The 144,179-nt window shown below is 37.8% G+C and overlaps 1 protein-coding gene across 2 annotated transcripts; it reads left to right on the forward strand.

The window, feature by feature from the left end:
• Positions 1-1,091: 1,091 nt before the first annotated feature.
• On the forward strand, positions 1,092-64,884 carry TTC6 (tetratricopeptide repeat domain 6). 2 transcript variants are annotated; one of them, XM_054827786.1, is made up of 32 exons: positions 1,092-1,259; positions 1,617-2,774; positions 8,836-8,904; positions 9,755-9,838; positions 14,473-14,603; positions 17,875-18,084; positions 24,737-24,896; positions 25,380-25,484; positions 26,472-26,573; positions 28,153-28,215; positions 30,083-30,504; positions 32,183-32,669; positions 35,025-35,154; positions 36,522-36,697; positions 37,142-37,278; positions 39,166-39,335; positions 39,791-39,911; positions 41,340-41,490; positions 42,666-42,748; positions 44,073-44,149; positions 44,997-45,157; positions 47,127-47,261; positions 48,564-48,713; positions 48,977-49,117; positions 49,968-50,081; positions 51,641-51,760; positions 55,848-55,921; positions 56,460-56,670; positions 59,111-59,263; positions 59,466-59,636; positions 61,042-61,267; positions 62,373-64,884. In XM_054827786.1, exons 2-32 carry the CDS (start codon positions 1,962-1,964, stop codon positions 62,507-62,509), a joined length of 5,484 nt encoding a protein of 1,827 aa, XP_054683761.1. In that variant the 5' UTR covers positions 1,092-1,259; positions 1,617-1,961; the 3' UTR covers positions 62,510-64,884. The 2 variants fall into 2 exon arrangements, with proteins under 2 accessions (XP_054683761.1, XP_054683760.1); XM_054827785.1 differs by lacking the exon at positions 62,373-64,884 and having other exon boundaries at positions 61,042-61,544.
• The last annotated feature ends 79,295 nt before the right edge of the window (positions 64,885-144,179 follow it).

The following is a 144,179-nucleotide window of genomic DNA, read 5'->3' on the forward strand; positions in this document are numbered from 1 at the left end:
GTCAATGTGACCTTGTAGGTTTGTGCCACAGTTATAACCATCTTGATAGATTAACTTTGACTTTTCACATTTTGTTTTAATTTATATGTTCATTTTTAAAATTTCTTTTCTGCAGTTTGATGATTTTTGGCACATGTTATCATCCCTGCATTTGTTGGACACTGGTATGGTCACACATTTTCTCGGTCCACTTTTACTTCACACTTCATGTTGTGAAAAGAACTACTGTTAAAATTTAACTTTCACCAGACAGCTGTCAAATATACTTGATCCCTCTGTTCTTTGAAGGACAGGCTAGTAAAACTGTAAGACACAGAGTCAGGATTCCTCCCAGAGAACTGGTGTCAGACTTTTTGCTGGTGTTAATATTGCAAAGCTGGTCAGTTTATGGAGTCTGCCCTGTTGCAGGCAATCCCTACTATTGTAAATTAAATCCCAATGACAGAAAATGTATTGAAGATCATAAAAATGCAGCCGAGTTGGGCTTTCATATCCAAGCTGACTCTTTGACAATTGAAAATTAGTTTGACAGGAAAAAATGCATCTGTAATTGCATTCAGGAAGCGGCTGCAGTGCATGCACACAAATGTCCAGCAGTGCCATTTGGTTTTCAGGGCACAACTTTAAAGAGCCCACGACTGACAGCAGAACAAGATTTGCCATACACAGAAGAGAAACGAGGCTACAACGATGCAAAAAACCTCGCCCACACCGTGGCCTTCAGAAACTCGTGGCTCAGCTTGAACCTTTCTAATGACGTCTCCGGATGACGCTAAAACTTGCAGACCTTCAAACATTAGGTCACTCAAGGGAGTAAACTCGCACCAAAGCCCCACACGTAAAAGACTTCACGGCCCCGCCTCCCACGGGGAGATCCCGGCTGTCCCCTGAGCCCGCGCGGTGCTGCCTGCGCGGAGCGCGCTGCCAGACCCAGCCTGGCGTGGCCCCGGCCGGGCCCTCCCCTCCGGCAGGGGGCGCTCGCTAGGGGTGGCAGCCAGCGCTGCCCGCTCTCTCCCCCAGCGGGAGCCTCGTTGCCGGGTTACGGAGCGCGTCCTTTCCCCCGCCCGCCGCCTCAAGAGGGAGCGGCGGCAGCAGCGGCTCTTCCCGGGGCTGCGGGTCCGGCTCGTCGTCGTTCCCGAGGCTGCCAGAGCCGTGCGGGGGGAGACTAGCAGCCCTCCTGCGCAGGGCCGGTAGCGGGGCGCTGCCCTGTGCCGTGCCTCTCCTGCCGGCGGCCCGGCTGGAGGCTGTCAGGCTGTGAGGTACTTTTCTGAGGGGAGGGAGACGCTTTGCCTTCTCGAGAGGGAGAAGTGAGGCTTGGAGGGGTCACTGGGTTTTGTAGGTGGAAAGCTTTGTGTGGTTACTTCGAGAAAAGGTTGAACTTTATCCTCTCTCAGTTTTTGGAGTTTCTGTCCAATTCCCAATTTATGCTCCCCAAAAGAGAAATGGCTCAGTTGTTTCCTTGGGTGGAATGCTAATAACCATTGCTGTTGATTAACTACACATGGTCTGAACAGTCTTGTTAAAATCAAGCCCTTAGCAAAATGAAGTAGTCTTTGAAGATTGGGCTCTGTGTTGGTTTTTAAGATACAAAACCTAATTTCTGTTTGAATTTACAGGTTGCATACAGTAGGAGAAAATTGCTTAGAAAACATAAGTGCTTTGGACTGAGTTATGTGGAAGAGCTGAATATGATTAAAGAACATGAGACTATATGCAGGGAATCTCAGTGGGATAGTCTGAAGATCAAACAAGCAATAGTTACTGCTCCTAGAAACGTGAGCATTTAGCCCTTATTGGAAGATTTAACACCAGATCAATCGTATCAGTTAAGACCATTATCCTCTCCAGAGGTCAAAGAGTCCACATAAGCTGGTCATGAATATAAATAAAAATATTCCTAATTAATTCATTGGGCGTTCTGAAGTTCACAGAAAATAAGGATATCTTCTGAAGTAAGAGACATGAGAAAACAAACCCCTGATATCAGGGTGATGACTCAAAGAAATAAATCTGTGGAAGAAGACAGTGCTGACAAAAATCAGAGAAGTCTCTCTGAAAAAGTTAACAGAGAAAATGCCACTTGTAGTCATGAAAGTACAGTTGTAAAACTGCCAGTAATAGCATCGTTTGCAGGTACCACTAAAAAAATTTTAATGGTCAAGCACCCATTACCACCTCAGAAGCCAAGTTACTGCAGGTCTAATTTTCATGTTAATAGCTCCCCTGTCTCATTAGAAAAGAGAAAAGCTGTTAGTAAAGTAAAGGATAGAGTGCACATGCTACAGATGGGTTCCCAGAATTTAAAGAGAGATAAAACTGAAGAAATAGATACTCTGATTAAAGTTAGTGATGAATTTAGCCCTACAGATTCTGATACAAGTAAAAACATTTCAAGAAAGGGAAAGATAACCAGGGAAAGCTGTAAGAAGAGAAGCAGAGTGATTTCAAAAGCCAAGCAACAAGATTTAGATGTTGAATCGGGAAAAGTGCTGAGAAAAGGAAGCAAGCAGCCAAGTGTGAGGTCTGCTCGAGAACAGTTGGAAGAGGCAAGAGATGTGACTAGACCAGACGCTTCAAAAATATACGAGAAGAACTTCCAGCAGAGCAAACCTGAAGAGCCTACTTCCACACCAGCATTGCCTGTGAAAGTGGTTGCAAGGTCTATTGATGAAATAATTGCTTCCCTGCAGTCTACTTCTCCATCTCCCTCAGACCAGACGATCAAAGAACTCCTGGAGAGTGTTCTTGGCCAGAACTACAACATAAAAATGGAAGTAGGTGAACCAGAACAAGAGCAATATTTTTCTCTTGGGTAAATATTACTTTTATAAGAGCTGTATATTTTTTTTCCAGCTCTTACAATGTTTTGCAACACAGAAGCCAGACAAAACAAATGGGTTGAGACACTAATGTATCGTAGAATATTCTTCACTGTTTCTTCTGACAGTTTTTTTATGTCCCTTAAAATGAAAATGAGCCAACATAAAAATATATTAAAGCGTAAGCTCCTCTGGGGTGTTATTTTTATTATACTGCTTATAGTTTAATGCATCTTTTTTTACCTGTCTTTTCCCTTTTTCAAGATGACATATTCCAGTCTGAAAGATGAAAAAGTGCATTAAATGCATTTGGGATATTGTTGGAAGTATTGCTTTTTTTAGTTATTGTTTAGCTTGTGAAGTCTTGATAAGACAAATTCTTTGTTGTCACAGTTAGATTGCATAAGTAGCTGTAAGAGAGTCCTTTCAATTAATTACAGCAGGAGATATCAGTAATACTGGGCAACAGGTCTATGCTACAAAAAGCTTCTGTAGATTTGCACCAGAGGGTTGCTGATTCATTTGTTAACCAGACTAGTAACTTACTATCAGATGGCTCTTTGTCCTCTCTTAGCCAGACTGCCAGTTTTGTTCTAGTTCCAAGAGGCCTGAAACTTATGTTACAAAAATCATGATCACGCTTGGTATTCATGCTAGCACTTGTTAGGGATACCATGGAATGAATAGACCCATGGAGGGTGAACTGCTCCTTTTCAACTGCCTCTCCAAGGAAGTATGGAAGACTCGTGATAAGCATATGAACCTGCGTTTTAGGAGATGATAAAGAACATTGTTTCCCGCAACCATCAAAATGCTACCTTTTATGATCATAGAGTATCTCTCATAGAACGTGAGTGTAGTACCTTATGTTTCCCTTATGTGAGATTGACTGTCTTTTGATTAAATACAAAGTTAGGAGAAAAAAGAATCCTGAACTAAGTTAATTTCAGTGTGTAAGTCCACGAGCAGCAACAGTCTGAAACTGCATTTCCAATAGATTTATGTCCTCTGATTTGATTTTCTTCTGTTCTGCTCTTCTGAGAGCTGTTTGTGTGGCTGAGGCATTCACAGTGTCTCCCACTCTGTATATTTTTTGGTGTATTTCAATTGGGGTTGAAATCAGAGAAGACTTTCCTCAATGTGGCAGCATTGAGATGATCCCTCTTCATTGCTTGACTTGTGTTTTAGTAATGTTTGGGACTGTTCTCTTTGGTTGAAATTTGCTACCTGGATACAAAACTACTTTGGGCAGATGGGAAGAGGGTTAAAGAAGATCCTGGATCTGGAAAACCATTTCTTGTTCAACTTATCCAGAATAAGTGATTAATAGCATGTGCTGTGTTGTGTGTTTTTTCTTACTCTTTTATAAATTTGGCTTATGTTCTAGGTAAGTTTTAAAAAGTTTGACCTCTAGAAAGTCCTAATGTTCTTAATTTGAAGTGAAAAGAACTGATTTTCTGTTGTTTCTAGTGGGAGCTACTGGGCTCTGAGCTTTGAAAATCTGGCTTCTGGAGTACTGTGATCTTTAAGTCCTTATTTCTAAAACTTACATCAGTCAGGAGCAAAGTAAAATGAAAATTTGAAATTGGTGATGACTTTCTGGTCCAGTTGTTTGTTGTTTAATGTTTTTTTAGGTATGGAGATATGGACATTGGTGAGGATGAATGACACCCTTGCTGCTTACTTTTTTTCAATCAAAGGCATTTGCAGCAGGTGTCTTTTGAACTTAAGTGACCTTATAAATAAGATGAAGACTCTAGCAATTCTTTATTATTGTTATGCATGGTTTATTTTCTTTACACTGAGCTTCAAGGCTTGCCTGCTCTAATGAAGTAAGAAATGTATTCTTTTAAATGAAACAGAAATACTTAAGAAAAGCACAGAAGTACTAAAATGAAAACAAGCTCTCAGAATTAAATGTGTTTTTCCTTTCTTACAAAAAAAAAAAAAAATTCTGTTCTCTGTATCTTAGTCTTGATCTTGCATTAATAGCATTGATAGCTTGTGATCTTGCTGTGGGGGCTGAGTGCTGTTTTTCCCCCAGCATCAAAAAGAGCATTGTCTGGGGAATGGAATGCCAGGTCAGTGGGACATTAGTACTTAGCTCTGTTTCCTTTGAGGGAAATCAGTTATGAATTATGATTCTTACCACATTTTCTGTTAAAAAGTAGAATTTTTATTATAAGACTAATATAATTTCCAATGCCTGGAGTAATTTTGTTGTCTTGAGGCTTGTTGCTACCCCTGAAGTATATTGAGTTATTAAGATATATGTTGGATTTAGTATCCATAGGAGGGTGTTTATATTAATTTCAGAAATGCATTTTCTTGGTATTCAGCTTGATGTTCAGCTTTCTTGGTGATGAACCTGCAGCTCATCATCTTTAGTTAGTTATTGTTTTCAGCAGATCAGTTCTTTGGTACCTCAGATGAGCTTGTGAGGGTGGCAACTAAATGAAAAACATTTTTGTTCTTGAAAAATAATATAAAATTTGAATGCTTCTATTAAACAAGGACTATACAGTGCACCATACTAGCAGGAAGACAGCATAAAATATACTTTAGTTTTAAAAAAACACCTCTAGCTCTTGTCAGCTATTCTCAGTAGTGAGCCTTGAGAAGATTTTCTCTGTAATGCATTAATACTTTCTCAAAAGTGGTTTGATGGAGACTAATTATCATTAAAATTCAGAAGGAGAGAAACTTGCATTTGCTTTATATTTATAAGCAAATACAAACAAGTATTTGCTTATAACTTTAAAGTATCTCATTATTTGCTCTATATGTTCTTTATATTTCAGCTGACATCAAAATTACGCAACAGATCGTATATTGCTTTCTGATAAAACAGTATTTTTAAGAGGCTTATTGAAAACATTTCATTTTTCCCCCTTTTGGTACTATAAGGTGTATTCTAAGTGTCATGGAAATGAACAAGAGACTTCAATTTATTTCATTTAGTTCCCTTTAAATGGGAATATCGTAGCTCTTCCTATTGGTTTTCTCATTTTCTTCTTACAGGTGGCTTATGGAATGTTCTTCTCATGGTCTTAGCATCCATTAAAATGTAGCTAAATCAAGACCATGATGCCTTTTATTATGAGTTTGCTATTATGTTATTAATTCAGGAAGCACACATTATTGACTAGGCTCAATAAGGTTAGTCATAGCAAAGGCTATGGCACTTCCTGCCACTTGCTGAAGGAAGCTGCTCAGTCTTCAGGGGTGGACACTACCATTCCTGGATACGTGAAAATTTTTTTCTGGAATAGTTAACTCATATTACTTTAGATTTTTTAAAAAAGATGTTTTATTTTCATAATGGCAAGAAACTGCCTAGGGAGAGATGTTGGGCTTACATGTGTGAAGTTCTGAAATCTGTTTATTTCTTCAGATTTACCAGTGCAAGTAATTAAAAAAAATCCAGTTGTGCAGTTTTTTATGTTTTATCAATTTCCAGTTCCTTACGATCATTAGGCCCACATCATTTACGCTTGTCTTAAAAATGCTACAGGCTTTATGGGGCAAGGACTATCTTTTTACCCTGAAGTCTAACAAAATGGGAGACTAATCCTCATTAGATTAGTAAACTGCTGTTATAAGAATGAATTGGTTTTAATCAGATAGTTTGTAATCTCCCAGAGTTTCAGGCTTTGTCAAAGGGGTACAAGGTGATTAACTATGTTTGTGTATAAATAATTTGTATAAATTCACCATGTTAAAATAATATTTTAAAATATTTGTATGTTCACAAATCTAGATTGACTTTGTTTCGTCATTTATCAGGGTTTTTCTGCACTGGTGACAGAGACTTTTCTTGTCAAAACAGAGTGGAAAGTAATTTATTTGAATAGCATGTAACTATCAAATGAGGAATCAAAGAAATGTAAGATGAAAATATTTAAATAAGATAAATTTAGAGGCAATTATTAAAAAAAACACCCAACCAAACAACAAAGAAAACTTGATTTTCTGTATGTCAGGACTCACGATGAGTCTTTTCAGCTACAAAAGATACCACAGACGTACCGAGATGACTGAAAATGTTAAAATGGTTTGTAATGAACTATCAAGGTGCTCAGGTACCTAAATAGTTTTCTACACCTGCAGGAGGTAGGCTATGGCTAATAAAACTGGTTTTTTTATAGGTCCAGTGGAAGTTTCCATCACAAGGTTAAAATATCAGTGCAGGAAACAGCTTCCTCAAGAATGGGCAGAGCACTCAAGAACAGATTCCCACAGGAATTAAGAGTTGGCACAGTTCTCAAAACTTTTATTTCCCAAAGTTAAATCACACCTCTTTGGCCTTGTTTTTGTTAATGCAAACACACAGCCAATAGTACATATATAGACAGTACACATAATTTTATTAAAATAACACAATAGCATTGTGCCTGCGATTCTCCCGTGGGGAGCAGACAAAAGAGAAAACACCGCACCCAACAAAGGAAATCAATCACATAACATGTACAGGTGTCTAAAATGAAATTGAGATAATATTTGCTCATATAATTCTGTTGGTTTTGACAGAACAGGAAAATTAATATGTAAAATTGTAATTTACATATTATGCAATAATTTAGAAATGTAAGTTGAGCCAATCTGGTTGAATGAAAGGCTTTCTGAAAATTTCTCTTTGATTCCATGAATTAGATAATAAATTGTATGGGGAAAGAATTACAGTCAGCTAAGATGGATTGTTATAATTAATAGTCCATGCTAATCACCATGTTTGAAAATATGCTGGTGTTGTAAAGAGGAAGAAGGTTGTTTGGCATAGCTTGAGAAGATAATGCTGAATCTGTTCATTTTGTTCTGAGTTGTTACTACATTCCTCTATTTTAGTTCCTTGCTCTCATGGTGATGAAAAAAATATGTAATATGAATTGGTTTTTTTTCTTAAGCTGTCTTTTCTGTCAAAGGTAGATAAATTACTAAAGCTTTGGTTAAAAGCAAAACACCAGTGTGTACAATCTTCTCCAAGGCCATAGCTTTTTATTGCGTTATAGTTTACATTTTTGTGGTAGTTTATGCATCTATCACTTTGTGTTGGCCTGAAGACTCCTTTTTTCCTTTTCATTTTCTAATATGCAAGGAAAAAATGTTACAGCTTGGAATATGCTTCTTGCATAGTATTAAAGTTAAATGCAAAAAATCCTAGGCATTACAAAAATTATTATTTTTAGATTGCTAGGTAGACAATACATTCAATTGAATAAAAATTGTACTCTGTGGAAGATTCTTACATTAAAAGAGCAAATGAACATTTGCAGTGCCAGCAAAGGATTTTTTTCATGACGTGACAGACTTTCTAACACATATTCAACTGATAGCTTTAATGCATTCTTGCATCAACTTGTGGATCTGAAATATTTTCCCCAGAAATATTTAACATTCTGTAGCAATTGTAAAGAACTGTATTCTAAAATGAAATGTAGTTTAGATGTGATACTTCTGCTTGTTACTGTTATCTTTAAAACTTGATTCCTCAAGCCAGTGTATGGCACAAAGGGTAAAGTATGTGTGTGCTGAGTTACATACACGTATGCTAACCAGGTGCTTAGAAAGCACCCTGTCCTTAAAACTACCATCTGTTTTGAGACCTGTTGCTGTGTTTTATTTCTTCTTTTTTCATACAGATATACTGTAACCAAAAGGGGACTTGTTGTGCTGGTCCTTTGAGAAAGAATAGCTTGTAGTAGCTTTTCTCCTGTGGAGAAAATGATTAACTGAAAATTGCACTCAGCTTTTAAACTTCTCTACTATAAGCAGTTCCAGGTGGAAATTAACTTATAGTAAAGGGTTAAGGATGGGTGTAAATGTTTGCAAAAAATGAGCCTAAGATCATTTGTCTCTGAATGTACTTGTTGCTTTCAAACTATTTTGTGTAATGAAGACCCAAACTTTAGTTTATGCATATATATTGTTTTGATGTTTTGTTCTGTAAGGTAGTATGAATATTATTTTTTTAGCATTCGTCTTTGACACTAGTTTTCTTCTCTTGCTCATACAACAGGCACCAAGGGAACATGAGGAAATAAAAACTGAATCTCAAGTCCTGCCAAGTTTTCACCAAGCAAGCCTGGTAACATTCTGCATTATCTAGGAATGTTAAAATATAATAAGTTAATAGTGCTTCTATTTGCTTGCAGAGTTGTTAAGATAGGTAGTTCATATTTTAAACTGATAAAACTGGGAAGGAAATGAAATAGTCCTTGAAAACATTTTGGTACTTCATAAATCACAAGTATACCTTTATTTTTCTCTCTTTCCCTTTTGTCTCTTGTTCATTCCTTTACTTACGGGGTTTGATTCTCCAACTGCTGGATATAAAGCATTTCACTTTTATTAAGTAGCATGCCGATTAGGGCAATGGAGTCACAAGACATTCATCTATATTCATATATATTAGTGCCCATCATTCTATGCCTTTCATTCAAACTGTTTTTAAAATTTAAATATTTAAACTTAGATATGTTTGGGGAATTGCTTAATGTTTAGAGGCATTAATGATTTATTTGCTTTAAAGGATCATAAAATATAAATATCATAAAAAGGACCAGAAATATAATTTTCTGATGCATGTTTCTTCTTATATTTTGCAATTTCTTCTTGCAAGTGCCATTTGTAGAAGAAACAGACCAGATCTTTGATAAGAAATCTCTATAAATATTATTATTTAGTGTTACTCATTGTAGGTCCTTTGCCTATTACTATATTTATTTTTGGAAATCTAGTTAGCTGTTGAGGAACTATTTGGCTTAAGATGAAATTGATACAATGTTCTAGGTGCTTCATAAAATACATGGATGATGAAAGAATAATAACATATAATAAATATTGTACTGAATTACCTGTCAGGGAGCACAAAAGTGTTTTATAAAAATATTGTATGTTCACCTGTTAAATTGATTCCCCCCCGCCCCTTCCCTCAGAAGACACCAGTAGTTCAGAAAGAATCTCAAGCAGCAGAAAATGAATCTCAGCCTAAATATGAGCTGTTAACATATAATAAGCAGGTAAGCACATTTAGTACTATTGTGAGATAGTATTAGTTTTCCCATGCTTAAGGTTTTGATGCTTTAGAGCATAGAGAGGTCTGCAAGCTGCTTCCTTACCACCTGCCCTTTAAAAGATTTTCTATAAAACAGGTCTTCATACTGGTCTTGCAGCTTAAGGTTCGAGGAAAAAACAAATCAAGGTTCATTCGGTCAGATGTTGGGTTAGGCTTTTCTTTATGAGATTGGAAAGAAGATTACAAATGAAACAACATATAAATAGAATCCTAATCTACATTTAACACGTGGATGCCTTCCTGGAAAATGGCTTAATGCTCAATATCGTTTTGGTTTTGTGTTATTTCGCACATGACAAAACCTGTCACTAGAATATCAACTCTATAAAGCTTAGATTTTTAGTAGAGAGCACATATCAAGTTTATAGAGATGGTACAACAGAGGACAAATCTGTTGCTAGGACCAAATAATGTCTTGTCCCATACATTGTCAGTTTGTAACATTCTGGTATTTCAAGGCTATAACCGGATACTAAAATAAACCCCTAACCTGGTTCCTTCTGCAGCTTAGATGTAAATGATTACTTTGCCTTAAAGTTACTATATATGCTTATTGTAAAACAGACTAACACTATTTATTATGTTTTATAATGGATTATACCATTATAGAGAAGGACAACCAAGAATGGGATATGTTTCCACTAGGCAGTGTTACGCACAGAGATACCAGATAGCCTTGGCCTAAACTTAAATAAATGAGATGAAAGCAAGGTTGGATAAACTACATGGGAAGACAGATACAGGTGTTGAAAAGAAGGGGATAAAGGGACCAAAATGAGAAGAGGATGAGACACACATGTGGAGTGCTTGTTAATGGCCCCATATTCCTGAGTATGTTGTTTCAAGGTCTAGTTATCATAAGGCAGAGGTCTAGTCAAAATGACAAACCTCAGTGTCTAAGGACCTTGCTTCAGCTGCTGCTTCAGCTCTTCCCACTGACTGTAGTTTGGCCCTGATTGTCTTTTCAAGCTGCATGGAGAAAGGGATAGAGAGAGGCACCTAGAATTCCAGAGCATTAGCAACCAACTTTCCTGATCAATTTTAGGATAGCCAAGAACCAAAGATGCACATGGCTTACCCCAAAGAGCTAAGGAACAGGGGAGCTCTGGGAGACAGTCACAGGGAGATGACAAACTCCCCATCAGTCCTGGCACTGCATTCTGCAATGGGGCTGCAGTGGACATGAAGTAGAGCCCTAAGTGACCTGGTGATGCTGGTCTGAGCAGTTCCAGTTGGCAGGCATTTTTCTATAGCTAAGGATTCATATTTCCTAGCAACTTTTGTGGTAGCTGTTAGATGGGTTAGAGTTCTGCTGTTGAAGAAAATGGACGAAAATGAAATTACATTACTTTTAAAAAAATCTGCTAAATTAGAAAGAATACTGTGTTTTGAACTTATTTGTCTGTGTATAGGTCAGAAATGTTTCTAATCCTTCAGTAACTGAAATCTCATGCCATCTGTACTTGGCTATAATGTTTTATATAATTAATATTAATAATGATGTTTGCAGGTAGTTTTCAGAGTATACTCTGCAACATCAATTGATCTGTTGGTTACTAAACTAAATATGCTAAATGATGTGTAAACAATACACAGTACAATGTCACTGATGGTAATTTTTATAATATTTAAGAATATAGTAAGATTATTTATTACTTCTAAATTATATACTATTTGCCAACAGAACAGTTTCCCATTTATTTAAACAGTACTGGGGTACTGTGATGATGTTTTTTAGACAGTATTATTTTGGGCAGCATGCCACTTCTGTAATGCACTGGTGGTGATGTAGCAACAGCACCCATCAGTGTATGTTCAGTGATCTTACAACACAAAGTAGTTTGCAAGATTAGCACCTGAAAAGATAACATACATTTGGTTCCATTTAACACAAGTACTATGTAATTTAAATGTATTATTTAATGTGAAAGTGCATACTTTCACTTTTACACATGGAAAAATAATGGAGACAGAATTTTAGAAAAAGAAATGGTTGTAAGAACCCGTATGTATTAGCTAAATGCTCTATTGCATCCCTAGCAGAACTATTTCTATACAGAGTAATGGCAGTGTACTGTGTATTAGTATTTCTATAGAACACTATTCATTGGCATGTTTTTGTGACATCTTATTTTTGAAATTATTTCGCTTTGCTTAGTGGGCTGCAGGGCCCATGCAATTTCATGATAAATTGATTAATTGTGCAGTTGAACTTGCAAATTTGGTTATACACAAAGCAGATGAAAAAATGCAGTTATTCGCTTTAGTTATTGCAATTTTGTTACAGCTGTAACTGAATTACATAAATATTTTGATTTTAAAAGTTGTGTGTTAGTTCACTGGTATTTCTACAAAGAAAATGATTATATACATTTAAAATGTTCATCTAATAGTGTGTTGGCTCATGTTCTATGATTTTGGGCTTAAAGGAACTCCCTTCTACTTACTATAGTCTCCATAATTCACTAGCAAGAGTGTGTTGAAGTCACCCCACATGATCTGTTTCACAAAAAAAAGACAAGATCACGGAACTTTGCCTTATGAATTTAAAATATTGATGTAATTTTAGTTTTGGAGGTTTTCATTAGCCATATTGGTGTGTCAGACTGACAAATGTTGTTGAGTATCTTCTGTTACCTTGAATATCACTTACATGGCATTTTTTTCAAATTATTTGAGTATCTGGGCATTCCAAAAGCAGGTAATAGCAATGCATTTGATCAGGTTACTTTTTTCTTTAAATTTGACAAGAGGTCATGACAGAAACATTTACCTGACATTCAAAAGCAAAAATCATGGTCTTATATTTGGCTGACTTTAATGATAGTTTCAGGTAGACATGTTACTTTCAAACTTTTCTGTGTTCCTTATTTTTGTTAGCCTATTTTCTCTATGTAAAATTTTGATTGACTTCCAGTTTCTTTGGTAAACATCAAATATCTGATTTTAGTTCTTCATATTTTTTCATGTATGTGCTGATATAAACAGTGGTGTTGGTTTCAAAAATAAACTAACAATATATGAAACCATTTTAGTTTTGAATAAGCCTTTTCAGAAGGTAGTGACTCATTTAGGTATCTTCTACAGTTCTCAGTGTCTTTTACTTGGTGATTAATATACTTGTTTATGAACTATAAACTTCCCTTATTTTTTTTACGCAGTGGTTTCTTCTAAGAACTTAAGTACTGCTGAAGTTATCAGTAGACATAGACATTGTGACCAGTTATATTCTGGGATAAATAAAGCATGTGAGTGGACAAAAAGGAGTAAAATCCTATGCTTTTGTGATTCATTTAACCAGATATATGACTGAAAATCTTAATTAGAAACACATTTGGTCACAACAATTGTATTCTTTGGGTTCCTATAAACTAAGCTAGCCAGCCTTAGAGAAGTAATTACCATGGTGTATCACGAAGAGCTGGGCAAAGGAGTGGACTTACTTTTTATATTGAGAGAGAAAATTTTTTCAAGACAAAGAACTTTGAAATTCGTTTTCCCCACTGTGTTGTTCTGTTTCTGTCTGTTATGCTGTGATTATACTTCTTTCTTTTCTTGAACCTGCTTTGATGTGTTATGTATGCAAGCTTTTCAGTGGAGTTCAGAAGAATCCTTTTTATTGATGGCACTGCTAGTCTGTTCTAGGAAGATGTTTAACAGTTTGCAGGAAACAGAATTGTGGAATAGTTGAGGTTGGATGGAACCTCTGGAGGTCATCATAATATGGAAAAAGCAGCACAAGGGTATAGATTTTGAAGCTGAGTTTCATTAAACAGATGCAGACACTTTGGCAGCAATGATGACTTCAGTAGTTTCTTTTCCTTGCTGTTTGCTCTTGCTCCTGGATTACAATGAACTGTCCCAAGCAAAATTTCTGTGTGAGGATGCTCTACAAAGGGAATCAGATCTGGAGTAATTTCTGCCTTCCCTCCACACTTCTTTTACTATTTTTTTCAACATTGATGAGTTATCTGATCTATTTTGCAATGTGGAAAAACAATTTTTAGTATAGCTAAGCATGTGGTGCTCTTATAGATAGGAATGAGCAGCTGTGGGTGGAAACAGCAGGAATTCCTTGCATCTGTATTCCTGCTGAAGTTCCTGTATTTAATAAACATAACCTTGAAGAAACTTTTCTAAAAATGTCATCCTTTAAACTATGTGTATCTGTTTGAATTTGCTTAAAAATATAATGCAAATTTTAGATGTATTCATGCTCTTCTAAGTTTAATAGTTCTGATAGTAATACTATGATTTTGATGCTCCTTTGATTATTCTTTGTGATATATTGAAATACACTCATCTGATACACTATTCAGAAATGCAGTTTAGGTAGAGCACGTTGGAAATCTTTTATCACACTTTCCTGCTTATTCTATATCCTGAATAGCTGTGGGCGCTGCTGTGATCTGCGAAGTGACAACAGTTCTAAACTACTCTAGTTTAATTGAATTTTCTGATGATCAGAGTTGCTCATGTGCCATTGCTCCTTGTTCTACTCCAGGGTGGGTGTGAAAATATCCATATAACTTATCAGTTTCTAACACTGTGTTTATCTTCTGTTCATGAACATTTTAGGCTCCATCCTTGGATGTGCTACAGGTGGAAGGAAAAGCAATATCAAAAATTAAACCAGCTGAAGTTCAGAAAGAGCTACAAGAGGAACACGACTTGCAACAGTCTTTGCCTCCTCAGGCTTCAAATATCAAGTAATTTTTAAATCTTATTTCATTATTTTAAGAAAAATACTGAAAATACATTGTTATTAGTGCACAGCATGATAGATAAGTTTGGAGAAGAAATAATGCCATCCCCTTCAATTTGGATCTGAACACTTGAAATTTCTGATCTAAATTATCAATTTTAATTTGGTATCACTAGTTTTAATTTGCTACTTTTCTCCTTGAAATAGTTCTGATTTACGGTTTTTAAAATCCAGAGAGCCTATTCACTCCTGCTGTATGCAGATGAAACTTCGCTTGACTGCAGCAGAAACTGAAGTTGCTTATGTGGGGGTTGAAGTTGTCCATACAATTCCAAGCATAATCTAATCAAAATAATTAAAAACAAACAATGGAAAATACCACAAATTTAATATAAGCAATGCCAGCTGTAAGTCATCATCTTTAAATAGAGAAGATGTATTAAAAATTCATTAACTTGAATTTGTATTACAGTCAGTGCTTGTCTGAAATTCAGGAGATTTTACATGGAGAGCTGTAATTTAAGGACAACTGCTTATTACCTTGCTCTTGTCATAGGTTGTATCTGTCATTCTGTAGTAGGAGTGCAGATTACAAAAGTAGTACAGACCGTGTCCTAATTTAACTGATCCTGTCCATCCCATGTCAAGTGAGACTCTTCAGTTTTATGGTCTTCACTGCTAATAAGATCTTTATAGATAGCTCTGTTTAGATGTACCATAGGTTGCTTCTTCACTTCTCTATTGAGAAAAGGGGGGAAAAAAAAGAAGCAGCTTTAATTATTGGCTTTTGTTGTTCTTAGGTCCTGAAAGGTCTATTGGATACAGAAGAGAGCTTTTTTATGGCAGGCCTGAAGTTTGTAAATGGATAATACTTTCAATTAAGTAGCCGAGAATAGTCATGGGAAAAGAATGCTTAAGTTTGTGAAACAGTCAAATTGGCATTTAAGTGACCCTTTGCATGCCATTGCTTATCTGCATTGCTTAAAGATCATTTGGTTAACAAGATTATATATTAAAACAAATAGTGTCAACAGACAATGAGTGTTTTACCTTCAATAAATACTTACTGTCAGATTATCAATGGTGCAGAAACTGCACGATTTTGTAAAAAACCCATATTTAGTGCATTAAGTGAAGGTAATGTAGGCCACACACATAGTATTGTTTTTTCATGTCCCCTTTTTTCAAAGAATGATAAATAGTCTGTTCTAGGAGAGTGTGTGCTGTAAAAACATTCACCTTTACCTGCAGCATGCCCCAAATATTTCGGTTTACATTGATAAAGCATTCAGTTAGTTCATTGAATGAAATTATAAACTTCTATACAAGAGCAGTAATGATAATGCAATTAAAATAACATTCACGTTGATTTTATTTATTGAATTAAATGACAAAACTTAGAGAAAAAGTTCCTACAAAATTTTAAAATTTAAATATATATATGTTTAATTGTGTGGTAATTGCATTGCAGAGCAAATGAACTGAGTTAGAGCATCCTGTGGTAAACTACTATAAGCATTTATGAAGATTATATACTCTCTATTGAGTTAAAGCAGTGTGAAATATTTCTTTCTAATTTTAAATGAATGCGATCTACTAATTAAAGCACTGGTCTCTGATTTCACACTCCAGAACAGTTACTTATTTCCATTTATGCTGTAAATGTATTCAATTAGTTAAAAAAAAATATATTATCCTTTGTGTTAAATGGGGTTGCTGTAAGCATGCCTTAAATCCTAATCAGTTTCATGTATTGTGTGATTGAGTTGCTTTTCAAACTGGATATTTCAATTTTATGTTTAACTTTCACATTTTATTTCATAACCTTGACCCTGTTCTCATTCAGGCAAAAATGCCACTGATTTCAGTAGAGACTTTGGACTGTAAGATCTGGTGAAACTGTCTTAGGGAAGCGTAAAGTAACTAGGCTCTTTTCTATATATTAAAGTTGTATGGCTTGAAAAAAATACTTTGAGCAGTTTTAATTAAAATAAAAAGACTTATGACACTCTTTACTGTTGAGTTGTCATGTGCCTATAAACTTAGCAACTCAAACTATTTTAATGTAATAGGGATATATTTATTATATACTTGATGTGATAATTTGATTGTGAGTCAAATTTCTGTTATATTACACTGATTTTTGTGGTTTTTTCTTTACATGTGTGATTTTTATATTTTACTTTTTTGCTGTCATTATTTTTCAGAAAATGTAAGCAAATACAAAATATTATTTTTGTAAATTGAATATGTATTGCATGATAAATCAATCCTGTGCTTTTCCTTACTTCATTCTCTATTTCTTGCTGATTTCCCCTTTATAATATCCATTTATAACATAAGGCGTAGTTTGCAGTAAAGCAAAAAACCAAGTTGTTGAAAGTTTCATTGTTTCAGGAGAACCTCAGAAAAATAGTTAAACCTGAAAACTATTCAGTGTAATTTCAAAGTGGAATTTCAACAATTTTCATTTGGAATTTTCTCTTAAAATATGAAGGCACTTATGAACTTCAGTTAAAAGTAGCGTATATTTGGGGAGCCATTTCTGAGTTTTTACATCTCAGACATTTTCTGTATACTGCTCCTCACATTGTAACTGTCTGTACGTTAGACATTTATTAACTTTGTAGAGTTCATACAGTAGCCAGAGACTGCTTTTAGAATTTGATCCGTGGCCTGTGGAAGTCAATAGACTTTCATCACCTTCAGTACGACTTAGATTGGAAGGTTAAATGGTACAATTTTTTAGTTATTAACTTTTCAAAGATACTCAAAGACCCAGTGTTTCCTCTAAAATCAACAGCTGAATTGAAAAGCTAGGAAGAAGTTCAAGTGATAGCATACCATAAAACTAATTCAAAGTTTTAAGGGTATTTACAAGGTACTCTGTCATGGGAGAGAATTTGCAGATGAATGTATATGTAACATTTTAACATAACATTTATTCACATACTCAATTTAAGCTGTAAATCTGCATTACTTGGTTTAAGTTTTCAGTGCAGCAAGTGAAAGCTCTACTTAAGTTGGGAAAGTAAAATTGTGACTACTGCATTTATTTTTTACTTTAAAATTACCACCAACATTTTAGCTTTTATCTGTTTTTCTTTTCTAATAATATGATCTCTGCTTTTAGTAGGAATTACTAGGAACTTTATACCAAGTATTTATGTTAGCAACTTGTGTCCTATGGTCTGATGTAGTATTTGATAAACTATGTATTTTAGAATATAGAGAATGGATAGTAAGATTCTTGATTTCTTTGTTTTCCTTTCTAGAAGTCAACATTATCCAGGCATTCATCGATTATGTACAGCTTTTCCTAGTTTTATACTGCCTCCTTATTTACAACTGGTTTCTAGAGTTTATCATACTTTAGACAGAAGAGGTCACAATATCTTATTTACAGCAGAGGACACAGACAGTAAGGAGGAAGAACCAACGTGTTCCAACTATATTTATTTGAAAGAGCAAGCTGAAAGGAAAAGGTATGAACTTACTTATTTGTACATAGAGTTACTATGATTTAATTAATTTTCTATGCTAAAGGATTATGTGTTGAGAAATAACTTCCATGGTGTTTCAGCATTTAATAGTTTCAAAGAAGTGGCAAAGAAAATTATTTGAAAAAAAGTTGCTTTATTTGGTAGGCGTGTTTTAAAATAACTAGAACAGTGGTTCTAAAAGGCTTGTATTTTGCTTAGAATGTAAAATGTTTGTTTTTAAAAATGAATTGCATTTTATAGACATATTAAGTTATATGTCACGATTTAGGTTATAAATATATGAATTTTTATACTTCATTCTACTCACAGGAGAGGTCCCATTGAAATAACAAGAAATACAGAGCAAATAGAGTAGGCTTTCTGTGAATGTAAAATTCTGCAGTAGTAAAAGGTTTAAAGTGCACACCCACTAGCCCTTTATCACAGAGACAATCTTACCTCAATCCTGATTCTACAAGCACTTAGGAACAAGCATAACTTTAAGTAATTGAGTGTAGTTTTGTTGAGCTCAACACATGCACAAAGTTAAGCACGTATAGAACTGGGACCTAGATAAACTTGTCAAAAGTATTCATTGCATATGTAAAAAGTAGTCATGTGATAACTGCAGGATCCTTCATCTTTAATGAATGAGGAGCTGAAGTAGAACAAAATGCATAACAGTTAATTTTTCTAAGGGTGATGCAGCAAGTAAAAAGAGATCTGTCAAAAAAATTGTTCTATAAGTAGTAGTGAGGAAATGTAAATGGATTTTGGAATAAGCCTACTCAGTTTTATCATGTTGTTATATTAACAATTTTTATATTTGATGGTAGTGAATTTCTAAATATTTGGGCTTTTTTCTTTTTTCTTTTTTTTACGTGTTTTGCACTAAAATGATGTGCACATGAATGAATATGAAGCATATTCTTTTTTTCATTGCTTATTACTTTGGTTACATTTTTGCTTTTTTGTGGTTTTCTAGTTTATATAGTAACGTAAAAATATTCAGAATTGGAGCCTTAATACTCTCAAGTTTTTCCTGAGGCTTTTTCAGACTGGCGGTTTGCTACTTATAGTTTCTATGTATCACCAGCTCCAGAAATATAAAATTATTGCTCATAAAATCTGTAGTGATCTGAAGATTGGTAGAGTGGTAAATAAGGATAAGGCTAGGTCAGTTTTACAGGGCAATTTGTGTAGCTTGTTAACTTGGGCTCACTTGAAAAACATGTGTTTTAGTGCAGCCAAATGCAAGGTCATAAGGATAAGAATAGGGAATTAGGGTCATCCTTTGTAGGAGGGGAGATTGTATGCTGAAAAGCAGTAACTCTGAAAGGAGCTTTACAGTCTTGAAAGATAAGCAACAGAAGATGGCTGTGTAATACTCTCTGAACTTTAAATTAAACATGTTTATCTTAAAATAAAGGAGGTGAGACATTAGCAATAATATAGAAAAAAAGTTTTGGGATTAGAAATATTACACAGAGCTTTTCTGTTCCAGGTAAGTGCTCTGACAATGGAGATAGTCATGTTACCACTTGTTCTCTCTCTTGGCTGCATGACTTTTGCATTCTTTTCTGCTCAACAGCACAACTTCCCGTACCTAGAATGGTCAAATAATCTAATGGTGAGTGAGATTTGAATCCTCAGATAAGCAATGAATTCTCATTTCCTGGCTCTGTGCTTCAATAATGAATTATCATAAAAAGGTAGAAATCACCGCTCTGCTTTTTTTCCTGTCCTGTAAAAGAAAAAAATAATCACCTTGCCCTTCCTTGAAAGAGTGGATGCATCCACCCTTAGAAGAGGGCTCCATGTTCTGGATTTGAAACGGAGGGAAATGTCTGCCTGCAGTCCCTGAAAAATCTAAGTTCCGGAGAGGGGCAGCAGATTTCCTGTTGGCTAAATCTATGATTCTTCTTCTATATGAATGTTTGTAGGAATGTTGTGCACTTAATGCACTTAAGTGTTCCAAATACCATTCTAGCAGAAGTGTCGATTCCTGCATGCGATCTCTTTTTCTTGAATACCAGTTCTATATTAAGACATTTAAAAAGATCATTATGTTGTTTTTACACAAGAGATATAGAGTTGGTTTGAATATGTTACCTGCATGGTATAGTTTGTGATGCAAGACGATTTACAAAAAGAAAACATAAGACAGAGTAGTTGAGGTTTCAATCTAGACAAATTGAGAGTAGCTATAAGATTTCAATGTATAGCAATGAAAGTAGCAGCTTCTGAAATTATCCATTGCTTACAGCCTTTAAATCAAAACTGGATTTCCTTCTGAGGTATATCCTGAGTTTCACCCAGCATTGTGAGCTCGATGCAGGAATACTGATGCAATTTTATTATCTGTATTATTTAGAAGGTCAGGTTGGGTAATTGTGATGCTTCTCTCTGACCTTAAAATATGAATCCATAAATTGCTTTATGAAAGTTTTTAGTCATTGAATTCTGTTGATGTAGTCAAGATTACCCTAACCATCAAGGATGGCATTAGTTCAGGGTACAGGATTAGGCCCTGATGTTTCCCTTCAGTTTTTGTGACCTTCTGCTTCTGTCAGGAATTTGGGTAGCATATGAATGTCATTCATGGCCATAATTGAAGTGTTTGCTTTTGATTCAGCAGCGTTTTCTGTCTGTTGGACAGATACAGAGAATATAAGGACTCAGTGAGAATAAGGACACTGATCAGCATTGTAAGCAGGGTTTCAGCATATCAGTAGCCCAGCCATTAACTGTTTTGCAGGTCATGGTGGAAGAGGATTTAAGAAAATTCTGAGAGAATAAATTGAAGGCTGTAGTGAGCTTTTCTCAGATGTGAGAGGCAGCATGAGGGTGGGCAAAAAAGATGTTCAAAAAGGGAAAAAACCCAACCTAAGGAATTCACTGATGGAGTCAGAAGTCCCTGCTGATCTAGAGATGACAAAAAAGGAAAAGCTGTGAAGGCTTTGAAAACAGAGGAGTATCTTATATTTGAATGAGCTTCTATGGTTTTTTTTATTACTTCAAAGGATGGAATAACGTTGAAAGTAAGCAACTATGAGCTTTGCAGTAGTGCTTTCAATGAATCTGAATAGAACAAGGTGATGCTTGCCTAGGCTAAATAAATGGATGTGACAGTAAGCAAGATATGAAATTAGACACCAGACTTTAGCTTTGTAGAGAGATTAGAAAAAGACAATTTTAGAATGTTGTGAATGATACCTGTGTTCTGAGTCTGTGTGAATGATGGAAAGCTAACTATAGTGGTAAAGAAAGTTGTGGGGACGCCATGAAGGATGAAAAGGGAAAGGCTCATAAGATCCTTATCTTTCAGTCTTGCTGAGCTAGCACTGGCAGCTTGACATCCCTAAGAGGAAGATCATCTGATATTTTTGTTGATGTAGAATGGAGTGATTCATTACCATGGAGAGGGAACCTGTACATGGTCTTTGACTCGAACACTACTAGAAATAGAGGAAGAAGAGAAGACAGTAGAGGACAGAACCCCTTGAAATACTCAGGAAGTCGAAGGAGTTAGATGGGAGTGGAACTAGGAGAGATGAATTGTAGAAGCTATGGGAGAACAGGTTTGAAGAAGAGAATGGTTTGGTTTTCAAGAAGTAGCCAACAGGTTGAGAAAATTGAGACTGAGTCTGAGCGTTATGAATTGGTAGAAATTTTTGGCAAGAAACTTTTACATTGAGAGCTACATTCCCTGGAGATGAAGAGAATTAAAGTTTAAAAAGAAGGCCACACCAAAATTCCTTGCTGAATTCGTTTAATCCTCGAAATCCAGAAAACTAAATTCTTTGGAGTACTGCCATCTAGTGGCACCATCTACCACCATCTTCTGTTTTTAATTTTTAGAACTGGTTGCCTTATGTGAGCCTTGAAGGTCAAAGGTATCATTTACCTGACATTTATGTCTGTTTAAACCATTCATGTTTCATTACTGACCAATTCCCTGCATTTAGCTAATTTCCCAAGTGCAAAGGATCTATGTGGGGGTAAGCATGATTTCTGTGTAATAGTGTGCGTAGTAAAATTCAAATTACTTTGTCAACTGTTTAAATAGCAATAGATCTTTTTTTCTACTAGTTCTGAGTTCTGTGAAAGAATCTTGTTTGACTGTAACAAAGTCCAAAGAAGTCTACAGTGGCAGTATTTTATGGTAGATCAGATCAAGAAAGCAATAATATTCTTTCTTTAAAATCTTGTCTTCACTATGAAAAATATCCACATGCTTAAAAATATATATAACTTTTCATGTCTGCAAAAAACGTCCTGCGGAGCAGGGTGTATCAGTTTATCAAGGTGTAAACTTCCTGAGGTCAGCTACAACTCTCTCCTGGGATTGACTGTATTTAGTTCATTTCATCAAATAGCAAAGGTGTCTTGCTTTAGCTCTCCTGTTTAATCTTGGCATATTCTGCAAGCACTGTTATCTGAGAGTTAAAAAAGCTACTTTTTTAGCCATGAAGATAAGTATTAAGCTAAATATATTTTATGAAAGTTATATATGAATAGTCAAACCTGTTCCTGGCAGATATCCTAGAAAAATTTTAATGGGATTTGTAGTTTCATTTTATGTTTGTTAAGATTCATTCATGCAGGAATGCCTGCCTCTCCCTTAGACATTCTGATTTTACAGTTTTTTACCAGCAGATGGAAACAGAATGTTATTAGATGTGTGTCATTATTACTTGGAGCTTTCCTCCATGTTGCTTCTCTCACATAGAAATGAAATGTCTGAATGCTGTTTTGCGTTAACTCACAGTTGATTACTTAGTATAAACTCCTTGAATTGAAAACTGTTTATGACAAAAGTGCCCTAAAAGAGGGACAGCTGTTGTTACATTGTTCACTTAAAACACTTTTAACTACAAATACTAAGGAATATTTTGATTATTTTACACCTTTTTGTATCCTGTATAACTTCACTTGACATTCCTTTTATGCAGACACCCATCTTGAAGAGTCAGAGCCACCAAATACTTAGATGTAAAGAAAAACAAGAAAGGCCAAATACTTGTCAAAAGTTAGGTTTTAAGGTCTTGTTTTTCTTCTCTTTAAGAAATAGATCTTTTGTCAAAGCTTCTACTTGAAGAAAGGAATATTCCAAAAAGAGTTCAAGAACTACTCCCAGATCTATAATCTTTCTCTCTAAGACCTACAACTTCTGGGGTGGTGCTACATTTTAAGGATTCCTTTTTAACTTCCAAATGTACTTCAGAAGGCATTTTGTTTGCTAAATCAAATGGCTGGTTCTCAGTTATGTGGAGACTCGCTGCCCCCCCCCGCCCCCCGCCATTTCCACAGTATCCACAGTATTCTGATAATTTAAATAGGTCGTAAAATGGCAATACAGTTAGCATAGATGAGAACCAAGTCCACTATAGCAGATGTACGTCTGACAGTCAAATTGCAAGTAACAGAAGTTACATACTTTAGTTCCATGAATGAACAAAGAGACTTCATTATTAATTTAGTGTTTGCAGAAAAACTACCCCAAACTTGACTAACACCAGTAGATGTCAGTGTTGGCATATGCCAATGTGCCAATGTTTTGAGGAAAGTGTTCCATGTAATGTGCATTTTAGTGTACATACGTATATGGTTACATGAATATATGAAATTGAGTGCTTGTTCTTTTGTATATATATTACAAATTTCACCATTTATTGCATTCTGTGCTTGTAATTGCTAGTACAATAAGAACTATGTGAGAACTTTAGTAATTATTGTACTGTAAAAGAAGCTACAAGAAGAATAGCAAAAAATGTAAGTGTAACTTCTACACTCTGTTAAATAAAAATATTCATTGCAATTTTATATATAAATCCTGTAAAATATCTGTTTAAGTGATAAATGTTAATACTTGTTGCTACTAATCTCTAAAATAGTTTTAACACCTTGATAGTACTAATATATCCTTCAAATCTGAATTTCTCTTTAGAGGTGCCAGGAACAAAGGAAATAGAAGAGTTTTTACAGGATTTTATATATATGCATATGAATATATAAACATACTTATAAGTTACCATGTTGTGTAAAAGCGTTCACTGTTTTTGGAAATTGAAACTAGATAGATAGGAAATTGGACGGTATAATTACTTCAAACTACAACTTTCTAAAGTGAAATATTCCTTTTGCAAGGCACTTGCCATAGGTAGATTTATTTTAAAAAATGGCAAACAAAAAATAATCAGAATCCAATCCCCAAGTAATCACATAAGAAGCTGATCAAAACCAGCCAGATATTCCTGCTGAAATCAGTTCACTTTGGCATTGAAGTATATCTGTCTATGAACACAGCACTTGAGTGGTGTATTTGCATGAAGTTATGCATTGTATGCATTTCATACTAATTTAGAGCTTAATGTAATATTTTTCTTGTGACTTCTATAATATACACCATGGACCTGATCATCAAAGTGAAATTAAAATTATTTGGTCTGTGGCTACAAAAATGACAAGTTTGGCACCATTGTATATTAAGTGTTTTCAATCTTTAGTTGAGGAAAAAGTTTAATTCATCATTTATTTCTAATTTGATTTAAATTTTACCTAATTTTCTTGATCTTTTAACAACCAAGCTTTTTCTGTGCTGTTAATACCTGACATAATCACAGTAATTTATTCATCTTTTATGTTGCTGCAGAATTTGTTATGAAGGAGTTCCTATTTCAGAGCAATTCCAGAATAATCAGAGAGATGGGATTCACTTTCTTCACCCTCATACATCAAAAAGTCCACATGAATGCCAAAAAGTAGCTGAATATTGTCTTAAAAAGCCACAACTGCAACTGTTGGGAGAGAAAGTAAGAAATAATTTTAATAAATGTGTACAATACTACAAATGAAGTCACAAAATCCAGGGGAAAAGTGTGGTTTTTTAATTGTGTCACAGAACAAAAGAACAGAACACCTTGGAAATAAAGTTCTGCTGATTTTTCAACATTTGACAATATGCAATATAAAAAAATGTATATGGAGTTTTTCATCAATGGGGAGCATTGTTCTGAAACCTCATGTCTCAATTCTTAATTCCTTCTCTGAAGTAATAAAATATGCTAATGTGCTAATTAATAACAAACAGAAACGTTTAAAGAGCAAACCAGGTAGTTCATTCAGGCTGTGGAGCTCTATACCTCTCAGGATTTTGTTGTATTTGGTGGAGTTGTTTTTGACAAAATCATTTTTAGCAGAAACCAGCATTTTTTCACCTAATAGTTCAGATTCAGTACAGACATTTATAAACTGGATTTGTGTTAGTAACTAACTGAATTGTATTGGTTTTGAAGGTTTCCATTTATCCAGAAGCTTTAAAAGTGTTTTGGGCTCCAGCTCCACCAAAATTCTCTGCTCCAATTTCTTCATTAAAGGAAATTTTATTTCCTACATATGAGGTAAATGTTTTAAATGTATTTTTAGTGTTCTTATCTTTTGCAGAAATATACGTCTTTGTCTAACATTATATTTATTAATTGTAATAGTTGTATTTTATGCTGCTATCTTATTAACACTTCTGTATATTGTAAGCATGGTATATAAGTCATTATACAACTTGTAATAATACATATTGAATAGTATTGTTTAATTTTCTACAATAATAAAGTTTCTGGTAGTAATTATTCTTAGTTACTGCTTGCTATTATATTATCTTGCTGAATGTCTTTACATTTATGTTGAAAGCTACTTTTGCGTAGTTTTTCTTCTATGCTATGCTGGCAGCGATTTCTATTAAAATGTAAGAAAATGTTTCTTATATTCAACAAAGTCCATTTTAGAAAATGACAATCCTTTTGAGTTTTGAAATGTTTTGAATGTAAAATCTCCACTGTGATTACGTTATTGCAAGAGATGAGCCATTCATGCAAAAGGGCGTGCCTGTTGTGTGCCTGTATTTGTAGCACTCTGCACCTTCATATGGCAAAGGTTTACAAAGAAACTAGCATTTGTGACCAGTTCACACTCCTGTGAAAGAGGTAAAGCACTCTTATGCATGGATTATTTGATAGCAGGAATAAACGTGACATAATTCCCCATCTCCTAGTCTTACTATGACCAAATTGAGACCTGTGTTCTTGTTACTCTGTGGACTACTGTGACCTGACCTAAATTACCAAAGCTAAAGGTAAAAACTTTAGAGAATCAGGTAGCAATAATCAGTTTCCTCAGGTCTCTGCCCTTTTTGCACCGTGTGATTTTTAATCACATTAAAGAATGTGCTCTATCAGAAGCCTAAGATAAATGGCATCTATGATGTTGGTCTTGATCATCATAAATCTTTAGCTCAAATATGTTATAGGCTTTATTTATCCGTTATTATGTTTTCTATAGCTGACTAAAATAAGTGTTGCACATTAAAGTATGCAAATATATTAATATTTCAGAGCAATGTTATTGAGGATGTTGTATTTGAAGACTTTTTCACTGATCATGAAGAAGACTTAGAAGCTGAGCAAGATGATCATGATTTCTGTGATTATGGAATGGTGTGTATGATGGTACAATTTTTTTTAATGTAACACTAAAAATTAAGATAGCAAAACAAGTTTGAAGATCTAGTCATGAGAAAATATTTCTTTACTAGAGAATATGAGGTACAACTGAGTGTTCTGGTAGCTAAAACAGCTGAAACTTTGCCAACTGACCAGGGATATTGCTGATACCTCAGCTGGAATTGAGGACAACTAATGCATGAGTGGATGTATTTGCAGCCAGAAATGGGCAAACTGAGGTTAGCATATTATTACTGCAACTGAGCTCTCAGGTATAATTTAGTGCTTGAAAGCACTGTTTTATATGAAAATTTAGGGCTCCATCTGCAAGTTTGGACTATTAGAGCAGTTAAGATATGTTGGGTAATGTGTTTCCTATTTGAAGGTGAAACATGCTGGACAAGACATGCTTGCTTTTGTCCTTTGAAGAAGCTTTTTTAATAGTGACTGAGTATCTGAGGATATGTCATTACAGAGAATATGACTTGTAGATGACATTGAAGTGGAACAAAAAGATAAATTCAATTATGATAAAGGAACACTTGCTGGTTTGAACATTTCTTGCAGGAGCTGGCTAGAAATAATGACGAGAACCATATTCAGTATGTCAAAAAGGAAGAATTTTGCAGTCAGCTTTGCACATCTTCTATGTCCTCTGGCAGCAGAAACTTAAAATAGTTATTTTGTGTTTGGCTAAAAACTATTTGGAATTTTGTATCATGTTTGACTGCAGGCACAAAGAGGTTATGGCTATATATGTAACTACAAACTGATTTGTAATTGTCCAGCAGAGCTGAAAAGTGCTGGTAGTCCTTTGCCTACAGGTTGACTGGGCCATTAGATATGACAATGGGAAGTAATAAAGTCTACAGTTACTAAAATATTGTATTTTATTGCACATTTACTTGTGGACTTATTGGAAGTGTCTCTTACTGAAAAAAACCCTCCTGTTACTGTGCTACAAGTAGGTCTGTTAACTATTAAAAACAGATAAAGCACATACAGATTCTCAGGTAGAAGTAATATTCTCATAGGAAATTATAGTTGTAGTGATGTTATGTGGCCATTTTTTTGGTCCGGGATTCCCAAGATAGAAATACGTGTGTGGCTGATGTAATTGAATGCGGAGCGAATATGACACTTTTAAGAAGTGTCTGGCTTAAAACATGTTAATTGGAAAGACATTTCCATGCATGCAGTAAATTCACTAGGTGATCAACAGTACGGCATATTCACAATGTGTTCTGAGATTAGAGCATCTACAGCACATATATAGAATATGTCCACTGACTATGCTTGCTCTTTAGCATTAATCTATACGAGTGCATTGAATGTGTCTTGGATTTTTGGACATCTGGCAGTGGAATGAGCTTAAGACATCCAGAAATCCAGACAAATGCAGTCCTTCGCTCTGGCAAAGGTGGGGTTGTTTTTTTTGGTGAAAATACAGATTTCTTTGGATACTAGCTCTATTTTTAGCAGTGTCTGCTTTTAAAAGCAGAATGTATTTGAAAGCTCTATTCATATTAGGCTCAGACTAATTCAGACTTATTTTGCTTTTTTTAATCTATAGACAAAACGTTTACTCAGAAGATGCCAATCCTTGCCTGATTTTTCTGACAGTGAGAGCTCAGAGGTATTATTTTATATTTACTTGTATTTGTTCCTGAACTGTGATTTTGTGGAAGAAATTCTTCCACTGAACTGAATTGAACTTAATATTTTCCTATTGGATGCAAAAGTGAAAGCCTCAAAGGTTCTTTTTCAAGTGGATTGGTTTTATTAAATAGGAGAACATAGCTCTGCAATGAAAACCCTGTTAACTTTACAGGCATTTGGATAGAGATAAGTGTGAGTAATCTGTACTCTAGCTCACCTGAAATGAGTGGAACAACATATCAGAGTAAAGATTTAGAGTGTCAGTCCTTGGATTTCAGAGATTTCAGGGCATCAGTGTTGTCAAGTTTCCAATCTGTAAAGTGCTATGTGGTTTTAATGGCTATTGAAGTTTAGTTGTTTGACAAAATACACAAAGCAGCAATAAACAGTGCAAATTTTACACTTGTTCAAAGATCACCTTGATAGCATTATACAAGTAATATTTTATTGACAAATTTGATTTTCAGTAAGAATTTCAGGAGTATATATTTATTTAAAACTTCTATGTAGTCTGTAAAGACCTGCTTAAAATGTTGTGACCATGTTATTTTAGAGGGACATGAAGCATGGCAGCAGTTTGTATGCAATGATAACTAAAATAATATAAACACCAGATTTGCAATTTGAACTAGAGCATTGATGCTTGATTTTAAAATACTAGTTTCATGTTCAAATAGAAGTAGTCTTGTTGAATTCAGATAGCTATCCTTTAACAAAATTATGCATACTTCAGTAAAAGAATTTATCAAGTAACAATTCAATATTTATGCAGTTTGTAGTCAAACTATTTGATTTGGTGATAAATGACAGCTAACAATAGATACGTGTAGTGATAAATGACAGCTTCACATTGAGCTTTTTAATAAATCAGTATGAAGCTTAATTTTTTTAAAAAATATAATTTTCCTAAAGAAAAGCATCACACTTGTGACACTGAGATTTTTTTATCTTTTCAAAGCTTCAGAGTTTAATGCATTACCACAAATTAAGATATTTACTTACTTGAGTGGTTTAAATTATTATTAAAATAAAGATTGTCTTTCTAATTTAAAATTATTCAAAATTATTCAATGTTTCATTTATGTTTTATTTATTTTATTCATTACTAACAAGTGTATCCCTCTTTAAATTTTGGGCAGTGGGCACGAAATGGCATTTTAATTTCTTTGACAAAGATGTCTTATGCCTACTATTATAGTGCAACTTAGTGAACTGGAATTAACAAAAAGACTGAGAAGCAATACATTTGTTATTGCAAATAGTACTTGCTTAATAATTAATAACAATTAAACACCAGAAGATAACAGTTATTCTTTTGATTTTGATTTTGTCAGGTGATTCAGGGATGGGGGCACAAAGTATGAGGGTGCATTATTCCATTCAGATATTAACTGTGTTTTCATATAATACAATTGTACAGTCTTCCTGTCTTGTCTTCCGAGTTCATGAATATATCTCAGTTCATCTTTTTGTAAATGCCACCGCTAGTGGCATACATTTTTAATTTTAAAATTTAACTTTCCTACAAGGATTGTGGATATTTAATTCAAATTTCTTGTGATGCTTTTTAGAAAAAAATTATTTTAGCCCTTTATGAGCTTCACATAACTTTGAATTAATGTTTCAGATCTCTTTGCTTTGACACACATCCTGAGGTATGCACATCTTTTTTCCCATTAAATACTATAATTTTTTTTCAACTGTGTGGTCCCCATGTTGCTTTTTTCTTTTTCTTTACAATTTTACATAAAATATAATCCAGTCCATTAAAACTAAGGAAATGTAATATAGAAAACTTATTTCAAGTGAATATCTAAATAAATTAAGTTTTCTTTTTTTAACAGACAAGTTTGATTAAAAGATCAGTCTCAGCTCTCGAGATGACAGCTTTCAAAGATGAAACTACGTTAAATATGTCAGCTAATTTCAAAACCAGCATGAAAGAGTTGAAGGTTATGAAGCAACAGATAGCTGAGACAGAGGTTGAGACAGAGATTGGGAAAAGCTCCCCTACCAAGCATCTGTTGAATCAACTCTGTGATGATCCTCAGTCAATGCAGACAGATATACCAGTAGAAAAAATGCCTAATTTGACTGGACAAGAGGATAGTGAGAATGACGTTGTGGAGCGACCTCAAAAAGCTGGGATTAAATGCACTGTTTTCCCAAGAAGAAGGAAAACAAAGAAATCAAAGAAAATAATACGTCCTAGAATATTAGAAGCTGTGATTAAGAAATTAAGTCAACCTCCAAAGATTCTTAAAAGGTTTTCTTTAATTAATGTATATTGCCTTTTTAAAGAATATATTTTAATTTGCAGCTGTATTATCTAATTAGAGGTTTTATCTTTTTAATATTAAATATTGCTCTGAAATTAAGTAATAATAGTTTAATTATTTAGGAATAATATATAGTTTTTAATGCAAAGAAAAAAATCCAAACTGCTCAGGTATCTTGAGGACATTTAGTACATACTGCACTTTAAATGGAAATGGTGTTGGTTCATGCAACAACAGAAAAAGTTTTATCTAACTATAAATGCATGGTAAAATAGTCAAACTCCTTTCTTTTGAAAGACAAGTTCTTAGGAAACCAAAATGCTAGGCTGGACTAACCTCCTTTGTACCATGAACTTTGTAGATTACATCAAACAAGTAGTAGCTTTTAACCTTTTGTTTTCATGTATCACTCTAAATATTTTTCTAGTGAATGTTTATTATTTACATACTTCAGATATGGGGTACCTTAGAAAATATTCAAGTATTAAAAAAAAGAAAATAAATTCATGTTCTTGCTAGTTTTTTGATATTTCTTAAATACTTATGCTCCAAGTGTGACCTGCAACCCCCCACCCAATTGTTGTCTATTTTTGTGTACAGTCATATGTGTCCACATTGTACTTACACTCATGCTCAGGCCTGGTCCTTCAGACCATTTTTCCATTCAGCCTCTTCTTTTTTCTGCTTTTAAGCACCTTTCAGTAGGTTTATTCTTAAGAAAATCAAAGCTACTTAAATGGTGTGATATACTGGTAGAGAGACCTGTGACTAAGGGAGAAGGTGGCCTTTTTTCAAAGACTTGTTTCAGACAGGGGTACTGTATGTTCTTTGCTGTCTAAGGCTTTCATATCACTTTTGCTAAACCAAGGGGATTTCATCTTTGTACTATTTTGCACATCATTCGTGCATGAGCCTGCTACATTTTTTATTTAATTTCCCTTTTTTTTCCTAGTAGGATCCTTATGTGTAAAATAAACATATGTATAAATATTAGGTCATAGTATTACAAATACATATATGTATAAAATATTTTCTCCCTTCTGGTATTCCCTTCTATGTTAGCAAGTCTCATATTGTTTGTGATAAAGAGAGTTTCTGTTAAAGACTTTTGTGGGTTTTTTTCACTTTGACATCTCAAAGTAGATGTTGATATTGAACATTTATGAAGGTTCTCATCTTGGAAACTATGAATTTTCCCAGATTATAATTTTGGAAATGTCCTTGTAAATTCAAGTGCTTTTTTTCATCTCTGGGTGGTGCTGCTTCTGCTTGTTATTATGGCCTCTTCCTAATGTCATTGGGATCTATCATTGATATATTCATCCATCTAGGATTTATCATTTAGCCAGGCTGGTAATTGTCCACTCTGAAATATTGTCCTTTCTTAGGTTTAGCATTGTCCTTGTAAACCTAAGTTAGATTTGGAGGAAATAAGCATGCAACTGCGAGTAAGTGCTGAATGTTTTGGGGACATGAATCATTCAGAACAATTCTGCTTACCTGCAGCTTCAATAATGGTTTTTGATTGAAGACTGATAAGTTAAAAAATTATCATTAACAAGAGAACTAACAATAGGTTTTTGAATAGTTGACTGGCATATTGCAATTTGATATCATTAATGTATCTGGGAACCTTTAGTTATTTTTTAATATATTTTTCCTTAGGTCTGTGTCTCTGGGAAGGCTTCATATTCATGATAAATTCAGTATCAAGGTGTCTGCAGCAATCAAACAATATCGGAGCCACAGCATCCCTTGTTTGTTAGATTTTGAAAAGTTTGCAAAAAAAAGGGGTGGAATTCCAAAAGAAACTTCTGCTCGTATGTGGGTCAGTGGAATATGGATCTGCTGGTTTGAGGAAACGTTCCCTCCTAGTGGGACTGCTTCTGAGGAGAGCGATACTGAATTACTGAAAGGAACTGAGACAGTGGACTGTAAAGAAGCAAATCTACAAATAGAACTAGTTGACTCAATACAACCTGTTCTTCTTGAAGGTGCAACAGTTAGTATTGAAGATTTAGAAGAAGAAGTAAGAAGGCTGACTGAGCTAATAGAAAAGGAAGAGCATTCTTCAGCTTTTCACTACTGCAGGCGTGGAGCCATACAAAGAAAGTTAGGCAAGTTAAAGTCAGCTATGGATGACTTGGAAAAAGTAAGTTTAATGCCGTGTTTTACTTCTATCAAGCATCTTTTTTTTTTTTTTTTTTTTAAGCTAAGCATCTGAGTTCTTCAACAGGTGAAGAATTAGAAGCAGGAGAGCCAGTAACTAGCTGAACACTGCCACCTTTTACCTTTGTAAGACAGCATGATCCAAGTTTAGTCCTGCAAGAATGAAGATGCAGACTCTTAATAAACTGTGTTTATTTACCCTAGTGTTGTCCAAGCACCATAATGTTTCTTTGGAGACCATTGCCCAGGATACAACACTCCTAAATGGAGTTGGAGATAGGATAGACAAAAAGGACAGAAAGTCTTTTGCTTAAAGTTTTGCTGCTGGCAAATATATTTTTAATTTCTGCAAAAGCATAGTAAGCAAATAAATTGAAAAGTCATGTATTTCCTGTTTATAATTAAACTGTCTTTTGACACTAAGATTTTATACAATAATACTAGTGTTTTTCTATGTATGTTTATTTTTTAACACTTTTAAGTTCCCATAAAGGGAACTTGTAGCACTGTAAAAGTGTTACAAACCTGCCATTACTTCTGCCCAAACCCTGCACAACTAGAAAGAAACAACCAAAACAGAATATAAACATTACTGAAAAAGCAGAAATTAAAAGAATATTTTTAAAGTCTATAATTCAAATGTGGAAGCTGTAAAAGCTTTCAAAGGCATTCTTTAAACAATGGTAGAGTTTTGTACGATTGTGAAAACTGGGTGGAGAAATCATGTGTTGTACTTTCAGTATGGTATTTTCATTGTCATTTAACATCTATATTACACACAGCTAGTCATAACCAGGTTGGGACCCCAAAGTACTTCATCCTATGTGTAACGTTGTATAGAAAAAGATGTCCTCCTTTCCTTAACCAACATCTTGGCTCTTAACACAGCGTTTGGTGTTTGGAGAAGTATTCCTCAGCAGCTGCTTTGGGGTTCATGATCCTTGTACTGGAGTGCTTGATAATGCAAAATTGAACCAGATCTTTTGTGTTGATATTGCTCTGTATGAGTAGAACACCATCAATCTGCCAGTGTCCCTGAAAACAATCTAACCAGGCATCTTTAAATAATGTAAATAGCATTTCTATTGCTAAAATGCAAAGCTCAGTCAGTTGGAGTAGTTGGAAATGTGCAGAGGAATGAAACAATGAAGTACAAACCAGCTTGGCTTCTTGTTGGTTTCTGCATTCCTTTCAGCTAACAGTCTCAAGCTGCAATAAATTTTAAGGATGCTCACAGTGTGTCCTACAGTAAGATCCACCCTAAAGATTTTACTCTCTCTGTAGAGTTTGCCTTTCCCAAAATGCATATTTTCTTAGGGTGAAATTTCCTTTTCTAACACCATTTCTGTTAATGCTTCTCTTGGAGATAATTTTTTTTTTAATTTTTAATGGGACATAGGCACCTATTTTATGTACCTGCAGTCTGTACATATTACCTTCCAAACTTCATAAATTATCTGACCAGAAAATTGACTATATTCATAGAAACTCAATGATTATCTTGTGTCTTTTTTATTCACCCCAGACTTTAGAAACAGACCGTCAAGGATCTGAAAGGCTAACAATTCCACACCCCGGAACTGTGGCCCTTTGACTGATGGGCTGATATGAACTGTCAAAATTGCTTGCCATTCCTATTGCATATTTTAGTGAAAACACTACTGACTTTTCTCTTTAAGACATGTGAACACAATTCCTATGTAGTTTATGGATCCTAGAAATAGTTTATAGACCAAAATTTGAGACATACTGTTGTAGCAGAACAGTCTCAGATTTGTATCAGTCTATATATTTATTTCTATATGGCTGTTAAGTGTGTGTTATATGCATAATGAAGATATGTGAAATATTTGATTTGTGAAATATATTTGATTGATAATATCTGCCAAGTGATTTTTGTTAGGGAATGTTAAATACTTTCTATATGAATCATAACAGCATGGTTTGAAAAGCTGATTCCTTTTTCACAGGGACAGGTTAATTATTTCTTACTTTCAAATAGAAGAATTCTGACTTCTAGAAATAGTTCAGATAGCTATTTTAAAGAAATCATCAAACACGGTAATATCCCAGCTGATTAATGTTTTGTGCTGAGTATTCTGGTAGCTTGGACTCTGATTCTGCATACCTGTAAGTACACGATGCTTTTAGGTAAATAAGTAACACTAGTCAAATTTTTCAGATTTTTCAGTTAAGTAAAAGTTTGTCAATCTAGGAATTTTCTTAAAAATATAATAATCATTTCAGTGCAAAAATGTTCTCCTTTCCTATGTACTATTATTAGCACAGTTGAGAAGTTCCTTCTGCAATGTAAGTTATTTACTTATTTTGTTTATAGGCTATTAGCTTAGAACCACTGCTGCTTAATGCTTACTGGCATAGACATTTGATTTACCTCTTTCAAGACAGAATTTCTGCTGCTTTGGATGACCTAAATTTTATAACTAAATGGAACAAAAATAAAGCAGGTAAGTATCATTGAAGTGTAACTTAACAGTTTAATTTTTCATAGTGTTTTTCTCTAGTTGCCTTTGGCCCTAGTTCTGCAAATGTTTCTGTATGTATTTAACCTAATATCAGTTGTTTTATCCTTATTACAAAAAATATTTTAAAGCAAACATGAATCTTCAAAGGCTTGGGACAGAAGTTGGGTTTTTAAAGCAAGAATAAGAACTTAATTTTAGTGTGTTCTTAAAAAAATGCAAAAAAAAAAAAAAGAGGGCTGATGGAAATTGTATCCATTAATTTAACAGGGAAAGCTGGTAACAATCCTGTAATGGAGACAGTGTGTTCTTGTGCTTGTCAGCCCTGTTCTGCTGTACCCTTTAAAGTGGGAAGGAGGAGGTTAAAAGGGAAAGATACCACCTCTGGTTGACAGACCAGGCCCTGCAGGTCAGAGGAAGTGATTACCCTCTGCCACGTTGTTGTGCTGCACCTCCAATACTTTGTCCAGTTTTGGAACCCCCGGTATGAGAGAGACAAGCTGGAGAGAGTCCATTGGAAAGCCATTAAGATGGTCTCAGGGAGCCAAAGTTGCATAAGGAAAGGCTGAGGGAGATGAGTTACTTAGCCTGGAGAAAGTATGGCTAAGAGGGAAATCTCAGCTACATAATGGGTGGTAACAGAGAGGAGAGCGTCAGACTCTTTTGAGAGATGCACAGCAAAACAGGAGGCAATGGTCACAGGCTGCAACAAAGGAAATTTTAATTGGATGTGGACTTGAAAGACCTCCCCCCACTTCTTCCTCTACCACTAGTTTTTTGTTGCTGACCACGATGTTATATGGTATGGAATATCCCTTTGGCCTACTGAAGTCAGCTGTCCCAGCTGTGTCCCCTCCCAACTTCTTGCCCAGCCCCAGCCTACTTGCTGGGGAGAGGGCATAGGGGGAAAAGAAAAATAAGAAATAAAGCCTTGATACTGTGCAAGCATTGGTCAGCAATACTTGGGGTTAAAAAGAAAGTTAACTTTATCCTGACCAGACCCAATGCAGTGGGATAAATAATGTGTGGGCCCATTTAAACTAAATCTCTCCATATTTGTTTGTGATCAACAGGTCTACACTAAATGGCTTGATGGGCCATTTCTGTAGAGCTCTACAGTGAGCAAAGATTTTTAGTACCTGTGAATCCTGCAAGAGCTATCAGTTTACAGCTGCATGGGCTCCATGGTTGAGCACACAGCTGTAGTTTTACACTTTTGAGTTTTGAGGACTTTCTGACCTTTGTATAATCTACTGTTCTATTTCTACTGCTTGTGTTAATTACCCTGTAAGGAGATGACTTATTGTTTTGCTGCTAAATAGTGCCTTTTATATTTTGGGTGGTTGTTTCAGATACGTACCTGTCAAGGGCTGAAATTTACAGAAAACAGGGTGATAATACATTGGCAATCCTCAATTATAGCTCTGCAATACAATGCAGTCCTACAGATGATGACATTTATTTTAGGAGAGCTGAGTTGTATTTTGAAGAAAATCAATTGTTATTGGCCATGGATGATTATGCCAAAGTAAGTTCACTTTTTTGTATTGTTATGATAATGTAGTAACTTTTGTGTAACTTTAATAAAAGTAAACAGTACTTGGATATATCTGTTAAGTAGCTTGTAGAACAGATATCCTTTCAAAATAGTTCGTAGAACAGATATCCTTTCAAATAAATGATGTTTAAAAAAATCAGTGCTATGGAAATAAATAAGTAATTTCTGTTACTCCTGCTGGCTCATTCAGTAAATTAATTTGAATGTCTACAAATTATCAGCCACTAGTAAGCTTGCATCACTACTTTTTTATTTCACTTTACAGTTAATGGAAATGATAATAGACAAAGGACAAAGGAATAAAAAAGAATGTCTGAGAATAAAAGAATATATTATTTTTATGCTGGTTAAGACTTTTAATCATTAGAAATAAGAATGAGGAATAACATAATGTACTTATTTTTTTCATTATAGTGTTTTCAGTATAACCCGAAAAGAACAGATGCACTTATGAAACATGGAATACATTTCTTTGACCATTCAGTTTTGACTATAGCTATTCAGGATTTTACAGCTGTGATCAAGGAAGACCCCAGCAATGCTCAGGCGAGGTAGTTTGACAAAAGTATTTGAATTCTACGTGGATTATTAAAATAATATTAATATGTGAAAGACTGAATATGCATTAAACAATAATAAAGAAATTGCATTTCCAAAGAGGTGTCTAATAGAAATAGAAGACAACTTCTAGGCCATGATATTCATTGGGGAATCTTTGTATTGCTTTAATGACTTTGGATTAGTCCCTAGACCTTAATTTAGCTAAGCACAGAACCATGTGCTCAGATCCCTCTGGAGTAATGCAAATACATAATCAGTTGGACTTAAGCACATGCATGTGTGCTTTGCTCTAAAGAGCTGGATTTAAATACATGCTCAAAGCGAAGAATGTCCTTAAGGATTACATACTTCTATGCCTAATTTTCATTGGTTGCCTTGACACCTCTAGTTTTAGCAATATGCTGAATTAATATTTTCTGTGAAATTTTGAATTATGAATGAGAAGCATCTTCATTTTGGAATTATAATGATGATTTTGAGGTTTGACTTACAAAGACTGAAAAAAATTTATATGATTTCCCTACTAGAAAATGTGACTTGTTTTTAATATCGTTCCTGCAAAGATTTACATTCTTTTTATACTGTATTCTGGAATCATGAAAACAGATGTAAAATAAAAATAAAAGCAGATATCCAATACCAAAGTACGATATCTGAATTTAGGTGTCAGCTTGCTGTATCTGTGGGATTTAAGTGTCTGAGCAGCCATTGTCACCAAGAACAATCTAATGAAGACAGCTAGTAGACTCTAGGTAGGCTGAATATAGACTCGTCTATAAAGCCTGACAGCTGTTCAGCTAAACAGCCAGTAAGTGTATATATTTAGATGAACTGAATTGCTCCCATGTCCTTGGACTATGTTGACTAGATCTTCATCAGCTGTAATGGAAGGTCAGACACCTAACATATGTTGTAGACATCTACAAATAGGCATCTAAGTTCAGACGTCTTATTCTGGAATGGTTAGAAACGGCTGGGAAAGGATTCCCCTATGTGTATCTTCTACCTGTCAGTCCATCTCCTTCATCACAGGGAACCACATAATCATGCAAAGCATTCTTATGACATTAGATTCCTATGCTACTAAAGTGATTTGCAGATGCTCCTTAAAACTCTGACTTCGAAATAAAAACTTGAAGCAACATAAAACTGCATTTGACTTCCTGAAATTCACTAGTTCATTGAGGCTTACGTGTTGATGCATGGGCTCTGTGCGTATAATTAGTATCAGTGCCTTATGTTTGTGTAGAGCTAAGCATGTGATTTAAATTCTTGAGGAACTAACTGACTTTACTGTGTAAGTTTTAAAAAGGAGTCTCATATATTTTGCATAATTCTGCATAGAAGTGGAATGGTAAGACCTGCTTAATAAGTGAAAGCTATCTTCAGTAGTAGAAAAATGTTTTATATATTACATTTTGCATTGATAAAATAATTTTACAGCCATTGCTGTCTATTCACGCTTTTTCGCTTGTGCTTATGATTTATCTTGTTTAAACGTATTGCTAGCTTCCTGAATTTGAGGGTGGAATAGTGTAAAATAGTAGGATCTGATTTTAAAATAGTAGGATCTGATTTTGTAAACTTGTCTGAAAGAAATATTGAAGAATAGGATGGATGTTTTCAGAAAACTTTAATAGTAATGGGATCAGTTTTACATTTTTTCTTTTAAATCAGATTTAACAAAATTTGGTATTTCCCATACAGAAACTGCTCCACCAATAGGCTATGGATGACCTTGAAGAGAGTTCCACTAAACTCTGTGATGCCCAAAGCTAATACAGGGTTCTATTATATTGAACTTGATTTGTGCAAGTGCAGTAGGTATAATTTTCTATGGGAAAGTATATTTAAAGAAAAACTTTCTTCCTTTTTAGGCTCTATCGAGGAAGAGTGTATGCGAAGCAGCAGCAGTATAGAAATGCAATACAAGACTTTGCAGTGGCGGTTCATCTAGACCCTTCTTGTTGGTTAGCATTCTATTATAGAGGTTGCATACTGCGACAGATTGATCCAAAAAGAGCTGTGCAGGACTTCAGTGTTTCTGGTATTGTTTGTTTCTTTTAATGGTGTATATGTTTATCATTAAAAAGATGAATGACCGTTCACCAGTAATCGCTATACTGCAATATAACACAGATATTTCATGTCGCAAATATGTCATTCAGTGTTTGGTAATAACTTACTCCTTTTCATTTCTATTAAGTTTGCTATTAGACATTTCTCTTGCTGCTGTTGCTATTCTTCAGTTATTTTGCCTCTGCTTCCTAAGCTTTTCTAATTCACTTTTAACAATTTAAGTGGGTTTAATTGAGAAATCTAAATGTCTTGAAGGTATTTTGTGCCACATGAACAGTTTCTCTTATGAGCTAATATGTTATGGTTTATGATATTTTATAAAATTCTAAGAAACTAAACAGTAATGTGCAAATAAGTTGCATGGAATAAGTGAAATATATGTCAATATCTGAACAGTTGATTTGTATTCTCCCTCTCCTACAGTACTCATCAATGACACTCAGGAAAATTTCTGTTCTTTTCTTCATCGTGGGATTGTTTACTCAGAACAGTGTCAATGGTCACTTGCAATCTGTGACTTTGAAAGTGTCCTAGCTTTGGACAGGTGATTTGACTTGAGAATTTTAATGTATTTTGTTTATATTCTGATTACATGGTAGCATACAAGTACTAATAAAGGGAAGTGGAATCAGAACTGTTATTCAGCAAATAGACTGGAATTAAACCACACAAAACCATAATGTTATCTTCTTTTAGTATCTTTTTCCTCATTTACTGTAGTCTGAGTGTGATAAAAGTAATTAATGTATTTAAAAATGAAATTTTGTTTTGTCTTACATGGGAACTTGGCAAATAAATTATTCAGGGTAGGCAGACAAAAGATGAAACTCAAGTCCTAATTAAAGTTGACTACTCATGCCATAATAATTTCATTGGTCTTTTGGGAGGGAATCTGTCTACAATGCAGGTAAAAAGTTAAACTATTTTTTTTTCCCCAAATAAAATGCTACCATAATTTCTTTAGCAAAAGCCAGTAGATGGTATCCCTGAAAGAGTGTAAAATAAAATAGACCTATTTGGTGACTGAAGCTGATGTGGTTCCTCTGAATTGCATTTTTTCCTACCACTTAAAAATACACCAGAAACCAATTATATCTGTAGCAGCCCTGCCATGCAAATGGTCTTAAAATATGCAACAAGCCTCCCATACCAGTTAACTGCATTAATTTTGTGTTCAAAAAACCTGTAGACATAGCACTTTGGTACATGATTTAGTAGACACGGTGGTGTTGGGTTGACGGTTGAACTTGATGATCTTAGAGGCCTTTTCCAACCTTAAAGATTCTATGAATTATCTTACTCTAAAGGAACTGAGTTCTTGTTCAGCCTTGGGCAACCTCAGCAGTCCTGTCTTGAGCAAAGGCTTCCATTCCAATCTGTGGTAGGCCTAAAGAACCCTCAGCTCTTCCTTTGTCTTGGCTCTGCTATAGGAAGTCTTGAACTTTGCCTAGAAACAGTCTGTAAGAGTGGACTGCACAAGATGTTGCAGATCTTGGAAATCCAGGTCTCCCTAGCAGCTAGCCAAGTGAAATGACAGAAAATAAGGGACCAGGCTAGATGGAAAACACGTAAGCTTTGTCATTTTTTAAAAACTACAATGTGTTTTTTGTGTTCAAGAATTAAGTATTTCTTTGAGTATTCAGTATGTACAATATTATCAACTAGCTCTATTTCTAGTCCAGCTTCTATAACAGATGCTTGTCATAATTTCCTCACAATTAGCATTTGGAGTGCTGGTTTTGGTGATCAGAGAGCCTCTAGTGTGCAGTCAAACATCACAAGCTACTGAAATGGTGATTTTTTTTTTTTTAATGAGCTATTTCCTCTGCTGGCAATTACAATTTAGTTCAGTGTGATCACAAAATAGATATGTGATAAATATCATAGCAGTAGATGAAGACTGTGTGTGTTGTGGTTAATACACTGACATATTTCATACAATAGCAAAAGGAAATACATTTTCTGTTTTTAGCTCTGTCATCTTTGCTTACCTAAATATTGGTTTGATACTGCTGTTGCACCTCAATCAATACTATGAAGCTATTCAACAGTTTACTAATGCCATTGAAACTGATCCTCTCAGTGTTCAAGCCTATGTATGCAGAGCGCAAGCATATCAGAAGGTAATACATTCTTTTTGCTTTTATTTGCCACTTAATATAGCTTTATTTATATTTATGATTGTGACTATTTTAATACTTATGCCTTGATGTTACACAGATGTTAGAACCTGCTTATAGCTGTATGTTTCAAGTAATAGAACTACATACATTGCAATTGTATAATATTGTTGGCATGTAATGCAATGACACAAAATATTTCAAGTGTCATTTTATCTTTTCTACATCAGTGTACATCTAATCTGAGCTTTAAAATGGAAGTGAAAACTTTTTCAATATATTAATTTACTCTGAAACAATGTTTTTTACTTTTGCATGGGATTTGAGAATAGTTTCTGTTAGTAGTTGTTTTTTTGAGACCCTATCAGGAGTACAAGGAATTGAGTATTCAGTGTAACCTAATTTCTGTAGATTTCATTGGCAGAATTCAAACAGCTATTGTCTGTCACAGTGCTTAGTTGGTTTTCAAAATGTTTTGAGAAATTGCTTACACTGTTCATTTTTTTTTATACTGTCTTTAAGAACTTGTGCCTGATAGTATATATTTGAGATCATCCACTAATGCTCCAGTTGCTTTTGTAGGGTTTTTGTTGTGGTTTGTTTTTGGTTTTTTTTTTTTGGGGGGTGTGTGTGTTTATTTTTTTTTTAATTTCAGTGTAAAGCGGTAAAAAAAAGTACATGCATTCCATCAATGCTGTTCTTTAATGGGAATTCCAGTTAGCAGCTATGCCAGCTGGATGAACGGGTCCTTGGGATCTTCATTATAATGATCTCCTTTCTCCTCAGCATCTTAAGCACAGTAAATAGGACCACATGCACAGACATTTGAAAAATAAATGCAAATTCATTACAGCAATGAAGATTCATTAGGACATGTGCATGTGAATGTCACAACCTAATCTCCTTCCCAATAGTCCAGACTCTTTGGATTTTGGAAAAGTAGAGAGACTGTCTGGAGTTTGGATCTGCCCTGTAGGATAGTATGGAAATATGTAGGGTAAATGTTTCAGACCTGTATTAAAAACATTGAGCTCCTTTACAGAAGGTGTATGTTCCTTGTGAGTTGTTACCATGTGGGCATTACATCCTGCAGAATCACATTTACAGAAGTAGTAATTGTCTCCAAATTGTGTTCATATTAGCAATTAAATTGCTGCTTTTTTCTTTATAAATTACAGATTAATAATTTACCAAATGCTCTGAAGGATATAGGCAGAGCCATTCATCTTTACCCAAATAAATCACAACTTTGCGTATTAAGGTAGGAAAGCGATTAGTCGAGAACTTCACAGATATCTCAGTTTTAAAAAAACAGTCCATTTGGAATGCTGTTGGTAGATACCCTTGTATTCTTTGAAACCTGCTCTGAATGGATTTTAACAATGTAGTATTTTCATAGCATTTTCAAACCTGAAGAACTTTACCTGCATAGTGTCACCCAACTATTGTAATGGTTACCTTGGAGGGAGGAACCTTGTTTCATATACAAGATTCTGCTCTTTGAGGTACATATAGTTTCTGGGGAAAAAGAAGTAAATAGGTGCTGTGACAAAAAAAGCAAGTCTGAACTTTTAAAAAATTAATAGTTTTAAATGTTTTCCCCAAGTGGATTTATCTGCAGAATCCACATTTATAATCCATATAAATCATCTCAAATTGCATCAGGGGAGGTTTAGATTAGATATTAGGAAAAATTTCTTCACTGAAAGAGTGGTCAGGCATTGGAACAGGCTGCCCAGAGAGGTGGTGGGGTCACTGTCCCTGGAGGCGTTCAAAAAACGTGTAGATGTGATACTTTGGGACATGGTTTAGTAGACATAGTGGTGTTGGGCTGATGGTTGGACTTGATGATCTTGGAGGTCTTTTCCAACCTTAAAAATTCTATGATTCTATAATGCAAAGAATGTGAAGGAATGAGTCCAGGCCAATTTAGATTTGAACTATTCTTCTTCCCCATCTTCAGCCCAGTGAGAAGTGGTGACCTTTATCCAGACTAAAAAATAGATTACTAGATAAAGGTGTTTCCTCCTCTGAAAAGCTGTAAGATCTAAGGAGGACATGCTAGGATAATATTCCTCAGGTGTATTAGGAGAATTAGTTACTATGTTCCAGTCAGTAATGCTGTATTTTACCAATTTTAAGGGTGGGTTTACTCAGCTTGTCTCCATGTGGTTTGACCTCTTATACTGATGCTGATATGTGAAGAGGCAAAATATTGCCATTAGAAACAAATATATCAGCTATCAGTCTGTGGTGGATTTTAGAAACAGTATTATTAAGATTATTGTTGCAGTTCTTGAAATTGTAAGGATTGCTACCTGTGGAATCCAAATGTATTTTTGTAACTCCTACAATCTGAAGAGAAGTAAGCATAAAATTTCTTGGTACTGTGATAAGAGAGAAGAAAAAAAAAATCAACAGGTACTTCTGATGAAAAAAAATACTTTGGATGTTTTTATTGGAAGGCATTATTTTTCCTTTTTCTCTTTTTATACTAATGAAAACATATTCCAGTAGTATTTGCACTTTGAAAGAAATGCCTGAAATAGTTTTACTAATTACATCCAACAAATATTTCATTACAGGGGACAGTATTTAATGGAGTTGAAGAAATATGAACTAGCAAGTTTGTGTATTTACCAACTTGCAGAAATGGATGAAGGTAACATCAATTTCCATGAATTTTCCTAGGTATTTGTGAACCATGGCAACAGTTTGTAACCAAGGAATTGTTAAAAAAAAAAAAAGTTCAAGCTTGCAAATAAGTTAGTTACCATGACTCAGCTAAAATATAGGAACATATTATCTATTTTGTTTGCAGGTCTGAAGCCTTCAAAGATAACAGAGTACGCTATTGCCTGTATTATCACTTGTGATTTCAGAATTTCCTTTATCTTTTGAGTTCTTTTTTTTTATTTCTACCTTCGATATTGGTAATTTCTGGTTTAAAGGAATATTGAGTAAGGATTCTATTCTGTACTTATGTACAGTCTTTCCTAACAAATATCAAATAGCTTTAGAACTGAACCTTCTGAATGCATTTGAACAGTAAAAATCTTGCAGTATAGTAGTTCCTTGTTATGTGTGGGGCAGTGTTCAGTGCTTCCTGAAGCTCTTGGTGGATTCATATGAATAGCCATATGATAGAGATGAATTTTCTGCCTCTGGTAGTGACCAAGAGTGGATGGATACACAGGGCACAAGACTACAAAAACAAACAAAGCAGACATATGGTGATACTTCTGCAGAGCAAAGCCTTAGATGTGGGGAGAAGGAGGTAAATATTTGCAGATGTTTAGCAATCAAACTACACTCACTGATAAATAACTGTTCAACCTCAGACTTTTGTAGGAATTTAGTTTATATTTTTATGGATGTTAAAACAAGCTTTGATACTCCAAATATTTTAATAGCATTTTAAAGTTTGCATATAATTTAAAGGTGTTTTACACTGTAAAACATAAAGGTTGATGTAAAAGACATTGTTTTTCATGGTGGTTTCCTTCCAGAATCCTTTACATCTCAGCCTGTTCAGCAAGGGCTCATTCAGTCATTTTGTCAAAATCACAGTAAAGCCATAGAGTGCTTACAAGAAGCTACTGCAACTCAGCCTGAACCTGCAATGTTTGTTATTTTAGGAAAAATACAAATGAAAGCCAAGAAAACTAAGGTTAGAAAAATTTACATTATATACATGCCAAGCAAGACAGTGTTTTTCTTTCTGTATTCTTTTACTATTTTATGAAATGTGCTGCTATATAAATAAACCTTCAGAGCACCTCATTGTTTAAATTATGAGAAGACCTGACTAAGAATTTTCAACAGCAGCACTAATAGTTCAGCATAAATTAGGCCATTTTAATTTTAAAACATTTAAGATGATAAATCAAAAGATACAATTATGTAGATTGAGGTGCATTATATGTCATAATTTTGCTTCTTTTGAAATAAAATAATACAGAAGTGTGTCTAGCATTTTTTGTCTAATAAAATTCAGTACAAAAGTTTAATTCATATATGTGAACTGAATATATAATGTATAATTACAGGTATATTCCCAGCTTTGTGAATATTCATGTATCATATTGTTTAACCAACATTGTCACTCCTCTGAGACCTGCAGTTAGCCAGTATTTGAAGCCTGCAGAATTGTTGAAATTGGCAGTATGGATTAGCTATTTCTTTTTGTACAGTCCTATTTGTTTAATCAAAATGTACAGAGTCCTGTTTCCCTAAACACAACAGCAGCAGTAAAACCTTGAATCTACTGTTTATTGAGTTCTGTGTTTGAAATGCACGGTCTGTTTCCTCTTAGCCTCGTGTTTGCAGGTTCTTTTTAAAGGTGTGCACTTTCCAAAAATTATAATAAAACCTCTTGATCCATTCAGGTTTTTTTGTTAGGCTTGGATGTTTTATTTGTCTCAAACCATAATGGGACATTACTAGTTCAGCTGTCTTTGAAAGAATGCTAAGTTAAAGACTGTGATCCAATTCATCCCATTGCAGTTGTCATAGCTGAAAGAATGTGTATTAGTTATTCCCTGATTTCTCAGAGTGCTTCACCCAGAGGTGAGGACTTGCATTGCCACCTCTCTTGGAGAGGAATGACACACTGGGAACATGATCAGACTTCAGGCTATAGCACACTGAGAATCAGCTGTACCTTTAGAATTATATGTGAGTGAGTTCAGGTATCTACAGTTCTTCTTCCTCTTAAGAGTATTTTTGAACTGTAGAAATAGAGAAAAATTATTTTTAAATAGCAGTAAATGCAGACCTGTTTTTAAAACTTTTACTCACTTGACAAGGGAGGCAGGTGTAGTATTTGCAGCCAGCCAGCCATATGGGCACTGGTATTTCAAACTGATTTTTCTAAACAAATAGTTCTTCATCTTGAAAGACTCACTTAAGAAAAAATGCTATAGTTCTTTTACTCTTCTTGATATTGAAACTTTGAACTGTGGTCCCTTCATAATCGTCAAAGGCTGAGGAATGGCTTAATTTGAATGGTTTTTAATTTTTTGGCTGTTTTCCTTACACTTTTCTTTAAATCAAAGTATTATTAAATATGCATAAATTATTGCCCAGATCTGTGAAACATGGTAAGATTCTAAGAGGCTATTCACTTAAGTTCCTTCAATACATATATAGGATTGATCCTTTCAATATATTTCTTAGTGGTTATTAAATTTATGTAAGTTGTCTATAGTTTGTTATTATTTACATAAAGAAACCTATAGCAAGTACTTCTTTATCATCAGGCTTCATAAAAAGATATACCTTTTCTTCCTGAGGAAATAAATATAAATAAAATTAATAAATGATTATAATTAACTACGTACCTAAATAACAGTATAAACTAACTGCATGATAGTTTTAAATCATGTACATGAGCTGCTTTGTCACATATAAATAAAACTCAAGAATATTTTTTTGTTTTTCTAATCAGTTATTAATATGAACCATTCAGAGATCAAGAGTGTGTGTAACTTCAGCAATGTCATGGAACACTAGACTGGTCATTTTTACCATAATGTTCCAAAGACTAAGAAAAAAACATTTCAAAATAATTTAAAATGTCTAACAAATCTTGCAGATGTTCAAGTGCTTTACAACTATTAATATTCTTTGTATTGTAGGATGCTGTGAGAAGTTTTAAAAACGCTATGAAGCTCCTGATGACCTCAGCAAAAATCCTGCCTAATACATTTGAAGCTGCAGAAATGTATTATCTCACAGGCTTGTGTTACATGGAGCAAAAAAGTTTATTACAGGTTGTATTAATTATATAGAATATATTAGCCTTTGATTCCACTGCTTGTAAACAACAACTATGATAACTGAGTGAATGATTTCAGTATTTTAAACAGCTTCTACTGCCTTTAGCAGTTTTTTTAAACTCATGATGTACATTAGACTGTCTTGCAAGTTAGTAAGTGATTTTTCCAGTGCTAATGTTCTGATTTTTTAATGTATGTCATTAATTTCCTTTCTGATGGAATAAAAAAACTACATGAATTTCTTATCTATTTATCAATGTCTTCACAGATCTTAGACAAACAACAGTCATGTAGTATTATTGGTGGCTTAGTAAATTGGTAGTAAACTTTGACAAAGGAATTCCTAGAATATTGTATTATGAAGTTGGTTGTAATTTGTTAACTGTTTTCTATATTACTGTAGCTCATAAAACCCCTAACTGGTTCTCTTTGGCACTTATGTATGATACTTAAGAAATAAACTGCCTTACCTAAGAAAAATATATTTCCCTTCTTTCAACAAAATCAATACTTTTAACTGTATTAGAGACTTTGCTGAAAACTATTGAAAGCATATCAGTGAGCTTTGTGGCAGGCCTACTGTGAGTCCATGTAAATGTTTTCTATGTTATTTTAGTAAATATGTTTCAGTTGTTGATTTGCTCAAAAGACTCAAGACAGAAACTAGAAACATTTGAAATATCAGAATTTCACAGGGAAGAGAATAATTCTCTTGCCTTGTCTACTTCCACCCCCATTTGTCATAAATCATATTCTTTTGGAAGAAGACTGTCAAAATTGTCTGAAATATCTACTCTGGTAATACATGAAAATTGCAAAAGGTGATGTTCTGTGTCAATGTACATCTCATATTACAGCTGTAGATCCTGGAAAATCCCGTGATGTTGTAAGCTAATGTGCAATGCAGAGGAAAAAACTGTCTGGATGGATTTTAAAGGACTTGCATACTAGCCATGTTAATCCATTGTCCATTATTAAAAAACCCAAACAACTTCACTGTTCAACTCTTACAGACAGAATAGATGTGCCTGGTTAAACTTTTGCAATCTCACTGAAGAAATGAGATTATTAAATGAATTAGATTGTGCCTCCTTCAGGTAATGATTGCATTAGGTAGGGTGTTAAACATTACAAAAATTTAAGAAGCAGTAAATGGATGAAAGTGATAAAAACCAATGCAGGTACATGGTTCCAACTGCAAGAATCAGTCATACCTAGCTGTACAAAAGAATCAGCCTATGGTTTCAGCTGAACAAACAGACCGTATTTAACCCAGATGATATGTCATCCTTTTAGGCCCGTGATGCTTTTAGTATGGCTATTAGACTACATTCAAGTTACCCTGATGCTTTTTATCAGCGAGGGCTGTGTAGAATGCAGCTCAGAGAAGCTAAGTGCATCCGAGATTTCAATCAAGTGCTTGTCCTTTGTCCATCACATTTCCAGGTAATATAAAGACTCCTGATAGTTTGTTTCTGTGATGCATTTTTGGATGGCTTCAAAGACTGACAGATTTTGCATTTATGGGTGTATTGCCTTGTAATCTGCCAGCAAGCACATGGCAAGCATTAAATAAAAGAAATTACAAGCTTCATAAGATGTATGTTTTTATAAAATTTGTAATTTCTGTCTTCTATTTAACTGTTGTTTTATAATGCCAAGCAAAGCTATTTTTTTACCATGTCATCATTCTGTCTTCACCTCTACAGGCATATATGAGTCGTGCTGCTTACTATGGAAGTAAAGGTAGATACTCTAAGGCAATTCTGAATTGCAATGAGGCAATCAAAATTCTTCCTGACAGTGTGCAAGCTTATTTTTACCGAGGAACTTTAAAGTATCAAAATAAGGTGAGACTGTATTTATTGTACTTTTGCATTCTCCCTTAAAACCTAATAAAACTTAAATCTTACTTGACACTTTATAATGGTGTCTCTTATAATGGTACTCTTAGAGTGGTGAGGCACTGGAACAGGTTGCCCGGAGAGGTTGTGCATGCCCCCTCCCTGGAAATGTTTAAGACCAGATTGGATGAGGCTTTGGGCAACATGGTCTAGTGGAGGGTGTCCCTGCTCGTAGCAGGGGGGTTGGAACTAGATGATCTTTAAGGTTCCTTCCAACCCAAACCATTCTATGATTCTATGAATGGTGAAATAAAGGTAAAAGTGTTGCTGATGGAAACCAGGAATTCCACTTGATTATTATAATTTCTATTCCCCATTGAAGCTACTCTCTGGTTGTTCTACGTAACTGAAAATAATTGATGGGTAGGAAAAGCTACTGAGCATCTATCTAGTTATTCTCCTCTTAAGTTCCAAAGCATAGATTCTTACCTAGTGATATCAGTACTGAAACTCCACAAAAGATACCTTCTATGTTAGGTTAAGATATAAAATGTAAGCTAGTAAAATTAAGGATTGATTATGTTTTGCAGTATATGGATGTGATGTAAAAAACATTAAGAATGTTTGTTTGCCCAGCCTTTGCACAGAGCTTCTGAAGTGCTCCCACTCCAGTAAGATCTGCAGTAAGTAGTCCATAGAGGACATAGTGAAATGGTTGGATACATTCCAGTACTGATTAAGAATCAAAAGGTAAAACCATGAAATAAAATTTTACAATAGGCTATTATTTGAGGAAGAATATGTTGTGCCATTAACTCTGAATTACAACTCATACGTAGTGTTTTTTCATTTGCAGACATTTAAAGCTGCAATTGAAGACCTTTCCAAAACTATCGACCTCAACAAAACCTGCATTTTGGCATATTATAACAGAGCCATCTGTTATTATCAAATAAAGGACTTCAGAAAGGTATGGTATTATTTTTTTTCAACATTACATGAGGACTCAGGTATTCATATTAGATAGTAACCTGTTATTGAAAATTAGTCAAAATTTCTGACCTCTTGCAATGTCTTCCTGAATGATTGTGCTCTTCAGGAAATTGTTTAAAAAATATGGCTTTTTGGTCTCTACTATCATATTAACTGCATTTGATATTCTTTTGAAAATATAAGAAGAAGAGTACATCAAAACAGGAATTTGGACTATATCCAACCCTCATTCACAGCCCTGTTTTTCTGGATGTGTTCATACTTCTGTCAACTTGCCTATGACCTGCCTCTGAAGTGTTTCTACTTTCTACCTTTGTTATAAAGCAAAGACACAACAGGGCACCCACAGGCACCATGCAGCTTCAGACTGGGAAGAGCATCATGTTGAATCGTCTTTTTAATAAGGCCTGTTTTCTGAGACAGGGCTAGTTCCTAAGTGAGCTCGGATGTCTCAAGTCAAACTGACCTTGGGCAAAGGCTATTTGTGCTTAGAGGTTAATTGGCCAGAATGATGCAGATGGGTAAAGAAAAACTCTTAAGTGGCTACTATATGGAATATTGCAATCAAGGACATTTTTGTCATATTAGCTCTAAACTGTCCAGTTATTCTTAAGTATACTATAGAAGTGTATTCTTCAGGTGATAAGAGTTGGGCTAGAACTTCTTCAGATCAAGCATTATGGAAATACTGTTTAGTTTTGATAAATTTGAGAATTGAGGCTTCTTCAGTCTACCTAATAGAGTCACTATTTACTGTTTTACAAAATTTACACCCAAATTTAATTAATCATAGAATGGTTTGGGTTGGAAGGCACCTTAAAGATCATCTAGTTCCAACCCCCCTGCTGTGGACAGGGACACCCTCCACTAGACCACGTTGCCCAAAGCCCCATCCAGCCTGGCCTTGAACACTTCCAGGGATGGGGCCTCCACAACCTCTCTGGGCAACCTGTTCCAGTGCCTCACCACTCTCACAGTAAAGAATTTCTTTCTAACATCTAATCTAAACTGACCCTCCTTCAGCTTAAACCCATTACCTCTTGTCCTGTCACTACATTCCCTGATAAACAGTCCCTCACAATACAACTAATGATTAGATTTTTCAATAACAATAAATTATATTTGAAGATACTTACTTTTAAAAGTACCTTACTTTGACATTAAATGATGACTAATGACATCTGGAATAATTTGTTTGCTTTTCAATAAGAATTTGGACATAAAATTTAGCAGATGAAGTAGTTAAAATTTATATTTAACTCTGAAATTTACGTAATGACAAAATAATTTTTAATTACATTTATTTAATACATTATCATTATATTTGCTTCTGTATTCTAGGAATGGGTAGCTATGTAATTATAGAAGGCTCCAAATTCAGTTAAATTCAGTCTGGAAACAGTGAAACATTAGAATAGCCACATGTGCATATGCACATGATTTGTAGGAATTTGAAATTGTGTCTCTTAAATGTTGAAGTATCATTGTATCCCTCTGAATAAATGATAGTTTAAAATACATTTTATATTTTTGTAGGCTTTGAAAGATTATGGAATTCTTCTTCTTCTTGAATTGAATAAGGAAATTGCTTTTAAAGTGTTAATTAATCGTGGACTGCTCTACATGGAACTTGGTGATTATGCTAGTGCATGTGAGGTACAAAATCCTTTGAGTAAATCTAGAGTTTTCTGTTAACTGTAAGCCATTGCTTGTAAGACCAACTTGGCAGTTTTTACATTCTTCTGAAATAGTTTGTGCCCAGTTCTCATTTGCTCAACACCTATTGAGTGGATGGACCGCAAGATGGGGAATGGGGGAGCAAAGTCCCTCCCACTATAAGAGACAATCAGATTCGTGACCACCTGAGGAACCTGAACATACATAAGTCTATGGGACCTGATGAGATGCATCCCAGAGTTCTGAGGGAATTGGCTGATGCAGCTGCCAAGCCACTCTCCATGATATTTGAAAAGTCAAGGCAGTCAGGTTTCAGTCCCTGGTAACGGGAAAAAGGGAAACATTGCACCCATTTTTAAAAAAGGTAGAAAGGAGGACTCTGGGTACTACTGACCTGTCAGTCTCACCTCTGTGCCTGGGAAGATCATGGAACAGATCCTCCTAGAAGCTATGTTAAGGCATGTGGAGGACAGGGAGGTGATTCGAGACAGCCAGCATGGCTTCACCAAGGGCAATTCCTGCATAACCAACCTAATGGCCTTCTATGATGAGTAACTACATCAGTGGACAAGGGAAGAGCTATGGCTGTTGTCTGTCTGGATTTGTGTAAGGCCTTTGACTCAATCCCCCCCAACATCCTTCTCTCTAAATTGGAGAGATATGGATTTGATGGGTGGACTGTTTGGTGGACAAAGAATCAGTTGGATGGTCACATCCAGAGGGTAGTGGTCAATGGCTCAATGTCCAGATGGAGATCAGTGACAAATGGTGTCCCTCAGGGGTCCGTATTGAGACCAGTGCTGTTCAATGTCTTCATCAATAACATAGTGGGATCAAGTGCACCCTCAGCAAGTTTGCCGATGACACCAAGCTGAGTAGTGAGTAGTGTGGTTGACATGCCTGAGGGATGGGATGCCATCAAGAGGGACGTGGACAAGCTTGAGAAGTTGGCCCATGTGAACCTTATAAGCTTCAACAAGGCCAGGTTGCCCTGATCCATTTGCCAGGTCAGGTATCAATACAGGCTGGGGGATGAAGGGATTGAGAGCAGCCCTGTGGAGAAGGACTTGGAGGTGTTGGTGAATGAAAAGCTCAATGTGAACTGGCAATGCATGCTTGCAGGCCGGAAAGCCAACTGTATCCTGGGCTGCATCAAAAGAGGTGTGACCAGCAGGTCCAGGGAGGTCATTCTGCCCCTCCATTCCGCTCTTGTGAGACCCCACCTGGAGTACTGCAACTAGCTCTGGGGTCCCCAGTACAAGACAGACATTAAACTGTTGGAGCGAGTCCAGAGGAGGGCCATGAAGTTGATCAAAGGTCTGGAGCACCTCTCCTCTGAGGACAGGCTAAGAGTTGAGATTGTTCAGCCTGGAGAAGAGAAGGCTCCAGGGAGACCTTAGAGCAGCCTTCCAGTACCAAAAGGGGCCTACAAGAAAACTGGAGAGGGACTTTTTATCAAGGAATGTAGTGATAGGACAAGGGGTAATGGTTTTAAACTGAAAGAGGGTAGATTTAGATTAGATGTTAGGAAGATCTTCACTATGAGGGCAGTGAGGCACTGGAACAGGTTGCCCAGAGAGGTTGTGCATGCACCCTCCCTGGAAGTGTTCAAGGCCAGGTAGGATGAGGCTTTGGGCAACATGGTCTAGTGGAAGATGTCCCTGGGGGGTTGGAACTAGATGGTCTTTAAGGTTCCTTCCAACTCAAACCATTCTATGATTCTATTCTATGATTCTTCCCCTCTACTCTGATCTGGTTAGACCCCACCTGGAGTACTGCATCCAGTTCTGGAGTTCTCAGCACAGAAAAGACACAGACCTGTTGGAGCAGGTCCAGAGGAGAGCCACAAAAACGATCATAGGGATGGAACACCTTTCCTATGAAGAAAGGCTTGAGAGAGTTGGGGTTGTTCAGCCTGGAGAAGAGAAGGCTCCAGGGAGACCTTGTTGCAGACTTTCAGCCACCTTAAATGGAGCTTATAAGAAAGATGGGGACAAATGTTTTAGCAGTTGTGAGGGGACAAGGGGTAATGGTTTTAACCTAAAAGAGGGTAGATTCAGAGGGCACTGAAACACTGGAGTGGGTTGCCCAGAGAGGTGGTAGATGCCCCATCTCTGGAAATATTCAAGGCCAGGCTGGACAGGGCTCTGAGCAATTTGATCTAGTTGAAGACATCCCTGCTCATTGCAGGGGGAGTTGGACTAGATGACCTTTAAAGGTCCCTTCCAGCCCAAACTACTCTGATTTTATAATTCTCTAATACCAGTCTGGCAGCAAAGATGCAAATAAAATGCAGTTTTACTTGTTTTACCGTTTTATGCTGGTAGAGTTAAACATAGGAGTTGCACAAAATTTAATAAGCAAAAATTTGATCTTTCCTTGTTTTTTTAATCTTGAAGTAATTTACATTAGGTCCAAATGAGTACTAATTCATTGTAGAAGCCTAAGCAAATGGAGGTTCTGATTGAGTGGGCTTGTTCTGTTCCTCTGCATGCGTGCGTGTATGTAAATGATCATTTTCATTGAAAGAGCAGGAAAGGTCATTTTCTTACATTCTTAAATGTAAGAGAATAGGACATGTTTCTGACACTGACTCACAGTGCAGGTGACTCTTGTATTCAGTGGGACTCCATCTGGTAGACAAATATAGGCTTGAAACCTAACAGTGTTCAACATTACTCTTTCACACACATGGTTTTTTATTTTTCCATTTTAAATAGTTTTAAAGTTTTCTAAAAGTTTTAGTTTTTCTTGCCTTAAAAGCAGGCGTATTTATTTTCAGTCTAGCTGGTGCGTTCATTGCTTCCATTGTGGACTAGTAACTTTAAAATGTGTTATCTTCTTTATGTGATAGCAACAATTTCAACATAGGCGTTCTAAAAATTGAGTAATGTTTCTTATTTGCAAATAGAAAATGAAGAATGAATATCAATGCCATTCCAATGATCCAGAAATGTCCTATTGGAAGTGCACAACAAAAGCTCTTTACAGTTGGTGGACCTTGCATAGAAATAGTTTAAGTAGAAATATTATGTTATTGGTGTCTTATGCTTCAAGATGCAGTTGATCAGAAAAGAGGCTGAGGTGATACAAACTGATATATAAGGTCAGTAGAAAAAGACTGGGGCAGAACCAGCAGGATGAACAGAAAATTCTTTGCTGGATGGGAACAGTGTGTGTTAGTATTTTTTTTTAAACACACACCTGTAATTTTATGATAGTGTGTTCACCAAAAGAGATGTTTTATTTTAACAAAATATAAATATATATATGCACATATTATTTTACCAATTCTGTAATTCAAACAGTACTAAAATTTTCCACATTTTTATTTTTACAATTTGAACAAATAAAAAATGCTAAGTTGTAGTTCAGTGGACGCATCAGCTAAACCCCTCCTACTACATACTGATTGCTTTCCCATGCAGAAGCCTAAAGTGCTTCCTTAAAACACAATTGAAATGATTGTATTTGATTTTAAAGCACCTGTACCATTTTTACAATTGAACCATATACATCAAAACCACAAGCATTTTGAAAAATGTTCTGATTGTTAGTAAAAGGCAAAAGTCAAAAGCCCTGTGATGTCTTTCACTAGAAAATTGTGCATAGTCTCCCAATGCAAATATAAGTTTGGTTTACTACATTTGTCAAAGTAATAACAGAAAGTAACTAGATAATTTTATTACTGGAAGAGTTCTAAATTTTATATAGCAAAATATATTTTCAATATATATGTATTTAATAATAGCGGTCGAGGTACAGTATTTCTATTAAAAACAAACAAAAATTACCTTTCTGGAAAGTTTTGTTTCTGGAAATGTTGCCTCAAGTTTTGTAGGAAATACCACGGTACTACATAACTTCAGAGATTTTATTCTATCTAAGTCTGGGAAAAGAAGTATGAAAACAGTTAAAAACCGTTAAATACTTCTGAAAGTATAATGCCTTTGTCAGAAGTCATCTCCTTTTTTATACAGAAGTATAAAATTGTTTAGCTATAATCACAGCTGTAGGTGAAGTGAAACAATATTAATTTGCATGGTTTACTGTCTGTTCTTTTCAGGACTTTAAAGAAGCAAATATACTTAGTCCAGATGATAGCCAGATCTTTCACACTATGGGTATCTGCTATCATAGGTAAGACATGCAGTTTTGTTTGCAGAGTAGAAAAATGAAATAATTCCTGAACTTTATATTCCTGTTCACCTTTTCATACCAACTGCACTGAGAACTGGGGGAGGTAAAGTAGTATAGAGGAATGGAAAAAAGAAAATTAGATATTTTTCAAGTTTAACAACTGGTATTAAAATCTTCTGGTATCAGGTAACTATGTGTTTGTGACAGCATCAGGAGGAAATACTAGGATGATAAAATAGAACCAAGAGAAGGTCTGAAGAACAACAAATTATGGGATAAACAGATATTATTCTACACCCTCAGGTGGAATACGAAGTATCTATAAAGTTGTGTTGGCTTGTTCAGAATTAGTTAGGATGCAATTTCTGTTTAAATATGGACTTTGTCCTTTAAAGAAAAACAAAACCCTCAGTGGTCATCTTTGCCTGAATTTTTAATTTCAATGGGCATTATGGGGTAGTATTTACTGATCATTCATAAATTGAGAATTTTATTTATACAATTTTTAAACAGCAAACATTAATATATCTGATTTTAGACTTCATGAGTTTAAAGAAGCTGTGAGATCATTTGACCAGGTTCTCAAACTAGATCCTGTTTCTGTGGATGCCTATGTTGGACGAGGAAATTCGTACATGGAAAATGGACATGAGGCTGGTTGTAAACAAGCGCAGAAAGATTTCTTGAGAGCAATTCACCTGAATCCAAAGTGTATAAAAGCCAGAATTTGCTTAGGATACAACTTGCAGGTAACACATCAAAATTTATTCTCAATACTATGTTTAATCAAACAAAATAACATCAATCTTATGTGCAAACATTTATATAATACATAAAATAATAATAACGAATATAAAACGATCCATGTACTTTAGACAAGCCTTATAGCATCTTCTTTCTTTTTATAGTAAATGGATAGACCATTATTTTCTTTTCACTTTTGTGCCCAATCTTGTTAGAGTTCTGCTCTCAAATAATGGAATATCAAGTAACCTTACACTCATTTGATTTGCATATATGGTTCTCCGATAAACTAACATTAAGAACTGGCATGTTTTGTGTGTATGAGCTGTGTACTGAAGTAAAAAGTAGCCAAAGTGTTGACAAATCTGTGTAAAAACAATCTTATGTCCTATTTATCCGAACTACACTGTTAGCAAATCTGCTAAAATCCCTTGGTAAAGGCCTTATATATAATCATTTCTGAGAACTATTTACATACATAGAAAATGAACTTCTATATTAACAAAGGGATATACGATATGACTTGACAGTTTTTGTCTGTGTCTAATTTCTTTCATTTAGTTACTGTGCTTTATTATATCCAGTTGTCTGAAATATCTTGAATTGTCATGAATCATGTTGCGAACTACTTTTTGCCAGTGTAAATGAGGGACTAATGTTAGTAGCCTGTGTCAGGTAATCTTACATAGGTGTCATACAAATTTCCTTTTACAGCTTTGCCAATTCACTTAAATTCTAACTAATACTTTAACAACGCTTTGGGAAGTACTGTGCAAGAGAAAAATCTCGAGTGACTACATTGTTGAGTAGGTAGGAATAAGACGTAGGTAGGAATTAGATATCTTAGGTGCAGGAGGCAGCCCAGAAAGTTCACACAGTTGCAGGTGTTTAATTTCTGAGAGGCCTAAATCTCACTCTTAAACCTAGTTATACCTTTTAGGTCTTAAACATAGACACAAGTGGAGAAGTATTTTGATGTGGGGAACTAGATGATTCACCTTCCACTTTTGCTTAATTAATACATATATTAACACATTAACATTTTATCTATGGTCCCAAGTGGCCTACTCACCCAGAATGAAGCACTTCCTTGACTGTGCTAAGTCCTTCACAAGGTAAAGTATACCAGAGTTCCATTTGACCATCCAGGGGAGGTACTTTTGCTGAGCAACTGAGTGGCTGAATTTTATTGCTATGTGAGGTCCAATGTATAAGTCTTCACATCATAAGCTCATACATAGTCCATCAAGAGTTGAATCTGGTGAGGGACATGAAGGTCAACAAGAAAGGCTTTTACAAGTACATCAGTAGCAAAAGGAAAATTAGGGAAAATATGGGCCTGATGCTGAATGTGACTAGGGGTGCAGTGACAAAGGACATGCAGAGGTACTCAATGCCTTCTTCACCTTGGTCCTTATTGGTAAGACTGGCTTTCAGGAGTCCCAAGTCAGTGTGACCAGTGGGAAAAGTCCAGAGCAAGGAAGACTTACCCTTGGTGGAGGAGGATCAGATTAGGGAATATTTATACAAAATGGACATACACAAGTCCATGGCACCTAATGGAATACACCCACAAATGTTGAGGAGCTAGCCAACATCACTGTGATGCTGCTCTCACTTATCTTTGAAGGGTCATAGCGGTCAGTAGAGGTTCCTGAAGACCAGGTCGAGGGAGATGATCTTTCTCCTCTATTCAGTACTCGTGAGGCCACATCTGGAGCACTGTGTCCAGTTCTGGGCTCTCCAGTACGAGAGACATGAACATACCCGGTGCCCATCCAGCAAAGAGCCACTAAGATGATTAAGGGCTTGAAGCATCTGTCATGAGGAGAAGGGAAAGAGAGATGAAGGCTTAAGGGGGAATCTCATAAATTGGTATAAATATCTGATGAAGGAGTATAAACAAAGTGGAGCCAGGCTCTTAATAGTGCACAGTGACAGGACAGGAGGCAAGAGGCACAAACTGAAATACAGGAGATTCCATTTAAACATCAGAAACCTTTTTTTTTTTACTGTGAGGATGATCAAACACTGGAACAGATTGCACACAGAAGTTGTGGAGTCTTCATCCTTGAAGATATTAAAAAATCTAACTATACGTGGTCCTGGGCAACCTGCTCAAGATTACCCTGCTTTGAGCAGGGTTGGCCTTAGACGATCTCCAGAGATTCCTTCCAAACTCAACCATTCTGTGATTCTATGATGTAGAAGAGGTGATACTTGCAGTTAAAACAGTTGTGACAGATACATTACATAGTTGCAAAGACAATGAGTATTGCATAATTAACAAAATATTTGAATTCATTTTTTCTGTAATTTAGTTAGCTGCATTTGAAATATATATAGACATGCTTCCATTCTCTGCTGCAATTTTTTAAGTGGGACCATTAGCATGTTTGGCATTTCTTATGTTTCTTATTGTGGACACATTGCAATTCATTTTAGGCCCTTGGAAAGCTTCAGAGAGCATGGAGACAATTTACAGTTGCCATTTGCATTGATCCAAAATGCTATGTTGCATATGATGGACGAGCTTCAGTCTGTCTTCAAATGGGTGAAACTTTTGCTGCATTTCAAGATACTAATGCTGCCCTAAAGGTAGATCTTAGCTTAAAGTGATTTTACTAAAATCAACCTGTTGCTATGAATCCAGCCAATACTGTACATTAATAGTTGCCAATTTGGATCAGAAGGTGCAATTAATTTTTTTTAAGGAAAATGTATCTTTGAAAACCAGAATAAATTACTGTAGAAGTGGAAATTTTCTCTGAGTAAGAATGCATCTACATATTCCTTTCAGCTCACTACCACTGCTCCACTGCTAACAAATCGGGGTGTCATCAACCAGTTAATGGGATATCTACCCTGTGCCATGAAGGACTATCAACAAGCAATTTCTGTCGACCCAAACTATGCATTAGCCTATTTCAATGCAGCAAATATCTACTTCCATAATCGACAGTTTTCACAGGTAACTCTACAGTCTATCTTTATATTGTCTTCAGAATATTTTCCTTGAATAAATACTGCTGGAATAAAGCTGTCTGTAAGTATAATTAACATGAAGCTTTCTTACATTGAATTTCATGGTCCTCTACCAGGAGATGAGTTAATCTGTAGTAATTAATAATAAATAATTGCCCTACTGCTATGTATTTTATCATTGATATGAGTGAACTAAGATTCATGACAGCTAGGATACACATCACAAAAATTTGTAAATAATTGAGATATCAAAATCCTCCTGAAGTTCAGTAACTTCTGCCCCAGCCTAACTCCCATACATTAAATAACTTGCCCAGATTCACTATAGCACCATGACAAGGAGAAGGAAAAGAATCTCCTGCTGATGAACTTTAATCAAGAAGTCAGATCTTCCTTCTGTTACCAGAGTAACTTTGGAGTTTTAAATCACTTAATTCTGCTTAAATACAGTGGGTATCTTCAAATACAGAAGAGTTGGATACTGAAATTCCCCTTGTGAGAGAATTTGAAATCTGCTTGAAGGGAAGGACCATTTAATTTTCTTGTGCGAGGAAACGCCTGCAATTTTTCCTTTGGTCTTCCAGTCATATTTCCTCGGCATAGGCTCAGGCTTTTATTTGATTGGAGCTTTGTGGTCCAGCAGCTGTGCAAAGCAGCATGGATGCTTCAGCACATTGCATCTACTTGAAATAATTATCTCCTACAGTTGTATCTGTAAACACTTCAGCTTGCAGTTCACTTATTAAGGAATTCATCATGTATAGTACAGGCTTGGCATATGATTTTAAACCTAGATTGTACTTCATACAGCACAAGAAATAGATCATATAAGAAAAAAATTCAATGTTCTTGTATGTTTCTGAGTTAGGTTCATTGTTGTTCTTGAGTATTAGTTAGACTTGGATCAGAAATTCCTTAGGAGTCTAAGGTCAATGCCCTGTGTATGGCTGCTTCTGTGATCGTGTAATCTATTTTCTTATGCATCTCACATCATTCTTCCACGACTGGTCTTGCATTAGCTGTTCTTCCTCTTTACTGTGTTTCTGTGACTCCTTGCTCTCTGAGACTAATTGTGAAGAAAGAAGTTCAAGAATAGGTGTTGCATTATAAACTATTTTCAATGTTAATTCAAATTTGCCTTAGTGCATTGCTTATTTCTTCTGCATAAACAGCTGTTATTTTTCAAAAATCTGGGTGGCAATCGACCTATTTGTGGATAAACATGCTGATGTTGTGTCTCTCTTTTCTGTGCACAAGGAACACTGAACAAAACAGGTAAAGACTTAAGAATACTAACAGCTTAAAGAAACAAGCTGGAATTTGCAAGCTGTACATAAGCCATTTCTTCAATTTTTAACAGTGTACTTTGTCTCCAATTCATGTGTTTGTAGGCCTATCATTATTATTCCAAGGTATTACAACTTGACCCAAGAAATGAATCTGCTGTTATGAATCGTGCTATTACAAATACATTACTAAACAATATTGAAGAAGCAAAAAAAGACTTTGAGAAGGCAATTTGTCTGTGCCCGTTCTCTGCAGCAGTGTATTTTAACAGGGCAAATTTCTATAATGGATTGAAGCAATATGAACTAGCTGAGAAAGACATTTCAATAGGTAATCTTTATTTATCTGTCATGATTATGTTTGGTAGCATACTAGCAATTACAATAACAAATTACTTGGCTTTATTTCATGATTCAGAAAGTATGTGTGTATTTTTGCTAGTACATTTTCTGCCTAATTTGACCAGATATTATGATGTGATTAAAAAGAAGTTAAACTAAACATGCTAATTAATTGTGTTTTTTCCATTCTCAAAATGGAAAGAATATGTAAAATACAAAATAAACTATTTCAGATAATGTCTGTCTTTAGCAGCTGAACAGAGCACCATTCTAAATGAAATTGTGGCAAGAAGTTATGGGAAAATACTATACTTACCAAGTCTGAAAAATTTTTGTGAGTTTTTGTGTGTGTGTGTGTGTTGAGATAACTAGGTGCCTAGAAAACAGGCAAACTTTTTCTGGTAACTAAACCTATGTTTAGTTTGTATTAATTTTATTGAAACAAAATTTAGTAACGCGACTTTGATTTGACAAGACTTGATTGCACAGGTAATGATCTTTTTATTAATTCATTTATTTATTTAGAAATTAGTTTACTTTTACAGTGGAATTTGTTAAAATAGTGTTTCTGCTTCATGGCTTTCATGACTACTGTGTTCATAGTGGTGGATAGTGAAAATTGACTAGACCAGGGAGCTGATTGATTTAAAAAAAAAATTCTCTCTAAGGCAGAACTTAAAACAAGCAGATTAAGCTTTCCAACAAGTACCTAAATCCTTTTTACACAACAGAGAAACTGAATAAGATATTGGGTTCTTTGCCATGTTCCAGAAGTTGGATGGTGGTAGTTTTGTCCTCTAAGGTTTTGTTTGGTTTTCAGAGGAAAGCATAGCTCCTGCTGTTGGGGCAAAATTAAAGTGGGATTCATAAATAGCATCAAAAAGAGAAAAAAAATCCAAAGTATAAATAACATAACAAAGTTTCCTACCTCTTGATGTAAAGTAAATGTATGTAATATGTTTTCTCTTGTGAGAGCATGTCTGGAGAAAAATTGGAGCACTGACTGACGGTTTTGAATGATGCTTCTCTTTATAATTATGTGATAATGTTGGGAAAAAAAAAGGCACCTAACATTTTAATTCTTATTTTTACAGCATTGTCAATCCAGCCTAATGATGCCTTGATGTATAAATTTAGAGCTGATATTCGTGGTAAATTGGGTTTCAATAAAGAGGCTGTAGAAGACTACAAACAAGCAATCAGCATTCAAGAACAGATTGATGACATGTGAAAAGATACCAGTTCTCATACCACTTGGGTTTTATTTACAGATTTCTCAGACCTTTGATTAAAAAAGTCCAAGATGCAAGAAAAATTTATAACTTATCTTCATTTTTATATATTCTATTTACATTTTATTCTCCTAAATAATATAATTACCTTGATTGTGCAAAACTAGACAGAGTTATTTAAGAATAGAATGCCACATTTAATTTTTGTGAGTTATAAATTGTTCTTTATTTGTTAGTGTCTAGACATAATTGATTGTGTTGTGTGCAAAATGAAGGACAGAAAAGAGGAATTTATAGGCAAAAGACCTCAACTGTATTGGTTATAGAAGGATAAAAGAGACTACACTTCCCCTTGCTCCCAAATAGAAATCCTTGCAGTGATGCTAATTATATGTCACCTGGACCATCTGGGAAACAAAAATTCTAAGGTGGCTGAAATGCTTGTGATTGCTAACTAGGTCTCTACCAAATGCTTGTGATTGCTAACTAGGTCTCACTTTCTTCCTGATCTTCCTTCCATACCTCTTCATAAGATTTCCTGTTCCCTGTCACTCACATGGTAGGGGAAAGCCATTGTGCAAGGTTCATCTGTTCCAGTGTGTGAGAACTACTCCAAGAACTGAAATTTGAGGAGGGCGTGATTCACTTTGTCAGTAAAAAGTTAAGTTTATGTGCTTCCACTTAAATGTATTACACTGTGCCAGCTTGAAGAGACAGGTAAAAATGCATAAATAGATTGTAGGTTTGTGTTCTAAGCTCTAAGAATGGGTTTAAGAACAGGCTGTGACCTAAACATGGAGACTGAAATGTGCATCTGTGTGACCAACATTTAAAAATTGTCAGGCCCTGCCCATGTACTAAATTAATCCTCCAGGTACTATGGTGTCCACCAGATAGTATGGTGAAGATAGCTGTCCTGGTTTTGGCAGGGTAGAGTTGATTTTCTTTCTGGTAGCTGGTATAGTGCTGTGTTTTGGATTTAGGATGAGAATAATGTTGATAACACACTGATGTTTTAGTTGTTGTCAAGCAGTCAAGGACTTTTCAGCTTCTTATACTGCCCTGCTAATGAGAAGGTGGGGGTGCCCAAGAAGCTGAGAAGGGACACAGCCGGGACTGCTGACCCAAACTGGCCAAAGGGATATTCCATACCATATGATGTCATACTCCGTATATAATTGGGTGGACTGGGAGGCAGTTCAGCTTGAGAACTAGCAGAGCATCAGCTTTGGTTGGTGAGCAGTTGTGCTGTGCATCACTTGTTTTTATACATTCTTTTGTCATTATTATCATTATTATTATTGTCTTCCTTTTCTGTCCTATTAAACTGTCTTTGTATCAACCCACAAGTTTTACCTTTCTTTTTTCCTTTTCAATTCTCTCCCCCATCCCACTGCGGGGAGTGAGCGAATGGCTGTGTGGTGGTTTTACCTGCCGGCTGGGTTAGACCACAACAATAGCAAAAGGATGAAGCAAAACAGATGTTTTTGTCTCAGAAAAGAGAAGAAGGAGGAACGTTAAGGTCATATTCAGCATGCAAGCAGTCCTGTGGTTTCAGACAGTGGAAAGATTTCTAAAGGCATAAATGGCACTTCAGTGCCTAATCCCAGTGATATAGGAATTGTATGTGTAATTGCAATTTAGGCTTACATGTAAAAAGCTATAAATTTGCCTCTTGGAAAAAATGCAAAAGGAAAAGGTGAGAGGGACCTTCACAAAACAATAGACCTAACACACACCGATATGAGCCTGTAATTACTTAATGTTCTGAATGTGGAATAATCCCTAGATAGTAGAGAATAATCCAGAATAAAATAAAAATTAAATAATCTAATTTATATAAAATTAGTATTAAAGAGCTACATTGGTCCATTTAACTTTATAACTGACTTTTCTTGGTACTCCTAGAATTAAGTGATTTTTTTTTTATTGTTTATGTGCAATTGAGATGAAAGCAAAAGTCATTGCTTTGTCTCAAATAATTTTATTTTCTCTGAGTACTTAACACACTGCTATACACTTTTTCTGTAAAAATATCTGTTCTTGCATACCTATGCAATGTATGTTTAGCCAATGTGATAGTGACTGGAATTCTAGCTTTGTTCTGGTATCTAAATTTTTGCATTTGTAATATCACATTACATTGTAAAAATTCCTCTGCTTGTCACCTTGTAAGATTTGGGTTGAAAGAAAAAAGTACTGCGGAAAGGAAATTCAGACTAAGAATAACTCAAAGCATTTGACTCCATCCCTACTCTCTCTGACTATTGTCTTGTCTTGTTTTTAATATCTAATGTGATGAGACTTTGCGCTTGCAAGATCTATGGTGATAAGGTTGACTGGAATACATGCATCATAGTTAACATGTATAAAAGTTAAAATGAGTTCAAAAAATTCAGTATTTAATGTCTGTTTATTCATGATTAGTGTCTCATGTTTAAAAATTAATGTTTATAGATATAAACAATAAAATATTTCTAGACATTGTAGGAAGTTGCATATTAATATTTCTTTCTAGTATTATACATTATAGCATTACTTACTAGAAATCTATTTGGAATGACAGTTTTTCTTAAAATCAAAATATGTGACCATAGGATGATCAAAAACCAATTTCTTTTTTTCTATTCTCCAGTAATTTGAAATATGAATTGCTAGTAATAGCTTCTAGAAGTATTAGTTTTATCACTCCACAATAAAAAAAAAAAAAAAATCTGGTAGACTGCAACACACAATAGGGAGAAATTCTTCACGACTATTACAGAATTCAAGAATCAGAATAACTATGTCAGGTCTGATTAGACCATTGTAGCTACATGTTTTTGTAAAGAGTTTTACTCTTCAGAGGTTTTGCTTTTGTGCCTTTGATGTTGATTGTCATGTTACTAAAGCTAAGTTGTGAAGTCCAAGGTGAATGAATAATTATTTACTGCTTTTCCCCTCTTGTTCTTTTTTTCTTATTTATTTCCCCTATTTTTGCGGTATCACCTACCCAGCTGGATTAGGTGTAATGTACAAAGTATAAATACAGGTGTGTCTGTATTTCCATGCATTATTATTATGGTTGTTGATGCAAATTGGGGAATTATTTACCTAGTTTCCTGTATGCACCCAAAGTTGAAGTTTGCTTGCAGGATGGTGTTGGTGGTATTTTTGTTCCCTTTCTCCTTCTCCACATGCCTCTTTCAGGGCTGTCTTTTATTATCTGAAGAATTGTTTATTGATGAAATTGCTAAATTATGCATGATTCTATGGCCTTTTCCTTTCTTTGACCTCCTTATGAATTACCTGCTGATGGGTCGTGAGGTAGTGGTACCCTCATCATGTATAGTGCATCATCAAACTTAAATCAGAATGAAGAGAGGTCAAACCTTTCCCTTGCATCCTTTTCTTGTGATATTCACTGTAGATTTTCTTTAGTTTAATATCTCTTGAATGTCAAACAGAAATGGACACTTCAAAGATTTTTATTTTCACATTTAAAAACTGAAGTCAGATATAATCAGTTATGACTCACTATTGATAGAGTGACTTGACTTTAATATGGGGTATTGCAATCACTCTTCTGCTTGTAATTTTTTATTCTGGTTGTGTAGATCTCTCTTTTTTTTTTTTTTAATTTTTAAGAACTGAATATTTATTAATCCTATGGTTGGCTGCTTGGAGTTAAATTTTTAGAGCTTTTCATCTATTACACAATGCTTAGGAAATGGCTGGTGTCCCATTGCATTTCCAGTTTCATCATTTAGCATCACTGCCATTCACAATTCAGAGACCATTTTAGATGCTTTTTAAATAAATGGGAAGTGGATGAAGAATTTATTTACACAATAGAACATTAAAATTTCAAGTTGCATGATCAAAACTTACTATATTCTTTGAAAAATAGATTATCGGCTTCTTGTTTTCTTCAAATCTTTCTTTTAAACTTCCCTTCTGACCTAAAAGAAATTCTGTATTTTCTCAAGGTTTTTAAAAGTAGTTGCAAATATTTTGTATAATAGCACTTCTTTCATGTCTTTAAAAAAAAAAAAAAAAGATTAATAGAGTCATTAGTGACTCTAAGAATCACTGTTCCACTAATAAATTGCAATTGCATTTTACAGGCTGAACAGTAGCACTTGAACTTTCCTGTTGGTAGGGACTATGGTAGATTTATGGCATGCTGAATTTTGCCCAACCCAGTATGGGACAGGTGTTAAATTCTGAGGTTACTTCCATTGCTAATAATATGTCAAGTGAATTTTCATACTAGGGATTATCAAAGGGATTTTTCTTCACAAATGCAGTTTAAGAGAAGTTCTTGTCCCTTGCTATGTGATGGTATTACTTCTTTTTGGGTTTAAAATCTGATAATCTGAGCTTTATTTTTTCCTGCATTTATTTCCTTTCATTCTCTTTTTCTAGAAAATCTTTTGATAGACTGTAGTTAAAAAACCCTAGAGTTACTAAGGAACCTCAATTACATTCAGGTTTTTATTCCCTCTTTAAAATACTGGTAACGCATGCATTACTAGGAAACAGGTAATACTGTTGGATTAATAGAGAATGCAGTAGATATTACTTTTTACTAAAAAAAAAAAAAAAAAAAAAAGACCAAAGCAAATATTTCCATTTGAAGCCAAATAAGGGAATAGGAGGTTATGAATAATCTTCACAGACTAGTAAGTTATATACATGCATCTATCAACTGAATGTTAAAGCATTTTCTTTCAATATTTTATAATTTTTGGATGGGGTGCAGCACCAAAATGATAATTAAGCGGATCTTTCATTACCTCCATTGAAAAGCAAAGGAAAGTGGTACTTTTTGAAACAAAGAGGAATACTAGTTCATAAGTTTGGGGAAGTTGTTTTGGTTTTTTGTAGTTGTTTTGCAGCAGACTTTTGCCTAAACTTATTGATCAGAACTTAGTTTTTATTAGATTAAATCTAATTTATTTACAACTCAAGTCAGAAAAACACTTGCATAGCTGTAGTATATCTCTAGTTTAATAATCTGGTCTGAGAGATAATGTGACAATCAGTGGCAGAGAGGTGGGTAGCCCGTGAGAGAAAAGTAGGGGTTCTAATTTTGCAGTTTATTTCAGAAATTGTAAATGACACGTCATTGACTTTCCCATGGCTTCAAGATCTCCACCTTTGTAAAATAAGTAGATAAAAAATTATTTTAAAGTCAATTTTGAAATAATTACTGAAAAATATTGGAGTTAGCATGAACAAGATGTACATAGCTGTTTGTAGCTTACAGAGAAGGACGATAATAAAGAAAATTGACATTAAAATGACAAATTGAAAACTTGAATGATGGTAAATAAACCAGAACAGAAGCAAATGAAAAAGCTGTGTTCTCAGCTGAACTCCAGTGCAAGCTGCTCTTCTGAGTTTCCGATAGTTTGGGTGTATGGGCGGGGTTGTATTGTACTGAGACGCGGGACTTTGGGACCCGATACCTGACAAAAAATACAAGTCCTTCCCAACTGACCACATATACCAGAAATGCAGTCAATTCAGAAAATGAATTCATAGCTTGTGCCGAGGACTGTATGCCTGAGATAGCGGATTTACAAGATGCTGCACAAGATTGCCATAACAGCGACAGTGAAAAATGAGTAAAAGTGAACCAAACTCTGCACTGCTATGGCAGAAAACAAGCCTTACAGGAAAGATGCTACTCTTTAGAAGAAAACTCGAGAGTTTTAAAGGTAATTTGGGAAACCTCTTCGTCAAACTGTAATGAATGCAAGTGGTCTACCATTACATCTGAGCTTTTTTTTTCAGTTTACTTTTCTTGGGCTGAAAGAATGCAGTAAATTATAATGCACTGCTGGCTTTGTTCAAGTGAGGGAAGACTGGAAACGATACTGCATAGAGGGGGTTAATCTTATGGCTGCTGCTATGGGAATCTCACTACACAGTAGTTTTAGAGCAGAGCAATCAGATTTTAGTCTTGCCTTTCCAAGCGTGCATTATGAAAATGAATTTTCTTTTTGAGTGGTTAGGGAGATGAATCCAATCTTAGTTTCTGTATTATTTTTATCTCAACACTTTTTCCCTAAGGAACATATCTCTGAAATGTATTTTGTTTTGAAGGCTGGGTCAAGCAATAGCAGACTTGTCATTTTCAGCAAATTAAAACAAATGCAATACACCCCAGTGGAAGGGAATAAGAAATCTGTGGGTAATGTGCTTCTAATTTCAATGAGAAATATGCCAATTATTTCACATTGTTTATGTATATGCTATACCTACACTGCATTTTATAAAGCTGAGCCAAAACCAGGTTCCAGCCTGATCTTAAACATGCCTGAACTTTGTATGAGCACACTGTGAGAAGTGTGATGCAGGATTGGTATAACGCCCGCACAGCGCTCCATTGACATTACTGAGCAAAGGCTGCCTGTGACTGAACACAGAAGGTGTTTCTTAATATGGGACACTCTGACTGTTGTCTTTTTGTAACGCTGTCTGTGTAGCATTGCCACAAAGGGCAGATGGAACATCAGGTGGTCTTGGCTGGTATGGTGAGCCATGGTATACCTGGCTGTGCTGGTTTTGGCTGGGATAGAATTAATTTTCTTCATAGTAGCTAGTATGGGGCTATGGTTTGGATTTATGCTGAAAACAGTGTTGATAGTACAGAGATGCTTTCATTATTGCTGAGCAGTGCTTGCACAGAGTCAAGGCCTTTTCTGCTGGTACGCTCCACCCCACCAGTGAGTAGGCTGGGGGTGTACAAGGAGTTGGGAGAGGACACAGCTGGGACAGCTGACCCCAACTGACCAGAGGGATATTCCGTATCATATGATGTCATGCTCAGCATATAAAGCTGGGGGAAGGAGAAGGAAGGGGGGATGTTCAAAGTGATGGCGTTTGTCTTCCCAAGTAACCATTACATGTGACGGAGCCCTGCTTTCCTCGGGATGGCTGAACACCTGCCTGCCCATGGGAAGTGGGGAATGAATTCCTTGGTTTGCTTTGCTTTGTGCGTGGCTTTTGCTTTACCTATTAAACTGTCTTTATCTCAACCCATGAGTTTTCTCATTCTTACTCTTCAAATTCTCTCTTCCATCCCAGCAGAAGGGAGTGAGTGGCTGCATGGTGCTTAGCTGCTGGCTGGGGTTAAACCACGACACTGGGCCATCTATTATGCTTAAGGTAAGACCATTCCTAGGTGGAAAGAATATTACTTCAAGTTACCTGTTCTGTCTTCCATCCCAACCCAAGCCTCAAACCAGTGCTTGAGTATGGGCTTGTGTAGACACAAAGTGGATTTGGATTTGAGTTGGCAACAGACCAAACCTTGAAAAGCAATATAGATGCAACCTGAGTAATTTCGTGGCATATCAGGAAAAAAAACCCAAAACTGGAATAAATGTGCTTGCAAAATGTGCTCTGAAAAAGTCAGTGTGAATAAAGGTGATGTTTTGAGGCACCTTCTTCAAAAGACTCTTACAAAGCGTGACTTTAAGTAAGAGCACCAGAAGATGGCAGTCTGCGATCTGTAGTGGAACAGTTCTGCTCCCCGGTAACAACCCGGCTACACCAGCAGCCTCTGGCTCTGACAGCTGTTGTGAGGAGGTATGACGGTATACGGGTGTTCTCTGATGCCTCTGCTTTAATTGACAGTATTGTTCCCTCACTTTTTGAAATGCTATTTACAGTTCTTGTTCTTATAAAATGATAACTGAGATTATCACACCTCACAAGCACTTATGTAACGTAACTGTAATATTGCAAACATACATGTATGTGAACATGTGCACAAGCACACCCCGATGTACATGCATACACATATGCAATAACACAGATAATAAGTGGCATAAGCCCTGAATAACAGCTCCTTTCCTGTCCTGATTTTTTTTTCTCTCCTGGTTTTGAGGTACTTTTCCATAAAATGAGGCATTCAGAAAAGGAAGGCAAACTGTGTGGAACCTTTTAACTGTTCCCTGCAGTTATATTTTACAGCATGTTTCTTTTTATTCACTCTACTGAGTCAGTAAATTCTTTTTGTTGCAAAAGGAAAAGGCTTATCATTGCTATCTGTTGGATTTCAAACAGAAAAGCTAAGAAGTGGCCACACCTCATTTCACGAGACATTCCTCCTCTCTGCCCTTTTTTGCCCCATTCTCAACTGGACACAATGCTTTGTTTGAGGAGAGTGAAAATGTAAAGTGCTTTCACTCAGGGAAAAACCCCCCAGACTCCAAGTGTAGAGTAGCAAGCAAGGTTGTGACCTTCCAGCGCAAGTCTTTGTCAGCTCTAATAAAAGCAAAGCAGGCATCAGGCATTTTCAGAGCTGCAAGCCTGGTTTTTCTGCTGGCTGAGATTCTTAATTGAATTGCAGTCGTCTTTTTTTTTTTTTTTTTTTTTTGTGACTAGATGCATATGTACATATAATGGTCATTAAAATCCTGATTCAGAATTCATTAAATTCAGTGAAAGGAACTTGACTAAGTTTTGAGTTAAGGCTACAAGCTACAGAAGAATGACAAATACTCACTTGCCATTGCTTTTTCCCATGTTTATGAAAACTAGGATGGTGTGACTGACCTGTTATTTATCAGCTTTTCCTGATCTGTTTGGTAGTGATGCAGGGTGGCAAAGAGCTTATTTACAATTCCTAAAATATAAACTTAGAACATATGAACAACTTTGCAGTGAAGTGTTTTTGTCAAGTAGTATGTGCAACTTCATTCAGTGGTCTCGTAAGTGTACTGTTTGCTAAGGCTGTTCTCATGGGCAGATCATACAAAACAAAAACCGCACTGGAAACTCATACGCTGTTTTACTTGAGAGTAACTTCTCCAAATAGACCTGTGTGGTGTAGACAAACTCTTCATCTACAGATGTTCATCTCTATTAACAGGATGTTGCTTCTACTATTTTTAAACAGAAATGTCTGATATAAAGGGAGGAAAAATGTGTCTCAAGGGCATGGCAGAGCAGAGTTCTGCTCCCTTCAGTTTTCCCTCTTCCCCAAAAATGTCAGGTGGTTGTGAATGTTGGAGAGAGACTAAGCTCTCCAGGTGGGGAGGAACCTTTTTGCTTGTCCCCACTGAAAAGGCCAGGAGATATTTCTTCCTGAGATGATGCACGTGAGGATCCTTGTACCTGACACATTGGTTTCTTTCTTCTCTCCCACCACACTTAAAAGAGAGGGGAATGGCCCCAGGGCCCATGGTCCCTGCAGCCAGGCTGTCCCCAAGGAGAGGGGCTGCCTGGAGGAGAGAGGAGATGGGGTGCCACAAACCCTGTCCCAGCTCCAGGAGGGGTGCTTGCTGAGCAAGTGCAGGGCTGGGGAGGTTCATGTCTTTTCCCTCCTTCTCTTGCAGAAAGCCAGATTGGGAGGAGGAGGAAGCACTGCAGCAAACGCATCCGAGCTGTGATGCCAGCCAGTGCCTGTACTGGGGAGGCAGGGAGCAGTGAGAAGGAGGAGTAAGTCTCCAAAAGAGCAATTCCCCACATACTTGGTGGAGGTGAATGCCTGGGTAGGGTCTGTCCAGGTCTCTGAAAGCCTTGCAAAGAGGTGGAGGGGAGGTGTTGAGGGGCCAGAGCTCTCCTAGGGGAGATCTGAGCTTCCAGGGGAGGAGGGATGCCCCAGATATGCTGGCACTGACTAAAGGCTCCTCCAAGCAATGGAGAGGGCTGCTGGGGCTTTGCCCAGGCCCATTTGTCTCAAAGGACTCCAGGAGTCACAACCCACACAGCTGGCTATGAAGACCTCTGGCAATGGTGCTGATGGCCAGCCCTGGCACGTGTCCTGGCCCTGCTGGCTCCCAGGAGGCTGTGTGGGCGGAGCTGGAGGTGAGGGCTGATGTCCTGGGAGATGAAGTCCATGGATGACAAGGGGAGAGCAGATTGCTGGTGTCTGAGTGTCTGTGTGCGGCCCTGGAGCTGGGTAGGGAGCAGGGTTTGGGCTAATTCTGCCAGGCTCTGGCACGTTAGTCTGCTCCTGGCCTGGCCCGGGACAAGCTTAAGTGCCGGGGAAAGCTCTTGGGGATGGAGCCTCTGCTCCCTGCCCACCCTCCTCCAGCTCACCCAGGTGCTGCCCAGAGCTCGGTGGGGCCAAGGAGGCTGTGGAGGGCTGGGGAAGATGAGGACAGGGAGAGAGCAGGAGCCACAGAGGCTGGGGGTGCTGGAGGGAGCCTTGCTTTGGGTGAGAGTGTGGGGCTAGAGTTGGCCCAGTGAGGGCATTTCAGCAGCAGTGGGATGTGTGGTGGGGTGGGCAGGCGCTGGCCGTGACGGTGAAGCCCCAAGGGCTGTGCAGAGGCACTCTGACTTGTGAGCCCTGGGGACACCCTTCCCCAGCCAGCCTGCCGCCTCCTGCTTCTCGCAGGAGTCCCTCGAGGAGACTTTCCCAGGCTCCTTGAGAGGTGCTGGCGTCAACCCCTGCTCCTGCTTTTTCCTCAGGGTTGGCAGAGGAGCTGTTGGCACCGATCTGCGGTGTGGCGGCCGTGAAGAGGAAGGCCCCCAAGTCAAAGGAGGATGGTGAGAGCAACTACGCCCTGAAACCAGAGGGGTGTAGGGGCGGGCTGGAGGAGAGGAGGCAGGAGGTCCCCAGGAGCCCTGGTGCAGAGCCTGTCTTGCGCTCAGCAAGGGGGGCTTGTGGCTTGGGGAGGGAGTACCCCTTTGGCAAGTTTGGGTCAGCTCTCCTGGCTGTGTCTCCTCCCAGCTTCTGATGAAAATTGACTCTATCCCAGCCAAAAACCAGGCCAAATTCTAATTAGAGCCATTCAGAAGCTATGAAGTAAAGAAACAAAACCTGCATCATTGAAGGCTAGCTCTTTAGTAACTAAACTGTGTATCAAGCAGAACAAATGTGTTAAGGTAGTCTCAATAGGGAACTAATTAGTACAAGAACCATTAGCCTTGTTTTCTAATAATAGCATTATCTAATATTCCATCCTTCTCTCCTGGTTGTTTTCATGAACTCACAGGGAAAAAATACGTTTTATTTTCCAGCAATATGGAAAACTTGCTGACTTGCCTAATCTCATTAAGTATTACAGTGTTTATTTTGGTATCAAGGGACACTGCAAATAGTCTGTCAGATTTTAAAATGTAAATGTGAAACTTCTGGTGCGTATATTTAAAAAAAAAAAGTAAATGGAGCATGTATATAAGAAAAGGGCAGGAGACAGAGGATTGTTTTTGTGGAGATTTAAATCCAAGCAGTGTAGGTATGACTATGCTGTATTTATGCAGTCAACTTTTTTCAGCTGTTGCTGTCCATTTCAGGATGGGGTTCTTGCTCTCACGGCTTTGCAGAGGTTTGTGTAAAAGAGCTGGGTCAGTGCAAAGGGGACCTAATAATGTTATTTCCGATCAGGAGAGGCCATCCTTTGCAGCAGATGATGTAGAGTAGAGCAGGTAACAATCCTCTGGAGGCCTACAAGGACCGTAACTCTTGGTGCAGCTGCTGTGCTAAGATGGGGCTGGAGGTGGTTACGGCAAGTCATAGATGAGTCTGTGGTCTGCAGCACTGCTGAGATCCCAGGTAACTCTGTGCCGCTTGCTTGCTTCTAGTGGCTGCTGTGGTAGCGATGGCTTTTAACACCTAAGTTATGCCTTACCATCTTTGTCTGACAAACTGTAAACTCTGGTTTTTTCTTTCTTTGCTGTCATTACCTGGGACTTGGGAGTGTGAGCATCTGCAATGTTGAGCCATACCCATGTAGCTGCATTCATAAAGGAGCTGCAGTTAGGGACTATTTTGGCACTTGAAATCCTGAGCCCTTGGTACTTCTCTTAGCAGCCCTTCTCTGTGAAACATTTCAGAGTGGAGTACTGGAGTAATCATCTGGAGTACTGCGTCCAGTTCTGGGCTCCCCAGTTCAAGAAAGACAGGGAACTACTGGAGAGAGTCCAGTGAAGTGCTACAAAGACTGGAGCATCTCTCATGAGGAAAGGCTGAGCGAGCTGTATCTGTTTAGCCTGGAGAAGAGGAGACTGGGGGGATCTTACCAATGCTTATAAATATCTAAAGGGCAGGTGTGAAGAGGATGGGGCCAGGCTCTTTTCAGTGGTGCCCAGTGACAGGACAAGGGACAATGGGCACAAACCGGAACACAGGAAGTTCCATCTCAATATGAGGAAAAACTTCACTTTGAGGGTGACAGGGCACTGGAACGGGCTGCCCAGAGAGGTCGTGGAGTCTGCTTCTCTGGAGATATTCAAAACCCGCCTGGATGTGATCCTGTGCAACCTGCTTTAGCAGGGGGGTTGGACTAGACGATCTCCAGAGGTCCCTTCCAACCCCTACTGTTCTTTGTATTCTCGGAGAATATCTGTCCATTCCTGGCCCATGTGCAGAAGTGCTCTTAACCCATCAGCCTGGTAAACTAAAGTACATCTGGCATGGCATCCTCCACACAGCAGCTCAGAGATTCTCCCCCAGATAGAAGGGAGGCACAGAGCCTATTCAAGATTTGTTCCAGTTGCTGGTGACCATATAACTCTTATCTTGAGAAAGGCAAGTGAATGCAAATGAAAGAACACATGAAGAGGTGATAACATGCCTCTGGTGAGACTGGGCAGGCTGGATGCAGAGATGTTGGGTTACAATGGCTGGTGCAGATGTCAGTAGGTGTACTGATTTGCCCGAAACAAGATTGCAAACACTGAAATGGTGGAGCTGCGCAGACCAACAGAATGAAAATGAAATGTGAATAACATGGCTGACCTATGTACCAAGATATACAGGCCAGTGAGGCAAATCAGGCCTGTCAGATACAGGTGCCTATTTCTTCCTGAAACTTGGCTCTAATAGTTATATACACACCCTCTTTCGGTTTCCTCTGCTTTTTTGTTCTGCTTCAATTTCTCTGGTATTTGTTATACCATAGCACACTGTCGAATAACATACCGCATTCAGAAATATTGAGGTGGTCTGAAATATTGCAGAAATGAAAGCTAGACCTAGACAGATGAAGAGAGCCAGCTATTCTAGAAACGCTGGCAGTATTATCTGTCAATTGCCAGGAATCGGGATGACGTGAGAGCAGCCAGCTTAGTCCAGCCAGGGGGGTTGTGGCAACTGCAGCTCCCTAGCTCTGGTTATTAGTTCCTCCTCTAAGTTCTGGAAAATAACAACAGATGGATTTCTTGTTTAGAACAGACGAGGCAGCCAAGAGTAGAGCAGAGCCAACCATGCTAATATCCCAATCCTTCCCTAATGATCCATTAGTCCAGCTACTGATGTGACTCTGTGTAGTCAAGTAGGAATGACAAAACACAGTCCAACATGAATGGCGAAGCTTTCCTACCTTCTGTTCTGGGAAATAGTTGCCAGGATTTCCCCAAACAATTTTTCTTTAAACAAAATATAATTAAAAAAATAAGCGCTTGAGCTTAAAATGAGAATTTTCTGCATATTCTCTGAGAAAGAAGGAAACAAGGATAGTTCAAAATGTGACAGCAAAATTAGATTTAAATTAATTTCTCAAAAGTACCTGAAAGGATTAGAAGGCTATTTCTACTTTTCAAAAGCAATGTATACATATACTTATTTTAAAATATTCCGGCTGGGGACTATCTGTGTATTTAGGTGTCTATACAAATCTGAAAATCCAGGATGTAGTTGATTGCTCATTTAATTTTCACTTAAAGACAGTATGATTAACATTAATCAGAAATTTTTGGACAGAAGGTTTTTCTATAAAAAATGTTGGTTTTGTTAAACCCAGATGTTTTGTGGAAGCATGTCTGTGTCAGTGAATTCTTGTTTAGACGAAAGCCCAGCAAAATAAAACAATTCATTTGCATTCCATTTTAATGTTTATAGAACAGGATACTGTGCTTTGAAACAGCTCTTTTCTGTTTTGTGAAGTTGTGTGTTACTTTACTCAAAAAGCTGAAAGGATTTTCAATGAGGTAATGACATTTTAATTAGTTTAAAATAAAAACTTAGTCCATTGAAAACAAAATTTCATTTGGAATATCACATTTTCAAGGGTGTTTCAGTTTCCTGTTTACGCTCTGAACTGTAGAAAGCTTTCAGATTACTTTTATTCTATGTAAAACCAAAAAATCTAGTTCTCTCAATCAATGTTGTGGGACTATTCTCTTTTGAAAATTTTATTCAAACTTGTGATTTTTCTTGTGCCATGTTGCCAGTAAGTGATGAATGCTTTAGTTTTCCTGGCTTGGTATTCTGAATGGGTTTTTTGTGTGTGTGCTTGGAGCTATATCTAGAACCTGTTAGTAATTTTTATAAGTGCATGATTTTACCATTTCTGTTTTCCTGTGAGTACTTTGTTTTCCTGCAACAGAATATAGCTGTGGGGAAAGAGAGAACTTAAAGGAAAATGCTGTCTGAAGTTTGAGAAAGTTCCTTCCTTTTCCCCCTCTCATCCTCATGCTTCAGTTCTCCAGGCATGTGATCCAGATGGTTCTCTTCAGATTCAAGCATGAGCTCAAATTCTAAGCTAACGAAGAAAATTAACTACAATGAGTAAGAAAAAAAGTTCCTAATTGAGTTTATCTATCTGGAAAAAAAAAAAAGAAAAATATATAGTGACAAGAACAAATAAAACAGTAAGAATCTTACTTCATAGGGGGAAATATCTATGGGAGTATGAAAACAAACTAATTTAGTTGTGATAAACACATTGGATTTTTATGTTGATGAAAATATTTTTATTTATGGACATTAGCAAATGAAACTCCTTCAGAATCTAGCATGGTTATTTTCCCTGGTAATTGAATTTTGCATGCATTTTTTCAGCCGCAGTTGGTATTAAGATTTGATAAAGTTCATTGGCAATGAGAAAATTAAAGCTTTTATGTAGCTTTCATTTCCTGAATGCAAGATATTTTCACTGAAATTAATGAAAGTCTAAGATCAATACATTCATAAATGACAACTGCAAAAAAGACCAATGTCATTGTATGCTGTATGTTGCACTGAAGGTTGCTGTTTGCATCCCATCTTTTTACGCCATAATTTTGCATGCTTTCGAATAGAAGATAATGCATTCAGCTTTGGAAACAACCAAGGGGGAAGGATTGCTGCTTTATTCTTCTAACTCCTATGGTTGGCATTAAGGTGCTGTAAAAGGGAATCATTTGTCTATGGTACGGTAATGGTGAATACTCAGGTGTTTCAGCTGTAGTGAAAATTGGGGAAAATGGAAGTAGGATGTCAGGTGTGTAAAAATGGCCGTACTGAAGTGAGTAGCTGGATAAACTGATGCAGACAAAGAGCATGAATACAGAAGTTCTCATGAAACCAGGCGTGGGTTTACTTAGGAGAGTTACTGGAGCAAACGCAAATGGCCAGCTCAGGCCCACCCTTGAGTCAAGCAAATAAACCCTCCTACAGCAGTGGTGTCCCAACAGCTTGGTACAGGTGCGGTGCGACATAAGCTGTACTAGATGTAGGCTGGCCCCTTTTTATCTGCTCCTCAGTGCTCTCAAAGAGAAGTGTGAAGGCAGACGAAGCACCGACCGCAAGCTGGATCTTTGCACTGTTGTGCAACTGCACCTGCTTTAGTCAACTCTTGGATGTGGAGTTGTGAGGGAACAAGCTGAAGAAACAGGCTCCGGGAGGCAGAGCCTGCCCACACTGTGCTTCCCAGCACTTTTCATCGTAAGAATGGGGTGCAGAAGTCTGCATAAAGTCCCTGGCATCCCTGCTGGTTCTACCTCATGCAAAGAGATCTGAACCTGCTGCGGAAGCAGCAAAGTGTATTTGCAAAGCAGCGTGCCTGAATTAAGCTCCACTCACCTAAACTGCTTCATTTCAAAGAGGGTGTCCTGCTTAAAAATGATACCATCCCTCCTCACCCTGTGAGGTGTGTTGGAAGCTTTCATAGCTTTGCTGGTAGAAATAGGTGGTGGGAGCACTTCTTCCGCTACTTCAGGTAAACAAAGTAATTTCAGCTATACTGTTCTGACTTACACATATTAAGGGTGGCACATGTGATGGTGTGCTCCCTCCCCACCCCTGTTGCAACCTGACCTTTACCTGTAACCCTGCTCAAGTGATAACCACCAGTGGCAGTGGAAATGGATGCGTCTGGTTTTGATGGCTGCATCTGGCTCAAAGTGGATTTGGAGACAGGTAAAGGCACAATAGCCAACGGCTAATTTGAGCAACGAGCCCACCTAACCGCAGTGCTGGTCAATGTCCAACTCAAGCCAAGTTTGGAAGAAACTAACATGTGATGCAAATGTGATGGAGTCAATCTTCTTACTCCCACAAATAGTGAGCAGCCCAAGAGCCCGTTGAGCTCTCCTGCGCAGCAGCGGGCTGCATGCCAGGATCTCCCCTTGAGTAGGGATGCCTCTCAAGGTTACTCCTCGAGGTTGAGAGATTCCTTGCTGCAACAGATTCTCGGTAGGTGACTAATAGCATGCTAAGCTTTGAAATCTTTGCTAAGCAATATAAAAGATTGATTGCTTATGTATATACCTTTCAACATAAACCGTTGACCAAGTCTGGGACTTGGATTGGATCCAGCTGCACCTAGACTCCTCTCTGAGAAGGAGTTTAGAAAGCAAGGGGGTCCTTTCTGAGCTTCATGACTCAGCGGGAGGGTCTCCCTGACAGTGTAGTCTGACCCTGTCCTCTATGCAGTAAGTAATCAAGTGTACCTTGCCATTGAATCTTGTTAAACCACTGTCACATTTACCATTGAACTTTAAGTCACTGTTTTACATGAATAAAGTATATTGTTGCTTCTCTCTTATGAGTGAATTGTGTGACTTCATCCATGACAGCACACCATGTCCCCTTTTCAAACAGAGCTGAGGAGATACATTAGTGAGAGCAGGAACGGTTTAATCCTTGGCCTGGGTCTGGATGAGGATGTCTGGCCGTGCTATGAAATCAGAAACAATAAGAAAAATAAGAGCCTGAGCTACATCAGCCGATGCAGTTAAGGGTGGTTTGGGTGTTCTGACAGAAAACACTCCTTGATTATTCAGCTTATTTGATCTTCATATTTATTGTTCTGGGAAATTTAAACTACACTAAATTAGACATAGATGATGTTAAGTAGTCTTTTAATCAAATAACAGTTTTGTAAATGGTTTTATGTAAAATGAGGTCATGTTTTAACCTTTCGCTTAGAATAAAATAAGGCATTATCATTTGTATGTGCAGCTCTATGTATATTATGCATTCTGTATAATGATTGTCAAGGGTGAGTTTTTTAAAGCCATTTAGGAGGCATTAATTTTGATGAGTGAGTAGCTCTTGCCCTAGATAGCTGTTCAAATCTGTCAGGTTCCTTTTAGACGCTATAGAAGTTGTGAGGGGCAGAATCAACGATGCTTTGGTGATCAATGGGGATTTTTCTTCCTTTAGTAAACTGGGTGCAGACACTGGATGTTGGAGTTTATATCTGATATCATTTAACTTTTTCTCTGCCATTCTCTCTAACGTTTGCTTTTCACTTCATTATAAGTCTACAATATTACCATTTCTGGGTGGTCTGATTGTTCATGACTACTGGCATGAAGATTCATGCCAAAAGTACCTCTGCAGCAATTTTTATAAATGTTTTCATTTCCCAAGTGTTAGTTTTTTCAAGTAACTATGAATGTCAGTGGATAACTTTAAAAAGTCTCAGAGCAGAAACAATACCAGTTAATAAGCTTATTTTAGGTTGCTCACTACAAAATAACTCATCAAATAACATAACATGGCAATTATCCTTCAGATGTTTAACATAATTACATAAATCAAATCAGCATCAAGTCTCTTTTTCTGAAGTTTGTTGAAATATTTTCATACAATCATTTCAATAAGTAGTATTTAATATTCAATGCTTATATGCTAGAAAAAAAAGTGTATGCTTTCAGAATTTCTGTACCCATTCTTAAATCCTGCTTATTTGCACATACATATGTTACTGTTTATTTTGTGAATGGCTTTCACAAAAGATTAAGAAAGATATTTCTCCAACAATACCTCATTAATTTTTTCAAATACATAAAACTAACTCCTTTGTTCTCTGCTAGGTCCACTAATGTAAGGGGGTGATTTTCTGTGTAATGACAGAGCTACCACTTCTCGACTGGAAGCTTCTTAGAAGTGTAAATGTGTCCGGATGACTCAAAAAGGGCAAGCTTGCAAAACCTTAGCGCAGGTCAGAACTAATGAATTTACCAAAGCATTTATCTATTTGTGCTCTTCCTTTCACAGGATTTTTCAGGTATTTTGAATTCCGTATGCTCATGCCATGAGATGTAACAAAAATTCCTTCTGTAGCTAATTTCTGTTTTTCATCAAGCTTGTTGCCTTACCTGGCAACTTCTTAAGTATTAGTGAGGATTTGGTGACGTTGGCTAATGCACTAATTAGGTGGAAATGGGAGGCCTTATCAGTTAATACTTCTGCCATAAACTGTGTTTGGGGTGTTACTAATTCAGACGGATTTCAGAGTCTCTTACATGCAGTCTTTCAATGACAGGCACTGCCTTTGCAGAGAACAAAAAGAACCTTAAGGAAGTGCAGTTGTATACATAATTCAATAAACGTGTTATTTATGTACTGTACAAAATGAAATTTTGTCTTTGGAAGCTGAATGCGGTATTCTTCCAAATCTTCCAAGTTTTAAGATGTTACAAGTAGATGCAATGTAACAGACTTTCTTGGAAATGTTGTTTCCTTCCTTTAAAATTTCATTAAGATGTTATGGCATATTTTGTAGCTAAGGTACTCTATAGCTGGTCATTTGTTGATTGTAGTTGCTCTTCTGATACAAAGCTTGCATATTTTGTGGCTAGAGATGATCAAACATCAGAATGACTTATCAAAACTCTGCAAATTTTGAGAGGGGTTTTTTTTCTGCACACATGCCCCATCCCCCCTTTTCAGTCTAATAAAACAGTGATTGCAGTCACATTCAAATACAATGTGTAGATTAGAGTATGGCAGTGGCCTGGAGAATCACTCTGCCTGGAAAAAAAAGAGAAAACAAGGGAGAAAAAGCCCGTCTTTATACCATGCCTTGTTCTTAGCTGAATCCAGAGGGTTGCTGGATTAAGCTCTGGATCTCAGTGTCCGTAAATACAGATTTGTCAAGTCTTGTGTGGTGCACATGAAATGCATGAGACATGCTCCTTATCCCTTCTCCTACACCTCACGTGTTTTCCCTGCTGGTCTAGAGTGTCTCCGTGCGCCAGATGCACCTGGTCGGCCGCTGGCTCGCCGCACCTGGCAGCGGAGGACGCGGGGTAGCTGTCTGGGAAGGAGAGCCATTGCCGACCACCTGCCTCTCGAGTGAGCCCCTCCAGAAGGCTCCTGCTCCAGCAAAAGCCTACAGTCATGACCCCGTGGTAGTCACAGGAATAATACCGGGATAAATATTTAAAACAGGCTGCAAAAGTTATGTTACCGGAGACTGTATAAGTGCTTGTGAAAATGCGTGAGCTAATTTTACCTTAGAGTGTAAACTTTTGGGACATAGATTTCTCTTTTCTCTGTGCTTATAGAAAAGCATATGGGGAGCCTGTTGCAACTACTGCCTGGCTTGAGAAGCTGCTGTAATACAAACAGTAATAATAATATCTGTCTGCAATAAAAGATTTGATGAAAATGTTTGTTCATAGTGTATGTTGTAGGAACAGTTACTATTTTGTTTCTATATGGAATTGCTCGCTAGGTGTCCTCACAGGATCAGAACTCATTGAATAATTTTTATAATGAAGTTTGGGAATGGTTATATTTGCCCAATCCTGAATGATTATGAGCTATAAAGGGAAACTAATGATGTATATCTGTCTCTGACTCAACTGGGAGATTAAGATGGAGAGACGAAGGTGGCCAACTTTATATCCATTTTTATACTTCAGATTTAAAACTGTTACAGTTTTTCCTGGCTTTGTACAGAATCCATACAGCATATTGAGCTAATATAAATAAGAAGTTAATATGTAAGGAAAAGGTAATGTAATCATCTTTTGACAGGAGAGAAAGAAGTGTAGAGTAATTAACAGTATACAAACAAGGACTTAATCAAGAATTTGAAAGCCTTACTGTTCCATAAACATACTTCACATAATCATGTAGAATATGAGAATGATGGTAGTATCAAATTAAACTCATTATTTCTCCAGGAAAATGTTTTATGTTCCTCAGAGGTAAGTGCAACAGATTTACTTGATATTGAATGAATAATTGTTTCTGTATATCTGTGTCTTCTGATTATTGATTATTTGCCATCAGCGTAACTAAAACAACTCCCACTATAAGGCAGCCTGCCTTTTCCTTGATTTTATGACATTAGTTATCCTTCTTGGGAGGCTAGTAACTGTCTTTTCTAAGCTAGTTTGTTAACACAGATTTTTCAATTATAACACCAAAACTGACCCTGCCGTCAGTTAATTTAACCTCCTCTATAACATAGGTCATAGATGTTCAATAAAAAAATATAAGCAGTCATGGGCAGTTATAACTGAATATCTAAAGCTGCCGCTTTTGGAAAGCGTGGAACATACCTCAGGCACATTTTCAGCTCCAGCATGTTACAGCCAGCTAAAGACTGATTTGATTCTTTGTACAGATTCTTGCTAAACAGGTCCTTTTTCCCCCACACAGGACCTAGGAAAAGGGTTGCTATGGAGCTGCTAGATTGGCTCAGTACCATACAAATTAACACATTTTTTCCATTTTATTTGCATTTCTAAAACAGGGACCTGAACTGTGCTTTGAGCAACCACTTTTTATTGATGATCATCTACCCATAATCGAGTGAGGGGTAATGCAGTAGAATTAATTGCCTTTACTCATGTTCTTAATTATTTAAACCGATCACGTTGTTTTGACAGTTACTCCCTAGAAGTGTTATTAGTAAAATATAACACATAAACATCTTTTAATGGAACAGAATTTTGACATTGTGCAGTAGTAAATCAATTGGGCCTTCAAAAGATGTAACTAGATCAAAGATGGCTTTGGCTGGGAAAAAAAGACAGAAATTGAAGGGAAACACAAATAAGCAGGTATTTTGAAACTCAGTAAACAAATCCAGCTCAGAGTAGTGAAAAACTAATACTTTACTGGGAGATAAGCTATCAGATAGCATGTGAACTACTTTGAGATAATCGCTTGTGCATAACCAGCAATGAATAGTGAGTGTTTGAATTGTTCCGCATTCTCACATTGACTTGCTGATCCCCCCTGAAACACTCTGGTCAAGAAGTGATAACACATTACCCTCATTGCAGCTGCATCCTTACTGATACACCATTCTTCACGTGGAGCTTTTTTAACGAACAGCTCAGAAGTTTCTCCATAAGCTTTGCATTGTGCCCGTTAGTCACTTTTGCACATTACGGCTCTCAGCTTCCCAATTTGACCCAAGTTTCCCACTAAGTACCAAGTGCCATCTTCCTTGTCTCTTGGATCAGTCTTATGGCTGATGGCCTCCACCTTAGTGAGATTTATCCTTTCGCTGTGCTGTGCCTTGTAAACGTCTTGGGCCATTCAAAGATAGAGTGGGATCTAGGAACTATAGTCGGCACGTTCCTACATGCTCATTTTTAGATATGCTCGTTTATCTTCTCCTTTAAGGATTAATTCATGGATATACCTAATGTAAAAACACCTGGCAAGTTAAAGCAATTATATAAAGTCTTGTACAGAAATAGAAGTGGCAAATGGAGGTACGTGCTTCTTGGAAAATATACCTACTGAAAAACATCAGGATGCACATTGAAATAGCAGCACCTGGAAGGCAGTTATGCTAAGGTAAAACTAGAATCCATAATGCCTGATAATTTAATGGGAAAAAGGGAAAAGCATTGGCAAATCTGAGGTGTAACTCCTGAAACATCCTTAGCCCGACACAGGTGGTACCACCCGTGCCGCTCGGCAAGAGAGAGGTTTTAGATACAGTTGAAACCTGTGAAACAATTACAGAAAAAGTTCAAATGTCAAGCAGAGCTGATCCATATAGAAAATTATTTTTAAAAAAGGCAATTGTACCTACGCTATGAAGTTCTCTAGGAAATATGGACTATATTCATAGAATATATTTTAGTTTAGGAAGCCTAAGGATCTTACTATAGTCAAATGGAGGAGACGAGCTTTTGCAGCACCCGGTCAAATTAGACTCATGTGCTGACTACTTGCCTGGGGAAGTTTATCTTCATTCACCAGAGGAGCATTTGGCACTATCTCTCTGTGTGATGACAACCAAACTGGTGCACATAAACATAAATTCATTGTCTAAATTAATGGAGGAGAACATAGTCATTGCAAATAACCACAAAACCCCCAACAAGAATCCTCAAAACAAATTTAGGCAAACTGTTAATGAATAGTATTGTATCAGTAATGTCTGCTTGAAGATGAGACAGATACTCTTAAGCAGCAATGGATGGAATTCCTACTTTCTGAACTAAAGACTTTATGGTGGGGAAGTGCTTTGAGGCTGAACTACAGGGAGATGGCCCACACTGGCAAGAGAATTGATCTATCTGATATAATCTTGTTGGGTCTTTTCTAATGCTTATCCATAAATTTAAGCATATTTAGTGCCATGCAGTGAGAGTTTAGTATAGAAATGATAAAAGAAAGCTGGTTTTCTAATAAAGAGCGCTGGCAGAGACCCAAATTCTCCTCTGATAAGACTGTGCTTATATCCCAATCAGTGTTTTCCAAAACTTGGAAAGGAATCTTAAGACTTTGTCTAGAAGGAATGAATGTGACACACAATTCAGTTACTGGACTCCTAAGCGAGGTTAGGAATAGGGGAAACTGTTATCTATGAAGAGGTGTTAAGTCATTGTGTGGGATCTCTAAATTATTCTGGCAGTGGGGACAGCAGAATCCTGGTCTAGAGAAAGGCCAAGTTACTATCTGCATGCCCTGCTAGAACTGCAGTGTTTTCAAAGCAGAAATGGAAGCAAAAGGAAGCGGTAGGTACATAGCAGCACTCTGCAAATGCCTCTCTGAGAAATAAACATGGGAGTTGTAGTGACCTGAAAAAGAAATTAGACTTCACAGCAGAGAAGCTGGAAAAGCCTCAGAAAGGAGATTTCAAGTAAGTGCAGGCTGAAGAAGTGATGTTTGGAAGGCCAGGCATAAACTGACAGAGTTAAAGAGAGAAGAATAACAGTTTTCAAAGTGTGCGTATATTGCTATGTCAGTAAATACAGGCGAAAGAAAGAAGCTGAGTAGTTTCTGGAACAACCCCGAGTGTGCATTAGCAGTGTACTGCAGAAAAGGCAGAAGTGAAGACAAATTCTCTGACGGTCTGTGTAACTCAAGGACTCTAAGCAAGCAAGCAAGCACTGAGATCTCTTGCTGGTGCACATCTGTGCTGCTCTATTCATGTCAGTGTTCTCAGGGGTTTTAAAATCCGTTAGTACCTTCATTGCAGTAGAAGCAGAATTTTGCCTAAACATCCAGACTCACAGACTGTTCAAAAACTGGTGCGTTTGTAAGAGGTAACTTTGCGATCTTTTGTGCCCAGATGTTGTTGCCTGCAGGCACAGCATCTCTGTTATCTGCTGCAGTGACAACATGACCCAGTAGCTGCCTTTTCAAAAGAGAAGCTAATCAAGTAATTGATTTTCTGTAGATAGTATTTGTGGGTAATTGCTTGAAGATCATAGAAACGGCTCCACAGGATTTCTTTTCACGGTATTTTGATTTCTAAAGTATACGTTCATTAGTGTCTTCTGAACAGGCTGGTTAGGTCAGCTCTGCTTAACTGCTATTCTACTTGGAAAACCAAAGGAGAGGCTGGACACACAAGAATAGCTTAGTTCCCCATGTGTGTTCATGACTGCTGACACTGCAAGAGGCTGGTTCAGTCTCCACAGTAATTTGGGGGTGTCTCCAGAGTTTCTCTAAATCATAGATGGCAGTGCACCTATTATAGTGTCATTTCACAAATGAAGATTGCCAGAACGGAACGCCTGTGTGATTTCCAGTATCTCCTGTGTGAGAAACCCTGGTAGACATAAGCAGAAGCAGCCAAGTACCCAGTTCCCTTACTATGAATACAAAGTGTTATTTCTAAACCTTTCTTTTAGCAATCTTCTATGTTATCTAGTCAGCATTTCAAATCTGTCTGATAGCTAATTGAATTACAATTTTTAATATCTGTATTTTCCTTACCAATGCAGTGTGAGTGAGTTGGAGTGTGGAGGATACTATGAAATTTTGGGTCAAAACCCAGAAAATGTGTGAGGAGTTGTGCTCTTGGTCTAGTTAGTAAAAACCCGTTTGTTTGTTTGTTATGACTCATGATTTGGCATTTGTAATCCCTCAAAGTCTCCTAAAATGAAATTTGTGGGCAAAACTTTCTGCAGATAGAGGACTGCTAGAGAATTTAGTGAGCAGGAGCAGGTGCGAGGAACCCACCTCTGCTGGGATAATGAAAAAACAGCAGTTGAGGCTGGACTTTTCCTGCTTTGTGTGGACTGGCAGTTTATTCCAGCCCTTCTTTCCTCTGCAGTCTCTTCATCTCAACTTTGGAGCATACCTGGGCTATCCCTTTACCTGCTCCTATTTAGCTCCCACTGCCTTAGGTAAAACACTGATTTCGTCAAGCATGATGTTTGTTTTTATCCTACTGCACCTCCCTCCTCACCCCCGCCTCCGCTGCCCCCAGTCCTTCTCTCACCTGTTTAGACCAGGACTGTGGCTGCCTGTAATTCTGTCGGTACAGCGCCCAGCATTAGCTAAGCAGACAAGTGGTCAGCATGGAGAAACAGGCAGAATGAATATAATTATAGCACTAACATTGAACTAGGAGAAGCTGATGCATATGAGTAAGAGAAGTCTTACTCTTTACGTATACTTTTTTGTTTTTAAAAGCATCAGCTGACATTAAAGAAACAAACAATATCCAGTTGTAGAATTACATTATTTTGCATCTTCTCTCCATTTGCTCCTGCTGAAAAGTTCCTTTCAATTTCTGACCTTCGCTATAGCCAGCAAGGTTGTTTAAACTTCAGGCATCAGCACTAAGTTGAAATGACAGATGAAAACTTGCAATAGCTCTTCATAGAAAAAGCACGAGGAATTAGTCTGAGGTTTATTTGTTACTGTGCTTATGCTTTTACGATGCTGTAAAGGTCCACCACGACACCAAACGTGAAGCTTGTACAATCTTTGCTGGTTATGCACTGGACACGGCTAAGGGACTTCCTGAACAACCTAGGTGAGACCACGAAGTGCACCATAGACAACGGTGATGTGAGAAAATGAGATTGTTTATGTGTTACCTCAACTATGTTGTTTTTGTATTGGGCATGCCCTGGCATACTTGAATTGGGGTGTGGTGTGAGGGCATCAGTACGCAGCCTAGACCCTACTTTTTTTTTTTATTTTTTACCAGATAAGATTATATGGAAGTTGTTAATCTAACAAATATTATATCTGTTGGTGCATTTTTTTCCACTTTGAAATACGCTTAACAGAAGATATGGTATTGCAAATAATTTAAATTACCACTCTAACGGCCGCATTAACACTGTGTCAAATGGAATGATCTTTCCTCAAGGGCCTCAGTGTGAAGCTTGCCATAATACTAATGTTTTGGTACATTATTTCATTTTAGGGTTTTCATCTTTTTGTCATCATTGTTATTATCATCATTATCCATCAGTTTCTCAGCCAACACAACAGATCTTTTAGCATCTGCTACATGATGTTCAGTGTGAAAGCTGAGACACTAAGATTAAAAAGATGCTTTTCAAGTGGAGGTGCTTGAACTTTAGACTCTTAAATGTGTGTCTGAGGTGTCAAAATGCAGTGACTATTAGTCATGCAGAAGTGTTAACTCTGGTGAAACTGTGCAATTTCATGCACAAACACGGGCATCCAAATTTGAAAATGTTGGTCCATTCGAGCTGTCCAAAGCTATTCAAGATGTCTGTAGCCAAGCTGAAAAGTGAACTCGAATCTCTCACCTGCCATTCTTGTAGTTTATTTACTATGGTTGCCCCTTCCTGCACTGACGTTTTCTAAGTAATTTCCACCTGATTTCAGATTTACAGCATTGCACCCCGTCCTGTATTTTGCTAATTAGTTACCATTTTTTCTCTTCAATAGTCTTTCACAGACAGTCTGAATATGTCTGTCACATCACTGCAGTCCTGCTATATGGGACACATTTTGGGCCACATGCTGGGAATGGGCTTTGGTGTTCTCTACACCACATCACAGACAAAGGAAAATTGGGGACCTGGAGGGAAGCAAGAGGGTAGCAGTGCCGGTGTTTAAGACTTGAAAGGATGGCTTTGTATTATTCATTTATTTTTCCCAGTATATGAAGTATGTTCCAATTCCATGGATGAAATTCACAGGCAGATTATCACATCCTCAAAATTACTAATAAAGGTAGTAATCTGAGCTTAATGCTGAACCATCCAACTTCATCTAAGTGGGTAAACCAGACCAGGGTTTCAAATGGGAAATGTCTGGAATGAGGTACCTAGGGTACTGTGAAGGTCACTGGGGGCTCCTAAATACTCAGAATAAGGATTCATTTGACTGGGGTTTTTTTTAGAGGATTTTAGAGAATCACTTTGATTCTAATATGTATTTTTTTTTTCATTTTGGGGATCATTTTCCAAAATATCAGCAATCTTGTTTTGTTTATCAGTCTCCAAGAAGGCTATTTTTAGGAGAAGGATGGCTAGAGTTGGAGGAATAAATAATAACTATTTTGGGCATAACAGCCATAATTTCAGAGGGGGGAAAAAAAAAAAGAACAAAAATTTATTTGGCTTGGTCCAAAATGGATTTTTTTTTTCTTTTAAGAAACAAATTTAATTTCAGAACAATTCAAGCAAATCCTTGCACTATTGAATCCTTTATTTAGGGGATAACATTAACACTTCAAGACACGTATCTTTAGACAATAATATCCATTTTTATATGAACTTGCAAAACGTTGTATTTTTAAATAACTGAAGCCCACTCATCTCCCATTCTACCTGGTCAGTCCAGAACAGAAATTTTTTCTCTCCCTTTTCATACGCTGCTTACACGAAGAAAATAAGATAGACACAGTGAACAAAAAATATTACCGAGCTCTTTCCACATTGGAAGAAGGAATAAATTAAACCAGTGACCTGGCAGTCAGAAGTACTTCTGGTAGGTCGTACACATGTTGAATAACCAGGTCAGCTTGCTCAGCTTTCTGTCAGGTTACTGTGACAATGGAAAGAAAGTATGAGCATAGCGTACAACTGGTACTGGAAAGCCGTAGATGTAGCATACCCACACCATTTAACATGTAACCTGCTTAGAACGTAGCATACTCTAGGCATGGATGCACTTAGAAATGGGCTGTTGCTGGTACTTGCCATGAGAAGCAAAGTAATACTAAACTCATCGACCTGCTTGCGTCATTTCTTTCCTTTCTTTTCTTTTCCAAAACACACTTGTAGCTACTCTATCTAAGCTGCATATAGCTTTGGGCTAATGACTTGAAGAATTCGGTTTATCTGTGAGTTTCGAGTGAGACTATCTTGGTTACAATAAAAACATTTTGTCTTTGCATTGCATCCTCCATATAGAAGAAAGGTGGAACATAGACAAAGGCACCGCTACCCATGAACTGACGTTTCTTCTTCTTCTGAGGGGTACAACTGTTGGGTTAAAGAACATTCTAGAGCAAGGGCTGAAACCTCTGAAAAGACTCAAGAGAAATAATTTGCAGAGAGATTGGTCAGTACATTGGTGTATACCATATCTACTCTTGCAAAAATTGCACTGAAATCTTTTATGGTTGCAAAGAGTAGCAAGGTGTACCGCCACTGTCCTGAAAAAGCATAGGACATAATAATGCTATCTCATGACATTAGAAGAAACATTGCCAATTCCAAAAGTGCATCTCGGGGTTTCAACTAGCAGTTGACACTACTGTTTGGTTGTGTTATCTGAGAAGGTCAAATTCTGAAATGATGATTAATTTTGGAGACAATTTTGGAGACAACTCTGAGTTGTGTAGGCAAATGGAAATAGAAAATAATTTTTTTAATGTTTTCTGAAATATTTATGTTCAAATGCTTAAACAATGTAGTTTTGAGAGCAGCAATGACATAAAATGCAATGCTGAAATCTGAAATGGACACTTAGCAAATTGTCAATGTCATTGTCACTGTGCACAGGGAACTGGTTTTCTATTGCTCTTACTATTACTGTATTACTGTTTTAGAGTACTTTTATTTCCTCTTAGCCCTGCAGTGTTTCATGGCACCTCTTATTCCTCTGCCTGGCTGCACACTAACCTATGTGTGAGAAAAGGAAAACCACCTCTCTGACACACCTCCGAACCGGCCCTTTATGCTTTGCTGCGGGCTGTGTATTTTGCCAGAGTTCACTGGACCTGTTTGAATGTGTCCTGGTTTCCCAATGTGACTAAAGGACTTGGGGGTTTTTTACAGGCTGAGACATGGCAACACACTGTGATGCCAACAAATGTTTTTTAATTTATATACAGGAGGAGAAAGGAAGCGTTTCCTTTTCCTGTCTTTTTCCCTTCTTTCCTTTTCTTCTAGTAGTCTTTTTTTTTGTTCGCCTTCTTATGGATAAACTATTCCTGGTTCACTGTAAAATACATCTGTCCTCATATGTTCTACAAGGCTTTCTGAAGCTCTGTGATATCTTTTGATACACGTCATCTCTGAGGGAACGGTTCTCCATGCCAGCATCTGCGCTTTGATCTAAAGTTCAGTGTCAGTAGTTTGGTGCTTTAACCTACACTGTACAAGGACCAGTTGCGTACTATATGGAGCAACTTTGATGATGGCAGTTCACCTCCCTTTCTTTTAAGGGGAATAACTATTTTTTTGCACAGAAGAATATTTAATTTTATGCAAGAGACATGATCCAAAACCTCCATTGACTTGTGATGACATTAGTGATTTCAAGTGATCTTATTTTCACTTCTGAACACTACAGTTTCACTAAAAATCAAATACAAAATCCTCTGAGAGTTTAGGTTACTTGAAAAGAACCAAAGAACCCAATTTTAGTTGGTGTAGTATGTTGTTATTTCCCAGTACAGATATTATTGCAACAATCTCATTGAGGTCATGCTGTTTCTTGTTTCAGGAGAGATGCCCTACCTTCATACATCACTTTGATTTCTCTGTACCAGTATAATTCCTGTCATTTGACTGAGGAGGAGTTTTGGCAGAAATATCTCTGTATATCTGCAGTACACTTCTGGGTAACAGTCATGAACTTTTATTTTTCCAGTTCAATGAATTATGCAGTTGGGAACCCAGTAAAGTTTTGTTGAATTGTTTATTATGGAAGGTGTGTTTTCATATATATTATTGGAAGTTTGGGGGGGTTTTTTGGGGGTTTTTTTGTTTTTTTTTTTTCTTTTTGCTTCCAGGAAGAATTTTCAGTTAGGCATTTCCTTTCTATGTTACAATCAATAGACAATGTGTAATTTAATTTCTGTTGGTTTCATGTTTGCTGCTGACTTTGAAAATGAATCACGGAATTATTTCATTAATAAGTATCCAAATTTGGAGTGTGCGTGGACAACTGGTAAGGAAAGGCAGGGTTTAACTGCTGTGCAACTGTGAGCATGCAGGGGAAGTGCCAGGATGGTAATAGCCACTTCTTGGACTAATTGAACATTTTATGAAATCAAGGGCAACCTATTTGTTGACTTAGAGAAGGAACTGACTCATATTTTGATAGATTCAAGTTTCCTGTCTCTAGAGTTTCCTGATTGGCTTAGTTTGTTTGTTTGGAGGTCAAACACTGAGGGTATAGCCTTAAAAAATATGAACAAACAGAAAGCAGATGAGAACAAGAAAGAGCAAGTCTGTTATTTGGGAAGATCTGGCATGAGGCAAGGACAGGACCTAGTTTCTGATATTTACTGTTTTTCTGTGACTTGTGAATCATCTATGTAAATTTTATTTATAAATAAAAGGCAAATGATTTTTAATGGATAGCTGTTGATTGATCCCTCGAGTTGTTCCAGACAGGCCCCAAAGACATTAGAGTCTGTGGCTGGCAAAATGATAAACAATGATTGCTTAAAATTCTATTTAGAAATTAGCTTTGTGCTGTACTTTGTCTAGCTCTACTTATTGACTGTCTGGGCAATGTACTTTACATCTTCTGTAGCCCAATAAATCACAGCATGTTATTAAAAATCAGTGTTGGCTCTTACCATCTCTCATGTCCTAATTCTTTTGTGCAATGTGGCAGGCATGATGCTTCTGAGAGGCTTCAGCAGTGTCTCTGTTGCTGCTACACTGCACCTACCCTTGCTTTTTGATGTATTTTTCTACAGAAGATAAGGAAATATAGAGCATGGCATCCCTCTGTGTTTCACACACAGCTCAGGCAGGGGAGAGGAGAGGAAGACGATGATGAAAGCACTGTTCTAGCTGTTTCAGCATAGACTTTTCTTTCAGTATCGAGGTGAAAAAGAAGGAAATAGCTCAGTAGCGAAGGCATGTGAAGTATGTAAAAGGAAATTCCAGCTATACAGATGAACCCAATTTAAGAAAGGCATAGAAAATGGATATATGTACATATATATATATATATGGAAGTATATAAACATATATGTAAAATACATATGTAAAATAAATGAATAAATAAAACAGATACGTGTATGTAATAATATATTTATATTTATAAAGTGTTCGTAGTAGGGCGTGATGATAAAGAGGATCAGCTCACATACTCTCAATTTTTAAAAAACCTTATTAGGGTCAAACATTTCTCAGGTTCTGAAAATTTTCCAAACGGAAGAAACTGTGTAGGTCAAGACATTGGGATCAGATAGTGATACATAGATCTTTTCATCTGTGGGATCAGGAAATTAAGCCACGAGCACAAAAGAGCAAAGCATTTTTGCACAAGTAATTCTATCCCTCTCAGGAAAGATTTAATCCTGTGCCTAAGTCCCTGTGAAGTCTGTGAGATCTGTCTGATAATGATGATGCAGTTTCTGATTATATTATCACACAGAATAAACAGTGAAATTCAGCATTGTGCTGCGGAGAGGAGGCTTCCTAATTTAAATAAGTTTGAAGAGGTATCAGAAACACTAATGAATATTACTCATTAAATCCATGATTAACTAAAATGTAGTCATTCAATAACATTTCCTGAAGCCTTAATGCACACTGTGAAAAAATTTCTAACATTTGTTCCAGTTTTGTGTTCAAAAATAAGAAAATTGACCCAGCAGTAAAAAGATGGAGAGCACATCAGCATGTGCATATCCACGTGAACAGAGGAATCAGTTAAGTGAAAGTAGAAGGATATTATGTGCGTGTACAAGTTTTCTGTTCAGCGCTACAAACAGAGAAGTTCAGGAGGTGAATGGTTTGGTCTGGAGAATTCCAACAAAGGCATCCATGGCTGAAAACTGACCCTTTTGCCATGACTCTGCATATAAGACTTCAGGAGAAGGATAAAGTAATTTCACATGGCTTTCAAATCTAACGGAAAATTCCTCTATATTGAACACTCCTAACTGGAGCAGTGTGAATATGAATGTGTATATCCTGAAGCACTTTTGCAAGCCATGAGAAGAGACATCTCTTGATATCTCTAGGGGAACCAATTGCTGGAATGGCAATTTTGTCTTGAGGTACTTAGTGGTAATTCTTGCTTTTTTTTTCTGTGCTTTTTTTTTTGCTTCCTTTTAAAATAGAGAAATTGAAAGTGACAAGTGAAGTCAATTGAAAAAAAAAAAAAGACATTTATGTGAGAATTGAATTTATAACTCTCATCCAGGATTATTTTACATGCATCCAACCTTTCAAGGTCAACCTAAGTAACAGTTGTGTTTTAAACACTCTATTTAATTTTATTAATTATTTTCCAATGCAGACTTTAAAAGCTGTTTTTTGAAGTAAGTCCCACAGATAGACACAATGCATCTCCATGATTTACACAGGTAATCTTGTTTCTATGATATTATCCCTGCCCATTCCTTAGTGACTTAATATGTAGCAGACAGATGGATTAAGACAATTATTTCATACTATAAATGGCCTCAATCTGAGTATTCCACTGGAGCAAAACTTCAAAAATTAGCTTTTCACTTCATCGTGATGATGATGGCTCACTGATGCTTTGGAGGGTTACTCCAAGATCAGACTATCTAGTGGGATCTACAGGTGATGACGTAAAGCATACAAAATGCAGCGAGACTCCTTTTCGGTGACTTGTGTTGATTTTTTACTGGGTTCAGAATGAATCTGATGAGATACTAACTTAAACTTTAATCTGTAAATTGATGCTTTTTGATGCAGTCAAGTGTAAGAACTTTTCTTCTCTGAATGAGATTTAAAAGGGAAAGTTACTTCAGAAAGAGAAATATATGACCAGCATATTTCTGCCACTAGAAAATTCCAGTCAGTTTACTCACTAGCATATTGCTGTATTTTCTGCAATAAAACACAGACTATGCAGTATTCTGCACATTAAAATGATTATTATACTAATGCTGACTACCTTATTATCCTATAATCTTCCTTAAATAATTTGATTTTACACTTGGCTGGTTTGCTGCAGCAAATGAAGTAAATGCGCTAAGAATGAAGATGGGTAATAAAGTGTTCTCCACACATGAAATGAAAATTAACTGATGTTCTGAGGTAAATTGTAATTATAGCACTCCCTTGTAAAGATGTCCTCTGAGTTTGGTGAATTTGGGAAAGACTCACAGAGACAGGTTAGAGGACCTGAAAATGTAGGTGACAATGCACCACAGGCTACTTTCTGGACTTCTATGCAGACAATGCCTGCGTAGGAGGTCTTTTAAATACATGGGAATTTTGTAGATTGGGAAAAGGCAAAGAAAGAGAAGTAAAAAGAAGAAAAGGAGACCAAGAGGGTATGAGCTCTTGAAAGTTTTTTGAAAGCCAAGCTCTTCCAGATGATTTTCTCATCTATCTACCCATGCATTTTTGTATGAGAGGAACATTGTTACAAAAGATGCGTTGATATGTCTGACAGGATGACAGATACTTTTTTTCATTTTTATTTTTAATGACCAGTTTGCTTTTAAATGAGGTTTGGAGCCCTCAGGATAGCCTGATGTAAACACGTGGTCACATCTTGCACTTCCAGTGCAGTCCGTCAGAGGAAGTGTAGCATGTCATAGTGCTGTCTTCCTAAAACAATCATTTAACCAAAAGTGCAATAATCCATCACCTCTGCATAGGCAACCATCGTAACCCAATTCAGAACATTAGTAGTCAGATGAATATTTTTTAGATCCCCATATTTGATTTATGGGATGAAGGTGAAATAACGAGAAGCTGATGAATAGGACTTTAGACTATGGGCCAGGAACAGAGGTGAGGTGAGAGGGTCTGTTCTGTTCATCAGTGGTCAATGTCCCCTCCACAGAAACACCACCTCAGAAGGGTTTTTTTTTTTGAGTTTTTGTGAGGTATTTTATGGTTGGTTTTTGGTGGATTTTTTGGGGTTTGGTTTTTTTTCTTTGTTTTCTGAGGACGGGGAAACAAAAGAGACTAAGGCAATAGAAGCCCTTTGAGACTGCAGCCTTAAGAAGGACTTTTTGCCAACAGTTTCAGTGACTGCATGCCAGGCAGCAGCGGGGTTTTGCCGTACGGCTTCCTCTGCTGTTGGCAGGCAGGAGGTTTACATTTCTGTTGTGAATACATTTTGACTAAAGCTGTGACTGAAGTGAACAAAGCAGCCCTAAGGCAAGGAGCTTGTGGACCAAAGCGTGGAGGTTACTGCTCCTGGTACCTGCCAAGTGCAAATGATCAGGTAGCCCCAGAAGAGAACAACGTGCCCAGGAAAATCTGAGCACTGCAATGGAGGTAAAACAAGCCAGGTTAGGGCAGAGGTAACAGCCTGACCGGAGGGGTACCATCTCTTGTGCGTCGTTCCCTGTTTTGGGCAGCAAGGACATTTCTTTGATTCCTCTTCTGTGTGTCCATGACCTAAGTCAATTTTAAATTGGAACATTCCTCAAATATAGCTGGACTGAGAGGACTAGATTATATCCAGGGTCAAGAAGGGGAGGAAATTCATCCTTAGGTACAGAAATGTAGCAGCTCATGTTTCCTTTCTGATATATTTGGTATCCTTGCAACAGAAAAAGGTCTTCAATGTGAACTCTGATTTAGGCAATAGGTTTCAAAGACTCCAAGGTCCTGAAAAGATAGTTGTATGTTTATCTGCTCTTTTGCAGAGTGGCTTATCTGAATTCATGGATGTATAGTTTAAAATATAATCTATGGTGATATATACTTGAATTTTTGTTTGTTATTGTATAGCAATACTTTTGTCAGCAAGTTTTAATATACTAGTAAACAATAGGAGGTGCTATGAACATTTTGGGGAGTGCTTTTTCTGTGAAACTGCTTTCTGTATCATGTTATTTGGCTTGGTTTTCCATCCCTTTAGGAAACAAAACTATAAAATGATTTTCATAACATGGTTGTAATTATAACGTTATTTCTCTCATTGTTGAAATATGACATTTAGAAATCTTATTTGTAGATATGAGAGTAAGAAAACAAGATTTATTGAAAGGAATAGTTAAGAATGGGTATATCACGATCGAGTTAAAATTTATAGCAGTTGAGAGGCTTTGGAATACGACAGCTGAAACATACAGTTTCCTGCAGAGAAGGATTTATGAAATTCTACAGGGGGCAGGGAAGGATGCATTACAATATGGCCTTTCCCACAGCGAGGGATCTTACAGAAATCTAACCCAAAATTGCCTCACCTTTAAAGGCATCTAAAATGAAGCACACCTCATTTACCTGCAGCAAGTGCCTGGACTCTGCTTTTGCCCAGAGAAACCACAGGAAAAACTTGAAAGAATCCTATATGCTTCATATATGACTGCCTACTTTGGAATCTACTAAATTAAGCCATGAATTTCAAGTGGAAATCCTCTTTTCTCTATTTTTCAATTAGTCTTTTCTGAAAGACCTTGTAGATAGTCGATTCCTCTGTGCCTGTTTAACAAAATAGTTAGCTTTTTCTGGAGCAGCTGAGGAAGCAATGCTTTTTCTGACTGGGAGAGCAGAACTGCAAAACCATTGAAGTGACAAGATATTACCAGACTTTTAGGCCAACTTCATTTACATGTAAATTATTTTAAAAGAGCATTTGAGGGAAAAAAAAAAAGCTTGTAGGGAGGATGCTGTAATGAGCCTTTCCAGGTGCATATAATACATCGTTTCTATGATTGCCAGAGGTATTATTGCTCCGTTAAGACCTTCTCATTATTCCTGGTACTGTCTACACATTAGGAGACTCCTTACTGTGGTTTCAGCCCAATTTTGAGCCTAAGACTTAGGTCTCTTAAGTCTGTCGACCTGTTGCAGTTGTGTCCATAGTGGATACTGTGCAGCATGTGCCCAGGTGAAATACTTGCATGATTTGTGCCTTTTTACCTCCTTGTTTCTGGGCTCTGGTGTCAATTGGACATGGGTGCCTGGCAGAGAGAAAGTGCTAGTAGCTGCTGAGTCTGCCCTTCCGCTGTAACTTGCCTCTCCCTTAATCCCACAGAGGCGACCCGGCCTGCAGCACAAAGCTCGCTGCGAAGGAGCCTTGAGGATTTCTGGCAGGACAAGGGTCTATCGTTAGGAGTAGCAATTTGAACAGATGATGACCACTGGTTCCAGTGGTTATCCCATCATCTGGGACTTGCATTTGACACACCAGGCTTGAGTGTGCTCTTTCCAATCGTCTTTAAGCAAGAGGAAGCAGCTAATCTTCAGATACTTGTTCAGTGCTTCATTGTGCAACACTGCAAACCCACGGCTTTGAAGACAAAGTAAACTGGGTAAAGATGGTCACTTTTTTCAAGCCAGAGAGGGGGATATGTGACTGTGGCGAACGTTAGGAAGGCATATTGTACTCACATTCACAAGTGTATCAGGGCAAACAAAAAAGGTTTTGCATAACCATCTGGTGTCAACCACTTTACAAGTTCAAGATAAAGTTAGAAGAGACAAAAGAGGACACTAGAAAAGTCAAAATAGGTCAAAGAAGGATTTATTCTTGAAACATCAATGCTGACACACTGAAACAGATGGGTGCCCCAAAAGAGTGTTATGATTTTCTTTTGCCACTTTGCATAATATGCCTGCAAGCATGATTAAATATATATGAATTTATATACATATACCTCCATGTGTACAGAGATACCACTGCTGCTGGACAGCAAGAAACATACTGTTTGTGCTACTTGTAGCAGTGGTACTTGGGAGTAGCCCAGGAGACTCTTAGATGAAGGGTATTGAGACAGGTTCATTTACAAAACGGTTTATGAGTGAGGTCAGTCCACAGTTGATGGGTCTTCTGGTTAAAGTTGCTCTTGGGAACAAATACACCAAAAGAAGAGAAAGATAGGAAAAAAAAAAGAAAAAAAGAAAAAAAAACCCCAAAACTCTCCCCAGTGTCCAGCAGGGAATAGCAGGGACAGGGTCCCAGACAAGTGTCTTCCTCTGGGGGCTCTCTCCAGTGTAGCAGGCTGCGATGATGATGATGATGATTCTGATGAGTTTTTGATGTCTCTCCCCTAATGCTATACATTTTTTCATTAGGACCCCCACAAACTCCCTCGGGCTTGTTTCCAACTAGAATGTTATTAGTGCTGATTGGAGTATGCTGACTAGGTGTTAGTGGTGCACACTGATTGGTTGATATGCTTCTGTGCACATAAATTATTGGATATTTGTTGAGGATTTAAATGGCTCTGAACTGCTTCCTTGTGCACTGTGCTTTGGATTTTTCTAATACATACTAAAAAAAAAAAAAAACCTAAAAAAGGGAATGGAAGGGGGCAGCAGGGAGAGGTGGGAATCTCATGCCAGTGGTCCCCATAGTATTTGAACATGACAACCTGCCATAACACTACCTTCAGGATTTGCGAGTGTAAGGCTGTGAGAGCAGCAACAAGAGTACAATAGGATGGGAAGCATAAGGGAAAAATATTGACACAGAAGCCCTGGAAATGCTGCCTCAGTGGCTTACATAAAAGGTTACAGAGTTGTAAATAATAAGCTCTTAGCATTACTAAGACTAAGGCACTAAAGTACCTATGACACAGTGGAACAAGACAGATTTGGCTTTTATTATATCTGCATCCTTGAAAGTAAACAGGTGCACTTGAGAGTCAGGTACGAGGAGTCTGAGGACATTTGTCAAGGCTCAATTCAGCAGAGCATTGAAGAAAAAGGGTGGTTTTATCCATACACTCAGCTGGTTTTCCAGCGCTCTGTGAGGATGCTCTGTGTTCATGGGAGGAAAGAGAGCTATCAGTGCTGGCCAGTATGCCTGTTGGTTTCTATCATAAACCTGTTGGTGTCATTTTCCTGTCATATCAGGCTTCCGCAAGCAGAAGTGCCTGGAAGGGCCACCTCCATAGTGGCTGTGTAGCAACAGATTTGCATACTGTAAAAAAGGCATGTGTGGTTATAATCTGAGTAGATGAACCTTCATTATGCCTCCTTTACGGGTAGATTAGTCATGAGCAGCAAGGTTGCTACAAGCATAAACTTTTGCCTGGAGATTGCAGGGGTGTCCCAGAGACAGAGCACAATACTACCGACAGGACAAGAACACTAACTTTGCACTTAGATGTCTAATATTCTTGTTGCTGCTACACAGGTGCTCAGGAATTTGGATAGCAATAATTGCCTGTAGCTTCAACACCAGCTTATCCTGGTGTTCCTGTGGCACTGGAATAGAAATACAGAACAGAGAACTGAAGGACACAAGCCGTCAAAGCCTGGAGTTGGATGAAAAAATTGTTAGCGTGCCATCCACCGACATTTCCAGTTTTAGAACAGATGACTCTGACTCAGCAAAGTGTGGGGTAGACCAGTGTCTGTGACCGACTTAGCCATGCAGAAACATCCGGGGAATTTACAGTGACTCACCTCCAGTTTTAACAATTACAGATGTCATTTTGCTTTGGGTAACTCCTCTCATACAGCTGACCTTAAGGTATTAAGGTGATCCTTAAGGGCGTGTGAGAACTCTCACTATCCTTTTGTGCATTTTTGTGTTTAGACTCAGAATTTTCCATAAGGTGAGGTAAGATGCTGAACATTCAGTTCCTTTTTTCCTGAGTGCTGAGAGAAATTATCTTGTGTAATCTCCCCAGTGTCTCCATCAACACTGAATGAGTTTTATAACAGTAAAACAAAATGTTTTTCCAGTTCAGTTATGGATGCCTAGTAATAACCAATATTGTGTCTTTTCTGCCTTTCTCCTACAGGAACCCTGTTTTATAGCAGTGCTCTGTGTCACAGCAAGCGCTACCGGTTCCGTACGTGGAGATGAGGAGAATATCAGCTGTCCGCAGGGACACGGCAGCACACCAGCTGTACAGCTCTTCTTGCTCCCCTCATTTGCACACAAAGCTTCCAGCCTGCAAAATACAGAAGACAGAGGGAAGATGATGGATATGATTGTACTCGTACCTCTCTCCTGTAGTCTCCGAGGCTGCCGAGAATGATTGCTTCTGTGAATAAGTGATTTTAGCTGGGCATTTCTACTCTTTCTGTTATTTTCCTTGCACTGGCATTGCTCTGATTTCTAGTGGGGAATGGTTCGTATTTGTTCTCGGTTTTTTTAGCACTTAGTTTAGCAGGTATTGGCCTACAGGAGCTCCCATCTGCTGTTAACCGTGGAAGATTTGGCTAGACTTTGGATTAAGTGAGGATGAAGGGCTATGAAGAGCCATTCTGCCACCACGGAGACTGACTGAATGGCAGGACATACTAGCTCCTGTCCACAAAGCACTTACATTGCTCTATACACAGAGTAAATCTCAGCCCTGGACTTGGGTCAGGCACTGAAGTCTTGGGGAAAGCATTTTGTGAAGGTAGAGAGGACATTAGCCTTTCTTTCTTGATCTTTGCCCCAAATCAGTGGCAACTCACATACTCTCTAGCTGCAGCACAGCACCATAATTTCTCTTCAGCTTCTCCAGCGTGTCCTGCCATGGGGACAAACCTCTGTCTTCAGGGTCAGGAAGATGAAAGGGTCACTCAGCCCCTTCCCCTTGACGAACATTGGGGATATTTCTGCCCCTGGTTCCCAGGACTGGGAACATCTAGAAAGACCTGGATCCAGGAAGATCTAGAAACCACAGAAATCCAGAGAATAATCTCAGGTCTGAGATTTTTATTTATTTATTTTTTAAATAGTGACTGTATTAGAGCTAGAAAGCAACTGCCTAGATTTAAATTTAAACTTATTGGCTCAGTCTAAGGCTGTAGAATAATATTTCCATATTCATCTGGAAGTCTGAGGTGACTCTAGCCAGTGTGCTTTATAAAGGCACACTGAAGTATTTAATTTAGCAAACAGGTATTTACAAGAACAAAAATTAAACAACCATCTTGTTTTTTACATAAGTAGCAATTAAATATGTTAAGGGATTAAATTTCTCATATTTTATGTTAATGCACAAGGGGCTCGTTCCTAAGCTCAGTGTTCCCAGCCATAAACTGAACATTAGGCAGAAATTTCAGAGAAAATTCTAAGCATGTAAAGAAGAAAAGTTTATAATCCCAATACAAAATAATCAAAGCATTACACCACCTGGCAAATGTTACTGAAATGAAGCTGGCTTTCCTTTATGTAGATCCACCATAATAGAAAATTTCAAGGCTGTGCGATATACTAGCATCCATCTGTTTAAAGAAAAGTTAATTGTCGTAAAACAAAAATACAGTCCAGCAAATTATGTAAAGCAACTCGTAATTAGTCACAGCATGTTTTAGAGTGAAAAGCAATTGGAAATTATTCTATGAACTATTCTTCCAGGCACATAATAGGGCCAAGTTTTATTAAAGGCCAGAGAAAGAGATCAATTAATACCTACATCTCAGCAGCTGTAAAACTGAGGTGATAGGAAAAGGTTGTCATGCTTTATCAAAGCATGCATCACCATCTTAAACTTTTTTTAAAAACAGTCATCTTGTTTTCAACTTGACCTAAAATAACATCTTTAAATAACCCATGAGATGCATAGAGAGTAACACTAAAAATCCATCCTTGGCCAGGGGTTGCAAGAAGGTATGTTGATTAGAAAGTGTCTATACAGATATAAAAAAAAAGCCCTTCTAATTCCTTCATACTTGACTTTTTTGCTTTTAAAACTGGATTTAAAAGTCAATTAATTAAGGAATCAGCCAGAATACCAGAATATTAGTGACATAACGAGGCTAGTCAGGTTTGTAATAGGGAATATTTCTTTCATAAAGTGCAGATATATAGAGAGGTGTCAAAAAGACTTTAAGGCATGCCATTCTGACTTTGCTTCTGCACAGTTCTCCTTGTGGAAAATTAATTCCACATGAGATGTTAAGACAGGAAGGAGAAGAAGACTCAAATCAGAGTTCTTTTTTGCTAATTTATAATGTTTCATCTGCCTGACCACCTGCAGGGAAAACTTTACACTACTTTTGACATATCATTAGCATGAACCTCAGGTTCCCAGCTACTAACTGCGTCTGGTTTATCTCTGCTGTCAAACTTGTTCACAATGTGAGCTATCTCTTTTGGATCTTCAGGGATACCTGGGAAGCATTTTATCATCCCTGCAGAGCTCAGTATTGGCCATTGTGTTGCTTAGGGTTTATATAGTAGCTGTAATACACTAACAAGTCAGCATAAGGATATCTAAATGTTGTAAACACTGCAAGCAAATTCACTTCCATGTGCCTGTTCTCCATTTTCTACAAATACTGTCTAGTCCAAGCACATGATAAAGAGGCAGAAAAGGAAACAATAAAGCAACTCTTTCCATCTCTTTAGTTTTTCTCTTCCTTTAAAGCAAATTTTATTCACGTCTCAGAAGCCAAGTTTCTCAGGAACAGGTGTAAACACATATATACATGCTGAGAAGTATATGAAGTAGAACAGATGCATTAGCTATAAGAAATGCTATATCCAAGCAAAAGTTTTGTTCATAAGACATTTCAGCTGTGAGTGCTCCATCTTAACGAAGAACTTCAGAGAAGTGCTTCAGTATTCACTTAGCTTTTCAATTTCTTTTCAGTTGTATTAGCCAGTGAAGTGGATTTGTTTCCAAACAAAAAACTTCTTGTAGAAACCAAGAACCTATAGTTGTGCAGACCTTACAAGCTGTAAAAGGATTTTTGGTGTGTTTGTTTCCTGTATGGAACACTGGGGTCTGAGTGCCTGTTCTTCATTGCTCTTGGTGTATTTCCATAACTGCGGCATAGATTCATAATGGGATACTTTTGAGACAAGTGGATACAGAGGATGAGTCTTTCTCAGAATTTGTGATCTTATTTCTCAAATGGTGCATGATTGACCGCATGGCAGTCAGCCGGCTACCAACCTTGTGGCAAATAAATCTCTTTTCTGCTTCTAGCTTTTAACTCTGTAAAAGATTTCTTGGAAACAGTCTTAGATTCACTATAGGTGAACAGTTCTTTGGGGGTGTGTGTGTTTGCTTTTGTCTTTTTAATCTGTCAATCTTGGAAGAGCTTGCAAGGTAGAGTAAAAATAAAGAATCTCACCTTTCACACATTGTAGGACTGTGATATCATGAATTTGGAAACCCTGGACCCTGGTTTTACTGAGGATTTTATAGAGTTGTTTGTACTTCATCAAGCATAATAACTCTTACTGATTGTGCAAGGAAATATTTTCATTGCAAAACACTGGAACTGTAGAATCTGCACAGCAGTTCTTCATAAAAAGGCTGCAAAGTTCTTGTTTATGGGCATAAGACCCCTGCAGGGTTAGGTTCATGTAGCCCTTTATTCTGTCTTTGACAGAGTGCCCATGGCAAGGGCTTGCCCTTCTCAGGAGGAGTGCTCCTCTTGCAGGGTTTGTCTGCTTATAACTGCAAATCGCACTGAGAAGGACCACTGGCCATGCTGTCAACCGCGATGTCCGAGTCTCCCTTTCTTTTTATTTGTCCTCTTTGGCAAGTCTGTGCTACATGGGCAAATGTTGTATGTACACAAAGTTAGAAGCTTTGGCTTGCATGAAAATGCCAGTATAGATGTAAAAGATCCCATGAGATGTTTTTAAAAGTTAGTTGTTGTATGCTAAATTCCATTATCTAGTACAGGATGTATATCTAAACTAACTGCTCTGCCATAATGTGATAGCTGTAGGACTGAAAGGGATCTCTTTCATTACTGAGTCAAGTCCTCTGCTATTGTAGCTGTTATCAAATCACTTCCTAAACAGATAAATTATTATTTTTATATATATATATGATAATATCTAGATCTGACTCTATCTTTCTTCTCACAGCTCATACCAACAGGCTCTTTTAGAGCTGATGCTCATCAATCTCTGTTTTTGAGCCTGTGTTTAGTCACAAACATTTTATACCTATGGGTGCTTGAGATGATGTTCCTTTGATACAACAGCCAAATTGTTTCTGATTTCCTCCTGTTAAAAAGCCTCTACACTCTCTTGATTATCCTATGAATCCATTTCTGCAGCTGTTCTTCTCTAAATTAATCTGTCTTGAACAGAGGTTGTCTAGTGGAAATACTTCATCTGATGTATTTCAAAATTGTATTTCCCCTTTTTTCACAGCAACATCATATTGGTGGCTCATGAACATCCTATAACCAACCAAAACACACAAGCTTGCTTTCCATCATTTCAAATCAATAAGCCCCAGAACTTCTTGCTATTAGGTCCAGAACACACGCTGTAAAACAAGAGTATAATATCCAGTTCTGTATGGTCCCATTAAAAAGTACTTCTAAGAACTAGAAATAGCCCCCACCAGGAAACAAGCAAGCAGGTTGTGCAATATAAAAGTAATGTCTCATCTTCCATGTTAATCTGAGTGTATCTGTTTGCAACAGCAATATGTGGGTTATTACTGCATGTCAGAGTGGTTATTTGTAACTAGGGGCAGTACAGGCGAGCAACTGGCATATAGATGAATATTATGCATAGTCAATTAGACAGCTTCAAGGTACAAATTGAAGTCCTGCTAGTATACATAGCAACAGCAGTGTTCTGTCACTGCCATGACCTCTTTCTGGTGTCGCTTTCATTGCTCACCCTGAAGGTGTCAGATGTCTTTTGACGCTTTAGAAAAAACAAGATTTCTGAACTGCTTAAATTAACGTATATTTTCCAGATTCTTTGACTTGCAACTGGTATTTGTAATGGCTTTCCACGGTGCTAAAAGGGATCATCAGACACAATCAGTGATTAATATATGTGGTATTTGTACACTAACGGTGGCTTGAAGTCTATACCTGCAATTTTAATGGTTCTTGCAATTCTGTGCTAGAAGGATCATAGATAACGTTTTACATTGTACTACAGGAACACTAAACCAGAATTGATTGCTGAAATCTGCTTCACAATGTCATGTCTAGGTCTGCAGAATGGTTTGGGGTGACAGAAAAAGATTCTGCAAGGTTCCTTGTCATCGTCTTTGCAATATGATGGGTATTTCCCAGTCACTGTATCAATGAAGAACTCTGTCTTCAAGCTTTCCTTTCCTTTCCAGGGTCCCAGGAGATAGCAGGGTCAGCCAGGACAGGAGCAGCAGTGTTTGAGTATCCTGAGGGATGCCTGTGGGGTCTGTGGTGGATGGCTTAGAGTGCCTTTGCCTCCTCTACCACCCAGCTCTGCCAGTAGGTTTAGAGGAGAATGTCACCCTCCCTCCAAGAGGTATATGGTGAGACCACATGGCAGCTGGCATTTAGTCTTATGTAAAGCATAGGAGAGGTCCCTTACTATAGCCAGACTCCATCTCTGAAAAATAGTTTTGTTGATGACAAAGTACATGGCATTTCCTCTGACTCAAACAGCTAAGTTAAAATTACTGCTATTCTGGCATTTTGCCTGTGTAGTTGCTGTAGTGGTACAGAAGAGGGCCCGATTTTAAAACACACATAGTGACAAGGAAGTAACTGCAGCCCATAATGAGTGACCTCTGCAGAGCAGGGTCTGCTAAGTAGTGATGTATTTATGGCTGAACAAAACCGGACGTGTTATCTGAACGGACCTGCTGTGGTGAGTGCTGGCACCATTCCTCGTCCTGCTTTGGAAAGAAGTCAGAGGCAGTAAGCCGGTCCAGCGAGTACTTAGACCACTCTAAATATGCCGTTACTTCCATGTCAGAACAGTGGGGATGTAGGAAGTTTTTTACAAGGGATTTAAAATTTTGTGACTACTTGTCCAGGCATTCTCGTGAAATTACTTTCCCTTGCCTGTGGGGCTGAGGATGAGCAGGAAACCTGAATTTACTAGGAAATGTGCTAAGCCTTTACCGACATATTGAATTCAAGGTGCTCTGAGAATGGTGGTGGAAGAAGCAATTCCTGGTCACAGAAGGGGTCTGCGAGTAAAATTACTGTACCCTACTTAATTTCATTCTGATGGGTACTCACTGATTCTCTTGCTGTGCAGGAGCATAACATCTAAAAATTAGTAGACAAAAAAGTCTACTTCAGCCACATGCCAGGTTTTGAAGTTCTTAACTAAGGAAAAAGAATAAACCAGTTTAGAGACTAGGCAGGCCAGTGGAAAAACTGAATGGCCTCCTGAGCAACCCCATTTCTCTGCAGTATGGGAACCTGGCTTTAACATAAGTACTCTCTTTCTCTGATATTCACAGGAATCTAGCCGAAATCACATGGTACGTAAAACACTTCTTTCTTATACCTTGGAAATAGGACAGAAGTCAGAGAACTAGGTAGAATTATTTGTAAGCATATTTTAGCAGACATCTAAAAGTGTGTCATTTATGAACAAATATATATCTTTTAAAAAACTTGGCTCTGATGACTCATTCTTTCCTAATTGCTTTGAAAGAAGTATCAAAAAGTTACTGTGTGGAGTCCTGTACACTCACTACTGCTGCATTTTAAAATGCCTCTGTGTGTGTGTTTACGGAACATGAAGGTCTAACTAAGTATCTTGCCAGTTGTCTCTGTGAGACCTCAGTGCAGAGGCCCTTAGGCTGAGAACATACATTTACGAGCAGGACACCTCCCGTACTCTCTGAAGATACCACTGGGTTAGACACAGTACTAATCATGTACTAGATTTTCAGCAGTGGCTCATGTTCCCCTGACTGAAATTGCTGCTGTGCTCTGGCATTATTTGGAAGTCTATACCACAAGTTAGAGCTTTCTGCATTCCCAGATCCTGGTATAAACTGTGACTGCATGCTTTTAAAAAAACAAATGTGAACATCTTAAATTTTCCCATAAATTATTTCCCACTTTCCTTTATATATGCCAAGAAATCAGGTATAAATGGGCTTCTTCACTTTGCCATTTCAATTTCTGAGTTGACTCCTGTGCTTTTCTAACAATTTCTTTTCAGCTTTTTTACTCCGGCGCAGTTCTGGCAATTATGAAGTTGTCTTTTCTCATTCATGTAAATCATTAAAACAATGCCCTTTCCTGCCACTGGTGCAGTGGACATTCACCAGAGGTTTTCTCCCAATTACATGCCTCACTGGTCCCTTCCTGATTTAAATATTCTCTCATTTTTCCTTTGTTCCAAGCTATCAATATTGCTATTCAGTGAAGTCGAGTTGTGTCAGGAATCATAGTGTCTATTCCCACAGGATGCTTGTGCTTTTTGAAATGCTGAAGTCTGAAAATCAATTGGTTTTGTAAAGGGGATAACAGAGGGTTTTTGTGTGATTCTCCACCTCTGAAAGGGATTCTGTCTGGATGTGCTCTGATTTTTATGTAGCTATAAATGTAGTTACTCAGCAACCCAACCTGAGACTTACCCTTCCGTTTTTTTGTCAGTGTTTATTGCTCACAATCGCAGGGCAAGGTTTCATTTTACTGGACACTGGGCAAATAAAGTCTGGGCTCCACAAATGTCCACCTCCATGTCCCGCAGGCGAACAAGGAGTCGAACAAGGAGTCAAGAAAGGACTGAAAAAATGTCAGCTGTGAAACTCAATTGCTCACAAGTAAATTGGCTAAATTCACCTCAGTGTCAAACATTCAAAAGGTTTAGGAAATATTTTGACAGTCCACACGTCAATGGGTGTTATTCATCTAGAATTAGTAGCTGATCAGCTAATATCTGAATAGCTATCCACTCTTCTTAAGAAACTTCTCTTTTCAGGGTGACAGAGCACAGTGCATCACTTCTGACATCGTTAAGGCCTACGTTGGAAAGAGCTAGGTTTCAGCTGGAAATTTGTAACAAAAATAAAGGTGAACATCTTGCAAAAAAATCTTCCTTCATTCTAGAAGCCTTTTGAAAGCCAACTAAAGTAAGTTCTTAATGATTCATGGGCATGTTAATTAGGTATGCCGTTCTTTGTAATTTTTGAAGTGTGTGTCTATTGCTGAACTGCTTTTGAAATGTCCTGGGGATGGGCTCCCACTCCTATCGGTGGACCTCTGAGGCATTAAGCTGCCCTCTGGAAAGGATCATTCACAGCCCTTCTGAGAAGGACGAGGCCTTTCTGTGCGACTGCTATAAGCCACAAGCTATAGCATAGTTTTACTAAACACAGTCCTTCAGGGCACACAGTGAATTTTTGAACAGATCTGCATGTTGGTTGTTTCTGCATTGCACCAGCTGTGTCTGGGCTCTCTGGGTTATGTGGCACTAAAAAGAGAGTTCAGCCTCAGACTTGTCTGCAGGACAGTGTAAAGACTGACTCCAGGGTACCAGGGTCACCTCTTGGTGACTAATGTCCTACACTGGCTTGTGTGGCATCTAGGAATTACTGCTGTTGTCCACATCTCCAGGGCTCTATTTAAATCAATTGTGTGTTATGTTTAAGTGTGGGACACATCCTATGTGCTTGTCATGTCACTTTCATGCCCCATCCTCCTCCGGACAACAAAAATGTTTTGACTTATTCTCATGTCGGGAGATTAAAAATCAACTTTGCAGCATTGTTTTTCTGGGGCTGGAGAGAAAACTTCAGAAGTTTTCTTCACCTGAGGTTAAAGGTATAATTGAATTGTTCTACCCTGTAGGACTGTTCTTTTTTTTTCTCTTTTTAATAGTGGAACAAAGTCAGCCCTCTACATACAGTTCAAAATAAAATGCTCACAAGTCCTTGACTAGTGAACTTTATTATGGAGATGGAAACCTGCCAGCATGAAGTCAGGGTTAGCCAATATTAGCTTGTCTGAAGTATTAGAGTCACCTTCATAGTGGTTGGGATCTATGTTTTGGGCACTAAGAGGAACGTGCTTTTTTCTTTAAAGAGAACAGCAAGGGCTTTACACAGAGACAGCCAATTATGCAGTTTGCTCAAAGATTAGCCAATAATTCATTTTAATGAAGAGATTTTCAACTTAGACATAAGTATGTCCTTGACATTTTTTAGTAGCAGTGACATTATCTGAGCAGCTTGTTCGAAGAGAAACATCAGACATACACAAGTACATCTACATCTGCAGGGAAAACACACTAAGCAACTTGACTCGCTTAGCATAACCAGTAATGGCTTATTAGATACAGCCAGAATTTGGTCTTCCTCAGTTCGATGAGTCTGTGCAGAGTATTTAAGGCAAAGAAGCTGCAACAGACTTAAAGCTACAAGATTCAGAAAGCAGCTATAAGAATTGAGGCTGAAGTGATCATGAATGACAATGAATAAGCATTGTTTCTTTAAAAGCAGTAGCCACGGTTCCTGCCCAAGATTTGCAGTCTAAAGGACCACTGACATGAACACACTGGGATTCTGTTCAGCAGTATTGCCTCTAGGAAGTCTCTGAAATTTGTGATGTCAAGTGGCAAACAACATCTTTTTTGTTCTTTGTTTTTTTTCTTTTTTTCTTCCCCCTGTGCTCTCCCCCCCCCCCCCCCCCCCCCCGCCCCCAGCTATTTGGAATATTCTTCTAATGTATAGACAGTTTTAATTTTAATTAGGAAAGAGGTGCTTTTCTGGGGACCCCAAACTATTTATTCATTATAAACCAGAAATCTCAGCAAAGTTAGTTTCATTGTACTAGTTACTGTAAGAATACACAGTGAGAGACAGCTGTAAGAACACAGACCATGGTTTCAGGTATATTTTGCCATTTAACTCAGATTGGACACACCAGGAAATAAATACCTAAAATACATCTTCATTCACCTTGACAAGTCACGTGAAAATGTTAGGGGAGTAGAAAGAAAGATTCACTAGCTGCATTTAACTGATAAGGATTGGAGACAGAGAGCTCAAGGTTGTACCACCTGTTTCAAAGCTATCTCAAAGACTTAGATGTACAGTGTATGGGTGATGGTATATCAGAATGGCTTTCCCAACAGGAAATTCAGCTTCCACAAAAATGCAGTTTTCTTGGGACACTGATTTCACACTCCCATTTTTTTTTTCATTAGGAAAGAGAGAAAAAGTGAGCCAGCTTTGCAGTCAATACATTGGCATCTTGATTTATCAGGTTCTTTAGTGTCATAAAGTTCTTCGGTGCCATTTCATCTTGATATAAGAAAGAATTTTTTTGCAGTGAGAAAATCATTCACTGGAACAACCTGCCCAGGGATGTGGTACAGTCCTCATCACTGGAGATTTTCAAGCTGCAATTGGACAGGGTGCTAGGTAATCTCATCCAGGCTCCCTTTCCCACGAAAGTTTGGACCAACTGATCTTCTGAGGTGCCTTCCAACCTGGACTGGTCTATCATTCTATGATAAACAACAAACGTTTTTCATAAATATGTATACCACTCCAGCTTTAAAAGAGCTGGGTTTCTGACACCTGCTGCACCTATTGTAAGTAACATCTCACACTTTCCTTTGATTTGCAGCTTTCATTTATTTGGGACAGTTTGTATTTATTTGCTCTAGTTTCAATTCTGGTTTGTTTTTACTAGCTCAATAGCTGTTCTCTCTCCCTGTTGTTTAAATCTTCAAGTCTTTAGAGCATTTAATAATACCTCTGAGTCTTTTCTAGCTGTAATGTAGTCTTTTTACATTCTCTGATCATTCAGGTTGTTAAGATTTGGAACATTTTAGATCAAACTGATCTGATTTTTTTTTTTTAAATTCAAAATTAAACATGACATATCAACTCGGTCTAAAGCACCTAGCTGCATTTGACTGGCACTTCATTTCCTTGTTGAAGGGTTTTTTTCAAATTCCCAGTCTGTCCTCAGAAAAACCTAAATTTTCTTGTAATTCATTGGAGATATCTTCAAACCAAATGGTGGTTCACCACTAGAGGCAGGTGCCTCTGCATGTGGAAAAAAATGCTGTGCCCAGGAGACACTGAAGGTGAGGAAAAGGAGGAGAAAATGGGCATATTGGGTACCTTACGTACAAAGTCCACTAGGGGAAAAACTCAGCTGAACGCTGAATTTAATCACAGAGTATTTGGGTCAATGTAATCACTTGCAATGATTTTCAGGTACATGAACATTTCAGGTACAGGTAAAATCATGTTGACATTTCCTAATATTTTTTAACTCAAATCCATCACATATAAACTTTTAATTTATCCTGATTTGGAAAGATAATTTTTAACCTACATGTTAACCTTTCCCTAGGATAGAAATTGCAAAATTCCCTTACCTCTATTTAGGCTGTCTTGGATAAACTTTTGCAAAAACCTTCTACCAAACCCTGAGAAAACTGTTCTCAGTTTACCTAGGACGTTTTGGACAAAGCCTGATACTGAATGCAGTTTACTGACCATCCCAAGCTAGTGACACAAATATTCTTTGTCACTGAAGCTGTGTGACCTCCTAAGCAGGTCAGAGCTCCTACCATTGGACACTTACATTTTCATAATATTTACACATAACGACAGCTAAGAGAGTGCCTTTGTTTTCTTCTGCTGCCCAAACCACATCTGAAAATTGGAGTCTAATACACCTGCCACTAAATACAGGCAGTGGTATAATTTTAGGAGGAAAGATGCAGCAGTTCTCATGAAATTCATGGGTCAAAACTAGCTTTTGAACAATTGTGACCATTCCACGCACGTGGCTAAAAGCTAGATCAGTAATCTGACCTTAGTGTGTCTCCTCCCTACATAAACAGAGGATGTTTTTCCTCTGCTAACTGTGTACACTTGATTTGAGACCATCTGAAGGCTTTAGACTTGGCAGAGGCTTGAGGTTTATGTCTGATTCTAATACGTTTTATTAAACGATGTGAGCTGTGATATGTTTCTGGAGGCGAGGTAATCAGCATCACTGAGAGGAGCAAATGGCTTTGAATCTCAAACACATATTTGAATCTCCTGTGCTTCTCCATCTGTAAACGTTGTTACTAGTTGTTTCACTTCTGCTGTTGGATTAATTATTTTTAGGTTTAGGGCATATGTTGACAGTCTTAAACATGCCTGCTAAGCCAAATAACTCAATTAGTAACAGGCAGATTCTGTATTTAAAATTAGCTTTCTTCAACTGTTAAAAACTATCTTGAACTGTTATTGGACTTAAATGGTTTCTCTACAATGCTCGCTTGGAAAATAGATGTTTTTCTAAACCTGACCCATTGCACAAAGAGAGGACTGTTTATCATTCCTCATGCTCATCAACATTTTTTCAGCCCTGTGGGGCATTGTATCTTTTATTAATAATTCTGATTATTTTCCAGTTCTGTTTCCTGTGGATGTTTCTGGGATATCCATGCCATGCATCTTTTCTTCATTTGTTGTAAGTCAAGAAATAGAAACAGAATTGCATGTTCTGTGATATATGATGTATATTTCATGATCTGGATATTTTGGGTTCCTATGGCCTTTAAAAATATAGGTAATAATTTTTGCCCTTGAAAAGTACCAAATATGAAGCCGATGTTGAATGTCTTTGACTTGGTTTGGTAAGAATGGAAAAAATTGCCATTATTTTTCACCTTCAGGTTCTAAGTTTGCTCCCAAGATTTGAACTAGTTGGACAGAACTATTTTTCTATTTTGTGTGGAGAGTTTCCTGTACAGTGAAATCCATGGACTAGTTTTCCTGTGCAACATATTATTTCCCTTGATGTTCACCTAGACTGACAAACCAAGTTTTCTTCTCTTCTGTTCCTCTGAAGACTCTGCCAGGCTTCATATGCTTCTTCTAAACTTTTCCACAGCAGAAGATACACCTACCACAGCACATTTTTTTGTGTTTGACCTAAGCAATTCCTCTAATGACATCTCTGGTGATAAGCATGGAGTGAATGACCTTACAAAGCTAAGAGACTGCACTTCACTTGAGTACATATGTTCTTCATTCTAGAGCTGTGTCTCATCAGAGGTCACTGAAACCTCACAGACTCACTAGTTTACACATGTCCTGCGGCAAATGGGCCCATATCTAGGAAGGCTATGACGATGCCATTATTGCAGGAAGGGAAGCAACTTTTTAAGTTGCTAAACACTGTCAGCCTCAGCTGGGTCATTTCTAAAGCTACAAAATTCTGTTTGTTGCTGATTTAGCTTAATCCTTTCTCAAAGCGGATCTGTAGCACTGAGGGGAGAGCAGCCCGGTCGCTTGTAAGATGACTCAAAAGGAAATATTCGTATTTCCTTTTCAAATTTTCCTGTGGAATAGCAACCCTGGCCTGGTTCTTGTCCAAAGATAAGCAGAATGATTTTTTTGGAACAAATACGACAAGGTTGGTGGACTAGCTGTGGGCTGGAAACCCTGTTTCCAGCTTCCTTCCAGTACAAATGGGCTTCCAGAGCTACATGGTGGAGAGCTCAGAAGCCCAGCCCCAACTAGCAAGAGTTCCAAGGTTTCCCATTCTGCAGAAAATTTGCCTGGTTTCCACCAGAGAAGCCAGTGATAAAAGGTAGGGATTAAAAAAAATACTGATTCGGGCTTGCTGACTCTCCATTTTCCAGTGAAAACTGTCAGAAAATCTCAGCATCATATAAAACAGCCAAGTGCACACCTCATTGCGTTCTGTAGTTAATGCGGCAGAAAATTCTAACGTAAATGAGTCGACTTGCCCAAGCCAAATGGCTGCTTTTCCACCAAAACCTTTCCCACCACCCAGCTGATGCAATCCCACTCGTTGGACAGCCTTTATCTGAGCATCTCCCACTGGCTGATAGGCACCAAGCCTGAGGTATATATACTGTAGCTTTCACTCCATTGTGACAGTTCATATGTCTTTATAGCACACTTAGATTACTCTAGTTTGACAATTAAAAAAAGAAGGTAGGCAAAGCTAACGCAAATTTGAAAGACTAAGCAATTTCTCTGAAGTAAAATAAAATAGGATGTATATATTGCCTTTAAATGAACAGAATGGCATATTGTGCAAATAGAAAGTAATTTAGCTGAAAGCTGCAAATAGAAAACCATGAGATATTTGTTATAAAAAAATATCTTAGGTATCCTATTCTTCAAAGCAATCCATGAATAGTTTTAAAGCATATGACCAATATTCAGAATAATTTATAATATTACAAGTGTGTAAATTTCTCAGTGAAACTCACTATTACTTCAAGTATTCACTTCTAAATTACTAATTACACTTTATGTTTAGTGACCTAAAGCATATTGCATTGTTTCCCCTCTAAATTCACACCTTCTGAGTTAGCTGATCAGCCTGTATAAGTGAATAATCATGCAAATACATTCTTGTGTGCACTTACAACTTATGAACAAAACCTTACTTATATGAGTGTTCCGCTTAAGAGTGAACAATATTAGTCAGAAATGCCTTCAGAGGACGTTTGATTTTTATTTGAATCAATGTTCCTAAAAACTTTTTTGTGCGATATTGTTAGTTCCATGCAAAAGTAAGTTTCAGAGTTGATTAACATGCAATACCTGAGCTTTAATGCCCTTTCTTTGTCAATTTGAATTTATTGGCCACTGAGTTTTAGACTGGGAATATCTTATGCCTTTTAATTAGATCTTTAATTTGAGGAACAGAACAATCTGGCAGACTAGAGTCAGAATTAACAAAAGTAAACACAGACACCATTACACATGCTAGCTTCTGATAAAAAAAGGATGATCAGAAATATGATTTGATGTGCACGACAAACTATGGATCAGCAAGCTACAGCTGCTTCTTGCGGTCTATGCCATGCATGTTTTCATTCACTTTAACTTCAGGTTCTGTTTCAGAAGGGCAAACTAGCAAACACCCTTTGATCACCTGGGAAGGGCACGCAGTAGCCATTCAATAATTTAAAACTTAATTGTTTTCCTGGAATATCTTTCCCAGATGTACTGCCAAACAGCCTTTTTTCATCTTTTGCTGTCAGAGGCTTTTCGAGGTCTTAAATGACCAAGGTGTGGTGTGTCATAAGCATCCTTGACTGGAGTAGAAGAGCATGGCACAGGCACCTGTGGAAAGATGTTACGAGGGCTTTGGGTGTGTATCCAAGGCAGCTAATTGAAGAATGTAATTATCGTAGACACCTTTTGTTCTCAACAGAGAAAGACAGAAGCCCTCCCAGCTGCTGAACCAACTACTCTGTTACATGTCCCTTGTGCTGCGTGTTTTGCTTCAGAGTTATCCACTGCTGTCACTACAATGCTGACTGTGAATTTCGCTTTTATTAAAAAAGTAAATTTGCCTTGGGATCAGCTGGTGTCCTGCAGAAAGCATGCAAAGGGTGCAGACAGCAGGCACAGAGAGCAGAGGCAGTTGCCAAGTAGAAAAGTCACTGGATGTTTCAGATGGCGCTGCTGGGGTTTGCTACTACTCTCTGATGGCCAAGCACTGCAGAAGCTGTTATGAGAGTGAAATTTGCTTAGTGCTACACGGCCACAGCACAACTGATGTTTCTTTTGATCAACATCAGAACATGAAAATACAGCAGAGAGTCATGCAGAAGTCGCAACGAAGCCCATTGTTAAGGCCTTCATATTTTTACTGCTAATAATGGAACATTGTTCTTCATACAAATGCCTCATCAAGTCATTATCCTAAGCAAGGGGCAAACTCATGTAACTCACAAATTACATTATTTCAATAATAGCTGCGGATGCTAGAATGGAAACACTTTAATCTTGCAGAGGGAAATGTCATGACAACAATCAGTAACGCAGTCTTCGCTGTATTAAGCCAAAAGCTGTGCTGGAAAATGAATATGCTCCATATGCTGGTAGGCACACCCAGAGCCACAAGCAGCAATCTTTGTCTTTTAAGCAGGTTTTAAGGGTGACATTTATACAAGACTTTTCCTTTTTAAACTCAAAATTTTGTTAAAAAAATTCCAGCATATTTTGCAGATAGGTGAAGGATTTTTTTAAAATACAAAACTGTGGGCTTTTGGACCCAGATGCCATGAGTTCTATTTCTGCGGTTAGTATTTTGTATTTTACAGGTTTATAATCCTGTATCGGTCCAGTTCATGTTTCTGGAGTTCTCATTACCAGAATCTGTGAACACATAAAGTAATAATGAAGAAGAAAATCTGAAATATTTTGGCTTTGATTTCACTCTCTAGGACCCAGTCACTTTCTCTTCTCCTCACACCATTCTTTCTTTTGTTTCATATAGTTAAGAAGCTTCCTACTATTTGCTACTGAACTTAACACAAAATGATGCATCTTTATGCTCACTTGAAACATGTTTTTCTAGATAGATGCACCTGGCCAGAAAAGGGCTGCAATGGTGGCATGCAAGAGCCATAAACCTTACGCTGCTCTCGTTCCAGACTGTCATAGCCAGCGCAAAGTGATTAATGTCCTCCTCTCCCTATCCAGCTTCAGCCAGGAGGCGTCTTCCTTTCCTGGAAAATGGCACAATCTTTTTGCTAACGGATGAGGCAAAACATTCTGGGAAGTAAATAGGACTTTGCTATACTATATGAATATTTTTTTTTTATGTCCAAACACAATGATCAAGAACTAATATTTTAACCCCTGAAAATTCTGTATGTGCAAATCAGATGCTAAATGGCAGTGTTGGGAAGCTATTAATAAAAATCTAGTTTGCTCTGCTCATAAAAGATTCAGAGATTTCTGATTTCCAGTTTAAAGTATGACCCAAATGCTACATTTATCACTGCAGAGCTTTGGTCTTAATGCGAGGGTTGATAGTGTGAGGACTGGAACCAGATCCAGGTATACAGTAGAAGCTGCAGAGCTACGTGTCTGTATCTGTACCATGCCATCCACAGCCAGCAGCAATGGGGGAGAAAGGAAAGGTAGATAATTTGTATGTCGAAGAATGATGGACTTTTGGACGATTTACAGAAAGTATCGTATTTGGAAAAGAAACCCCCACCACCACCACCTGTGTTAGAGTTAAGCAAGATACTACAATCTTGAATAACTTTTATGAGCTCTTTCAGCAGGACAAGCTGTGCTGAACTAAAATCAGGAGATCTGGATGCTGAATTGTCACGAGGCAGGCACGAATGTGAGAGCTCACAGTTTACAGAAGAGTTGTTCAAGCACAAGCACTTCTTCACGCCCAGCGCTCTGTGGCCCGTGGCGTATTTGTGCTCCTCCAGTTGTGGCCACGCAGCAGGTACGTACTGCCTCGCTCCCTTGGGGCGGGGGTGATTTTTCTCTGAAGACTGAGATTGGCACGTGGATCTCAGTAGTAGTACTTCTAGGCAAAAACCTCTTACACTGGTGGGAACCAAGCCGTGAAAAACCAAATGCCTTCTTAATTCTCTTTCTTGAGGTGGCAACACCCAGCTAATACACTTGAAAGAAGGATTTAAGTGAAGTGACAAGCTGCTGGCACTTGTCTAACCTATTACTTTTAAACACTACAGTTTAATGTCTTTGATTGGAAAGCTTTAGGATTCACTTCCTAGAGTTCCCAATGGCAATCAGTAGAAAAGTAAAAACCACCTAGATTGTCTTTCCTGAAAGCCTGACATGAAAGAGGAACATGCCCTGAAGTCTGCACAGGTGAGACCACAGCAAGAAAGAGTGAACGAGGTAAAAATTCATGTTTTGTCTACCGTTTCTTTCAGGAAGCTATTAATTCCCTTTTACAAAAAGTTGAGTTTAGACGTAAAGAACAAAAGTAGAATCTGTCTTAAAAATGCTATTGAAATTTGAGTGAAACTTCCAGTCAGCTGCAGCAAGAAAGGCAACCTTATGACACTAGGAATAGATTCTTTGTATGTCCCTACCAAATCTGAAATACGTTTCTTAGAGCAAAAATCATGACTGTACAATAGATGAATCTCAGTCTCTAGTGCGGACATTTCTAAGTACTAATAAATTAAGTTACAGAAGGTGAAAAGGTTGCTTGAATGATAATACATGCTTCAAATATCCTGCATGCTTGTTTCATCGTGAAGCATATCCTGTTGAGATTTCAAATTAAAATGAAAGTAAAAGAACAGTGTCCGTCTCCTTATTCTGTCTTTTCTTTCTACTCTCCATCTTCAATACAAATTAATTAGTTTCACCTTGCTTGCCCTTTTGCTAAGAGCTTTGAATGGTATGAGTAGAGAGTTCTGTGCTTAATCTTTGGATGTAAAGTGTTATGGGGATTGAGACCCTATCTCCAAATTTTTAAGAGTAAATTTTATTATATTTGTTATTTAGAAGCCTGTATAATTTAATTTTTGTTGTCTCTATGAATCTTCAGCTGGGATCAGGTTTAAAATCCCCAGTACCCATGATAAATCCAAACATTTGACATCCATCCCTTGTATCCTCCGTAGAGGTATTCCTGAAACCTTTACAACCTTTACTGCGCTTTGCAGTCCCTAAAATAGAGTATGTTTGCTAGAGACAAACTTCTTTGAGCAACACGATTTTTAACATCTGGTGAAGCGTTGACTTTTTTCAGCCATGTAGGTGTTCTGCAGATACAAGATGTTTTACTTTTCTGTTAGTAATTGTGTATCTGGAGCCACACGTTTCCTTATGTACACAAAACCAAGTGCTTCCTCTTTCTATCTCAGTCACCACTTATGTCCCTGGGTAATATTAAAAATACAAATGGAATCAATCATGCTGCTGATGAGAGGAAATGTAGTGGTGATAAATACATATCCATTGACTTTCTGTTGCTGTTCTGGAGAGGAGACAAATTGAGTGACAACCTAAATGTGTCGTTACAATGCACTGAGAAAATAAATGCAGCTGACACGTCACCCACAGCAAATGTACTGTGCTCAACAGAATGGACAGGATTGAAACACTTCCTAGCATATTAGTTAGGAGTTGTAGTAAGTTCTTTCCCAGAGAGCTGAGTGAGGCTCATGACAGGGTCATATGGTACCTGCTGGACATAAATATGCGTTGGAAAGTAACGCCAGGCGCTCACACGCCTACAAATCTGGCAGTGTAGGCAGATTTCAGATCTATCTAATCTGAAATATCTAACTCCAGGGAGAATCGTCCTTTAGGGAAGATATTTTCACATTTTTAAGATATGTGAGATACCTGCCTCTCCCTTTAATCAGAGTGTATTACTTGTGGTGAAAAGTTAACAAATACTGGTCTTTGGCAGTCTTGCTGCTAACATACTGCCTTGAAGCAAAAGTGAATGTGGACTTAACACTGCTTTCTGATGACATTGAAATGTGCCTTTGTGTGTTCTTCGTCTCTCTTCAACATCCTTCACCTGATTTTAAAGCTACAAAGTCTATTTGGAATATATGTCTATGTGTTTTCCTGCCTACTTCCTAGGAAAGATTCAGGTGATAAGTAACAAATGAGGAATTGACAATGCATTCAACAAATCTACAGATAATGCAGATGCATAACAAGTAAGCAGGAATCACTTTATCTACCTTTGACTTTATTTGTCATGAGTTAAGTCCTAGGGCACACAAACGTTAGTTCTGTGTAGAGAGTAAGAAGGAACAGAATTTGAAAAAGCAGAGAAATATTCAACTGCCTTGATAATCACAGGTTAATGGTAAGAAAAACTCATGATAGTATGGTTTCCCTCCTAGGTTTCAGTTTTACCCCAGACTCTTTTCACCTTCTACCCTTACCAATAGTCTTGGTCTCAGTCCAGGGATCCTCTTTTTCCTTCTCACTGCTTGGACATTTTTTTCTCCTCAATGGTTACAGCACTTTTTGAGTCTTTGTGCCTTCCCTTCTCTGTAGCGATGTTAAGAAATTTACATTTTTCTGGACAGACAGAGATGGCAGCTGTACCTGCACCAGAAAGAGATTCAGGATTTGTGATTTGAGTAACTGAACAGAAGCTAGAAGAGGTGAGAAGGGAGGAAATGAGTGTTGTAGAATCTGAGAAAGGAAGATGTGAAAGATATGAAGAAGAAAAGAGTACTCAAGGAAGAGAAGAGTATCATTCAGAACCATGACTCAGAAGACACCTAAGCCAGTGCTGATCTCTCCAAGCATGGCAGGTAGGAGGTAATTTAATGCCTGGGGGGTTGCAATAAAGCTTTCATCTTGTATGCACTGGTCTTAAGTGCTTATGTACTTAACACTTTTAAGTCAGTGAAGGGATGTCCCTGTGTCTCTACGCAAAAGCAGGTAGGGCTTTTGGACCCAGGCATAAGATCCATTTGAAATGTTTTATGTGTATTGTTGACTGAAAGCTGGCTGATAGTCTTTGGCACCTTGCTTAGTCAGCTCTACTTTAATTTCTCTGTGTGTCTGTATGCTGGATAGCAAAATATTTTACACACCAAGTTTCAAGTGGCATAGAGGGAAATAGGTAATGCTCTAGGTCCTTATCTAGATTTGTGCCTTCAATGTTTCATTATGTTCTCACCAGTCCTGTGACCCTAGTACAGCTGAAAAATAGGTGGTTGTTTTTGCTACACAAACGACCATTAACTACGTTAGATCGGAACAGACAAAAGAGGCATAAAATGCATCAACACTTTCTCCATGCTAAATTCTTAATGCTGCCAAAAGTAGAAAATGAGAAGCGTCAGCACTACTAGCTGTCATCCCCTGGCTCTAGTGAGCAATATTGACGTTATTCTGGATGCAAGTTCATATTTCAGTAATGAAACCATAAAGCTACACATTCTAATGAAAAAAGTGCCTGTACAATGGAAGGTGTCTAGTCCCCCGCCTCTTCTCCAGCTACTTCAAGCATGAGAGCTCTCAAGCATTCCCATCTCATTTCCATTTTGAAAGTTACACCATGCAATGGTAGTCTTGATCAGTCTTACACAGTGACAAGATAGAGCACCACCAAACTGGGTTTAGCAGATTTTTCTGATTACAATGCAGTACCATACACGCTGGCAACAAACGGAAATATTTAAAAGGGCAAGAAAAGTTCATAAAATGAATCTGCATTTTTGATTGAAAGTTACAGGAAGGAGATGAGATTCTCAGTGTAAATGTAAACCAGTGTTGCTGTAGTGAGTCCAGTAAAACTCTGTTGTCAGTTACAAAGTCAAAATCAGCAGCTACATTTGCAAAGACATTTATGCATCTGGTTCCCATTAAAGCAAAATAGATGCCTAAGTGCCCTTAAAATCTGTTCTTTGGGCTTTTAAAACTGAATTATCTCTGAAAAGGCAGTGCCTTTTCAAAGTACTTTTACTTCCATGAAGTGGATTCTGCATAAAGCAGTGGAAAAGCAAACTTTTTGAAAATGAAGATTGCAAACTGCAAATACATTAGCTTTTAGTGTTTCCTGTAATTTAGAGATTCTTAGGACAGAGCGACCTATTTTTTGGGCTTTAAAGGAAAAAAATGCCAACTCCCGTCAAGATTAAAACAAATTTATTCTTGTCATTTTCATAACAAACACATTTAGCATCCTTTTTCATATCTTGCCTACAGTCCTTGAAAGTCACATGGAGACGAGGAGATGATACAGACTTACACGTACACACACATGCACGTTGCCTATCAAACCAACCTCCCTGCTGTGTGTATTAGTATAGTGTTGGTTTCTGTATTTGCCAGTTGTCATTAATGGTCTAAATGTATGTGCTATGTCAAGAAGTACTTTGATTCCTCTGTACTTTTGTTAAATTACTGCTTCTTTCTCAACCTTGCACAGTAAGTGATGAAAGTAGTTCAGGGATTGATTTGCTTTCCAGCTCCCCTTCCTTTCCACCCCCTCAAACTGGCCTTTGGATTTTCCAGCACTGTGTTTCATTTGCATGAGCAACTGACATTTTAGAAGGTAGTTGGAAAAAATGTGTTTAAAAACAATCCAACAAAGCAGGCAGTCTGCATTTGTAAACCTCATTAGAGGTGCTCCAGGCTGTGCCATAATGGCCTGGAAATCACTGATACACGGATCTAACTGGTTGAGGAGGAACTACTGTAGCCACATTTTATTTGTTTTTTACATATAAAATATCAAAGAGCAGAATGTAGTTCCCTGCTTTTTAAATGCAGTTCTGTTAGTGAAAGTTTGGGCTGTCAAAGAAATAACTGCAAATTTTTTCCAGTTGCTAGCAATTATTGTTACTTATTATTTCCCTTTCTCTTTTTTTAGCACCTTACATGATTTAAAGCACTCAGAACAGCTTTCAGAAATCATCAATGAAGCCTAATGAGTAGATAATGGCTTAGCAACAGGGAATCGAAGTTAAAGGACTTGCTGAGGATAACATCACAAGTGGTAGGTCTGAAAGTGAAACTCAGATCCTTGGATACCTGATCTTCTGTTTTAATCTGTTCTAAATTGAAGTGCTGTTTTCAAGAATGTACATTATAGCTCCATTCAACAGCATGTTGATGTGATTAGACAATGTCTAAATGCTCTCAGCTTAGTGGCAGATTTTGCTGTGAGTTCATTATGATTCTCACATGGAGTAGGGTTCATTGCGTGTAGCTTTGGCCTTGTCAAAATTACATGTCTAGGCTAAGCTGGTTGTCCCAGATCCCTTTCTATTCAGTGAAGAGCAGCAGACATCTCCAGGCAGTGGCGCACCCTAGTCTAAGATAAATGTCCGTGCTAATGTACTGACTCGCTCCGTGGAGTCCCTGTCTCTCCTGACTGCAGTCCAGACTGTGGACCTGCAGACTGGAGTCCTGAGGTTAGGTGAGGGCATTCCTGTCCTAAACAAGAATTTGCCATAGACATCGTTTCAGTTACTTCCAACGCTCTGCACCCTCCACAGAGGCAGGCTGCTGTTCAGCACTTAGGAACAAAGCTCCTAGAACACAAACACAATTGAAATTTCTGCAGGAAAGAAACATCCTGAGCTATGTTTGACTAACGCTCAAAATTAATTTCATCATGTTAAGGATGAGAGATGACACAACAAAACTGAGTGCCTCCAAAAGAGAACCAAGGAAAGTTTCCAATGATTCAGTGGAGCAGTTGCTATAATGAGGAACATGTCCAGGTTTCATAAATCCATCTCTCAAAAGACATCCTAACTAGAAATGTCTTTCAGCTCTGTGCAGCGTGGTTGGCTGCAGTTGTTACATACATGAAGCCAGTAGTATCCTAGGCATCACAGTGGAACGATGTAAAATTGCTCAGCGGGTAAGTACGCAGCAAACAAAAGCTATGTGAGGTTTTTGCTTGGAGAGGCTTTCTAATGGTAGGAAATTGTTCTGAAGGTTTATGAGGACATATATTTACCCACAGTATGTCAGCCTTCCCATCAACGACACCCTGTTATTTGGTTTTTTTCTTTCCCATTCTCTCTTCAAAAGGTGTATTCTCCAGGTACTACTATTGCCTTTTGAATTTATGCTTGCAAATGCATGTTTGTCGTTCAAACTGAAGGGGTTTTTAGCTGTATTTAAGATTTAGCTTAGGAGTCTCAGAATCTAAGAAATTAATCTTAAGGAAAAAGCTGTCAAGCGGGAGGTCAGTATCATGCTTTCTATCCTGCTTTGCACTTCAGCTTGGATCTGCTGAACCCGGGATCCATACAGAAATGTAGAGGTATCTAACTTCCTTTGAAACCACTGGACATGGGGCATTTTAATATCTTTTAAGGTCCTGTCCTCTAATACTATGTAATACTTGCTCTCTCTTGTTTGTTGAAGGCAAACTAACCTTTTTCCCTGTCATTTTCCGTGGTTTGGTGTGCTGTTAATACAACTCCTTTCAAAGTTTGCCATGCAACACTCCTAAGGCAGAGACCCCTCCACTTACTAGAGCTCTGCAGAGAAGATATTTGATCACTGACCGAGGCAACAAGTTCTTTCTAGTGAAAACTCTTGTTGCTTCCTAGACAGACAGAAGTAATAGTACCTAATACTGGATCTTGCTGAAACAAATCTGTAAAGCAGAAGTGTATCCAAGAAGGGGAGAATGAATAATGCTGCTACAAATCTAGGAAATCAGCATTTCTAGTTAAAAAATACCAGAGTGCTGGCAGTTAGCCTGCATATTATATCCAGCTGGTCGGCAGTTATAGGAATTATCTCATTTCATAACAAATCTCAAAACTTGGAAGGTTTTTTTCTAACCCAAATCATTAAATCACCTTATTTCTGAACAAAATATTCACCCCCCCAGGTCTCCTGGTTTTAAATTACACTAGCTTAGGGTATTCCCATTGAATTGCAACTTTCACATAAAAAGATGGTAAGGTCTGAGAACCTTGTTTTTGTTACGTACCCATGATTTAATTTTAATTACTACAAAAACATGCTACTTCAGACCTATAAGGCAAAAACTTGTGTTTTGCTATGGAAACAGATATCAGCTTCTATTTTCCAGACCGTAATGGATATTCAAGGCAGGGGGATGGTGTGATTTTAATTGCTGATGAGGCTATTTTGTGCTGGCCAGGGCAAGACTAAGCCTGTAAGCTGCCACAAGAGACAACTTTGTTTAAGAAAGATTTCAGCTGTCATGTATGTCACGGTGTGTCTCCCACAGAGCCCTTCAAGGTGATTACAGCTGTGACAGCCTGAGCCCTGATTTGCCTTCCTCTTTTCCTCCACCTACTCTTCTGTCTCTTCCCCTCCTTTTGTTCATCAGCAACTGCTCGGAAGTTTTCTAGAGGTAAGGGGCTGGCTCCAGCTGCATGGAGTGTTGTTAAATAACCAGCAAACTCCTCTGTTTCTAATTCAGCCTGATATGATTCACGCTGCTCTCTTTAGTAGTAGTTAGAAGTGAGCACTGCAGCTTCAAATTCTGTTTTGGGAGGCCTGTGTTTTACCTTATAATCCTAGCCACATATCCTTATCCTTTCTACCCAAGCGTGTTATCTTGCTGCCTTGGGTTATTCCCAACCTGTGTACAAAAACATGTGACTCAAATATTCCAAGATTTCTTGTTTTAGCACTGTCACTTACATACTAAAGTTATGATTCATGACTAATCACCTTCTTAGCATGGCCAGTTCATAATAGAAAAGCTATTTTCTGGTGCATGCTGTGTGTAACTTAGCGTCCTGCATTAAGAGCGTGCTGTTAAGTACACAGCATTTCTTTTCCATTTTATGATTACCAGGCCAACAAAGATGCACATCAAGTGTTGCATATGTTTTCACTGTCATTTCTTTTGACACATCCATCCCTGAGAATAGCATCCGACCTGAAAAACGTAGGAAGAAGTTAAATATCATGGAGCAAACAACTCCCCAGATAATGCAGAACACTAATGTTTTGCAAAGTTTTGCAAAATAGCCCATTCTGATTATTTATTTTTCAACATTTTCAATCCCTTGGTTCATTAAATTTACCAAATATCCCATAAAGTTTTGCAGCTGAAGCTAGTGCTTTGTTCGTAAGAAGTCACGGTTGAGACAACAGAGACTTGGGAAAACTTCATGTGCCTTTATGTCTACTAGTAAATGCTTTAAAATCATTAATTAGTTGTCAAAAGTAAACAGTCTTTACCACAGAATCGTAGAAAATTGCTCAGTTGTCTCTGTCTAGCAGCATAATTACATTTGGTACAAACTTTGTCATTATATTTATTCATTAAAAAAATCAAATTCTAACATTTAAAAACAAATTATGACACATTTTAAGGATGGTAACTTTTAGTTTTAATAACAAGCTATGTGCTTTCCAAAAAAACCCTTTCATTTATCATGATATAGTCGTCTTTATTTTCCATTTCAATTACTTAAGTTAATACTTTACAATATTCTAGAGCAGTGTGACATATCCATTTGAAATGAGCATGAGTTCATTGCATCGCTGTGAGTCATCTGTGATCGCTTATGTTCCTGCCTTTGCCTGCCTTCAGCTCATCTCTTCCCTCTCCTTTAGAGCTGTTTTTCAGAATTCTGTGTCTTTCTGGGAATGTCCTCTTCTACAGGGTATTGAAGGTTACATTTTAGCAGTGCAACTGCACCATGTTTTAAGAAGCCCTGAGTGCTACTGGAAGATGATGCTACTGTAAGGCCCTATTACTGCCCCTTCCCACCTATGCCCTCTCCATTTCTGCACTGAAACTGGGATTCCTCATGAGCTTAGCCTTGACTCGGGTTCATAACTGAGCTTCTCTTGCTTCCTCTCTGCTCCACGGAGGGACGTAGCATATGACCAGCGCCGGTGTAACTGTAATGTACAGCCAAGTCTTTGGAGGAAAGAAAGGTTAAGAGGTTGTGATTGCATGAGTACCAATGCAGAAGCCCTTGCTCCAGAAGTAGGTAGGAGGTGTCCTAAACACTCAGGCTTGGAAGCTAAGGGAGTAAAAGGAGCAGCTCTTCTGAGCAATGCTGGTAACAAATAACTCCCCACTGGGGGATGAAACACCAACAGTTCGCATAGTCCTTTCGTGGGTCTCCCTGCTCACAAGTAAGGCAGGAGAAAACCGGTTTTCTCATTTCGAAAGACTGAAGTTATGAGGTTTTCACCCTGTTACTGAAAGAAAGGAATTGTGAATACCTAATTGTCACAAATAGGTAATTAAAGCCAGAGGGAACTGACCCTGGGGATTTGAAAACTTTGCAGTACTTTTGATCTCATGTAATCGCCCTCCTTTCTTTATATAAGAAAATACAATTCAAAATCAGATTCTATTTTAAATGAGGAATAGAATCTTCATCCTGGACATGTCCATATGGGTTGTTTTCACCACATAAACACTTTTCCTCAAATTTTATTAAATTGGAAGTTCCATTGATTTTTCTCTCACAAGTTTTAATCTTTAAGAACTGTGTTTTACAAAGTGTGTAGACATCTTTTTTGTTTATTTGTTCGTTCCGTTAGTCTAGATTTCTCTTCCTTGGAAATCCTTCATTACGGATCTCTTTTTTCCTATTCTTTCTCTTTCCTGCCCACTTTCTTCTTCTTAGTCAATGGGTCTTCAAATTCTAAATATGTCTGCAAATATTTTGAAACTGTGATGGTGCCTCGGTGTGGCTTATTTTAAATGAAAAGGTTAATATATTTGCTTCAGGAAAGCAGTTTAAGGTAAACAAAATAGTTATAATTTTCCAAAACATCTCGGAACAAATTCTTTTTTTTTTTTTTTTTTTACCAATCTGAGCCTTTTCAGGTTATCATTTTACAGAAGACTATAAGACTTAGACTATGTGTCCATATTGGCATAGGACAACATTCTGACTGATTTCTCATAAAGTTTCATATGCAATATAGTCACACATGAATATGTTAATTATACTGTTCCCCTGAGTGTAGTTATTATATTAATTTACCTGCAGGGCTGAATTCAGAACAAAATAAAAAATAATGAGGTCAGGGGAATCAATAACCAAGCTATTTTTTCTGTGAGCTGTCAAATTGGTTTTCTTTTAGTATTTCTTAATAGACTTTTCCTGTAAAACATCTAGTTTTTATGATATAGCCATGTGTCAGTGTCTCCATTAGCAAAAGGATCAGAATATTTTATTTTTTTTTGCAGTAAAGCTGGATAAATCAGAAAAAATGGACAGGAGGAACTGAAATTGCTTTCAAGTTTCTTTTCCAAATCTACTCTTGTGCAAAAGGAGCATTTGCTTTGTAACTGTAGGGCAAGAGTTTCAAAGCTATATGTAGTGGAAATCATAGCAATATCACATAAATTCACAGTGAGGACACAGGATAATGGACCAAATAATACCAATGACCTAATCTGAAGCCTGTTAAAGTCAATGAGGTCTTGCATTGACTTCAGTGAGCTTTGAATCAGGTCCATAAGAAATGTATTTCTTTTGCTGTCTCCTCACCACTTAGAACATGATATTTTAATGTGGAATATATAGTAACAAAAAAAATCTCTATATTTTACCCTCCCTGCTCCTCCTATTCCTCTGCCCCTAAGCTGACACAAATGGAGAAGGCGGTTCTGTGGCTCCTACCACTTGCGTGCAGCATGGATTCGAGGGCTGCGCCACGGCACTTGTTTGGGTTCAGGTGCTGAGGTGCACAGCTGATCTTGGACACATGCATCAAATGAGTGGTCGCTAGATGGGGAATTTACACAAGAGTTTGGTGGTGCAAGGCTGCGTGTAGGAGTCATTTAATGAGAAAAAAAGTGCTGCCATCTGAACTGAAAACTGTACCGATAGATAACTGATCAGCAGAGAGCTAACGGGTCAAGATTATAGCCGCATACACATTTAATTCAATGCAAAGTTTTGTTAATAACCAATGGCTTCCCATAGTCCTTAAATCCCATATCTACTTTACGGACTTCGACCTTTAACTACAGAAGGTGCAACTGGAGTTACCAGATTTGGAAAGGGGTCATGATTTATGCAGGGAGATAGTACAATGTTTGAGGAATAGCATAAACATGATCTATACATGTTGACTCTCTGGGTACAGTGAAGGTTTAGAAATGTCCAGTGATTTATTACAAAAAGAGGAATACTCAGAAGTGGCAGAAGGTATTTTTCTTCTGAAAAACCGGTTGAAGTAGCTAATAACATGGCTTCAGTTACCCAACACTATATTACTAAACCTCTCGACCTTTTCTCCTTCATGTTCTAACCTTGCCTCCATCTCCAAATTAAGCAGGATGGAGGGACTGTCTTTTATTGCAGAACAGAAAATAAGACGAAATGCAGATTAGCATAAACCTATTTCTCTTTGCCCCTTTCCTTCCCCCCCCCACCCCGGTTTTAATCTGCAAGCAGCGCCCAAATGTTTTAAATATATTTATCTAAGTAAAACTACCTGTATCAGAGTACTTAGCAGCTGAGCATGCACTTATCTTGTGCTGTACATTCCTCAAACTTACCAGGTTACCAGCTACCCTTTAATAACACACACCTATCAGATGGACACCACCACAGACACATGGAACTGAACGGAGGAAAAAAAAGACTTCTCTGAGGGGCAGAGTTCTCTTTGCAAGCTTTTAAACTAATATGTCACCCTCTCGGTTAAAACCTGTTAAACACATACGTATTAAGATTGAGATCACTGAAACCTTTTTAAAAACAGTGTGTGATTTCATGGGAGGAAACTGAATCCTTTGCAAGTATTTTTCCATACGCTGAACTCACGCCACAGCCATTCTTCCCGTTGTCAGTACCTTGTATAACCCCAGCATCCTGTATTCTACCTGTTTTCCTCTATATCGGCTCTCCTACAACCTTTATCACCACAGTATTTGAGTACCATTCACCAGTGCATTAAACATCGTAACTGCCATCTATCATATGTTTGTCCTCTGGTCCTCCCTCCAGGGAGTGTAATGTGCTCAGTAGAGTGCCTTGTTTTGATAGGATTTTTGTTGGGATAGATTTTTATGTATGTGAAACCAGACTGAAATCTGTCTTGACCTTAGAGCAGAAGGTGAGGATGTCAGTGATGTTCTAGGTTCCCAGTTCATGGGAGAGTTTACCCCACAGACTGGACCAGCCCCTGAGAGAGTGATGTTTTCCTGAGAAAGGAATCCCTGCACTTGCAGAAGTTACTGTTGGGCCTTTCAAAATCTCAGTAGATATTTTAGATATCCTGGGCCTAGACCAAAAACCACTTCAAAGAAAAGATTCAAGACCTTGAATTTGATTCGGGTGCTTTTGAATTCCTCCAGCACAGCTTTGCAGTGCTCCTGGTAGCTTTTGTTCCTGGAGAGACAGTTCTTATTCTTGAGTCTTTCTTCTGTCCCAGACTGGTGCTGCAGCTGAGTTTTCAAATCTGCCAGGACTCTTTTTAATGCTGCCTCAACAGCAAAGGCATTGTTTTTATCTGCAGGCTATCAGCCAGGCCTTTCTGGGAAAAAAATCACATCCTGCTTTCAATCCTTTTTGGAAGCCTCCAGCACTGTTTAAAAACTTGTCTCAGGTTTTGCCCAAATTTCTGTTAGCCATCTTTGATTCCTGAAAATGCTTTTGTTACTCATTTAATTTTGGTTTGAGAGGAGAACTTCAGAAACTCTATAAATTTAAAAGAAACAGTTTGGAGAGGTAGGTAGCTGTCTGATAGATTCCTGTTTGTGGAACTCAGAGTGTGTGTCGTGTTTTGTTGTCTACTTACATGATATTTTTGTAGCTTTTTGTAGCATAGATGGATATGCACACAGCTGAAATCCTGCATTTATCATCAAGAAATTCTGTGACCTGCAAAGACCAGCTAGTGCACGAACTTACACAAGTTAGTTGTTTAACAGTGGTTTTCCATGTTTTTGTCACTAATCTAAGGCTCATACTGTTTCCTTCAGCAGCCTGACACTAAAGCACCTGCTATAACAAATAGCTTTAAAGTGGCACAATTGGTTTTAGTCTGAAGAAGTAATGGGTGAACTAATTAGGTAATAAAAGTATATGTCCAGAGGTGAGGTGAAGCGTGGTGTTTAAAAACCTACAAGTTGCAAGGCTTGCTGTAAGATTCATGATGCTAGATGGAAGACAAGTGCAGCACATTCTGTTACGGTTTTCAAAAAAGCAAAAGAATCTTGGAAAATTAATACTGGGGCTCCTTCTTACACCTAGATGTAGTTCTGACTCTCTGCTGAGTTATCACTACTTACTTCTAGCCTTATCTCTGCTCAGTTATACAGGTTTCTCTAAGGATGTGGTTCTTAAACCAATTTAGTGAAACCTGGCAATACAACCATGGTGATTTTGGCCTAAGTTTGTAATTAAACTGGTAGATCTTGGAATATAGATAAAATCTTCATTGCAATTGGTGGTATGTAATTTTTACATCCAAGCTGATCCCTGCTTGACAACAGGCCCATTGCTAGCTTTAATTGTTTTGATCATTTACCCCCTTGTATAAGTAAGGACAGTAAGATATAAGCAAGGACAGTAAGATAGTAAAGTCACGTCAGAGCTGCAATGTACAGGTCTACTACATTAAGCTTTTGGGGTTTTAGCTCTTCGTCACCTTTTTTACAGTTTAATTTTATTGTAGCTTTTGTACTAATGTATTTCTATGTGTAGAGGACTTTTTTTAACAAAAATGTCCAATAAAATCTCCTTTTCGAGTAAAGCAGAGCTTTCCAGACTCTAGTTGACAGGTCATACCTACTCATTTATGCAGGATCCAGTGTCTCATAAGTGCTAACAGGAAGAGCGGTAGCTCTTTAAGCCTGTTTCTGCAAAGTGTCTCTGGTCCACAAGACATGGTCAGTGGCCTGTGGGAATCATCCAAAGCAGCAATAGGTAAAGGCTCTGCTCTGGGTGGATGTTGACTGGGTGGCCTCTGGAGCTCCCTTGCAACCTAAATTATTCTATGCGTACTTATTGTATTATTGTGTTCATTTAGAGTTGTCTAGTTTCACAGTGGTCTGCAAAACATGACAAAGATTGACAAGGTCCATTGATTCAAATGTTTTGGAGCAGCGCTTTAAAACATTATCATGAATGCAGCCCTGTCTGATACTGCTATGAGTTTCCCACTCTGCTTCAATGAGGGTCTGGATCCATTCACATATGATTTCTTACAAATGTTCATTATTAATATTTTCATTACACAGAGCCCATGCTGGAAGGGAAATGGTGTTGGGGAGCTGTGTGCTTAGTATGAGTGACAAAGAAACTCTTACTATTACTTGTCTTTGCAGTGTTATACCGTTCTGTTGAAAGGCTGGAGGGATTTATGGTGCACAAAGTGCAAACTGATGGCTGTTCTGGAGGATAAGATATGCAATCTGGAGGTGCCAAGTTCAGCATAGTACAGAATTAAAGAACTGCTCTTCTGGCAACTAGATTTGGAATTCACAGACATGGACTCTACAGGAAAAGGGTTAGTGTCAAGGGAACTAGTTAGGTTGTAAATGGAGTCAGTTGACTAGCGATCTGTAACTAAGAGATGTTTTATCTGACTAATGGTATTGTCTTAATATCAGATACCTATTGAGTCACCTGCTGAGGAACAAAGGACAAATTTAGAGGGACTTCTCCAACAAACCTCCTTACTATGGGAAATAAACAGAAACAAAGAGCTTCTTAGTATGTCTTAAAGGGAGAGAGGTGCTGTCCATAGTCTAAATAAAAATAAAGAAAATTATTAAAGGAAGGAAGAACAGCAAATGTCCTGTTTCCCAAGTGCAAAAATATGGAAATGTAAGAATAATATTGGATGGGATGATCAGTCAGGCAAATCTTGCTCTGCTGAAAATACACATTGGAACAAAAAACGTTATGTGAAACAGGACAAATAATAAAGGTGTGGGAGGTACAGAAGACGAGCAAAGAAGATAAAAGTTCAAGTGATATTTCTGGTTTTATGAACAACAGAAGGGAGAACATCTTGGGGATGAGTGGTTGGACCGCTGACTGGTGGAAACAGAAGGTTTTGCATTTGTGGAGCACTGAACTTTGTCACAGTTTACTGGGCATTGGTGCCACTGTCCAGAACAGGCTGTATCTTATGGACAGGGAGCTAATTTTCTCAGCTGCAGACCAGCTTGAATAAGTAGGAAGAGAAGTAGCAACATGAACCAGGGGTATAAAGACAGCAAAGGCAGTACCCGTTTAAACTCAATGTGTTACAAACAAAGTGGTCTGATGTGACAAGGAATGTGAAGGCAAGACATTTTTCACTAAATCATTTACCCATGTTACAAGACTCACTAATGAGCTAGGGGAATTGATAATTCTCATTGATGAGGAGATATTTGATTTAACTGGCATTACTGAAACCTGTTGGGATGATCTCTATGACTAGAATGTTAAAATCTCTATCTGTAACCTGTTCAGGAAATAGAGAGTGAGAAAATTAAATTCTATATTAAAGATACCATTGATAACTCAGAGTTAACACATCTTGAATGCATATGAATCAATGTACTATTTCAAATGCTCAGGAGGAAGTACAGATGAGATCTGTAATAGGTCATAGATCTGTGTGAGAGGATGGGGTGAACGCTTGTGTGTGCACTTGCTTTGGTAATATATGAAAGGTAAAACTACCCTAAAGGGCCCCGGTCTTGAAGGTGTAGGCAGATGGTGACAGGCATTGCTGCAAAATGTCATTAGAATTCTAGAAATTGAAAAGAAAAAAAAAAAAGAAAATTTTCTAATGAAAAGGTGTCTACCCTACTTTACTTTGCTTCAAGATTTGTTACAGCAAACAAAAATGAAGTTGTAACTGGACTGGAAAGTCAATACTTTGTAGTAGATCTGGTAGCATTCAGTATGGGCAAATGGAGGATAGAGCCATGTGGGATTATATGGTGCTTAAAATGGCCAAATTCAAGGAAAACAAAGAGTGAAACTGAGTATAATTGATTAAGAAAGAAAACAGCTGTCAGGAAAACCCAGGATGTTTTAAGACCAGATTACTGTAGGAGCAAAAAGTTCTAACTTTGCAGTCAAGAAAAGTAACATTTAAAAGTACAAGCTTACTTCTGGAACAGTGAGAAACAAAATCAGCAGGAATCAGCAACTGATATGTTGCAAATAGAATGTGCGTCTAGAATAGACACTAGAAGTTACAACTGATATAAATTCACAAGGAAACTCAAGACAACACGAACTCCCTTATACATGGCAGGTTAGGACAACCAGTATAAGCTGATTTTAAAACAAAACAAATGCTAGCAGTAGTGCTGTTCTCTCAGGCTGAGATAGTGAAACTGTTAACAGCAATCCAGAAAATGCAGAATACTCGGTAAACACTCCTGAGAGAACCAGCGACGTATTCTTGTTTCTCAAGGACGTGGGAGGGAGAGGGAGAGGGATATAATTAAAGTCTACCAGAAGAGTAGTAGAGAGAATAGATCTCATTTCGCTGGAGATTCTTTAAGGAAATTGCAAATTGAGTAGATGAAGGTTACTTTTGTGAGATGCTGGGCTTTCTCTTTCAAAAATGAGTTTTAAAAGTATAAAATACATAACGTTAATTAACTGGAAGACTTTAAAGTGTAGGTTCTGATAAGGAATCATCATTGAAAGAGGTTATCTGAACCAGAATCTGCAATGCTTAGATCCAGCATTTCAGCATTCACGTTCTCACTGTAGCAGAACTTTGTCTCCAGGATGGCAATGCAGGCCATACTCAGAGAATGCAGGTCTGCAACCTGCAAAGTCATGGAAGAAAGAGCCAGGAGTCGAGGCAGGCAAGAAAAGCTAGCACAATCCTTTGTTGTGTAAACAGAAGAAAGACTAGAGGATCTGCTGCTATTTCCTGGTCTTCAGAGCACTTTGTGAAATTCAGATAATTTCAGAGATTCTTGTAAAAGTCTTATTTTTAAGACTCTCCAACCATTCTCCAACATTTAACACTTGGTTTGAGGGAGCGGTCAAAAGTATTATAGCTGTGGCTGGTGTAGCCTCAACAGCAACCAGCATGTTCCAGAGTAGAACGATGCTTGTCTAATGCTTGGAGGGAGAATCACACACTGTGACTTGCTGCTACCAGGAGTGAAAGATGGGAGAGGTGGCAAGGACAGGATGATCCTGCTGATGCAGTGACAACAGATGGCAGTGTTTTTTAATGACAGTTGTGATAATTCATGCCCTGGTGCTCTATGCCCTACATTAATATTCAGGAACGTCAACACCTGAGAGATATTGGCATCCCAGCATCGCATTTGTGAAAGTCTGGGTAAACAACCAATAGCTCAGCAAGCTGATTTGCCAATGTAAATGTCCACATTAGTCTTTTAACCAGAGTCCTTTAAGACATACCACATCCAGCTTTCCATCCATTAGTACCTTCAAGTCCTTCTCCACAGGGCTGCTCTCAATCCGTTCTCTGCCCAGCCTGTATTGATACCCAGGATTGACCTGACCCATGTGCTGGACCTTGCACTTGGCCTTGTTGAACCTCATGAAGTTCACATGGGCCAACTTCTCGAGTTTGTCCAGGTCCCACTGGATGACATCCCATCCCTCAGGCATGTGAGCCGCACCATCCAGTTTGGTGTTGTCTGCAAACTTGCTGAGGGTGCACTCAAACCCACTGTCTATGTCGATGATGAAGATATTAAACAGTCCTGGTCCCAGTACGGATCCGTGAGGGACACCGCTTGTCACCAGTCTCCATCTGGACATTGAGCCATTGACCACTACCCTCTGGATGTGACCATCCAGGCAACTCCTATCCATTGAACAGTCCATCGAGAAGGATGTTGTGGGGGACCGTGTCAAAGGCCTTACAGAAGCCCTGATATGTAACATCCATAGCTCTTCCCTTGTCCTCTGATGTAGTCACTAGCCTTCACGGGATGGGCTGTGAAGAGCCTACTCTTTCAGCAGTGCCCAGTTTCAGTGGATTCCTCCCCTAGCCATGCTCATAGTTGTGCATTGGACACATAAGAAGGAGGTATTTTGCAGAGGCCAGTAAAATGTTTTCTTCCTCTTCCTATGTTTTTATTGCTCTGTGCCCTATTCAGCAAGAGTAACTCAAGTTTATGAGACTAAACTTACTTAAAAAGACAATACCTTCTCTACTGTAGAGACTTCAGTGTTTTAAGAAGCCATATGAACCTTATTCTATGACATGAACAAAATCACAAGATGTATTCTTCTGAGAATTAAACCTTAGCAGATTTCATAAAAGGGTGTTGCAGTTTAACCCCACCTGGCAGCTGAGCCCCACGCAGCCGCTCGCTCACTCCCCCCACAGCGGGATGAGGGAGAGAATTGGAAGAGTGAAAATGAGAAAACTCATGGGTTGAGAGAAAGACAGTTTAATAAGTAGAGCAAAAGCTGCACATGCAAGCAAAGCAAGACAAGGAATTGATTCACCACTTCCCATGGGCAGGCAGGTGTTCAGCCATCTCCAGGAAAGCAAGGCTCCATCACACATAACCATTACTTGGGAAGACAAACACCATCACTCCAAACATCTCCCCCGCCTTCCTTCTTCTTCCCCCAGCTTTATATGCTGAGCATGACGTCATACAGTATGGAATATCCTTTTGGTCAGTTGGGGTCAGCTGTCCCGGCTGTGTCCCCCCCCCAGCTCCCTGTGCACCCCCAGCCTACTCACTGGTGGGGTGGTGTGAGGAGCAGAAAAGTCCTGGGCTCTGTGTAAGCACTGCTCAGCAATAATGAAAATATCCCTGTACTATCAACACTGTTTTCAGCACAAATCCAAAACACAGCCCCGTAGTAGCTACTATGAAGAAAATTAACTCTATCCCAGCCAAAACCAGCACAAAGGGAAAAAGACTTTTTTTTTCTTTCTTTTTTTTTTCTCTCAAAGATGCTGATCACTAGATATCTAAAACCCCTGTCCTGAGACAGTACCTGCGTTATTAGATGTAGTTGCAGATGAACACCTCCTACACTGTACAGAACAATACAGTACAGCTAAAATCAGGATCTGGTCTGATGTTCTGTACTAATGTGTAAAAAATAAAGCAAACAAACATGAAATCACCTTGACACTGTATCTGGTGGATTCACCAGGCAGCTTGTTTCAGTGCTCAAAAGGATAGTTTTGAAAGTGGTTTTGTTCTACTTTTTTCTTTTTTTTTTTTTTTTAAAGTTCTTGCTTTTTCAGCTTTTTAAAATATTGCCAGGCTAAAAGAGAAAGCTCAGGATATATGTTAGCATAAGGGGAAGGGGATAATAACTTGACAAGGTTTTAAAGGCAGAATCCTTTTATTTTCAGCAAAACATGACACTCCAATTTAAACAATCCTCCTGTCTGTCTTCCTTTTTTGCTGTGGTATCATGGCCAGAGTTTAAAGAGGGTACATTTTAACGCTTATAGCAAGGGACAGACTATGGAATAATGAACCTGTAAATCTCCAGGCTCCCATTGGAGGTCAGTAGCAACCCAGGGTGCTTAACCTCTTCCAGATCTGGCCCTGTACTAATCACATCGGTTTTTCCGTAACAGTATTAATTCCTTCTCTCAGACCTGAACAAATGACTTTCTGCTTTTTAGTCACAGAATGATCAAAGTGACAGGAATAGATTCATGTCAGCCATAGGACTGGTTGGATTTTTGCATATTGTGACCCAATGAGGTCAGGTTAAGAAAATTAAAGAACCGGTGTTTCTGCAGGCTATCTCTTTGCTTTCTGCAAGTGCTGACAAAGCTACACAGTTTCACTGCTGCTGGCACCTTGGTCCCAAGCTTGAAGAGAAACCTAGGGTTAAAAGGCTGCTATATCAAAACTGGTGTATATCTGGTGGAGCTGATTAAAATGTTTCCGTCTGAATGGTTTTCCATCAGAACATGGTGACTGGGTGGAATCCAGGTGCTCCACAGCCTGTTTTTGGTGATGCTCGCATGTTCCTGGAGAACACAAGGATGATGCCAGGCTCCCTGATGGCAATCTCTCAGCTCTGAGTCCCCGGGGAGACACACCATTTCAGAGCCAAGGAGGCTGTTACCCCAGGATGCTGAGAGCAAAGCAAGATTTGAGAAATTCCATATTATTTTTAACCAAATATAACTATTTGAATATGTTAGTCCCATCCAAAGCTGATCTTTATGGAGAGAAGTGAGAACTTATTGCTCTTTCTTTTATAAACACATAACTTCTGTTCTTTCTTGGGTATGCTTTTCTCTGAGAGCACAGTAAGTTTAATGCTAGAGGAACCGGAAGTGAAAGCAAAGTCCTGGCATTTCAACCCCCAAATCTCCAACGGTAGGGGTTAGGCTTGTTTGGTTCAGTAAACTGGCATAAATAACATTGGGTTTTTTTTCCTTCAGTATTTCAATGTTAATAATAATGTCATCCCATCTCATAACTTTTACTCATTGACTGCAGCAGGCCTCTTGAGGGAGATACGCACAAATGAAAACAGAAAGAACATATGTACTATATCTCTATCCAATCAGAAATATGCCATTGGCATGAGGTGAATTGCAGGTATGCATAGAAAATTGTACATTGTCACTTCAGTTCAACTCCAGTGCCCGCTCATTTTCTTCTCTGGAGTTCTTTACTTTTGCACCTTCCTGGAACTGCAGACTTCGAAGCACAGTGACCTGCTCAGGTTTCACTATTTACTGTTTCATGACTTTATATGTGGATTTCCCTCCCTTTACTTGATTGTGAAATGAGGACTCTTCCAGTTTTAACTTCACAAAAGCTTTACCCATTTAAAAGAACCTGATTCCTCTCCTCATGGATGTGGATGAAAGAGAAGAGGGAAGAGCAAGACTGGAAAAGATGGTAAGAGTATCCTGAAAGAACAAGAGAAACATGGAGGAAAAGCAAACATGGTAAGGGTGTCTGCCTCCATTCTGCCCACGCTTTATTCCAGGAGTGAAGGGTTACTCTTTAAAAGAGATAATATCTACTCCAGAGAGATTAATCCTCAAAGCAAGATGATTCCTGTTATGCATTGAAGTATGTGAAGATTATGGAGGTCTCCTGTATCAAATCCAGACAGACTCTGAACATCTGCAACTTCCTTTTCTCATCAGGTCTTTCTCACAATATTGAAATGCATTTAAAATGTATCTAATCCTGAAACTATGGAAATTCTTCAGACAGTGCTCACTAGTTTTCTACGACAAAAATTGCTGTTCGAATGCAGCTCCTTTCTTTGGTGTTGATCTGATTGTAAAGGAGGGAAATGTTGATATCTTTTGTATTTTTGTTTTGTGAAACTGATTGCAAGACCCTTCTAAAATAATATTTTGAACACAGGTAATTCTGAGTTACTGTATGTGCTCTACTTCAACAGTTACAAATATAGCAAGATTATTAATCCACCAAACAGAAAGGACTGTATAATGTGAGAGGCAGCACTTGTGCATGGTAAGCGATCTCCTACGACCTAAGAGTTCAAAATCGAAGGAGCCATGATGGTAGGTAAGTGGAAATACCACTGTGCTCGTATGCCTAGTCGCACAGGACATCTGTTACAGAGAAAAGAGATTAATCCAAACTGAGTATGAAAACTTCCTCAATTACAGGACTGATCTTCTTTTTTCTGTGGTATACTTCCTATCACGGCGTAACACATTGCACATATTACCATGATGATTTTCTCATAATTAATCTGAACATAAAAAAGGTTTAATTGTCCTGACTGGTTATTAGAAGTTATATTTGTCATGTAACATCCTGTGTTCTTGGACACATTATGTCCAAACACAAATTTGAACAGCTCTGTCTTTACAACTGAGTCTTGTACTTGTCACATTCTGGCAAACATTACTGATTTATTGAAGACAGTAAAGAAATACGGAAACTATTAACAGCAGACCTCATTAATAACTTGTCTGAATGCCAAGCATACAGAAAAGATATTACACTTTAAGATAGTGTGCAAACTACTTGCTAGCACATGAGTTTAACTGATATGGAGGATGTGAGCTGAGATTTTATTTGTAGTTATTTCACATACATGAGGTCCTTCAGTCTGCCTACCTCAGCAGAGGTAAGGGATGGAGATCCATGTGACATCAGACACAAGGGTTATTGATGTGTTAGAAACCATGGAAGCACCTGAGAATTGTCACACAGGAATCAGGGTTTCCCCCCAAAAAAGGTGGCAGGATCAATTGCCCACTACACCAATGCACACAGCACGGACAACAAACAGGAGGAGCTGGGAGCCATTGTGCAGCAGGAAAACTATGATACAGTTGCTGTCACAGAAACATGGGGGGATGACTCACTCAATTGGAGTGCTGCAATGGATGGCTATAAACTCTTCAGGAGGGATAGGAAGGGAGGAGAGGCGATGGGGTAGCCCTGTGTGTAGGAGGTGGTTTGATTGTCTGGAGCTTAATGACGGTGACAGTAGGGTTGAGTGTTTACAGATAAGTATCAGGAGGAAGTCCAACAAGCAGATATCATGGCAGGATGCTATTACAGACCACCCAACTAGGATGAAGAGGCAGATGAAATATTCTATAAGCAGCTAGGAGAAGTCTCACAATCACTAGTCCTTGTTCTCATGGGGGACTTAAACTTACCAGACGTTTGCTGGAAATACAATACAGCCTAGGAGGTTCCTGGAGTGTGTGGAAGATAACTTACTGACTTGGTGAGTGAGCCACCTAGGGAAGGCACCCCGCTGGACATGTTGTTTGCAAACAGAGATGTACTTGTGGGTGGTGTGATGGTTGGCGGCCATCTTGGGCATAGCAATCACAAAATGATAGAGTTTTCTGTTCTTGGAGAAGTAAGGAGGAGGGTCAGCAGAACTGCTACCTTGGATTTCCAGAGGGCAGACTTTGGCCTGTTTAGGAGACTGGTTGACAGAGTCCCTTGGGAGGCAGCCCTGAAGGGCAAAGGAGTCCAGGAGGGACGGACATACTTCCAGAAGGAAATCTTAAAGGCTGTCACCATGTGCCAAAAGACGAGCCAGTGGGGAAGAAGACTGGCTTGGTTGAAGACAAAGCTTTGGCTGGAACTCAGGAAAAAAAGGAGAGTTTATGACCTTTGGAAGAAGGGGCAGGAAATTCAGGAGGACTACAAGGATGTCGGAGGTTATGCAGGGAGAAAATTAGAAGGGCCAAAGCCCAACTAGAACTTAATCTGGCTACTGCTGTAAAAGACAACAAAAAATGTTTCTATAAATATATTAGAAACAAAAGGAGAACTAAGGAGAGTCTCTATCCAGGGGGAAACATAGTGACAAAGGATGAGAAAAGGTCTGAGGTACTTAATGACTTCTTTGCCTCAGTCTTTAATAGTGTTAGGTTAACAGTTGGACTTGATGATCTTAAAGGTATTTTCAAACCTAAATGATTCTATGATTCTATGATTGTAGAATGGCCAATCTAAGAACTAATGGAGATAAATCTGCCTTTAGTAAAGATACTGGAATAAAAATTTAAAAAAAAAAGATACACATGAACAAGATAAAAGCAATCAGCATAAATCTCATGCTTATTAAAATTAATAAATAAGACTTTAAGTGAACAGTTCTTGATGTCCAGCTTGACTTATTTTCTGTATTTTCTTGTGGTCGTTGTTTTTGCAGAGCAGCTAGTGTGGACTGAGAAGCATTGAAAGCTAGAATGCATTGCTCTTTAATGGTGGGAAAGGCATGAGGCCAAGTCAATGCACACAGTACTTTGCTGGGCAACTTGAGTGATCCTTATTATCATACGCAGAAAAGCATACATGTTTTATCAGTATTTATTTGACTGTTCCAGAGAAGTCAGATAAGCCCTTTCCAAAACTTGTTGCTGGAGGTGTCTGCCAAAATGCCACGTGATCACCAACAAGTGCAAAATCGAAATGGATCAAGTCTGAGCAAATGAAGAGGGAAGACATCCTTTCCCTCCAGAACACTCATGCACTAGTGTGTCCCACTCGGGCTCTTCTTCTCAAGGGACAAGTCCTCCTAAAGCAAGAGGAAATTTTTGCTTGAACAAACTACCCAAAGACTACCCTAAATCCAAGGGGAGAAAAAATAAGTGTGCTTAAATTGTAGCTGTGTCAAGTCTGTTTCTGACTCACGCTGTTTGTCCTGTTCTCCCCTCCTGCCTCCCAGCCACACTACGTATTTGGGATGCAGACCAATTGCATGTCCAGCCACAGTGCCTACAGCCACTTCTGGAAAGCAATGTTAATTTTTTCTGTTTGAGACGAAATGGCAATTTAAAGGCCTTTTTGAAAGCAGAAACAGTCTTAGGCAAGGTTTGTATGTTTCCACCTGGGCATTTTTCAAAATTGATGCTGTGCAGCATGTGTCATTAATTATGATTTATCTCCTATTCTGTTACTCAGGCTGCAGTTGGAGTCTGTGCATAGTGCTTTCCAGGACAAAGACGAGAGTAAAAACTGTGATGCCCAGACCTTCTAAATCAGAGACCTCAGATACTTTCTCGAAGAGGAGAGTGTGTGCCAGTCCTGTGACAGGAGGAGGCTGCAGCTCGGAGTGACTCCTTTGAATGTGGAGATGTGCTAAGAAGATCATTCCCCCCCACTCTACAGTAGGTTACAAATCAGACCAGCTAAGTGCAACTGGCACATGGGATCCTAGAGTAGGACAGAGACCATGATGCAGTACTGTAAATGAATGAGGTATGAAAATAGCTTCAGGGATGTCACAAGACTGAAACCAATTGCAAGAGTCTAAATCACAGTGTTGAGACCCAATAGATCTGAGATCTGCAAAGACTGGAGGGTAGACGCCCCCTTGGGCATGGGTATGAACTGGTAGTGAACAGTAGGACACCACACAGCTTCAGGGACTTGCTCACACATATCTTTTGTGAACTGAGGCTTCTATTTTTATATAAAGAAAACAGTAGAGAAATGGGATGTAAGGACCAAAGGCCAGGTGAATAAATAACAAGGCTAACTTGCTCTGCAGATGTCTTGACTAGTGGTCTGGCACTTCAAAACAGATTTTTTTTTTTTTTTTTTTTTGGTGCAGAACTGAGGGAAGAGCAGGAGGGAGAAGGGAAGACAGGTGCAGATGGCATTGTTAGATTTGTTAGTTGGAAAAGAGGAAATGGGATAAAGAAGAAGCACGGTTGAATCCAATTTAGCATTAGCAATACAGAAAAGAGGCCTTCAAAGAGTTACACTGAAAGACCCATAACTATTTGACTCACTGGCTTGTGTGTTGAGGAGTCCTGCTGTAACTGATAGTCTGGAAACTATTTCCAGCGAAAATAGAGGAGGAACAAAGACATACATGCTCTGTACGTCCTTTGGTATCATGGCTGTTTGGGATATGGCATGCATTTGCAAGTTTGGTCATTTGAATGCTCTGTGGCCTACATTCACTAAAGAATGGAATTCATAAGAACTACCAAACTGAGGAAGATGCTGCACAGCCTGCCCAATGCAAAATGCTGCGGAGATGAGCACAGAAGTAATTAAATGTCTCTGCACTAAATGGAAACACCTGCTTCACCTGGAGCTCAGCTGTTCCCCAGAAATTGGGTAAGATTGGCAGCATCGTACTCATCAGACCTCAGTGCTGACAGCATTAATGTAGGATGTAGAAGACGGATTCAAGGACTTCCTCTCTATGAATTATAGGCTTAATCTCCTGCCAGCCATCACTCAAAGAAATGCTGTAATCCATGACAAATGTGTAGCAGGTAATTCTGTCAAGTACATAAGCTATTCAGTCATTCAGTATGCACTGAGCTGTAGAAAGAGTGGACGTGACCTTGTAAATTAGCAAGAGTGCATCTGTCTGATAAGAGAGGACTTGAGTTTCTGTTCTTCCAGTTAGCACAAAACTATTTCGCAAAAGACGAAACAGCTCCAGGAAGAGATCCCAATAGTTGGGTTACAAATGGCTTTTGGGTGTCAATCCTGTGTATCAGCAAGTGGGGCCTGACTCTGGGTGCCCACCCTGCTAGCTCAGGCTCCTGAGCACAGGTGGCTGCTAGTTGGACTGTCACGTTGTCTGCTGCTGAAGTACATAGGTGTGCTCTGATTGTGCCTACCAGAGCACGCCTACCAGTTTGGGAACAATGTTAAAGCAGAAAAGTGTTTGCCTCTGACACCTGAATTCCTGTTAAACAGGCTTTTAGGACATGATTTTGTACTTCTTATGGCTAACTTTAACCTTGTTCCTGTTACTCTAATATTCAAGATTAGTTATACTTCTTGTAATATAATCCTTCCGGCTCCTGTGTTGATTTTACGTCTATCACTGAATATTCAGGAAACTTCATCAACTCAGTGTTTTGTGCTAGTGTCTTTATAGGAAATGTTAAAGAATCTCAGTGCTTCAATCTACGCTTAAGGAACATCAAAAGGGACTCCATTTTAACCAGTGTGCTCTGC

The sequence above is a fragment of the Grus americana genome, chromosome 5 (assembly GCF_028858705.1).
Source record: "Grus americana isolate bGruAme1 chromosome 5, bGruAme1.mat, whole genome shotgun sequence".
Classification (NCBI taxonomy): Eukaryota; Metazoa; Chordata; class Aves; order Gruiformes; family Gruidae; genus Grus; species Grus americana.

Coding starts and splice junctions, on each gene's coding strand:
- TTC6 (XM_054827785.1), top strand. CDS start 1,962: ATGAGAAAACAAACCCCTGATATCAGGGTGATGACTCAAAGAAATAAA. Junction 18,085..24,736: donor GAGCAAGCTGAAAGGAAAAG/GTATGAACTTAC, acceptor ATGTTGCTGCAG/AATTTGTTATGAAGGAGTTC. Junction 39,912..41,339: donor AGTGTCCTAGCTTTGGACAG/GTGATTTGACTT, acceptor TTCTGTTTTTAG/CTCTGTCATCTTTGCTTACC.